This window comes from Cynocephalus volans, chromosome 4 (genome assembly GCF_027409185.1).
Source record: "Cynocephalus volans isolate mCynVol1 chromosome 4, mCynVol1.pri, whole genome shotgun sequence".
Lineage (NCBI taxonomy): Eukaryota > Metazoa > Chordata > Mammalia > Dermoptera > Cynocephalidae > Cynocephalus > Cynocephalus volans.
The window spans coordinates 167,835,989-167,945,920 of NC_084463.1; the positions used below are offsets into that span (position 1 = coordinate 167,835,989).

General features: G+C 56.5%; 2 protein-coding genes across 3 annotated transcripts; both read right to left on the reverse strand.

Moving 5' to 3' along the window:
- Positions 1–7,753: 7,753 nt before the first annotated feature.
- On the reverse strand, positions 7,754–72,654 carry MOB2 (MOB kinase activator 2). Its single transcript, XM_063094276.1, has 5 exons — positions 72,580–72,654; positions 17,577–17,737; positions 17,395–17,488; positions 9,284–9,408; positions 7,754–8,773 (listed from the first exon to the last, which is right to left on the reverse strand). The coding sequence occupies exons 1-5, from the start codon at positions 72,594–72,596 to the stop codon at positions 8,457–8,459; spliced, it is 714 nt and encodes a 237-aa protein (XP_062950346.1). The 5' UTR covers positions 72,597–72,654; the 3' UTR covers positions 7,754–8,456.
- Positions 72,655–90,509: 17,855 nt separating this feature from the next.
- On the reverse strand, positions 90,510–105,623 carry DUSP8 (dual specificity phosphatase 8). Of its 2 annotated transcripts, none has more exons than XM_063095315.1 (7): positions 105,543–105,623; positions 99,143–99,482; positions 97,445–97,583; positions 93,017–93,183; positions 92,209–92,368; positions 91,894–92,017; positions 90,510–91,621 (listed from the first exon to the last, which is right to left on the reverse strand). In XM_063095315.1, the coding sequence occupies exons 2-7, from the start codon at positions 99,371–99,373 to the stop codon at positions 90,619–90,621; spliced, it is 1,824 nt and encodes a 607-aa protein (XP_062951385.1). In that variant the 5' UTR covers positions 99,374–99,482; positions 105,543–105,623; the 3' UTR covers positions 90,510–90,618. The 2 variants fall into 2 exon arrangements, with proteins under 2 accessions (XP_062951385.1, XP_062951386.1); XM_063095316.1 differs by lacking the exon at positions 105,543–105,623 and adding an exon at positions 104,362–104,415.
- Positions 105,624–109,932: the final 4,309 nt, after the last annotated feature.

The window sequence follows — 109,932 nt, forward strand, 5'->3', positions numbered from 1 at the left end:
TCACCCCGTGGGCGCAGGGGACTGTCGGCTTTGCCACCGGTCCTGGCTGAGGTGGAAATAGGGAGGCCCTGGGGCACCAGAGCGGTCCCGGCCTCCGGCTCTGGCCGGGCTGCTGTGGCTCGGCCGAGATCAGTGTTACTTATTTTCTTTACTTCTCTGTTCAGGGAAGGGTGGCCGCAGCGTGCTCCTGCCACCGGTCTGCGTGTCTTGGGCAGGGTTGGGTCTGGAGCCAAGGTGCCCTCTGAGGACAGAGCCGTCGGGGTGCTGGGGGCAGCGGGGGGCTGGCCGGTGGATGCAGCACCGGCAAGCTACTGTAAACTTTAAAGAATTCCTGCAAGATATTTTTATAAACTTTTTTTTCTTGGTTGTTTTTGGAAAAGGGCGTGGGGGTGGGGGGAGCCGCTGGGACAGGGCTAGGTTTTGAGTTTCAGTTCCTCGCTCTTGGTTATTTCTATATACACATACATATATATATATATATATATTTAAAGAACGATGCGGATAGCTCTGTCCTGGGTTCTGTTTTATTCCTGTGTAGAAGCAGCTCCGATTCTGTATGGGGGCGCAGGTGGAGGGCGTCGTCTGATAGCAGGTGGCTCAGGCCGCCCCCCCACGACAGCACCGCCCAGCACCTCTCCGTCCAGACTGGGAGCAATCTTGGTTTTGTGTCCGAGAGAGAAGGGTGAAGGAGATGGCCCTGAGCAGGCCCCCCACCCGCCCACACACAGGATGGCAGGGGCACCGCGGGGCTTTTTTTATTAAAATGAAAAAAAAATTTTTTTAGAAAACCAAACACCAAGGACAGGAAGAGTTAGCGGCGTTCCTCTGCAGCGTGTTTCTCCTGTACATAGGGAGGTCAAGGGGCACAGCCCACATGGGTAGGGGGCTGGCCGGCCCACCCTGCCCGCTGCCTGCCACTCACCGCCCACCGGGCAGGCCCACCCTGCTTCATCTCCATCTCCGGCTCCTGTCTGTGTTCCTTTATGTCCGTGCTGGCCCAGCCCCTCCCAGGCTGGCTGCAAGGCCCCCAGGTGCAGCTGGCAGCGGGGCAGGCAGCGGGCAGGTTTTATGCATGCCTTTGCTGTGACCGTCCATTTTGCTTCAGGTGTCCCCCTGCCTCCCCTCCCCTCTCCTCCTCGTGTATAGATTTTAATGCTCCTGTTACATTAAACCTCTACCACAGGCTGGGATTTCTATACATAGGAAAAAACTAAACACCTATAACAGCAAAAGCCACGCGGTACAAGCAGGAGGGGCTCATTGCGGAGACAGAGGGTACCGAAAGCAATACCTCTAGTTAGCCTTCCTCTTTTGTACTTCGGACACACGCGGACTCACGCAGGCGTCACGGAAATGGACGCGCCCCATGCAGTGTACCCCTGTCAGATAACTGTGAGCAACTTCAGTTCCAGAACAATAAACTCCTTCAGTAAAGACACCCGCCGCAAGCTCTCCGTCCGGGCGGGGCGGGCGCGGGCAGGGGTCGGGGGTGGCCCGAGACAGCTCTTGACCCCGACACATGCCTGGGCTCTGCCATATTTGGAGGGTGCTACCCTGTGCCCCGCTGAAGAGAACCAACCCGTGGGGGTCCAGGCAGCCAGGTCAGAGTTCATGTCAACCATATTTGCAGCTGGGGCTGAGGGGAGGAGCGACCCATGGCCGGTGTACAGCTCACCGGGCACAGGACAGGAGGGACAGAGGACGGCTGCATGGGGTCACCCTGGCACATGGGCTTTTCCCTGGAGAAGGAACCCAAGCTCTTCGCTTAGAAGAGTCTGGACAGGGCCCAGGACCAGGCCCTGGAAGTGAGGGCAAGACTGATGGGCAGCCCTAGAGACAGATGGGGACGATCCCAGCCACACCCACCACGGAGGGCAGCCAGACGGTGGACACCACGACTATGCACCAGCCTGGTCACATCCTCTACTGCAGCTGCACAATGGACAGCCCATCCCCCAGGGCCACGAAGTCCCCAGCCCCACGTTTCATGGACCACTCCTGGGAGTCCACCACAGATCTGACAGATGAGGGGCAGTGCTCGGGGAGGGGCCTGAGCCTTGGCCACAACGCCCATGGGGCTGCCCCCAGCTCATACTCAAGTGCACCTTCCCCCATGTGTGAAGGACTTGGGCACAGCACGGCCTAGCAGCAGGGCCTGACCTTGCTCCCGGCCACCTATCTCTACAGCAGGGCTCCACCACAGCAGCACACTGACGTTTAGGCCTGGAGGGTGCTCTGTTGTGGGGTGAAGGGGAGTCCTGTGCACTATAGGGTGTCCACAGCAGCCCCGGTCTCTGCCCAATGCGTGCAGTAGCTGTCCCCTACCCCCGTTGTGACAACCAGATATGTTCCCAGATATTGCCAGGTGTCTTCTGGAGCACAGTCACCCCGCATGAGCACTGCCCTGGGGCTAGCTCCTAAGTGCACCACAGGGCCTGGGAGAGCCATGCATGTGACCACAGGGCCTGTCTGACTCTGGGGGTGTGGGGCTCTGCAGAGTGGCAGCTGCATCGCCTCTGGCTAAAAGCCCAGAACATTAGAGGGTCTGTTGAGGTGACGCGGGCCATCTCTATCCAGCCCAGGAATGTCACTGTGCCCTCCAGGGAGGCGGGTGCCCAGAGGTCCTTTGAAGAGACCATCAGGATGGCTGCTGTGATTGCTGGATGGCAGTTTCCAAGTTAATTTTAGCTTAAGAAGTAGGTTGAAGGAAGGAATGTGTCTGCCATGACTCAACCAGCCACAGGATTACCCGATCCTCCCAGGTTGCTGGCCACAGGCTGGCAGTTTTCTCAACCTGTGGTTCTGCGTCCACCCTACTGAAAGAGCAGCAGGTGCACACAGACCTTCTAGTCTTCCAACACTGCCCTCTGAACACTTGGTCTAAAGTCAGCCTCACTGGGCTTCTGAGTGGAGTCCCAAAAGAAAACAAGTTTGCCCAACAGGCCTGCCAGCTTCCCGTCTGCACGCCCCTGGGCGCAGGCATCCCACTTCTGACACCAAGCTCCCTTGGCTGTAACTAACAGAACCCAAAGTGAGGTGAGCCAAATAACTGTTTCCATAAAAATAAATACATAAGGATGTACTCTATTCTGAGCACTTTGGACTGAGCATTAAGCCAGTTTGAAGACTTAAAAAGGGTGTGCCAGTGGTCCTGGCCCCAGAGAAGGGCCTCTTGGTCCCAATCCTCAGCCCTCTCGTAGCTAGGTGGACAGGCACATTCTGGCCCAGGAGCTGGAGTCCTGCTCCTGCAAATCAACTGTGGGAGCCCACCAGTGGGGTCACAGTAGGCAGGGGAGCAGACAGTCTGCCCTGTGTGCCCCATGGGGGCATGGGGTGCCAGCAGGTGGTGCAGGCAAGGTGGAGGCACCTGAGGGATGAACCGTGAGAAGTGGCCCAGACTGAGCTCACTCTGTGGGGAGCTTTTCTGGCTCGGTCCACACCTTTGGCTGCAGGTGGAAGCCCTGAGCCCCCGCCCTTCAGCTGTAAGACAGACCAACTCCTGGTGTCATGAGGCCTCAGAGCATGGAGAAGAGGGTGGGTCCCCACATGGTGCAGTGGCCCTGCTTGTCCCCCTTGCAGTGAGCTCACCACAGGGGAGGCCCAGCTTCACAGACAGCTGTGCCTCCTGGTCCTGCCACCCCCTCCCTGTGGCATAGTGGCCACTCCCTCTGCCCCCACCCCAGGTCGCCAAGTCTGGTGCCTTCCCACCCATGTCCCTGGCTTGTCCCCACCATCGACTCGAGTTGTGGTGTGACTTGGCAAGGGGTGAGGTCAGCAGAGAGCCAGGGAGAGGATGGCCATGGCAGGAGGAGGGAGAACCAGAGGAGACCTCGAGCAGAGCTGCCTGCTGAGGAAAGGAGTGGCCTTGGGAGCCGGGTCCACACTGGCAGCCACACGCCCAGGGGCTGTTTGGGAGCTCGTCCTTGGGGCAGCTGCTGGGCCAACGCTTTCACGGACTATCTTACTATGCCCCCAAAACCCCCTCAGAGCTCCACAGCCATCTACAGATGTATTAGTTCCCTATTGCTGCTGTGACACATTACCACAAACTTAGTAGCTTAAAACACAAATTATCTACCTTACAGTCTGGAGCTCAGAACTGCGGAGGTCTTGCTGAAGCAAGTCTCACTGGGCTGAGACCAAGGAGTCAGCAGGGCCACACCCGTTTCCTTGCCCTTTCCAGCCAAGAGAGGTGCCTGCATCCCGTGGCTTGTGGCCCCGTCCTCCACCCTCACGGCCAGGCCAAGGCTCTCTCCCGCTCCATCCCTCTGGCTCTCCCTATACTGCCTGCTTCTTCCACTCTTAGGGACTCCTGCCATTACATTGGGCCCACACGCTCTCTCCACCTCAAGGCCGGCTGATCAGTAACCTCCATCCCCTTTGCTGTGTCAGGTGATATAACTCCAGGGATCAAGATGTGGACATCTCCAAGGTGAAGGGCATCACTGTACCTACCACAGTGTGCCCTCTGGCCCCCAGAGTGTCATATCCATCCCACATGTAAAATGCATGCTTCCCATCCCAAGGTCCCCAAAAGTCTCAGGCTGTTAGTGGCTTCAAGTCAAATCCCAAACCTCATCATCTAAATCAGGCATGGGAGACTCTCTGTGTGGTCCACCCTGGGGCAAAATTCCCCTCCACCTGTGGACCAGTGAAAATAGAAAACAAGTTATCTGCTTCCAAAATAAACAGCAGGACAGACACAGAATGCCAGTCACAGACATTCCTCTTTGAAAGGGAGAACATGGAAGGGGTGCGTGTCTCCAGCCGCATGAAGTCCAGGCTCTGCCGGGCAGCGGCACCAGGCACCCAGCCAGGCCCAGAACCGACTGCTGTAGCTCCCATCCGTGCCCTCTGCACTCACAGCCCAGCCCCGGGCCATCCCTTCTGCTTCGGGACACACAGCCAGCATTTGCAGCCGAGCAGTCCAGCAGTCTGTGTCGTGCCTATGCAGTGCAGGGCCCAGCTGCCTTTCACGTCATCCACTCTCGTCCGTCTCAATCCAACTGCTGGTGTTTCTGATGATACAAGACTCTCGAGAAGGCTGTGGGTCTCCTGTGCTTATCCCAGGGGTTCATGCCGTCAGACACTGTAACCTAAGGACCGTCTTTCCTCTGCTTTTGGCTTCTGCTTGGAAAGCCCCCATGCTTTGCCTCTGCTCAGCCTCCTGAGCGACAAACAATCTAACCTTCCTCCTTTCTGACATGTGAGCAGAAGACTGTGCAGCTGTTCTCTAGAACAGCTTCTTCTAGAAGCTCTAGAACCTGCAACTTCTCTAGAGCACACTTTCCTGACAGCAAATCTCCTAATTTTAGTCTTTTGCAATTGGGACAGGCTGAGAATTTCCCAGTCATCAAGTGCTCACTCCCTTTCGCTCAGTTTCTCTTTTTCATCCCACACATCCCCACAAGCAGCGGCGGGAAGCCGGGCTACACCTTCAACGCTCTGCGTGACAGCTCCTCAGCTGCATGTCCAAGTTGACAGTTCGCAAGTCCTGCTTCCCACAGGGCTACAGGACAGGAAGCGTAAAGCTGTCTGCCGTGGCACGCACAGAACGGGGTCTCCAGTGCCACGTCCTGCCCTGAGCCCCGTCAGCAGCGCCCCACACTTCACTTTCTCTAGCAGTCTGCTGTTTTAAGTATTCTCAGCAGTGAACTGGGATTTCTATGTCCCTTCCTTTACTTCTGAGCCCTCACGAGCAGAGCCGTTGACACCTAGACTTCTACCAACCATGTGCTTATAGAAATCTAATTTTTCTTTCATGTCCCTCAAAATTTTTCCAGTCCCTGCCCACTGCCCAATTCCCAAGCACTTCCACATTTCTGGGTATTTGTTACAGCAGCACCTCACTCCTGGGACCAAAGTCTACATTCACTGCCTGTTGCTGCAGTTACCACAAACTTAGTGGCTGAAGACAAACAGGTTTGTTATAGTTCTAGAAGTCAGAAATCCAAGATGGGTCTCACATACTAAAATCGAGGTGTAAAGTCAGCAGGGCTGGTTCTTCCCAAAAGCGCAGGGGTAGGGGGAACGGCACTCGCTGGTGCACAGCCCCCCATGCCTGTGGCTGGGCTGAGCCCTTCGCATGCTGCCATCTCTCCGTCCCGTCCTAGGCTCCTCCTCCACGGGCACGGACCCTCAGGTGACACTGGGCCCTCCCGGTCATCCAGAGAGTCTCCCCGTCTCAACGTCACTGATTAGGAACCCAAATTCCACTTACAACTTTAACTCGCCTTCACTCTACATGGTAACAGTCACGGGGCCTAGGGATCGACACAGACCTCTCTGGGGAAGCACTGTTCTGTCAGGACAGTACAAACTGGGTGACCAAGGCTCGAGGGTGGAGGGGGAGCAAACCACCATCCTGGCAGAGCTGGGCCTCAGCTCCTCCTGGAGCCACATGTCCACATGCACACGCACACACGCTCACACGTACACACATACTCTATCACAGGCTCCACCTAGCAGCTCCAACTAGAAATCCCAGCGTCCTCCTAGCGCCTCCAGACCCCACAATGGCCAGCCGCAGAGCCCCAGCTTCTCCCTGCGGCAGCCTGGCGAGGCTCCTGGACACACGGAACCCAGGCTTTGTGGCTGGCCTGCTCACTGCGGCCTCCGCTCAGCTGCTCACACCCCCCAGGCCTGGCCCAAGAGGACAGTCCTGCGAGGCCCACACCCCAGCCTGCTCCTGCCTCCCCTCCCCTGCAGGTCCTCCATGGCCCAGGCTGCCACACAAGGGAGGCAGGAGAAAGGCACCCATCTCCAGGGACTGAGTCAATGTGCTAAGACTGGTTCCAGGTCCCGGGAATTTCAAAACTGCCCCCAGTTGACCCACTGTGCAGCCAGGGATCAAGGAGACAGTGTGGGCACTTCGTGGAGAGGCGGGGGACAAGCTGTCAGCAGGGAGACAGGAGGAGAGGCTGTCACTGGCAACAAGCAGAGTGGTTGCTGGAAACATCTGAAGAGAGGGCAGGTGGGACTGGCCTTGGTGGCTGCGATGGGCTGGGAGGACCCCAGGGAAGGACATAGGGTTGGGAAGGGCCACTGGCCTCCAGCTGGGCCCCCACAGGCTGGTGATGGTTCTGGAAAGGAACCACAGGCACACTGTACCAAGTTTGAGGGCCAGGTGAGTGCCAGGACCCGGGTGAGCCCCACTATTTAAGGGGGGGGACAGAGTATTGAAGGAGAAAACCATCCCCATGTCACCAGGTGCAGTGGGCAGGCCATCAGGGCCCAGACCCGCAGTTCTGAGGTCTGTGCCAACCAGGCCTTGCCCCCCCCACACACACCCCAAGCCCCCTCTTGCTTCTTCTCAGACCACTCAGGTATTGAACAAGTGCCCGGCTTCTTCCCCAAGCCCCACCACCACCACTTCTGACACACTCACTCACCTCTCCCAAGCTGAGGCCGGCACTGGACTGGCCGGGAACCACTCAGAGAAGATATCGCCAGCAACTCCAGCCGCACCCAAGGGTCCCTGTCATCTGCACAGGGAGGGGTACAGAAGGCGGTGGTGTGGTGGAGGGTCCCAGGGACAAGCGGTGAATGTGGTGATAGCAGGTGGAGCCTGTGTTGCCCTTCACAGGGAGGAGGGAGGTGCTCCGGTGCCCACCCCACTCTCTGTGTGCCTTGGGACCACCTGCGGCCACCTCAGCATGTGTTTGCACTGGGAGCACAGCATGGCCTACCTTGGCTTCACACCCTCTGTGGGGGACATCACTGAGACGCTGAGGACACACACAAGGCTCTGACCTGAGAGAATTCTTTTTATTACGACTGAACAGATGACATAAAAGAAGCAATCTCTGCCTTCTGCCGACAGCTGCATCTCCACGCAGGGCCACAGCCCATCCTGGCACGCCTGGTGGCTGTGCACGCAGGCCCTCCTTGGGCATGTGGGGGCAGCAAGAAGGGGTAACAGGAGCAAGCAGCAGGCACAGGCCCCCCCCCACCCCGACCCTGAGCTGCCAACAGCCAACCTCTGGGCAAGGCCAAGGGAGGGGTCGCTGGAAAGGCAAGCCCCACCCCCAAAACAGGACCCCAAGTTTGCAAATCAAGCCCTCCTCGAAGGGAGAACAGTCTCCCACCGGGTGTTTCTTTTACAACAGCAGAGCCCCCAGAGGAGGGCGAGGGGGAGCAGGGGCACTCGGAAGACCAAAGGAAGGAGAACCCCACGGAAGAAAACTCAAAACGTCAGTCCGATAAATGTTTGCTGAATGAGTGAGTGGACCCGAAGGCTCTTCCCTGCGATTGGCACACGCCCATCCAACCCAGAAGCCAGAGAACGCGGCCCAGCCCTGCAGCATCTGCAGGGCCCACACTCAGCACAGCCCAGGGCCTCCCTCAGACCTTGCTGGCGAGCGTGGCAGGCACGTGTGCGCACACACGCGGACACACGGAGAGAACACACACGATTGTCTCTTTGCACATGTGCACCCCTGTCCGGCCCTGGGGGCTCATCTCTCCTTCACGTGGTTCTGTGCCCCTGGGCCCCCGCTGCTGGCCCCGTCCCCGCTGCCCCCACTGCGGCCCCCGCCAGCACCACTGCACAGCACCTCGGTGAGGTCGTCCATGACGGCGGTCTCTTTGGGGTCGAGCAGGTTGAACTCCCTGGCGAAGAGGATGAAGTGGATGTAGAGAGTGTTCAAGTGTCCGTGCAGCTCAAGGGCCAGGGTCTCCTTGAAGTGGGACCAGTAGATGTGGCCCAGCACGTGGAACAGGTACCTGCAGATCTTCTTCACCAAGGACTCAAAAGAGCTGGGGAATTCTCTGCCTGGGGGAGACCACACTGTCACAGGCAGGCAGGCACCCTCGACCCTGAACCAGGCACTCTCTGCAGGACCAACCCAGACAGTCTCACACCTGCCACCCACAGCCCTCACTGGGCCACCCTCAGGGCCTGCGAGCCCAAGCAGGACAGCCTCTGCCCCCAGCAGGCACCTGAGTGGCCTCCCTGCGAGCTTGGTGCCCATGGCTGAACCTGCCTGGGGGGGTCCCCATGGACACTCCAGGGCTCTCTGCACAGCTGGGACTGATGGGGAGGAGGAGAACAAATGAAGGGCGCCTCCCTCGGCAACTCGGGATCAGCCCCAAGCACCCAGGCCCTGCCCTGGCCTGACCCCTGCTGCTGCGCATCACCCACAGCCACCTGCATGGCACACTGTCGCGGGAGGACCCTGCTGGGGCTCCCGTGTCACTGCACAGCCCAGTCCTGTGTGCCGAGCACCCGCCCTGGTGACGGCACCCACCCAGGGCTGGGGAGGGTGCGGGCTGAGAGACGTACCGTACTTGGTGGGGAAGACGTCCTCGTCAGTCACCAGCTTCTGCACGGAGCTCATGACGAAGTCAACATACTGCGGGGCCGTGCACTTCACCTTCCTCCCCCGCTCATCGTGCCAGCAGTACTGTCTGCGGGGACAGGGCCGCGTCAAGGAGCCACCCCGCCACTCGTCCAGCGCCCCCCATGGCAGTTAGAAGTGGTCACCGGAGGCACATCAGCCACCTCTCAACACATGTGGGAAAACAGAGGGGTGATCTCCATTTCCTCTACTTCTGCATGGCCTCAAGCTTCGTTCTTTTAAAATAGCACTTACTGTTGCTACGCTGTTTCTAAAAAGCTCTGAAGACCCCTGTCTCTTCCTGGGAGGGAGCACCACAACCAGTCGCCAGACTTCAGCCCTTTGCTAGTGCCCTGCTCCTACTGGAAGCCACAGCCCTCTCCCTAGGCCCAGTGAGGAGGACTGGCCTGGCCAGGATAGGGACTTGGCCCCTGGACACCCCTTTCACCCACTCCAAGGCCCCCACCTGCCCCTGTGCAGGGGCAGCCAGTCCTTATGTAATACCAACAGTCCCTGATTGGGCCAGAGCATCTCAGGGAGGAGGATACCTGCTGAAGCCCAGCCACGGAAACAAACGTGTCTTCCAGCTCATGCAATATAAACACACAAACCCGTGAGCACCCACCGGTTGGCCCGTACCACCCTAGCTGTGGGCAGCCTCCCCTCCATGCCTGTCTTCCCCTACAGGTCGCCCCTGCGGGCCAGAACCAGGGGGGACAGGGCTGGGCGGGTAGTACTGCACACTCCCCCGACGTGGTGGGAGGGTTTACACCTGGGAAAGCGACCAATACTGCAAATCAGGGGGTGGGGGGCGGTTTACTCTCCAGCTCACTTGGGGCTGGGATGGGAGCCATGTGTGGGTCTGCTCAGCAACTTGGGGCTGCCCCCCGACACAGGGCAGTCTCTACCACCCCCATGGCCACAACCACAGGCACCTCTGCCACAGCCAGACCGATGGGCAGCTTCTGGGCACTGAGACTCACACAGATTCCTCCTCTGCCCAGTGCCCCCTCCCACCCTCCTCATTTAGCTGGTTTTATGAGTGCTCTCAGAACCAGCTTAGACTCATGCCCCTTTGGCCCCCCCAGCCCTGGGCAGGGTGGCAAGACAACCAGGAATGAGCCTGTCGCTCCTCTGCTGGGGGCCTCTCTTCTCTGGGCCAGATTCAAGCACCGTACCCTGGTTTCTGGAACTCACCCCCACCTGGGGCTGGGGTCACAGGGGAACCACCAGAGCTACCAGAAGGTCACAGGGAAGCACAAGGGAGCCAGGGCAGCACCAGCTTATGCAAAGGGCCCGCAAGCATCATTCCCTCATCCCCATGGAGATGGGGACTCAGCCCTACATGCCAGGTGCACAAGCGGCACCCAAGCCTTGGGCACCTCCCTTCTCCAAGAGAGATGGCACAGCCAGGCCACTGCCCAGAGGCCCAGGGACAACCCTCTCTCAGCACCTGTACCTCCAGAACAGGTGCTCCTCTCTGCCGCCCCTCAGGCACTGTCCTCACCACAGAGCAGCCCTGCCTGCCTGCAGCCACGGGCCAAGAAGAGCCTTCCCGCCAGGATGGGCGTGGGCCCTCAGAGCAGCGGCTCCACACGGGCAGCATGGAAGCCCCAGCACCTTCCCGGCCTCCCTCCCTCACAAACTGGCCCCCGGGGGTGGGGCAGGGCGAGGCTCGTGTCCACAGTGAGGTGGTCCAGACAGGACGAGGCCCAATGCTGCCCACCAGGAGCAGACAGGGCCCACGGCTCCAGCGACTCTGCCCACACCTGAGTGCTGATGTGTGATGCACCCGGCCACAGGCGCTGATGTCAGAAAAAGGGGCTGAGGCGAGAAACCGTAAAACACTTTTCCACAATTTAAGGCTCTGAGAGAACAGCTAAGGGACACTGGACTGTCTCATCTGCTCTGAAAGGCAGAAGACTATGCTTCCATGTTTTTCTTGTTTCCGTTTTACTTTTAAACGTCGTACAATAAAACTGGCTTTGGTGATGAGCACTTCGATGAGTCACACCCACGTGCAGATTCGTGAGGCCAGGGCCACAGTCAGAACATGGGACAACTCATCCTGCCCCAAGGCCCACCGGCCTGTTCCCCAGCATCCACAGAAACGAGTGCCAGGTGAAGGATGCCCACGGCTCGAGTCCTCCTGAGATGGCTCCTCTCACCAACATGAGGCCTTAGGACGTGCCCTGCCGTGAGGAGTGCATCAGGGTCTGCTCCTATTGCTGCAGAGACACTGTCCCCGTGTGGATGGAACCCACAATGTTCATCCACTCACCTGCTAAAGGACACTGGGTTGCTTCCAATCTGGGAATTACAGATCAGGCTGCCATAAACACTCCTGTGTAGGACTTTATGTGGACGGGGCTTTGCTTCTCTAGGGTGGACACGCGGAGGACACTGCTTGGTCTCGCAGTGGGTGTGTGCTTCCTTTCATGAGAAACCACCAAGCCACTGTCCAGCGCGGCTGCACCCTCTGCCTCCCGCCAGCAGTACTGCGGTCGCTCCACATGCTCACCAGCACCTGGTGCTCTGACAGTTGTGCTGACAGGTGTGCAGCGCTCCCTCCTCGTGGCTTCCATGTGTATTTCCCTAAATGCTAAGAATGTCAGCATCCTCTCACGTGCCCATCTGCCACCCTCATATCCTCTTTGGAGGACTGTCTGTTCCCGTTTGGACTGTTTTCTCACTGATGAGTTTTGAGGGTTCTTTGTATATTCTGGATACTTGTCCCTTGTGGGATATGTGATCTGCAAATACTTTCTTCCAGTCCATAGTCTGTCTCGTCTGTCTCATAACAGAGTCTTTCTCAGAGCAGAAGTTCTAAAACGCGATGAAGTCTGACTTACTGATTCTTTCTCAGCACTGAATTGCACACACCTTTGGTGTCAAATCCAAGAACTCTCTGAAGGTTTCATCCTATGTTTTACATTTTTTGCAAAATGTGTGAGGTTTAGGTCAATGTTTGTTTTGTTTATTTTGTTTTGCACAGAGATGACCAGTTTTCACAACAGCACTTTCCAAGGAATTTATCCTTTCCTCATTGAATTTCTTTTGCATCTCTATCAAAAATCAGGAGGCCACGTCTGGGAGGGTCTATTTCTAAATTCTCTGTTCTATTATCTGTGCGTCTGCTCCTCCACTCACATCACACTGCCTTCATTACTGCAGTTTTATACTTAACCTTAAAATCGTGGGACTCCTCCAACTTTATTTTTTTCAGAATTGCTGTCGCTATTCTATGTGAACTTTAGAATTAGCTGATCTACATCTACAAAACCTCTGCTAGGATTCTGACTGAGACTGAATTACGTCAACAGATCAGTCTGGAGAGGATTTACGTGTTAGCAGGCTGAGCCTTCCAGTGAATGAGTGTGGTGTGTCTGCTGACGTAGGCTTCCTCTGGTTTTCCACATCAGCATTCTGTAGTTTCCAGGGTACAGAATTTGTGAACATTTTGTTGCGTTTATTCATTTTGTCGGGGGCTGTTGTAAATGGTATCGTTTCATTGATTTCGGTTTCCAACTGTATCCTGTTAGTACAGTAGTCCCCCTTACCCTCAATTTCACTTTCCATGGTTTTAGTTACCTGTGGACAACCGCAATGCAAAACTATTAACTGGAAAATTCCATAAACAAGTAATTCCTATGTTTTAACTGACTTCCCCTTCTGCATAGCGTGGTGAGGTCCCGCTCCGTCACACCCAGCTTGTCCAGCACATCCACACTGTCTACACCACTGCCCATCCCACTTAGCAGCCATCTGTGTTATCAGATCTGGGATGGCAGTGCCTGTGTGCTGGTCACCCTTATTTTACTCAGTAACAACCCCAAAGCATAAGAACAGCGATGCTAGCAACTCAGACATGCCAGAGAAGCCGGAAGCACTTCCTGCGGTGAAAAGGTGAAAGTTCTCAGTAAGGAAAAAAAAACAGTCGGCCGCTGAAGGTGCTGGGACACGCAGTAAGAAAGCGTCTTCCTGCTGTGAAACTGCAGAACAAGAGACCCTCCTGCTGGTTCTGCTGCGGCACCTCAGGCACAGAAGTCACGGCCCTAGAATGGTGGGCGCCTGGCCAGGACAGCAGGGACACTGAACACAGGGCCGGGCCAACACCAACACCTTTGACCGGCGGTGCCAGGAATCCACTGGGGCTCTCAGGACACGTCCCCTCAGATAAGGGGACAGCGGTACACAGAACTGTGACTGACTTTTCTGTGCCAAATGTATCCACTTACTCATTTTTCCTGCTAGAGCCCTTGAGATTCTCGCAGTTGTGTTTTGTGCAAACAGGGACAGTCGTGTTCTTTCATTCCTTTCCTTCACCTTCCTGCATGGCCTGTCCTGGATGAGTTCTGATACTTTGTAGTTTCCAAAGAATTGGTCCACTTAACCTAAGCTACAGAACTTATGTGCATAGAGAGGTTTCCGTGGCCATGTTTCCTCATCATCCTTTTAATATCTGCTGGGTTCACAGTGAGTGACACCCCTCTTTCATTTCTTATGCTGATTACTCATATCTTCTTTTTACCTCTGTATCTTGCTAAAGGTCTATCAATTTTAATGATCTTTTCAAGTAACCATTTTTGTTTTGTTGATTTCCCCTAATGTCTTCAGAAACCATTTTAGTTATTTCTGCTCTTATTATTTTTCTTCTGCTTGATTTGGGTTTATTTTGATCTTTTTCTAGTTTCTTAAGATGGAAGCTTAAATTACTGATTTGAGTTCCTTCCTTCTTTTCTAAAGTTAAGTATTTAATCCTACAAATTTCCCTCTAAGCATGCTTTAGATGCACCCCACACATTCTGATATGTTGTATTTTCATTTGTGTTCAGTTTTAAAGAGTTTCTAATTTCCCCAGAGACTTACTCTCTGACCCATGGACTATAGAGAAGTGCATTAACTCCCACCTGTTTGGAGATTTTCCTGTTCTTCTGTTACTGATTTCTAGTCTAACTCCATTATAGTCACATAACTTACATCGTATAGTTTCGATTCTTTAAAGTCTGTCGCAAGGCCTGGCAGTCAGCTCAGTTGGTTAGAGTGTGGTGCTGATGACACCAAGGTCCAGGGTTTAATCCCTGTACCAGCCAGCCACAAAAATAAAAATAAAAATTGTCATGGGCTCTCCTGTGAGCCAGGATATGATCAGTTTTAGTGACTATTTCCTGTAAACTTGAGAAGAATGTGTACTCTGCCACTGAGGGCGAAATGTCTATAAATGTCAATTCACAAGGTGACAGTGATGTTCAGTTCTGTCTACTAGTTTTACCTACCACTGGGCGGGGGGGGGGGATCTCCAGCTGTTACATGACTTCTGTCTGCCTCTCCTCACAGTCCTGTTGGCTTGCTCTGTGTAAAAGCTGCTGTTCGGTGCACACACATTTGGGATCATTATCTCTTCCTGACAGTCTTTTTCACTGGTAATTTTCCTTGCCCTGAGTTTCCCATGGTGTTAATATGGCCATTTTCAGCTTTCTTCTAATGTTTCCTTAGCATTTCTTTTTCTACCCTTTTACTCTTAACCCACCTGCATCATTACATTTAAAGTGACACTATACACCAAATTTGTGTCCTCCCAAATTCACGTTGAAATCCTCACCCCCCAAGATGACACTGTCTGGAGGTGGGGCCTTTGGGAAGTGAAGAGGTCATGAGGGTGGAGCCTCGTGAGCAGGGTTGGTGCCCTCATAAGAGCAGTCAGCTGATAAAAGGCCACACTTACAAGCCTGTCTCACCATCGGGGTGTTTATGACACTCACACTCACGCAGTTACTGAGCTGCCGGGGCTAGGGCACCCCTGTTTTGTTTCATACTTCTTCCCTCTCTTTTTCATTCCTTGCACTTCCTCTTTCCTGCTTTCCTCCAGGCTCCACATCCAGTGTTTTTGGCACTCCACTTTAGTGTGATCTGACTACCTCCTTGCACAACTTCCTCAGAGGCTGCCCAGCTTGGGATCCACATATTCCACTTCCACTGGATGCAGAACTGCCACACCTGGACAGGCCCCACCCCGCGGCAGCCCTCAGCATCCCATCTGCACGCGCGGCTCCACCCCACGTGGTCCGAGACCCGCCGTGCTCACTGCTCCTGCCCCCCTGCGCCCCGGCGTGTAAAGTGCCCAGCCGACGCTTCTGGGCAGGTGCTGGCCAGAACTCAGTTCCCCTCGTCTGAGGACACCTTCCTTTCACCTGAGCTCCTGAAGGACGTGTTTGCTGGATGTGGAGTTTGGGGGTGAGTGTTCTTTTCTTCTGGCACTTTATGATGCTATGGCACTAGCTCCCAGCCCCCCAGGTCCTGACCAGAGCCGTGGCCACTCAGATCAGTGTCCTGGCTACTGCCAAGGCTCTTTCTCTGCTTCTGATCACCACGCATCTGTGCACATTTCTTCAGGTTACTCCTATTTGGGGTTCACTCAGCTTCTAGAATCTGTAGGTTTGTGGCTGGGGCAAGTTTTCAGCCACCATCTCTGCAAATGTGTTTTCAGTCCCAATTTCCTCCTCCCCCTCTGGGGTCTTGGGATTGCCTCACAGGCACCCTCAGGACAGAGATGTGCCCACACCTAGGCCTCAGCCTTCACAGGACCCCACAGATGTGCTGGCTTTGGGGACAGCAAGTGGCCCTGTAGACCCCCACAGACCTCTCTGTTTCTCTCAAACTGGTATGAGTGCGTGTCTCCCCCTTGGTCTCAAATGATTCCTAGGAAGGCATTATACACGAAATTAACTCACACACACCTACAACAACCTCGTAAAGTGGGCTACAGATGAGAAGAGCCAAAGGGGGAGGCTAAGTGACCCCAGCTCTCCAGGTGCCACATGGAGAGCAATGTGTGACCAACACCAAAGCCAACGCTCTCCAAGGCACCATTACTGAAACAAACCCAATACCGAAGGACAAGTAGGAGTGGAGCACTGGGGACTACAAGGGCCATGACCTGCCTACCTGCTCCACGGGGCACCTTGGACAACACTGAGCCAGCAAGCCCACTCCTGAGCCGTGCGGGACACGCCACTCTCCAGCACTGCCCTCACCACCCTTAGGACCCGTCGCTCGTCCTGCTCCTAGACACCAGCTCCACTGCACGTCAAGCTTGCTCCCGGAGAGCCGCACAGCACTGCCCCACCTCCTCAGGCTGTGCCTGGCTATAACACCTCATCTTCCTGGTGGATGATGAGTGGAGAGACAGATGTCATCTGCACTTGACCCACATCACCCAGAACCAAGCTGTGACCCCTCATGGCCGTTACCCACCAAGGCCACAAAAGCAGGCCCAGCAAGGCTGACACCCAGGGGGACACCTGCCCGCTGTCCATGCTGACACCTCTGATGGGTTCCCGGGAGCAGAGCTCAGCTTTGTCAGGGGACCACTTCTCCTTATGCCAGGAGAGACCAAGTCTGTGGTCACGACAATGCTCAGGAAGGTATACACAGGTGTATGTGTGCACACAGTCATATCTGCCCCTGATCTGATGACAAGGAGACATCAGAGAGGGATCTTCCATCCCTCCTCAGCACACCCACCTCAGGCTGCACCCTGCCCTATGGCCAACCTTGGACACTCCCACCATTAACTTAGAGCCAGTGGCAACCCATGCCACCCAACAGCTCTCACACCACACAAAACAAGAGAGGTGCCTCGGCACCCCTCAGGAACACCCACTCCCTAAGGAAACAAAAGTGCTTGGGCTTCCAGAACAGAACTGCAGGAACCAGGCTGTCAGGAGTTACTGAGGTGGCATCACAGCCCCCACAAAATGAGCCAAGACAGAGGGTAGCCAGTGGCCGCCCACCCCAGCTCTCGCCATCCCCTCCCCAAGGCACACCCAGAGCCCTGAGGGGAGCCGGTACAGAGCACGTCCCCTGCACAGGCCTCCATCCTCTCGGAGACCCAGCCTGGGCACACCCTCTGGAAACAGCCCTACCCCAAGACTGTAGCCTGTCAGCCTCCGCCACCCTAGCGGGCACCGTGAGGCCAGGTGACAGTGGAGTCTGAGAAGACGAGGGCCAGGCAGTGGGGGCCGTGACATCACAGCCCACCCCTGCAGCTACTCACATGTTACACACGGCCATCGTCTGGCACGTCTCCCCCGTGCAGAACTCTGAGATTGTGCTATACTGCAGGTTGATATGGTGGAAAAACGTCGTTGCTGGAAGAGTAGAAAGAGCCAGATGTGAGAACCCCGGGGCTGGGCTGCCCACCCCCTCTGCTGCCACCCACCCCTGGCCCACACGCACTGTTGCTAGCCAGCCACTCGTTGAGGTCAATCTCCCGGGGCAGCACCACCAGCTCCTTGAATTCAAAGTCAGTGATCCTAGACTTGGTGTGCTCTGGCTCCAAGTACATCTTCTTCTCCTCTGCAGCAGGCTTCTTGCCATTGGGCTTCGCTTTAGACTTCCTGCCGAGAGAGAAGGGACAGTGTGGTCACCGCATTCCCAGCCACACCCAGACCACACCAGGTTTCGAGGGTGGCCCTGCCCGTGGGGTCTCACAGCAAATACAGGCACATGGAGGGGGCCACCCAAGACCGTCAAGGGAATCCTGTCCCCTCTGCCAGTGCCTAGGGGGACACCAAGGGCATCGTGCACAGTGCCCTGCCCTCCCCCCCACCATCAGGGGCTACAGCCTAACCTGCCAAGCTATCCTGTCAGTGGGAGCCCAGGACAACGCAGAGACATTGGGCCCCTGGCTGGCTTGAGCCTAGAGCCCAGGACATATGGGTGGTGGCCACACTAGGACAACAGCCCATCCTCCCCCACCCCCATGGGACTGCAACCCTGCAGCCATCTTGGCCTGGTCTCAGGCCTGCACTCCCAAAGCAGGACCACCAGGTAAGACAGTAGGATGGGCACTGCTGAGGACTCTTGAGGTCCAGAGCGTGAGCCCCAACCAAGAAGCTGTTCTCCTAATAGCCTCTGGGCAGAGGACCACCATGTGGCAGGCCTGTCCTGCGGCCCCCACACTCAGTGCTCACGCACACCATCCCAAGCTGAGGCTCATCCCACCCCCGCAGTCATCACACAGGTTATCAAAGAGCAGGAAAGGGGTTAACACCCTCTTGTCACCACCAGGCCTCAGCACAGCTCCATGAGGTTCGCCCTGCGACAGACAGAGGCACGGAAACCTGGCTATCCTCCACAGAGACACAGAAACTGCCCCTCTCCTCACTGAACTTTCCTCTTATTTTAGAAAATAGTTTTTTCATTAAAAATATGCTGCTCTGTTAACATACAGCGGGCTTGTCATGGCTATTTTTAAATGGATGAATAAGAGTAAATAGCAACAGCTTAAGACCCACAAAACCGGAGGAAGCTCTGTGGCCCCAAGACAACGAGGGCAGGTGGACCTCCCAGTCACCGTGCCCAAGGGCTGTGGCCTCTCCAACTCCTCCATGAACAAGCAACTACATAGGCAAATGAGAGGGAACGTCTCCCTGCAGAGGAAAGCTGACCAAGTGTCCCGTGGGCCTGGGAACACCTGGCCGGAGCTCTCAGAGGACAACCAGGCACCGAGGGGCTCATCTGATAAAATCACTGTCTCTGTCACACACAAAGCCTGAGGCAGACACATACGTGCCAAGGGTCAAAGCAGTTAGAAGCATCCATGGTGAGTCCTCCAGGAGGGTCCAGTCATGCAAAGGCCCCGTGGGTCCTTGGACGTGGCCACAGCCAGCAGCCATGGCCCTTCACAGCAATGGCCACCCAGTGTCAAGGGCTGGGATGCTTGGGAGCCTCCCGCTGACCTCTGGGGCTCACAGGGACGCTGGCGAGGGCCGAACTGCCGTCCTCCAGCACCCGCACAGGATTCTCTCTGACATTTTATGCTCTAGAACTGGGCTTCTGGGGGAGAAGTTTGATGAACTGAAGGCGAATATTCCTAATAGCACAGATTAGTCTCTTGTTCTTATTTGAACAATCGAATTCTTTAATGGTAAACATGATTTTTTAAAAAGCTGTAAATCAGTATTATCGTGAAAGTCTTATTGACCAGAAAAGGCCATCTCTGGTTATAAACTCTCAAGGAGGTGCCATGGCTGTGGTCAGATCCCTCCTGCTACTGGACAGGGGAAACCAAGGGCCGGCACACAATTCACCCCCCGCCCTCCCCCCAAGGAGCACAGTGTCCACTCAGAGGGCTGGAGGCTGTTCAGGGAAGTGCACACACCAGCTCCCAAGAGAAGGATGAGGCCAGGCCAAGAGGCGCTTGCCTGAGCAGGGTCTGCATGGGTTCCAGGAGGGGCTCCACCCTGCTCCATGGGGGCAGGGGGCAGCAGGGCTCAGCTCTGCCACAGAAGCACAGCTGGCGCTAAGGGCATGGTCCTCCTGCACAGAGGGAGGTCAGGCCAAGGCCGGGCTTGGGCCCCAGAGCACCCCTCCAGGTCTCAGTGCCCTGGAAGGAAAGGGGAAGCAAACCCCACTCCTGGCTGCTTTCGAGCCTGTCACTGACCCAGCTGCCCAGATGAGAGAGCACTGCAAGCTTTGTGCAGGGCACTGGCCAGGTCACGAGCTGGGCACCACCTCCTGGCCAACCAGAGGACACAGGGCAGCGAGGCAGCCTGGCCTGTGCTCTGCTTGTGCCTGTCCTCTACCAGTCCTGGGAAGGCCTAGGGCTGGGGAGGTCGTCGCAGCTCACTGACCTTGTCCTTGTTTTTTTCCTTTCTTCTGTTTTGAAAAGTTGCTAATGGTTTATTTAAGAGAAAGAGGAAGGAAAAATGCTCCCTGAACGCCAGGGAAATGCTTTCCTTTCAGCTTCTCACAGCAGATCTTCGCCTTAAAAGGCGACTCGTGTGCTCAGCCTCCAGGGCAGTGTCAGGAATGGCCAGAACCAGGCAGGGACAAGGCAGGGCCACCCAGCCCTGGGGCTCTCAACGCGGAAACTCTGGGAACACAGAGCCTGGAGTCTGCAGGCCAGGGGGCAGTGGGAACAGGAAGGGGAGCCTGGCTGGCCCCCACACCTCCTGGCCTGAGCTCTTCCCACAGGCTCCCAAGCTCCACCTGAGCCAAGCACACGCACCGGGCTCGGCCTCCCCACCTGGAGGGGCAGTTGCAGTAGGGACCTTTTGTCACCTGGTGACATACAGGTGGTGGTTACACAGATGACCATGCAGAGCTGGCAGTAGGAAACAGCACATCATGGCTCTGAGGTTTCATGCTGGGCCCGCTTGGGGAGGCTGCCCTGTCACCGGTGTCCTGCCCTTACACCAGCATGTCCGTTTCCAGCAGAGCCCGTGAGCCCTGCAGGGATGAAGCCACCTTCCATCTCTGGTTCTCAGAGAGGACCAGCATAGGGCAGCACCTGGAGAACCTGGGCTCCCTATGAGATGGGCCTTGCGGGCTCTGGGCTGCCAGCAGAGGGCAACAGTGGCAGACACACCAGGCCCCTGCCTCATCCTCCCCCCTCCTCCCCTCTACACTTGCCCTTCTAGAACAAACAGGCAGGTGTTCATGATTCCAGGGCCTTCTCTCAGTCCCACGGGGTAGGACAAGGGGCAGGTGGAGGGACACACATGCCCTGGCCTCTGCTCTAGGAGGACCTGGGCAGCATCCAGCTGCACTTGAGTCTCCCCAACACCAAGTTTCCCGCTTCCCAGGAAGAGAGGCTCTCCCGGTTGAGGCTGAGACTTTTCTGAGCAGAAGTTGCCCTGACCAGCCTCAGCTCCAGCCCGAGGCCAGGGAGAGCTGAGTGGCACCTCAAAACAGGACACTGCTGTGCTGCCCATCCCCACCGCTCATGGCCACTCTCCCGGCAGGGAGACAAGAACTCTGTGCCCTCCGCAGGCTCACAGGCTCCGAAGCAGGCTCTGTCCTGCCAAGGCCCAGAAGTTCACCCCAGCCATGGCCTCAGTGGCCAGGCTGCCCCATGACCAGGTGTGCACACCTCTCCTGAGACCAGAGGATCAACCACGTCCTTCTCCCAGCTCTCTGCGCACTGGGGGCTGCAACCCCCACAGGTGCAGCAGGATGCACAAGTCCTGGGACTGTGGGTGCAAGGCTTTGGCTGCAGGCAGGAAAGAGGCTGCACTGAAGGGACCAGGCAGTGGAGCCCAGGCTGAGCCACCCACAGGGCTGCTGTGCCTCCTGGGAGGAAGAGTGCATGCAGAGAGACTCCGAACAAAGGCCCACGTGCTGCTCCCACATGACAGGTGGGCTGTGAGGCCAAGCCCCGTTTGGCAGGCACATCCACAAGGAGGTGCCAGGAGCGGGGAGAAAGGCAGTGGGGCACCTTTCTGGGGACCAGGACGCTGAGCAGGCAGTCCTGGCCCTGCCCTCCTGCCCCAAGTTCCATTCCAGAGCCCAGCCCTGCCTTCCCAAGCTTCTGACAGTCACAGATGCTGAGACAGCTAAGGCTCTCCTGGGAGAAGGGCACGGGCAGACAGGCGAGGCACAGGTGTCGATGCCAGTGGGTCTACCCAAAGTCAAGGCTCGTAGGGGACATAAGGCTTTCCCAGTGACAACCAAGGCACAGAGCTCAGAAGAAGTCTGTTACCCCAACAGCAAGGGCAAAGACATGCCCGGGAGAGCTTGCTGCTGCCTGCACGGTGTTCTCACAGCATCCTAACACCCCTTCCTACTGTAGAGCCTCCAAGGCCGAAGGGTGGGAAGACACCCACAGGACCCCATCCAATCCCTCAGCACTGCCTGTTCCACCCACGGGCTTCAGACGGCCAGGAGCTGGGGAGAGGGACGCATGAGTTTTTCTCTTCTTAGTCTAACTGTCTGGCCCCTCCAGACAGGTCAGCACCCCAGACAAAGTGCACTTCCACCAGCCTATTATGTCTTCTGCAAAGCAAGAGACCCATTTAGATAGAGAAAGCCAAGATGGCAGGAGAAAGGTGCACAGACACCCTAGACCCAAGCATCCATGCAAGTCAGGTGCCGCAGGCTAGCCTAGAATTTCCACCACGATGCATCCACTCTGCTCACAGCACATGTACTTTCCACCTCTACCTGTCAGGGAAGCTGCTCCTTTAACACCTGGCTGAAAGGTCCCCTTCCCCAGAGATCTCCCCTAAGGTTAGCCTCTGCCTCTTGGTCCTCCCACAGTGCATGGCCAGGACTTCTTTAACCCAGGCCGCTCTGGTGGGCCCCTGGAGCTCGGGTCAGCGTCTGGCTCTCTCCCACCACATGTACATACCTACACACACACACACACACACACACACACACACACGCCCATGCACACACACACACACGCCCATGCACACACTTGCAAGCACATTCTTCTGTACACCACTGATGTCGTCACTGTTCCCGATTTTAACCAAGTTCCACCAACTCACCCACACCTTCCAAAACCTCACACCTTCACATTAAAGAAGGAGAACTTTGGCAGGCTAATCAGGTGACACTGTTTCTACTTGCAATTCACTGCAAAGTCCTTGCTGTTGTGATGCACGGAGGACTGTGCTGTGGGACAATCCTACAGAAGAGAAAGATGGAGCCGGAGGTGCCAGAGACACTCAGGGGCACAGAGACACATGCATGCCAACACCAGCAGCAGGCTGGGCTCACCTCAACCCTCACCAGGAGCCCTGCTTATGTGCTCACAATTAAAAGTAGTATTGGAAAAGTAAGAGCTGTTTATTTTTGTTTCAAAATTCACAACCCACTATATGACATGCAAGCACACTGAAGGAAAATGTATTTGACTCCAAGACATGACACACTCTGAGTGACAACATGGGAGGGCTCCCTGAATCCAAGTCACAGCTGAGTAGTGCAACCCGCCAGGGAGCCCCGCCGCCAGGTGAGCTGTGCTGCCCCTTGGCAAGGGTTAGGCCCACCTGCAGCTCACCAAGTATGTCCCTGCCCCCGGTCCCCACGCACACACACTGGCACGCTAATGCACATGTACACACATACACACAACAGGCTAGGCAGTGTGGGGAAGGGCACCCCCCCAGCAGGTCAGAGAAGGAGCAGGTGAGGAAAACCGTCAGGAACGGCTTTTCAGGCAATACCCGCTTCAGCAGCCAGCCTGCAGCCAGGCTCACGGGTGCCCCATGCTACTTCTCTGGAGGAGGACACTTGAAGACAGGCTCTGGATCAGCCCTGCCTCAGACACCAAAGGCCCTGCCCGAGGGACAAACAGCCACCAGCCACAACAACAGGCCAGACGCCGGCTGGTGGCGTGGGGCACCCACCATCCAGCAGGCCCCAAGGGGCAAGGCAGGATGCCTGTGCAGGCAGATGCAGTGAGCCCAGAGAGGTGAAGACAGTCGCCCAGACCCACCCATTAGGCCATGCTCTCCTCCTGTGGTTCGAGGAGATGGTCCCCCCGAGAGCGCAGTAGAAGTGAAAGTGGTCAAGGAAAACCTCACTCGGCAAACAAAGTTCCAGACCAAACCCAGCTGGCCAGGCCAGTGCAGACGAAACTGCAGTCCCCAGCGGACCCAGCCCAAGGCAGCATCAACAGCCCCCCACACTGACCCCCTGGGCATGGACAGGTCAGACAACCCCTCATCATCCCCCGTGTGCAGGCAGCAGGTGTTACCTGAGCACGCTGCTGACTGTCTGAAGCACCATTCTGCAGCGGAGTCCAGTTTTGGGGGACTGGCTGAGCAGAGCTCGGTCTACATGAAGACCGCACTGATCTCCAAGCATGATGTCGAGGAGGGAGGAGTGGGGAGGTAGAGTGGGGGCTGTGGCACACTGCTCCCCTCCCGCTGGAAATGCCTGCCTCCCTCCACTGCCCTCCACCCTGCCCCTGGCCAGTAGGGACACCAGGAGACAAATAGCTGTTCCCCACAGAGGCAGAGGCGGCAAGGCTGGTTAAATAAGGGAGTGTCTGAACTGGCCTTTTCAAAGTGGCATGGGCTGGTGGGGGCGTGGCCACGGTCTGCAGTAAGGCCGGAAGGGAGGGGACAGGGCTGTCCCTAGCCTGCGGTTAGGACCCCACAGAGCAGTCCTGCCGCACCCACAGGAAAAGCCCTTCTGGGAGCAGGTAGCAGCTCTGCCAACAAGCTCCCAAGCTATGGGCCCCACCCCCTCCCCCACCCAGCCCAGCAGAGCCAAGAAACCAGGAGGCAGAGCCCTCCAGCGAGAACGCTGGGGCTGGGGACAGACAGGCCAGTTCTATGCACCTGCAGGGTATGGATACAGGCTGATGGCACTTGAGGTGGGTCTCCAACTGGACAGCCTTGGAAAGACAGAGCTGCCTGGCTTCTGGGGCAGCGAAGAGCACTGGGCCAGAGCCGGGCATAGGCTCGTCCTGCAGCGGTGGGCCTGCCAGCCAGGGCTGCAGACAGCACAGAGCCTGACACAACAGATGTGTCTGGCACCTTCTCACAGGGGCACAAGAGCCACGTAGCTGTGGCCTTCTTTATGGCTGGTGGGCAGTCACCATGGCCTGTATGGGAGGTGCATCTCCTGTGCTTCCTGTTGATCGAGAGCGCCTCTGCTTGCATAAAGCCTGGCAGGTGAGGATGGGGGTCCCACAGCACTGGGTGTGTGTGGGGTGTACTGAGCCATCAGGAAAGCAGCAGCTGGAGGCAGGGGAGGCTCGCAGTCCCAGCGACACCACGTGCCACAAGCACTACGTTCAGTCTCACAGCTGTGCACAAGCGCTAACAGGAAGTGGCACAAACTGACCCAGCTCACACACTCTACAGGACCAACAGCAAGCAGAGAAAGATTCCCCTGGCTGGCTCCCTGGCCTCAATTTCCCCACCAGGCCAGCCCTACGGCAACAAGAGCAGGGCAGAACTCATGTCTGCCGAACACTCGGGCTGGGAGTCTAGGAAGGTGGGAACAGACTAGACACATGTGCCCACACATTCGGGAGGCTTGCCCTGCCCTGGCAGCAGTGTCCCCATAGCCCTGAGGCACCTCAGGAGCTCAGGTACTGCACTCATGACTACCTGCCTGCCATGACCTGATCACCAACAGCGGGGAGACAGGAGCCAGTGGGATGCTCAAGTGGCAAAGAAGGACCAATGGGGAGGGCCACGCTCCAGGCCAGAGGAGGCTCAGCAAGTCCCAGGGTCAAGACAGGGCGGGGATGGAGAAGGCCACAGCTGCAGCAGCCTGGAGAAGGAAGTCTGCTGCCTTGGCAAGCAGGGGCTAGAAGGGAGGTGTTTTAGGCACACTCCGGCTGCCAGAGAACAGAAGCTGCAGGCCAGGTGAGGGGGAGATGCTGGGGATGGCGGACAGTCGGGACAAGGCACGGGGTAGCACGTGGGATGAGGGAGGGAGGAGGCATCCAGAGCTGCGGCTCCGAGCAAGGTGAGGGGTGCGCAGGGTCCCTGAAGCCTAAGGCATGGCCCGGCAGGTCTCACGAGAACCATAGCAGCTCTGCGGCTTGTGTGACCATCCTGGTACACACAGGTGCTGCCTGGTGTCCACGTGCACGTATATGTGCACTAGAGAAAGTGCATAGGCACAGGTATCCCTGCTGGGGGAGGGAGGTGCTGGGGCAGCTGGAAGCCTGGAACAGATGACCCACAGTGGGCCCGCCTGGGAAGAGCTGCACACCTGGCAAGGGCTCTGCAGTCTCCAGGTGGGGCTGCTGCACAGGGTCTGTGGCAGGCAGGTGCTGGTGTGGCCTGGCCCTACCACCCTGGTATAGGAACAGCCAAAGCACCTCCCTCAGGGCAATGCCAGGCCCTGAGGAGCAGAGAGCACAGCAGCAGGGCAGACACAGAGAAGGCTGGACACAGTCAGGATGGGGCAAGACACCACAACCACGTTTGCTGAGTGAGGTTACATTATTCTCAATAAGCTTTCAATTTTAGAACAGGTCAGATTTACAGAAAAGCTGAGAAGATAGTGCAGAATCCACAGAGACCCCACACCCAGTCCACTACTTTTAACTTCTTATATCAGTATGGTGCAATTATTATCACTGATGAGTCAATACTGACACATTAAAGTCCACATTTGATCCAGATTTCCTTAGTTTTCCCTAATGTCCTTTTTCTGACCCCATCCAGGATCCCACATGATATCAGTTGGTCTATCTCCTTGGGCTCCTCTTGGCTGTGACGGTTTCTTAGGCTCTCCTTGCTTTTGATGACCTGGGATGGTTCTGAGGAGGACTGGCAGGTGCTTTGCACGATGCCCCTCCGTTGGGATTTGTCTGGGGTCTTCTCACGGTCAGCCTGGGGTTGTGGGTGTTTGCGAGGAGGACTGCAGACTGCAGAGGAATGTGTTTTCTCATCATGTCCCGTCAGGGTCCATGTCATCAGCACGACTCACCACTGCTGACGCTGACCCCGAGCACTGTCAGGATTCCCCATGAAGTCTTTCCCCTGTCCACGCTTGCTCTCTGGAGGGAAGCTACTTTGCACAGCCCACACATGAGGGGTGTGGAGCTATGACCCACCTCCTTGGCGACAGCATATCTACATAATTTGGAATTCTTCTGCACAAGAGATCTGCTCTTCTCCATTTATTAATTTATTCAATCTCTTATTTGTATCACTATGGAATCACAGTTACTTACATTACACTTCGAGTAACAATGCAATACTACTTTATTTTGTTAATCAAATTGGTCCAGCTTTGGCCAGGGAGCTCCTCCACTGGCTCCCAGGTCCGGCTGACCTGCCCCCAGCCTTGCACGTGTATGTCTGGGCACCTCCTCACTTTCTGGCATGACAGGACCCTCCAGGCTCATCCTGTACACTCCCTGCCCATGTGCCAAGATCAGCTGCTTCTCCAGGGAGCCCTGGGTCCTTTTCCGGAGAATATCAGAAGCTGAGATCTGGGTGCTGGGTGTACTTGTGGCTGCTGGGGTGTCACAGCTTCTCGGCCCCACAGCTGGCAGCACAGAGACATGCGTATCTACACACATCTACATGCAAACACCTGTATCCACATTCGGCTAAGCACAAGCTCCTCCTGATGATCACTCCGGCCTCCCCGCTGCTTGTCTGCGACCTCCCCTCTAACACTCAGACACCTGAAAGAAAGCGACAGAAGAGGGCACACAAGAGCCATGAGGGTGCAAACAACCCAGCCCAGAACGGCCCAGAACCCTCCCAGAGGCTCAGGAAACTCGGTTCACCTGAAAGTGAGCAGGAAAAAGTTTCATGGTTGAGTCCAGTGAAGATAAAAAAGAATAAAGAGAGCAACACCCACACTAACAAGTAAAACACTCCAGAAAGACACACACAAAAGAGATGAAAACAGTAACCCAATAACTTAAAGTGACGTAAGAAAACAAGGTGACTTAAGTAAAGATTTGAAAAAAGAAGCAAAAGAACGCAAAATAAGAATCAGAAATGGGAGGATAAACCATTTCTGAAATGAGGCTAACTAGGAAGAACACACAAACCAACACAATGTAGAAGTACAAGATGGAAAGGAAGGATTTTTTTTTTTTTTTTTTAAGTAAAAGAAGAATAAAGAGAGCTCCACTTCTGCCCATAATGGAGGAGCTGACACTGGACTCGACCCCCATCATCAACAAATGCAAAACTGTGTAGGATGCACACAGTGACCGGCCTCAGAGGACGGGCAACACGCATCCCGGGACTGAAGTGCGGGGAACCAGCTGGGACGGAGCCGCACAGGAAGGGACTCTGGAAATATGAACAGGGATCCAATCAGCCAAGTCCCCAGCTGAGGGCGTGTGGGACCACGCTCCAGGGAGCATGAGCTGAATGAAGGTGCTCGTGGACGTTCCGCGCAGCAGGAGGCAGAGGGTCCCAGCACCCAGACCAGAAAGACTTTGGGCTTTCAACAGAGTCACCACAAAGGCCACCCCATGAGGGCAGGGCTACAGGAGGCCAGAATAAGTGTTTCTCTAGACATGCCCTAACAGAGCTTGAAAACAGGCCTAAAAGGATCTACAGAACCAACAGCAAATTAACTGCCTTCCAGGACAAAACACAACACCCTAAGGGAGGTCAACAGAATGGAGGTTTTCAAGAAAAATTGATAAATATCCCAGCTAGACTAAACAAAAGAGTGGAGACGATGGGGAAGGGATATAACCTGCAATATCAGAAATGAAAGGTGACATTAGTACAGAGCCCACCAGCATCAAAAGGTAACGAGGGACCATAATGAACAATGTAATGCCAGCCGAAAACGTAGATGAGACAGACGAGCGCTCTCACAAACACAAGTTACAAAAACTGACAAAGAAAGTAGAAAACGTGAATTTACAACTAAAAGCCCGCCTACAAGGAAATGCCAGGTGTAGGGTGATGTATGGGTGAATTCTACCAAACAGAGAAGAAATCACACCAATCTTACACATACTTTCAGAAAACAGAGGAGGAGGACCAGCCTAACTCTGCTGTCAAAATAAAGACATGACAAGAAAAGAAAATTTTAAGGCCAATAACTTTCATGAAGATAGATACAGAACTCCATAAGGAAACACTGACAAACTGGATTCAGCAACATATCAAAAGGATGACACACCATCACCAAGAGAGGTTCCTCCGGAACACAAACTCAGCCAACATCTGAAAAGCAGTCTACGTAATTCCCCACAGTAATGAAATAAAGGGGAAAAATATGACTATCTCTATTAGATGCAGAAACAATACATGGCAAAATATTCATGCACACTCTCAGCAAACCAGGAGTGGAAGGGAATGTTCTTGGCTGATAAAGGGCATCTACAAAAAAATCTAAAGCTGACATCAAATGTTCAGTTGAAAAACCAAACATGTTCTCCCAAGGTCAGGAACAAGGAAAGGACTCCCACCACTTCTATTCAGCACTGTACGGTGGTCTTGGCCACTGCAGTGAGGCAAGAAAAAGATATAAAAAGGCATAGATACTGGACAGGAAAGGGTAGTCTTTCTTGGCAGGTAACACGGTTAAGTAGACAGAACAGTGTAAGGGAACTGCAGCCTGTCTGCCAGAGCCAGTAAGTAAACTTAGCAACACCACACAAAACAAGGTCAATACAAAAGCTAATTTTAACTCTATATAACAGCAACAAAGAGGAAATACAATTTATGAAGCTGCTATTTACAAAAGAATTTTCTTAATTTAGAAAGATTTTAAGAAAAAGTGTACAAAACTTCTTACCGTGGTATCAGACTAGAAGATTCAATATTGTTAAGATTTTTATTTTCCCAATTCGACACAGATTCAGCACAATCCTATCAAAATCCCAGCACTTTTTTAGAAACTAACGAGAGAATTTTGAAATGCATACGGAAATGCAGAGGACTTGCAGTAACAAACCATCCCTGCAAAAGAAGAGCCAAGGTAGAGGACTCACACTGACTCAAGACTCACCTTAAAGATGCAGTATCCAAAACACTGTGCTGCTGATACCAGTATAAACAGATGAATAGAACAAAGTTCAGAAATAGACCTACACTTACGTGGTCAACTACTTCAACAAAGGTGTGAATCAATTCAATGGGAAAGGAACGTGTTTTTATAATCAGTGCTGAGAAAACCAAATATCCGTATGGGGGAAAAACCCTCAACCCCTACCCTCAAACCCAGAGGGACTGGAGACCAGACCACAAAAGCAGCACTGCAGTGCTTCTGCAGCAAAGCACAGGACAGTGTCTCTGCCAGGCTCGAGTAAGTAAGGTTTTCTTAGGACATAAAGAGCACTAACCAAAAAGAAAAAATTAGTGAGACATATTTCTTCGAAATTTAAAAACACACACACACACTTCTATTCAAAATACTGTTAAGAAAAGTGAACAGGCAAGCAAGCCACAGACAGCATAGATCTGACAAAAAGTCTTCTGTCTGCACTACATACAGCAGTCCCACAATTCAATAATAGAAAAGACAACCCAATTTTTTATGTATTTATTTTTTGGCAGCTGGCCAGTGTGGGGATCCTAACCCTCAACCTTGGTGTTACAACACCGTGCTCTGACCAACCAAGCCAACTGGCCGGCCCCACCCAATTTTTAAGAAGGGCAGAAGGCTCAGACAGGCACTTTACAAAGAGACATCTGACTGGCGGCAATGCGAGAGGGAGTGCTTGGCTCCGCTGGTTACTAGGCAATGACAGTCAGATCCACGGCCACCACTCCAGACCCACCACAGTGGCTGAAGCTAAACAGACTGAGAACCCAACCGCCAGTGAGGAGGCAGAGCACCAGGGCCTGACACACCACTGGTGGGCGTAGAAAACGGCACAATTTGGGTTGGCCAGTTAGCTCAGTTGTTCAGAGCATGGCCTTACAACGCCAAGGTCATGGGTTCAGATCCCCATACCAGCCAGCTGGCAAAAAACTAAAAATAAATAAATTAATTTTTTTTTTTAAAAAAAGGAAATGACACACAACTAGGTTGGAAATAGTTGGCAGTTTCTTACAGAGTTAAATACGCATCTAAGAACCAATAACTCCACGGCAAAGTACTTACCCAAGAGAAACAAAAACACACATCCACATAAAGAGTCATACAAGAATATCCACAGCAGCCTTATCCACAACAGCCAAAAACTGGAAACAACCCAAAAGCCCATGAACAGAAGAATGGCTACCCAAATCACGACATACCCACACAACAGACTACTCAGCAGGCAAAAGCTCACCACCAATGAAATGCAACGCAGGACAAAACACCACAGACATCAGGGCCACCCCTGGGCCGGGGGCACTGGAAAACGGGCCCAAAAGTCAGACGGAGTAGCGGGGACTGAAGGCCGGCTGCAAGCTCGGCCTCGTCCACTGGGACAGAAGAGAGCTAAGCGACGTCAGAGCTGGGCTCCTGTGCTGGCCTGCAGGAGCTGGAAAGAAGAAAGCCCAGGGCTGGCGGATGCTTTCACCACTTAAGTTTTAATCTCCTTCCATTCAACTACTCCACGACCCTGGGATAGAGCAGTTATGCAAACCACTGACTTTCTCCACAGTTTACTGACTGTGCTTCCCCTTTTCAGAAATATGTTCTTAAAATGGTCTAAAATAAAATGAGACTATAGAAATGTAACAAGCCCCCAGGATCTTCTTTCTAGGAGTATATTTATTCATCAAATGGTCCTGCCAGCCTGGCTGTCCCCTCCCCTAAGACACTTTAAAGCTACATGAAGTGAAAAATATTCTCTGATTTGAATCCTTGATATCTTGATGGCCAAAAGATTAAGCTTTCAAGAATTATCGTTTTAATGGATCAAAGACCTAAATGTAAGAGCTGAAACTATAAAAGTCTTAGAAGAAAATGTAGGTGTAAATCTTCATGACTTTGGCCACAAATATGACCCCAAAAGTGCAAGCAGCCAAAGAAAAAATAAATTGGACTTTATCAAAATTAAAACCTTTTGTACTTCAGAGGACACCATCTTTCAAGAAAGTGAGAAGACAAAACACAGAATGAGAAAAAACATTTGCAAATCATATATCTGATAAGGGTTTAGTGTCCAGAATATACAAAGAACTCTCACAGCATAAAAGAAAAAAGGCAAATAACCCTATTAAAAATGGACAAAAGATTTAAATAGGTATTTCTCCAGAGAAGACATACAAATGGCCACATAAACACATGAAAAGATGTTTGACATCATTATTCATCAGAGAAGTGCAAATAAAAATCACAACAGGATACACTTCACACCCACTAGAATGGCTTTAATGGAAAAACAAAAACAAAAAACTCAAAGTAACAAGCGTTGGTGGAGATGTGGAGAGACTGGAACCCTCGTGCGTCACTGGTGGGGAGTAAGATGGTGCAGCCACTGTGGAAAGCAGTTTGGCATTTCCTCAGAAGCTGAACATCCAGTTACCAGATGACCCGGCAATTCCATTACTGGGTGTACACCAGAGGACTGACAACATATGTCCTCACAAAAACTTGTACATGAGTGTTAACAGCAACAATATTCATAATAGTAAAAATGCGGGAACAACCTAAGTCTCCATCAACTGCTGAATGTGTAAACAAAATGTGGCAGATCCGTGCAATGGATCACAGCTGCTCCTCAACCTACGATGGGATTATGTCCTAATAAACCCATTATAAACTGAAAATACCGTAAGCAGAGAAAGCATTGAATATACCTGACCTACTGAACACCTAACCTGCCTTAAACATGCTCAGCTGGGCAAAATCATGTGGCAACACAGTGCACTGCAGAGCACCGGTTGTCGACCTTCCTGACTATGTGGCAGCTGGGGGCTGCCGTAATGTACCATATTTTGCTAGCCTGAGAAAGGATCAAAATTCAAAATTTGAAGTGCAGTTTCTACTGGATGAATTTTGCACCATCATAAAGTCGAAAAATCATAAGTCAAACCATCATGAGTTGGGGATTGTGTTACTCAGCCGTAAAAAGGAGTGAAATACTGATTCATACTACAACAGGGATGAACCTTAAAAACATTAAGCTCAGTGAAAGAAGTCAGACACAGAAGATCACATATTGTACGATCCAATCCCATTTAAGTAAAATGTCCAGGACAGGCAAGTCGGTGGAGTCAGAAAGTAGATTTGTAGTCTCCAGAAGATCAGGGGAGGGAGCAAACTGGGAACGACTGTTAACAAGTACAAGGTTTCATTTTGGGGTGATGGAAATGTTGTGGAATTAGGTTGGGGAGATGGTCACACAATGTTGCAAATACACTAAAAACCACTGAATTGTACACTTTAAACCTATGAATTGTATGCTATGTGAATTTTATCTAAATAAAAAAAGGAATTATGATTTTTGCTTTGGAATTAAATAAAATTCTTTTAGCAACCCCCTAAAAAACAAAAACAAAACAAAACACAAAAACACCACAGACATAGCCTCTGATGAAAACAAACCTGCCTCCTAGGAGGGGTGGTGGCAGGGAAGGTGCATGGTGAATTTTCTGGGGTCGGGTGTGGCTCCAGGGGTGCTCACGTTCACCAAACTCATCTAACCAGACATTCAAGATCTGTGCACTTCAGTATTTGTCAAATATATGCCAAACTAGAAGTTTTTAAAAAGGAAGAAACAGGGCTGGCCCGTGGCTCACTTGGGAGAGTGTGGTGCTGACTGACACCAAGGCCACGGGTTCGGATCCTGTATAGGGATGGCCGGTTAGCTCACTTGGGAGAGTGTGGTGCTGACGACACCAAGGCCACGGGTTCGGATCCTATATAGGGATGGCCGGTTAGCTCACTTGGGAGAGTGTGGTGCTGATCCCCTCACTGGTCATCTTTAAAAAAAAAAAAAAAAGGAAGAAAGAAAGCAAGCATGTGAAAGTGGTAGATAAAATTAAAAAGAAAAAAAAAAGACTTGAAACTACCTATTGAAAAGGCACATGTCAAACCAAAACAACCCATTCTGGCGAAATTACTGGACTCAGGACAATGAAAAAGTCCTTTGACAAAAAGACTAGTTTACATATGAGGGAAAGAAGTTATATTTTCATTAGACTTGGGTAATGATGCTTTACACAAGAAGGCTATTTATTTTGAACCGCATGTCTGCCCCCTCCCAAATTCGTATGTTGGAGCTATAACCCCCGATGTGATGGTATCTGAAGATAGAGCCTCATTAGATGAGGTCACAGGGTGAGGCCCTCATGATGGGACTATCATCCTCACACGAGGAAGATTCTAGGCTGTGGTCAAGAGTAGCTGGTAACAACACAGAAAGACAAGCAGATATTACACACTGCCTACTAGACAAACACCACCAACAATGGGATCATCTTGCTTCCAAATAAAAAGAACCTGAATATGATCAAATGTCTAGATCTAGCTGCCAATTTACAGGAAACACAGAGGAACATACAAACAACATCATAAGAATGCAATTAGCAAAATCCAGACACTGGGAAATATCACAGGAAAAGCAACCTGGTTTCATCAACAAAATAACTGGAAGTGTAAGAAAATAGCAAGTGATTCATTTTGAAGAACAGCTTAATAAAAGTTGGTTAACTAGCTTGCAGATGTGGCAATCCCAGAAAGTACACTCTCCCAAAAATGACTTCTCAAGATGGCACCGATCATCAGCCCTTTGTTCTTTTTTTTCTTGGTTCTTCTCCTTCCTCAGGACATTTGGCAGGCCTTTTTTGTGGGCTTGTCCTGAGCCTACACCTTTCCATCAGACAAGAAAATGCCTTACAAGGAAATAACAAAACTTAGGCGAGGTCTGGGAAGACTGTGCACCCCATAGTACCCAGCCAGTGAGGAACTGGGGGAGGGACTTGTGCACTAGGGAATAAAATGCTTGCTGTAAACTTTTTGGGTGTGCCTGACCATCAGACACCCAATCTTGCAAGACCGCCATTAAAGTCTCCCTTCGCTGTACCTCGTGTCTCTGTCTCCATTCTTTGGAATTGAACAGGTGAGGGCATTTTTCACAGAAGGAAGAAAATAAACATGAATGGGCAGGGATGCGTGGACAAGAGACCTGACCAAACAGGCCTACAGTCCAGTCACAGCAGTGAGCAAGGCCGATGTCTGGCCAGAAGTCACACTAAGTCACTGAAGAAATTGTCACTAGCAGGGGGCCTGGATTTCTGCACTGTTTTTGCAACTTCTTGTGAGTTTATAATTATTTCAAAATATAAAGTTCAAAAAGACAGAATGACAAAACCTGCCAACCCTGCAATGTGTGAACCTCACTTGAATCCACATCCAAACACACTAAAAACAAGCTGTGAGAAACTGGAGAAACACAAACACAACGAGATGCTTGACGTTATTAAGAGAACACTACTTTTGGAATGATCGTGAGCCATCTTAGCTTTAAGAAAAAGAACCCCTGTCCCTTAGAGACATACAGAAATATTTACAGATGGAATGACACACATCCAGAATTTGCTTCAAGATAACTTGGGTGATGGGGGTGAAGTGACAATTGTGTCGGGTGTGAGCTTGAACATACAGCTTCAAGCAAGCACACCCACCAAAAGCATCCACTCTCACTTACAACACACTCTTTTAAAATCAGGGCCTATCAGAGAAACAGAGCACAGAATTTCTTTAGGGAGAAGCTTCCCCTTGAATCCACACATCTGACCATATCTGGTCAGCAACTTCCCTTCAGTTCTCTTGGGTTCTCTCTACGCAGCCAGAGCTACCTAGGCTTGGTGATTTACATTCAAGCCCTGAGACACACACCTGGCCAGCAACAATGAAAGCACTGTGATGTGGGACATAATGTAAACATGTGATCTGTCCTCAATGACTGAGGTAGGAGCGCAGCTCTTCCAGATTCACAAAGCTCTCATGTGTGTATGGAATGTACACATTGCTCCGCCCCAGGGGGGCACAGCTACCCCTGTCACACCACCCCCATTCACACCGTCCCTGAGTGGCTCACCCATGTGTCCTTCTCTGCGGGTGCCCATGGCCAGCTCTCAGGAGAAGAGAGCTGACAGTCATCCTGTGGAATCCCACCCAGTGACCCTATGCAGAATCCATACCAGTCACTCCTCCTCCCGCCTGAGAAACCAGGCAGCTGGGAACAGCAAAGGCAAAATTCAAACCCAGGAGAGCTGGCCCAGAGAGTCCCTGTGACCTCACAACACTCCTCCTGTCTGTGCTACTGCACACACAGCACCTGGTGGCTAAGAAGGCTGACCAGATGCTTCCTCTGGATGGAAAACCAAACCCTGGCAGCGTGTTTAACCCGTTCACAACCACCCCCGCTTGAAGCTTCCGGCAAGGACCGCTGAGGAGGGTCACTAGCCCTCAGGCTTGCTGTCCATACTGACAGGAACCACTGTTGGCCAGCCCTCACTGCCCTCTCTTCTCCAGGGCTTCTGCTGGGGTGGGGTTGGGGTGCAGAGGAGGGCTCTGTGGACACGCACACAGGGCACGCAGGCAGGTTACTCACTTCCCGATCCAGCAAGCAAATGGTATGCTCCACAGCACTGATGCAACTGGCACTCCCAACAAAACCCAAGCAATGAGAACATTCCAAAGTATGTGTCTATTTTTTAAAAAAAGTCTAAGTTATAATGACTACTTATAACTGTAACAGTTCCTTTAAAATTACATGAAATTGCCGGGCAGGGAAGCTGTGCTTAACTGTTCTGACCCCTTACTTGAGACGCACATCATTTTCTGCAGCAGTGAGAGGCTCGCCCTGCACCTTCTGCACTCCCCGACCGTCTGCTACCACAGCTGCTGAGGGTCTTCCCTGTCCTGCTCAGACAGCCCCAGTCCTCTGTGTGTCCCAAGGAAGTACTGGAGAGACGTGCTCCCTCCCATCGGGGGTCTCCGCAGGGTCCTGCCCTCAAGGCAGCACCACCCAGCACTGCACGCAGCGCAGTGGCCCATGTGGGAGCACTAGCTCCAGGCAGTTGGATCACTTGAGGGACAGCTGGAGACACAGCCAGGATCTTGGCGGGACAATTGCAAGGAGCAAGGTGCGTGCAGCTGCATCCGACTGACCTGGACCTGCCACATGAGGAGCACACAGAAATAGGGCCCTCTGTGTGCCAGGAGCTAGCTTTCCTCTGCAGTCCCCATCACTTCCACACCTTAAAGAAAGCAAAACACCGTACGGTTTGGGAAACAAAAGCAATGGCAAAACCGAGAAGTCCTCAAAACAACACTTCCAGTGGAGATGCCCACTCCCAAGCAAGATGCAGCAGCATGAACCGGATTTCACCTCCCATGACAAACTACTAGACAAAATATGTGACGTGACGGTTTTCAGGGCACTGGGTGGACATCAAGCAATAGAGGACAGCGATCCCCGTGAAACAGGGACAAGCAAGGGCCCCCACCTACCCAGCCCCTGCCCAATGGTATCTGCACAGTAAGGGGCCCACGCAGTCTAGCAGGCTCCTGGGTCGAGGAGACAAGCTGGGGGTCAGGGGAGGGCACAGCAGCCAGAGATCCCGGGGTCCTGGGAGCATCCGAGTGGAGCAAGCTGCTGAGTGCCCGAGTTCTTGGCTGAGCAAGCCCAGGCACGCATGTCAGAGACTGCAAACAGCACCTCCCCCACGAGCCAGAAAGGAAAACCCAAAACTCGCAGACATCAGGCAAGGGCTGGCTCAAAAAGGTTCTGCATCAGTAGTGAGAAAACCCTGCCGCCTACATGAACCACCACCACGATCCCACCAAAGAACAAAGGCAGAAGCTGAAAGTGATGAACTCCCCAAAAGGAGCTTAAGTGAGTCCAAGAAAGTAAGCTCAAGAGTATCTGTATTCAGGGCCAGCCCGTGGCTCACTTGGGAGACTGTGGTGCAAACACCACAGCCACGAGTTCGGATCCCTATATAGGGGTGGCCAGCTAGCTCACGTGGGAGAGCATGGTGCTGACAACACCAAGTCAAGGGTTAAGATCCCCTTACCAGTCATCTTTCGAGAAAAAAAAAAAAGTATCTGTATTCATACAAAAAAGCGCAGCACAAAACAAAGCAGAGTCCACAAAGTCCTGCACATAATCAAAATTACCAAGCAAATGTTCAAGGAAGAAGGAAAACACAGTCCATCAGTAGGAGTCAAGTCCGTCAACAGAAAATGTCCCATAAATGGCGAGAATCAGCAGACAATGACATTTAAAACCTCATTTTAATGGTATTTCATCTGTCCCAAAAGCTGGTGGAAGCACTGGACATGTTCCAGAGATGAGAAAGATTTTTCTAAGACCCACCTTGAACTTCTAGACATAGGAACTAAAATACCTAAGATAAAAAATACTCTGCACAGGAATAATGCAGATTGAACCCTGCAAAAGCAAAAATTAGTGAACTTGAAGATGCAGCCACAGAAGTTTTCCAAAGTGAAAAGCAGAAGAAAAAAGACTAAAAAAATGAACAGACTGTCAGTGAGCTCAAGCTGCCTAATGAGGACACTTGGAGGACACGCCACAGGCTGGTAGAACCGCTCTTAAAATACGCATCAGCTAAATGACTTGTATCTAAAGTATACAATGACCTCTTACAACTCAGTAACAAGACAAATAACCCAATAAAAACTGTACAAAAGATTGAACAGATACTTCACCAAAGACAACATGATTAGCAAAATAAGCACATGAAAATACGCTCAACATTAGCCATTAGTAAAATGCCAAATAAACCACAGTGAGATACAACAAACCTATCAGAATGGCTAAGGTTAAAGAGACGAATCTCGCCACATGCTGACAGAGATGCAGAGAAACGGGATACTCAGCACTGCTGGTGGGAATGCAAAGTGGTACAATCACTTCAGAAGGCAACTTGGCCGTTTCTTAAAATATTAAGCATGCGCCTGTGTGCCTGTCACGTGACTCAGGCACTGCTAGCTATTTAATAAAGAAAACAGAGAGCACATGTTTATACAAAATGTCCATAGCAGCTAGATCCATAAGAGTCAAAAAATGGAAACAACCCATAAGCCCATCAGCAGGTAAATGAACAGACTGTGTTCTGCCGGCACCACAAAACACTACTCAGCCACAAACAGAACCACCTACAGACGCATGCAGCAACACGGACCAATCTCACGGCCATCACACTGAGTGAAAAACAAGTCCACACTTGGCCTTGGGCCAGAGCACGCAGAGCACAACGGTTTACCCAGGAGTACCTGGGGCGCCGCTCTGAGCAGGCTGCCCTCTGTGCTCACCATGCACAGCCCGACCCAGGGTCGGCAAGTCCACAGTCCCAGCACTTGGCAAGTGTCAACTCTGCTGGGCCATGGGAAGAGGCAATAGGGGAAGGGCCCAGGAACTGGTGAGGCCTGAGGGGTGAGGGGCTCAGGCGGCAAGAAAGAGGATGGGTCTGTGCACAGCAGAAAAGTCGAGAGTGCAGAAGAAAGCTGGGGAGGAACCTTTAAATTCCCGTCCAGATGGAGAGCAGTGTGGGGCAGGGCCGAGGTGAGGCAGTGAGGCTGAGGTCTGCATGGTGTCCGAGGCTCACGGAAATCACCTGGCAGGATTTAAGCAGGAAAACCAAGATCACACTGGCCTAGAGTGGTGTGCAGAAGGCACTGGAGGGTGGGTGGCAGCTTGGAGGTGGTGAATGGAGAGGCAGACGGATCCAGAGAGCCCCAGACAGGAGCCAGACACAGGCACAGAGCTCAGCTATCAGGGCTGCAGCCAGGCCCCTGACCCCCTACCAGGATGTCCTAGATGACCACACCGTGCAGATGTTGTCACCTAAGCCATCTCCATGCAGAAGCATCAAACCCTCACCTAGGCCCTGCCCCACCCTGGAGATGGCACCAGACCACCCCCTTCCTCAGGCTCAACACTCAGCTCCCCAGGTGACCACACACACACAGCCAGCAGTCATCAGACATGAGGAGCAGAGAAGAAGCACTGCAAAGGCCCAGAGGAGCCTGTAAAGCACTGCCATCAGCACACAGCTCCACCCTGAACAGGACCCCAACCCAGGGGCCAGACACCCCTCCTGCACACTCACACGCTGATGTCTGCAAGTGGCCTACAGTCTGAGGGCAACTTCACAACTGCCACAAGCTCCTGGAGGCCAGCTCCAGCCCATCAGGAGAGCACAGACCGTATGATAAAGCAGCATCTCGGTGCCCTGTGGCCAGCAATGCAAAGTGATGCACTCTCCAGAAGCACCCTGGAGAGTCCAACAAGCTGCCCTTTGTTTCCACCAACCAGCCCTGTGGCTCCTGGTCTGCACTGGAAGGAGCAGGGCCAGGACACCCTGGTCAGGGACTCACCTGGTCAGGGTGTAGGGACTGCCCCTCACAAGCCGCATGCCTGGAGAGAACATTCTCAGGAGGAAGTCCAGAATGACCAGCTACAATCTTCTGCTCAGCAAAAGGAAGCCCTGCTCGTTTGGCCTTTCTGGCCTGCACAGCTCTCTCTCTCCCTCCTTCCCGAGTTCCCAAGAGCCCCATAACCTGAAGCCTGCAAGAAACAAAGCACCTCCCCAAGCAGAGAGGCCAGAAAGAGGGGCCGCTCTGCCCGCCCACTGCCCCGGGGCAGGGAGCTCCTGGAGGGAGGAGCAGCAGCCCGGCTTGGGAATCTGGCTTCACCTGGCCCGTCCCTGGAGCCTGGGAGCCTGAAGGGGCAGGACTGTCCAGGTGGGGGAAGTCTTCCTTCTGCTGCCTCCACAGCACCCACACCCTTTCTCTGCAGCCCATGGTGACTTACAGCTGACAAGTGGGCAGTCTACGGGCTGTGCTCTTCCAGCCAAGGAGAAGGTCAGCCCCTGGAGACAAGAAAGTCTGGGCTCCAGAAGGGCAGTTTAGTGGGCTCCCATGGCCTCCTCCATGGAATGGCTGCCAACAGCACCTGCATGCTGGGGCACTGGGGGACCCCCAGACTGCAGCTCCTGGCACCTGCCCTCTCCAGCTGCACACCCTCCCCCACCCCCGTGCTCCAACTGTTACACAAACAGCACTGATAACACTGGGGGACAAAAGGCAATTCCGTGGGTGAATTCCACCAAGCAGCCCCCTTTAGAGGCAACTCAACTGAGAACCAGAGGTGGAGGCAGCCAGGGTTGCCTGCTAGCTCAGCAGAGTCCAAGGCAACCGTGATGGTGCACTCTTGGGACTCCCAGAAGACCCCAGATCATGGGCTTCACACCACCTAGGTTAAGAGGCATCTGCTGCACACAGCTCCTGGGCAAGACCAGATAGACTGCACTTCCCAGACAGACACCAACCCCAACCGCAACCAGGGCTAATGAGGTGGGATGGAGCCCCTCTGTGGACCTGCCCTGAACCAGAAACTGCAGCAGACATCTGGCGTCACTGTCCCATCTCCCCAGCTCATAGAGGGAATGAGCTGAGCTGCACCAGGCTCCACCTGCATGCTGTCTTCTCCTGGGAGTGCCCTAACTTAACTGATCCAGGAGATGTGGGCTGCTGCCAGAACCCGTCTCTCCTCTCCTAGCTTCACATCTTCCAGTCTTGCTAACTCCAATAAAAGAAGTCGGACACCGACCCCGTGAGAGCTAGCTCCAGACATACCAAAAGGGGGCGCATGTGGGAAAGTAGAAGATCAACCCAGGAAGGCAAGCCCAAAACCACAATGATCTACATGTAAAATAAGCCGCCAAAGTACAGCCCACACCAGAAGAAAACAGATGAGCTTCATCAAAAGTAAAGCGTGTGCACTTCGAAAGACACCACTAAGAAAACAAACAGACGAGCCACAGACTAGAAGAAAATATTCGCATATCATACAGCTGACCAGGGATTTATGTCACAGTAAAGGAAGAACTCTCAAAACCCAACAATACGAAGACAAACAACGAGTTTTAAAAACGGGTGAAGGATTTTTAGTAGACAATTCCCCAAAGTTAAGGAATGGCTACAGAGCGCATGAGAAGATGCTGACCTCACTGGTCAGCAGGGAAATGTGCATTAGAACCACAGCACGAGCCACCCATGCCCACTGGGATGGTCAGACTCAAAAAGACAATAGTAACAAGGGCCAGAGAGGACCTAGGCAAACTGGAGCCCTCAAATGTTGCAGCGGGGGACAGACAAAGCTGCCTCAGAAGAAAAGGTCCAGCATTTCCGAATCCAAACATTCATTTTGTGTGGGACCCAGCAATTCCACTCTGTTTCAAGATACCAGACACATGCGGAGGTAAAGGCAGCTTTATTCATGATCCTCCAATGCTGGAAACAGCCTAAATGACCATCAACAGAGAACAGATAAGCAGATCACACCTCATCTTTAAAAGAGACACTTCTCAGCAATAAAAACAAAGCACTGGGGCCTGCCCGTGGCTCACTTGGGAGAGCGTGGTGCTGACAACACCAAGTCAAGAGTTAAGATCCCTTTATCGGGTCATCTTTAAAAAAAACAACCAACGCACTGATACACACACCCACACCGCCACCACGATAAATCTGAAAAGCATCATGCTAAGTGAAAGCCAGACACAAAAAACAGATACTCGTTCCATTTACACAGAATGCTAACGAAAACAGAATGACAGTGCTAGAAGCTACTGGGGGTTGCTGCAACACGGGGGTGTCACCTGGGGACAGTTCTGCATCACTACCGTGGTTGCACGGCTACATACATTTGTCAAAACACAGACAGCAAAGTGTGTGCTTTAAAGTGGTGAACTTTTGCTGAATGTAAATTTTACCTCTATAAAGCTGACACCCCCCCCCCCCCCGCACACATACAACACCACACTCCAACGAGAAGGCAGGAACTCCAGCCACACGCACACCATGGGTCAATCTCACAGCCGCCATGGTGAGCAAAAGAACTCACATGAGAGACAGCAACTACTGCAAGATTCTGTTCACGTGAGTCCCAAAAAAAGGCAACACAAGGCACAGGTCTGGGCAGAAGGGTTCCGAGGGCCCAGCTGCCGCCAGTGTCGTAGTTCTGGGACATGGTGTTCATGTGTGTCCACCTATGGGACTGCAGACACGAGCACTTGGAACCACATACACTCCCTGTGTTTCCCACAGCACCTAACATTCCAACGGGTAAAGAAGAAAGAGATGACAACTGTTTGAGACATTTAATGTTATGCTGGATGGTGGTTACAGTGTGTCTATTACGTTTTCTCAAGAGCTTGCTTGTGTGAGCTGTTTCACCGTGACTAAGAGCTTTGCTGCAAGGAACTGCAAGGGCCCAGTGCTGCTACTAGAAGGGCAAGTGTCCTCCATGCCCAAAAGGCTGTGCCACTCTGCCCCTCCCTCCTCAGGCCAGGGGCACCTGGGGACCTGCCCCTGCCCAGAGCTCCCATCACACCTGCTGCGGGAGCCACGTCCAGACACGCCAGCCGTTGCTGTGCCAGGCACATGCCCTGGAGTGTGGGAAGTCACCATTCCCACTGACGGGAACTTCCCAGGAACGAACCTAAGCAAAGCTGCTTCTGTTATCACGGACAGTCAGGAGCGCCCAGCATTGCAGCCGCCAACACCCACGTGAGGTCTCCACACTGACCTCACAGACAGGGAAAACTAGAGATGCCATGAAAATGAAAACCAGGCTGGCGTCCTGGAGAGAGCACTTGGGACACACTCGTCCGTCGGCAATGTAGCTCCACAGGGAAACATGGTCTAACCGTGAAGGGACTTCATTCAGACAGAGAGAGCCAGTCCCCACATCCCGAACTCCCCTTGCACAGCAGCAGAGGCCACTTCCACACCTCCCCTGTGTGGCTCCAGACCCTTCGTGCCTGACGCCCCCAGGAGGAAACAGATGCCTGTGGCATGAAAGGGAGCTCATTTCTACACACTTGGCCAGTGCAGTCCCACCTCCCAGAGCTCAACTGTCCCCTATGCAGACCAGGCTCTCAGCAGCCTCATCACAAGCCAGCGTGCACTTGCCCAGGAAGCAAGTCAGCTCCCATCCACGGGAGGCACTGTCTCCTGCCCCCCTGCACCCCAGGCAGCAGAGAAAAGAACAAGAAGTAATGGGCCCTGAAAGCCACCACTGCTCCCAGCAAGCTAGCCCACACCACTTCACACCACTCAGGAACATCCGAAAGACAACCCTGCTTCCCTCAAACACTGACCCGAAGAAGGCAGGAACAGTGACGACTCCTCCTACTGGAGAGGCTTCCCTTCCACAGCTAAACTGCAGGCGCCAGTGTCCGACTGGGAGCCAAACCGGTAGCGGCAATGCAGGCATGGAGAAAGGAGCCTCAGACAAAACCCCTTCCCCAGCACACACATACTGCAGGAAGTCCAGGAAGACCTTCCACAGAGGAAGCAGGGAAGACAGGCAGGGCCAGGCAGAAGAGAGCCACCAGAACGTCGGGGAGAAGGAGCAGGCTGCACCCCACAGCAGGGCAAGGGGGCAGGATTTTAGTACAAAAGCAAAGGCAGAGAAATGTACCACCACACCACCAAAACCATCCCATCTCAAGTTCAAGTCAAGCCAAACTCCAAACAATTAAACAGCGGCTACTGGAGCCTGTCTAGTCATCCCACCTGGACACATTCCCCACTGACCACAGGAAGGCAGGGTGTCCTGGGCCCTCTGGCACCTCTTCCCTCCTGATGCCCCACCACTTGGGCCCAGCAAGGTGGCCGGCTGGGTGGAGGAGGGCTCATTTCCATGCTGAGAGATGTCTGACCCAACAGCAGCACCCCATGCACTGGGGAGTCAGAGAATGAGTTCCCACGCTCACCTGCACACAAGCCCATCCTAGGGGCCACAGACTTGGGGGTTAAAGCAAACCACTGCTCACTGTCCCCTGTGGACTCACAGGGCTTAGAAAAGCCACACTCACTCACAGCGGGCACAGGTGATACCCTGCCTTTCTGCCACTCTGCCCTCTCACCCCAGCTTCACCAAGCCAAGCAGGCATTGAGCGCAGGTGGCCAGCATCCAGGCTGCCTATGGAACGGCCACAGTGGGCCCTCCCAAGCTGCCCCACCCTTACCCACTGAGCTGGTATAAAAACCTTGGCTTGCAAAATTTAGCCCAGACTCAGTCTCACAGGAGGAGGCTCAGAGCTCCACACAGGAAGGCGGCCACAGCATGTGAGAACCCAGCTCTCAACGGAGCAGATCTGGTCACAGGCTGACCGCCTACCCCACTGAGAACTCCTGGACTCTGCGGCCCCTCCAGTCCTGGTCCACGTTACATGCCTGACACGAGGTGCTGCCACAGCCACCTTATTTGCAGGTACTCAAACAAAAACACTGGAAATCAATGGGGTTTTGTTTGTTTTTTTCATTTTTCAAAAAAAGGTGAAATCCGGTGAGAAAAGGCCTTTCATCAGAGAAATGCCAGAAAGAAACAGAAGAGTGTTGTCACACTTTGGGGTCTGCAGAGACGGACATAACCCCCAAGAAAGGCATGGATGGTGCGGAATGTTCCTACCCACAGCTCCCCAGCCGAGGGTCGGCCTATGTGCTCCCCTCACAGCCCTGCAAATCACCTCTCCAGGAACACCAGCTGCCCCAGGTCTGGGGGAGAACACAGAACACCAGCTGCCCCAGGTCTGGGGGAGAACACAGGGCCCCTCTTGAGGCCTTGACCCCTAGTGAACGTAACAAGTGCCGAGCTGCAGGGCAGCCTCCTGCACACGTGCACACATGCTCACAGTATATCCCGTCACAGCCAAGACATACATGGGCCCCAACATTAACAAAGGTGAATCAAAAATCACTGAACAGATGCCCCTGACTTGAGACCTTCAACAGAAACCACCCTGCTGGGCACAGTCCTCATACTGCTGTGGACGGTGGGCAAGGGCAGCCCCCAGGCCTGATTCAGGTCTCTGTCCCTGGTGGTTTTGTAAAGGGGAAAAAGAGGGCAGCCACGGCAGGCCAGGTGGCAGGTCGCATGGAAGAGACAAAGGGGCCCTGGCCCTCCACCAGCTGTCCTGGGTGAGAGGCCACCTGTAATGGGAAATGCTGTTTTGGTCTGTGAAGTGGGACGGCAGGCGTCAGATGTGGGAGTAGCCTACATTCCAAGAGTGACAGAAAGTGAGAGGCAGAACCAGAGTGGGGGGCCGTGGCCATACCTCAGATTCCTCAGGGGCAGCCCACACGCTCAGCACAAAGCGCCTGTGCAGACAAAGGGTCCCAACAGCAGTGATGTCTGCTGTCCCACCACGGGACAACGCCTGGCCTTGCGCCCCGTGGCCTCATGCATGGCACGTGGCCACCGGCGGCTGTAGCCTCAGTCTTCAGCCAGTGGGCTCCCTCTTGGGCCCACAATGCCAGGAGCCCCATCTCGCTCTGGCAACTTGAGGCCCCATGGTATCCGCACACACACGTCACCTTGGAGCCCTGGCCCTTGCCCTTGCCCTGTCCTCAGCCCCCCAGCCCCCTATCGCTTCTGCAAGTCTCTGCCCAATATCACCTAGGAGGCTCCTTCCCCTTGTCCTGATGGGGACAGAGGGCAGGGTCAGTGCTGGTAGTGTATGCAAATAAGAACATCTGCAAATCTTTAAGAACGAAATGACACCCACCCAGATAAGCAACAAAGGGAGAGGAAAAAACCATCCGTAAGAGGGGAAAAACTACCACTGGTAAACAAACATAAGAAAAGAAGATGGATTTCCCCAATTTGGAAGCAACTGAAGACAAGATGTGGCTGTCACCTTTCTCCAGGGACAGGCAGTGCACAGCACTCCCCCCAAGGCTGCCCCACAGGACATTCTGAAATGCAGAACATGAGGACCTTTGACCAGAAACCCTCCTTCTAGGAGTTTATCACAAACATTCAACCAGAAATACTAATTAGTGAGGACTATGAAGGAAGCGTCACTTATGCAAACAACAGGCTGAAGACTGCCTACACACCTCCCAGCTTGCTCAACCAGCATGTCACCACACAAGGGCCTCAAAGGCAAGGAAGAGCTGGACACGCCACATAGCCTTGAGCACAGGGCTGGACTGGGACAACTGGAAGGAGAGCCCTGCAATCACCTGACCTTCTTTACCTGTTTATGAATTATTGGAATTTTCCATATGAAAATACATCATCACCATAATCAGAAGATAAAAACTATTTCCTAGTTTCCAAATTTTCAGTGTTCTTGTTTCTATAATTGAAAAAAAAATTACTACCTATGTAACATAGATTTTTAAAAATCCTATATAGCAAAACATATGGCAGTTTCCTAAAAGTTAAACATACACTCACCATACCACACAACAGTTCCCCTCCCATTTACCTGAGAGAAATGACAACCTGTGTCCACCTGAGACTTGTCAGCAAGTGATCAAACACCGGACAGCCCAACGTCCACATCAGGGGAATGGAGACAGCGTCATGGCATCCACACAATGGCTGTGCCCGGCAACCAGGAGGAGCCAGCCACTGCCACACACAACGGCGCACGCCACACACGAGCCGAGCAGCCAGACACAGAACACACACAGAGCGCATCCTAGAGCAGAAGAGCCACTGCCAGGGGTGGGGCGGGTGAGGAGGTCACAAGGGACCTCGTCAGAGGGACAGAAATGTTGCAGGTGCTGCTCGCACAAACCTGCACATTTGTCAGAACTCAATAAATTGTACACTTGAAGCTGGAGAATTTTACAGCACGTCAATACCTTAATACAGCTGATTATAAACACATGCATGCATGTACTTTTCCAATTCAATCTCAAAACTGCTGTGACAAGAGGACCAGGCCCATCAGGTGAGCTCACGGGGGTTTGTACGTCACCTGTCCAGATGACTGATGTTATCAGAACTCGTTTCACAATGGAATAAAGGATCACGGGTGAGTTTCCTCCACTTTCCATGTTTCCCCTCAAAATTTCCTTTAAAAATAAGCCTTCCATGTGTAACAAGGAAAGAGGAAAGACACTGGTGGAGTGACAGGAGCACATGAGCCTGCCTCCTGGACAGCTGCCAACTGGCATGTCTACTCAAATCAAACAGACACCATTGGACGTGGCTTTTCTAAAAACTGAAATCAGGGCACAATCCACCAGGAAAATTTTAAATGTAAGGAAAGGCTCTTGTCAAGACGTGTGACGGATACAACCCCCCTGAAATAAGCCCTATAGGACTCTCAGTATTTTCCAGGAGGGCTCTCAACAGTGGCTGGGAAAGTCTCGTGTCTGGTTTTTCACTGCCAGGGCTGTCGGGCCTCCCTCTGCCCACATCCTCAGGCCCCTTCATGCCTCTGTGCACAGAACCTCCTCTGACACACCCTGAAAGTGGCTCACGGGAAGTAGCTCCCTTCTTCAGAACTTGCACACTAGAAAATATTGTTATTCTACCCTCACACGACTGATGGATTGGCTGGTACTGAAGTCTACATTGGAAATCCTTTTCTGACAGTATTCTGGAGACAATTTTTTAGTTTCCAGGTTGGAATTTGTATTCTGATCCTTGGTGTTTTGGAGATGACCTGGTTTTTTGTTTTTTATTTTTCTTTCTGGAAGCTTTTAGAATACTTTCTTTATGCCTGGTGTTCTGAAATATCACAATTGTGTTTCCTGATGTGGGTCTTTTCACTCATTGTGTTCGACACTGGGTGAGCCTATTCAATCTGAAAACTCATTTCCTGTGATTCTGGAAAACTGCTGAGTTCCTTTAATAACTTCCTCCCTTCTGTTTCCTGTCCTTTCTGGAACTCCGCTCTGGTTGTGGAGCCTTCTGCCCTGATGCTCCGAGTTCTTATCTTTGCACTGCTAGGTTCCATATCCAACTTTCTGCTCTACTTGCTTGGAAATGTGCCCATCTTTCTCTTCTCTTCCTTTCATTGGATTTTTCACTTGCTATCCAGTTTTTAACTTCCAGGCACTGTTTGCAATGCTACAGATGTTCTTCTTTGTGGCAGTCTGTACTTACATTTCATGGCTGCTACACAGTCTCTAAGACTCTGAGGAGACTAACGATAGCTCTGCTTCAGTTTGTCTCCTCCTTCTCTTTTTGTTCCGGTCTTTGTCTTTCACGTTCAGGCCTTCCTCAAAACATCTGGGGATCCCGGGCCCGCCCACATCACACGTGGGCATTGAGAGCTTGTTGACAGCTGTGTGCCCGGGTGGGCTGCACAGGACAGGACCTGGCTCACAACAGGGAGTATGGGAGGGCCTGCTCCCTACTGTCAGCTCTGGAGGTCTTTTCTCTTGGCTGGTCAGACTCCCACTCTCCATCTGGAGGGCAGACGGCAGGGCACAGGTCCTGAGGACCACATGTGGAAGAGGCTGTGGGTGTACAACGTCTTCAGTGCTTCCTCTGCATGAAGGCACCCCTGGCGGCATTGTAGATGATGCTCTAGATACACTCTCCAGAGACTAAACCCCCAGACTCGGGTCAGACAGGAAGGAGGTGGGGGTGTCTAGCTGTTTTTTAAATGCACCTCCAGACCTCCAACTAGCTCTGCTGCCTTCAGCCCCCTGCTGGTCCAGACCTGGGCTTTCTTGAGTCTGCATTTGAGGACGCCATCGCCAGCTCTCCAACTTCCAACACATGCCTGGTGTCATTTCCTCTCTATTCCTTGGTGCTTCTGCCTGTCCAGAATTGCCTTAGCTCTTACCTCGGGGTCGGGGAGGGAGCAGGCTCAGTGCAGAAGTTCAGTCCCCTCTCTCCAGCCAGAAGCTCCATTCATGAGCTCTGTGAGCGGGGTTTCAGCGAGGCAGAAAGAACTTAGGGATCTGGGTGCAGGCAGACGGCCCCACTCCCCTTCCATCCCGGGCCTCTGAGCTTCTCTTTCCCAGCAGCCCCACACACTCAACCCACAACCATGTCTCTACCCGCACAACAGATAGATCAGCCAGGCTGCCACCCCACATCCAGAGCCCTCACATGAGCACACAGAGCCCAGACAGGTGTCTGCTGGAGTCAGCAGGACTTCCCATCCCAGCTCAGGTGGACTTAGGGGCCCCCAGAGGAAACCTGCCCTGCACTACCCAGACAGCAAACAGTCCCCAGAGAGAGCCCCCAGACTCCATCCCTGCCCCCTGGCTGGCCCAACACCACCAAGTGCCAGCCAAGTCAAGAAGCCATAGTAGTGACCCAGACCCAAAGGTTGGTGAATCCCACCCTATCCCAGGCCACAGCCACACCCCAAGTACTGGCCCACGGCTGCTAATTCAGTGCTTTGTCCTTGCACATGCATGCAGGATATAGCAAACTCAGGACATGAGGGCCATGAGGCACACACATGTCGCTCAGAGGAGGGAGAGACTCTGACAAGCTGGGACACATGCCCGCCTGGCCTTCGCAGGACACCCCACCCACAGCCCCACCCGGGGCGAAATGATGGACTCCAGAGCAGGCTTGTGTGGTTCAGAAAGCTCCTGCTTGTCTGTCTGTGGTGGACTGCTGCAGGGAGTCCCTGACCCTGGCAGCATCCTGGCCCCAGGCCCCCAGGGCATCGTGCTAGAGTGGGCAGTGGTGGACATAACCTTCAACAGGGTTGCCATCCTCACAGGGGACATTGAAAAGGACAGTCGGCCCTCCACATCTGTGAGTTCCACATCCACAGATTCAACAACATTCAGGAAAAAACTACATCTATACTGAACATGTACAGACTTTTTTTCCTCATTATCCCCTAAACAATACAGTGTAACAACTATTTACATAGCATTTACTTTGTATTAAGCACTATAAAATAACCTAAAAATGACTGAAAGCCTAAAGCAGGATATCATAGGTTATACACAAATACTATTCCATTTTATACCAAGGACTTGAGTAGGGGAGCCCTGGAACCAATCCCCCAGAGACACCGAGGGACAACTATAAATACTTAACTCAAAGTCAAACATGGGGCAAAATTCAGACCTCCAGGATAGACACCAAACACCAACACCCACCATGAGCTGGGCAGGGAGCCAGGGACGGACACATCTGCTCTCCAGAGCTCAGTGGAGAGCCAAACAGGCACCAGCGGACAGTTCCCGAGGGCCATCCCTGAAACCCCCAAAACAAAAACTCATGGAGGGAAGAGGGCGTAAAATAAACGAGGCCAGAAGTGGTCCAACTAAGACAATGTAACACCGTTTTTCACCTGCCAAACTGTCAGAAATGGAAACACTGATGCCACCTGGCACTGGCACAAGTGGACATACATGCATACGCTATGCACTGCATAGTCCTGGCCATCCTGCACCAGGCCTCTGGTGAGTTCCAGCCACACGGAGCCTTCCCACGTGGGGGGGTAAGTGATTCCACATAGAGGGGGTTGCTCCACGCAGTCAGGCTCCAGAATGGGCCACCTCAGTGCTGCAGATGACATCTGCAAGCTCTTCATCAGGGCCACTGCTGGCCCAGCAAGCAGAGGCAGGATGCCTCGCGGTCGGCAGCGCCCCCTGGTGGACACAGACTCAGAGTGCTGGTCCTCATCCCACAGTCCTTCCCATGGCGGTCTGAGTGGTTCCCCATGGGTGGCACTGGCCAGCCCATGTGCTCTGCGCCCACACTCCTCCCTGGCTGCCCAGGCACTGGAGACAGCGGGCGGCCTCCTGCATCGCTCCTTGATTCTTGATTCTTGATGACCTCCTTAATTCTCACTCCTCTGTGATACCCGAGTCCACAAGGGAAGATGCCATGGACACCAGGCAAAGAGCAGGGGGTGCCCAAGGGAGCCAGCGTGCGTGGACAGGGGTGGGCCCTGCCGCATCTCCCTGGCCAGACAGGTGCTCTCCCAACAATCGTAGCACCTGCCAGCACCAGGATCTCCTACCCCAGAGCCTGACTCTGCAAAGCGCTGTCTTCTCTCACTGGCTCCACCTCCTCGCCTTCCACCCATCCCTCCCACACCCACTATGCCACAAAACAGCTCTTGCTGAAGCCACCCTCAGCCCCTTCTTAAACCCAATCCCATAAGCGCAGGGGCACATACTGCAACTGAGCCTGCAGGCTTCCCCATGGCCATGCCCCCTCCCAACCTCCTTCCACCTCCAGGTGGGCAGCTGGGCACTTGAGACACACTGTCTGACGCTGTTCTAGTAGGAGCAGGAGAAGAGGCCAGAGAAGTTTTCACAGCGACAAGAGGAGGGGCAGCAAACGCATTCCAAAGCACTCTCCAGAGTGCAAAATGACACTTTCACAAAGACTTGCTAGCGACGCGCTCCACATGCCTTGGAGAAACGGAGAAATGATGACTCCCCTGTTCTCTGGAAGCTCTGAGAGTAACTGATAAGATCTCCCACTGAAATGGAATGAGAACCCTACCCGGCCAACCCTTCCCAACTTACCTCAAACAGGACACAGAGGCCTCTGGCCTCACTGCACCAAGAGAGGCCCAGAGGCTGCACTCTGCTGCCCCTTCAGCAGGGCCAAGAGGACAAGGAGCTGCTGCCACGGCTGCAGAAGGGCGTGGCCCTAGAGCTCGGGTCACCTGTAAAGCAGCCAACCTGTAGCTCCGGACAGCTCCAAACAGCCCCACACAGCCCACCGAGAACCAGAAAGACTCTCATTTAGACAAAAGTTTTGCTCATGTATTAAATTCAACAGTCTTGATGATGGAGGATCATACCTGCAAAATGATTTGAGGGCCTTGTTTTCTCAAACATCTCAGCTCAGAATCATCACCACAACCCCAGAGTCATGCTGCGTCTCCCATGAGCTCAGGACAGTGACAGGCAAGCAGTAGTGGGCCTGTCCAGAGGTTGTAGGAGGCAACTCCATGATAAGCTCCAGAGGAAGGAACAGTGAAAAGCCCACATGCTGGTGCCCTGAACACCCAGGACCCCAACCCCGACCCTGGGATGAGGCTGTGCTCGGTAAACACCCCTCGTAATAGCATGAGGGCCCTAGTCTCTGCTGCAACCTGACCAGAGGCACGGCACAGCCTGCCTTGGCTGCCTTCTCAAGAAGAGGCGCCCAGTGCATGTACGCCACGCATGCACACACATGGCCCACATGCACATACACATGACCCACACAGCACCACGCACACTCATGGCCCATATACATGCACAGCACACAATACCACACACACAGAGCACACAGCACGCTCAGTACAGCTGTGAGACCAGTATGGAAATCCAGAGCACTCTGCTGATAGGCTACCCCCAAATCTCTATCCCCTCCTTTAAAAGCACAAATTCCTCTTTTGTCAGGAAACAACCCTCAGTTAGAAAGCCTGGATTTTGCCATATTTTAAGGGGATCTCCTTTTCACTTTATTTTTCTCCTGCTTTTTTATTTCACAATGTGACTGCACTACTCTAGAAATGTGTTTCTTAACCTACAAGCTAGACCCATTAACATGGTTGTGAAATTGGTGTAGTGGGTCAGACCAACATTTTTTTAGTGAACGAGCACAGAACAGAAATGGTCAGTACACAGCAGGTATGACGTGTCAGTCTGTTCTGGTTACACACAGATACACAGAGAGTGTTCTAGGTCACGTTATAAAATGAATTTCCTACTATGGGTCTTGATCACAAGTTTTCGAAAGACCATTCTGGAACAAGGGGTTGCTGCATCGGGCCCTTCACTTGGGTCCCTCTGCATGGAGCACAGAGCCCGCTCAAGCCCACTGCTAAGAGGAGCTCCCGCAGCATCTCTACTGGGAATCTACCTGCACATCCACAGGAGCACAAGCAAACCACACATTTTGGAAACAACTAAACAACGTCTCTGATGAAGCGTGTATTCCAACTGGAGAGAGCTGTGGCATTCCCAAAAAGATACAATCGCTGGACTAACAAAAACAAAACCATGCTTAAAAACAGAACCAACGGAATAGCCTTCCGAGGGCAAGGCGGCCAGTGTGTCCAACAAGCCAAGTGTTTTCAAAGCTAGCCACGATTCTCAGAACTGCTGCGCAGGTTCTGCACCAGACAACGCTCTCCGACACTCCACCTGACTTGTAAAAGTGCTTCCAAAATATATTCTTTCAGAGCCGGTACCCCAGCAACCCAAATGCCAGGGGTGCACTTCCCAAGCTCGCAGCCCCACCCAGGGAGTGTTGTGTAAGACTGAAGACTCTTGGTGGGGACGGTGCAGCTCAGATACCATCCCAGGACCAGGCACCTTCTCCTGCATCCTGGTTCCCTCCAAGCTGGGAATCGGCAGGCACAACACTCTCCTCCTGTTTGGTGGCCTCAACCCAGCCTTGAGTCTGGGAACTGCCGCTTTGAGCACAGGCCAGTGCTTGCAATGCCCCTTCCTGAGGCAGCTGCTCTTTCAGTCCCCAGCTCCTGGCTCCATGGTTCTGAATTCCTTCTGATAAGCAGAGCTGGACTCTAACCTGGGATGACCCTGCCGGAGCACTTTCCCCAACACAGAGACAATGCAGAGAACGGAGACAGCCAACCTCAGCACTGTTTCTGTCTCTTGCTGAAGACAACAGAATAGGGACCTCCAGAGCCAAGAGACTAAAAGAGCTATTCTAGCCTCCCTCCACCAAAAAATAAACAAACAAAACCCAGGAAAACACATTTCACTCTAAAAGAGATCAAGAGAAAAGGGTGGTGGTCAAGTCCAATACAAAGTTACTAAAAAACATGAGAGAGTGCACATGTATAAGGGTTAGAACACCCCATATAACACAAAAGCCAGAAAGGATCTGCCCATAAAGATAAAAACTGGAACTTACGACTTCAAAACTGTCCAAAAAGTTAGGAAAATAACAGAAACCCTGAAGAAACATCATAAATCAGAATTAGAAAAACTTGGAAAGAACCACAAAAGGAACCATGTCCCAGCAGCAGTGGTACATCCTCCTGAAAGACCCCTTGTGAGGGACTGTAAAACACTCTGGGGTGACCAAGCACCCTCAGAGATGTGAGGACATCCCAGAACATGAAGAACCTGCCCCACTCCCCAAAACTGTTTTCATGGGGGTGCTGTGGGGGTGGTGTTCGTATTACCGTGCCAAGTCTTGGTGTGAATGTGGAATGGAGTAAGCGGGGAAGTACGTTGGTGTAGTGAAGAACCCACGTTCTGGCACGGTGGGATGTGAATACAGGATAAAAAAGCCCTGGGCCTGAACACGAACAGAGGGGGAGGGTGAATCCCAGAGCCTGCGTCCCTCCATGCACACTCTGCTCACTGAAGAGGCCTGGCCAAAATGGCTGCCCCTCAGAGACGCACACCCCTGCACCCGGAGTGTGGTCTCTGAAACCACTTCCCACAGCAAGACACCAGGACTCCTTGGAGAAAAGGTGGATCCCAGGTCTAGAGCAGCAAGCATACAGGACAGCCCTGGAGAACACTGTCACCACAGAGAGCAGCAAAGCTGTCCAAGACCAACCAGGGCAAGAAACAAGGCCCAGGGGCCAGAGACGGCCCAGTGTGGCCACTGGCAAGGGTGACGGCCATGATGGACACAAAGACCAACACTGGTTAATCCATGACTCTTAAAGATCTTTACTTTGTGTGAGTGTGTATTTCTCTATTTATTTTACCCCCTAATGGTTGCTTTTAGAAAACAATACGGAGTCAATTCCTTCATCCTGAGAGCTGGTAAACAGAGGGAAAGAATCAAGCATTCATCTTAAATTTCTTGGGGTAACCAAACTGCTAACAAGAGGAAGTTTCTCTTTGTAGTTTTCTAGTTAATAAGGAAGGAAAGAGAATGTCACAGCATCGTTTGGCAGAATCTAACAAATTCATGGATCTAGACAATGAGCAATGCCAGACGGCGCCCCAAGAAGAGGGGCAGCCAGGTGTCACACGCCTCCTGAGGAAGCAGGCCACACGCCACATGTGGCCTCAGTCTTGCCAAGGCACCAGTGGACGGTAAGTACAGGACAAGAGAAAGACATAAATGACACAGTCCACACACAACCTGGTTTCTTCCACAAAATACCACAAGGAAAGACAGAACGAGGAGGGAACCTACAGCTGTCTCAACCAACTGGAATCTATGTAATTTACTTGAATCTCAATCCAAACAAATTGTTAGAAGGATAGAGGGATGGAGGGTGGGGGGAAAGATTTAAAAAGTGAGTGAGAGAAAGGGAGGTGTGGAGGGAGGGAGGAGAGAAAAGCATGTGAGAAGGTGAGAGAGAGGCAGGGCAGACATTTATGGAGCCTTTATGGGAAAATGTGAATAACAGAACATTGACGATATTAAAGGATTTTTACTGTCATCCACAATACCCTTGGCACGGCCCCCCCCCAAGTTCACAACGATCTGTAGTAAGAAGCTTGGAAGATGCCCTCGGCAATGGCCCGGGCCCTGTGTCCTGCTGCCATGGAGAGAAGCCGGGCAGGCACAGCAGTGGAGGGGGAGGAGGCACAGGGAGGCCGAACTTCAGAGCCCGGCTCCACTCTGCCCAGAACACCTTGTCGCAGGTGCTCCCCACGCCCAGCCGCCTCCCGTCACTATCCATGAGCACTAGTCTCAGAGATGGGGCCACTATTGCTCCCTGCCTCCCACCTGCCTCCTCACAAGGACAAGCCCCTCCTAGCTTCCATCACCAACCTCCAGATGCCACAGGATGCCACATAGGGCATGGTTAAGTCACAGACCGGCTGTGTCCCCCATATTTCCCAAAACCACAGCCAGACAGCATGTTTCCTGATGGGTGTATGTAGATGGTGCCAAATCTAGAAGAAACACCTCTGCCTCTGCAACAACATGTGCACACCCAAGCAGACAAGGCCCAGCTGACAAAGCTGGCGACCAGGGAGGGAAGACGTGGTGGCCACAGTGGGCGTCAGAGCGCTCTGGGTCAGACCAGCCTGAGGCATGGCCTCCCAGTGGGCAGCTCACAGGGAAGCTTGTCTGCAGCTGGCAGGGCCCACCTGAGTATCCAGAGCAGCGGGTCTGGGTGGGGCCTGAGAACATGCATTTCTGCCACGTTCCCAGGCGACACCACAGCTGGTGCCCACACTGCACCTAGGGGCTGCTGCCTTATAGCACCGGGTACAGACCTGACCCCTGAGCCTCGGTTCCTGTGCTGCCCAGTCCTCAGCAGCACAGAGCCCAACACACAGCACATCCCCATAAAGGGCAGTAGTGGGGTACTCACCAGCCCTGGCAGCTGAACCAGCGAGTACCACACACCTGTCCTAAGATGGGGTCCCAAGGGCTCAGGGCAGAGGGGTGCATGGAGGTGTGAGTGGGTCCCTGGGGCTGGGGATGAGGAGGGAGGACAGGACAGGTCAGGAATGAGACACCACTCCCCCACCTGGGTAAAGAAGGAATCAGGAAAAGATAAGCCCAGGATGAGCCTTGTTTCCTTTCCATACCAGCCCCTGACATGTGGGCACTGGAGCTGCAGCACAGAGGGTAAGAGCCCAAGACTCCCAGCCGCACTGCCGCCATGTCACTCTGGATTTACACCTCAGAAGGTGAAGGGCACACACCTGCTCTCTTCCCGTCACCCAGAAAGGAGAGAACAAGACACAAGCAAATGAACACAGGGGTCCACTCTGACTGCAGGTGCATGGGCCCACGGGAAGGCTGCGGGCTCTGAGAAGGAAGGTTTCTGGCCAGGACAGAGAGGTATGTAATGGTGGACATGTGCTGAATGGAGCTACCTCCAGTCGTTGCCACCACCAGAACCTGGCACGGTCCCTCACGCCACCTTGTGTGAACAGAGACTGGGCCATGTTAAAGGAGGGCCCAGGAGGAGGAGGTACCACTGGAGCTGTCCTTCCATCAGTCTCCCTCTCGCCAGTGTCCTGACCACAGGGCAGTGTCCAGTCAGTGGGCACAAGCAGCACTGCAGGGGAGGGCCCAAGGTCCTGAGCTGCTCGCCAGGCTGCTAACAGGGCGAGAACCTCACCCACCATACCTGCTACAGCCGCAGGTCCTTGTGCAAGGAGGTTGCCTTAAGGCCCCTGGACTCTAGTCACTCCAGGAAACCTCTGCAGTGGGCTGGTTTCCCCAAAAGCCATTTCCACAGCTCCTTACTCTCATTCACGAGGGATGCACAAAGAAGGCAACCTCAGGACACTCTCGCTAAAGCCAGACCCGGGCACATGCTTTAGTCCAGCTACTGGAGGCCTGCCTGGGCTCCCCTGACACCTGCTGGGGCCCCTCCCAGACAGATGGACAGACAGCCCTGTCCCGCCAGACACCCCAGGCCCTGGACAAGCTGCAGGCACATGAAAAGCCCCTCTGCCTCTTTGGGATGCTAGCCAGAAGCTGGGCAAAAGCAGCAGAGAGGGCACTGATGTCCCCTGTCGGGGGGCTCTCCAAATCCACTGAGCACACACCTGCTGGATGCCTGCCCCAGGCCAGCCCCATGAGATCCTAGGACACAGAACCCAAGAACAAACTGCCCTTGCCTCCCAGGGGAAGACCAGCAAGTGGAGCCAATGGAATGGGACACCAGGCATCACAAGCAAACACTACAGTGGACAGAAACCCAGCACTGTGCAGGACAGCAGCGCAGGGCTGCAATGTGAGCCTGCGTCACCTTTGGGCAGTAGCCTCTGGCCACCCCAGCAGAGGAGCAGGAAAGACAGACTGTGGCGCTGACTAGAGATGCAGGACATGGGACAGAGGGATAAGCCACTAAGTGGAAACCAGCGGGAGTTCTGGAAACCTGTGAGGCTTATTTGGTTGTCAGTATGCTGGGGGGCACCAGGAGGATTAGCATGGACGCCAGGGGTGCATGTACATAACAGAATGGATTCTTGTAAGTAGTTACACCAAAACCAGGTGTTCAGGACAAAGCTGTGTTGGAAAAGGAAGCTCAAATGGAACAGTGTCCAGAAATCACCACCAGACTGGACTCTCTCTTAGCATGTGAGATCTCAGGATTAGTCAAGGGGAGAGGAGTTTTAAGGCAACCGTTCAGTAATGCAAAAGCGAGCGCCACGGCTGCAAATGAGAGGCAAAGGAGGCTCCTTCTAGACAGCTTAAAACTAAACACTATTGAATCAGAGAAATGAAATATGTGGGTCTTACTGACTTCCATTAACAAAGGCTGCTTTAAAAACCACTCAATAAGGGCCGACCCCGTAGCTCACTCGGGAGAGTGCGGCGCTGGGAGTGCAGCAGCACTCCAGCCACGGGTTTGAATCCTATATAGGGATGGCCGGTGCGCTCACTGGCTGAGCGCACGAGGGTTGCAATCCCCTTACCGGTCACAAAAAAAAAAAAAAAACCGCTCAATAAGAAATCCAGGTTGTGACAACCCTGTCATGAATGTATTTATTTGGGAACCACCTATTGTCTTGGCACCTCCTCCACCGCTGACCCTGCTCAGCCCCCAAACTTCTCCCGGCCTCTCCTTCTTCCTTCTCCCTCCATCCCATGCACTTTTCCCATTGTGAGGGCAGGGCCTGGTCTCCACAGTCTCGGGACTGGCATGTGAACACACCCCTAAGTGAGTAAGCTGCCCATGCCCCCAAGCCACCTCCAGGGCAGTGCTCACCAAGGAGGTGACCAGCGGGCTGGCCAGCAGGACTGAGAGCTGGCCGCCTCCTCCCTTCCCCCACTCCCACAGCCCCTGCCTGTGCGGCAATTTCCATGCAGGTCCCGTCCCCTCTAGCCACCCACAACGTACGCTGACACCACAGCCTCCTCACCTCTGCTTTTCGTCTTCCTCTACCTCTTACCCAAGTGGCTCCAAGCCCCTTCACAGGCTTGTGTTCAATAGGCTGGAAGCATCTGGCTCCTTCGTTCTGTATCTAGTGCAGTTGCTCCCAAGCACTTTCATATTGAAATACTCTATCCTATGCTGGGGCGAAGGAGCAGGCCACTCTCAAACTGCTAAGGAAAAAAGCGTGTGCACATGTGTGCATGTGTGTGCAGAGAGCATGATAAACCAAACGTGATAAAAACATTAACATTTAGGGAATCTGGGTGATGGTATACAGAAGCTATTTAAGCTAATTTTGCAACATCTAACTTTGAAATTATTTCAAACTCTTTTTAAAAAGTAAACATTAGAAACAGCTGAGGCTGCATGTACATAACAAGAGTGGATTTTCATAAGAAGTTATACCAAAACCAGGTGTTCAGAACAAGTTTTATTTACCCCAACAGATCTAAAATATTACTTTTTCAACATGCAATCCATAAATAAAATACTAAAACGACACATCATTTTTTTCAAAGCCCAGTTTATTCTGCATTCAGCTCTCCAGCACTCAACAGCCAGATGTGGCCAGAGGCTGTATTGAACGGCAGTTCTAGAAGCTTCCACACTGAGACCTACACTCTACCTGGCTCAGCTATTCTTATGGTGTGAGGTATGGGTCAAGATTTAATACATATATCCCTGTGACCATGCAGCTGGCCCCACGCGACTCACTAATGAGACTGGCAGTCTGTGCCATCTTTTCTTTCTTTTCATCTTCATCCGTCTCACCAGAGGCTTTCACTTTACTGCTGTTTTCAAAAAATCTGGCTCTGGCCGTGGTGCTCTGCTGAGGACCTGCTTTCTGTCTTGTCAGCCTCCACCCCTCCCTCACTGCCCTCTGCCATCCTCCAGGCACCAGCAGTGGCTCGCCTGCCAGTCACAGCCACCCTTTGCTCCCGGCATGCCACTGCAGGCTCAGAATCACTCTCTGGTCTATCTGCATCCCACAAGTCCTGATATGTGACATTTTTGTTATCTTTCAGCTAAAAATATCTTCTAATTTCCAATACAAATTTTTCTTTGTCCCACTGGTTACTAAGAGCTGTGCTTCCTAATTTCTAAAAGACTTATTTCTTTGATTTCTAGTTTAATTCCACTTTGGCCAAGAACATGCTCTGGATTAATTCGGTTCACTCAAATCTGTTGAGGTTCAGGTCCATTTCTGTGAATGGTCATGAGTGTGTACGGAGGGCGTGTGGCCTGAGGGTTGTGGGTCCACCTCTCTCTGAAGCAGGTCGGATGTGTGCGCCCTGCTCTCAAGCCCTCATACCCACTTCAGAGCACAGCTATGCCAAGCTGCTGTGACAAAGACCCCCCTCCCCAAGCACTGATCCTCTCCCTGGCATTACTGCAGGGCAGAGTGGTGGGCTCAGCTCCCCAACATCTTTTTGGGGCCTAGGCCAGTAGGGCAGCTCTGCATCCTCCCCAGGGCCTGTCTGGGAACCCTACAAAGGCGGGAAGAAAAGGAAGGGCCAGGACATCTTTTAGACAACAACTGAGAAGCTCCATCCACCCCCATTCATTATCTTGGTCCTGAGGCTCCTAGCCATAGGGAGGCTGTGCCCAAGAAGTCCGCATCGGATCTTGAAGATACACAGGAGCCAGGCAGGCAGACGGGGCTCTGCAGGTCAAGGACATAGCACGGGCACAGAGCTGGTGTCTCAGCAGAAGAGGGGACATCCAAGGCCAGGCCAGGCTGCAGCACGACTGCAGGACATGGAGCAGAACTAGAGGCAGATGGGATTTGGACTCCATCCCACAGGCGACAGGGGTTTTTTAAGCAGGAGAATGACATGGTCAATCCTCTCTGCTGCACTATGGAGGACCTGCATCAAGGACACATCTCCTCTATCCCCAAGTGTCTACGTCGATAACAGCCTGCAGCCACAGGGCCTGATCAGCCCAGGAAACTGTAGGCCTGCCCAGAGGGTCCAGCATAGCCATGATCCTGACAGGCCTCTGGGTCAGGCTCTGCACCCAGGACCACAGGGCATGCAGGCAGGCAGGACACAGCTGCCCCGGCAGCAGGCTCCAGGCCCAGGGCTCACAGATCCAGGGCATACATGCCAAGACCCTCCCAGAGGGTTTGGTCCTCACCACAGAGCCCTACAAATACCATTTCAGGGGATATTTTATTTTTGTTATCCTAGACTCCTGGGGAAGAAATGACCAACAGAAAACTGCAGTGCTGCGTGTAAACTGTACCTGGCAGACATGCCAGCCCTGGGATGGGGAAGGGTGGCCCAGTAATTACCACTGCTCTCCCGTCCAAGTAACCAGCAGAAGGTACTTACAGGATGGCTGGGGACAGCTGCAGGTGCTGGGCCCTGGTCCCACCTCTGAACCACCAGCTAAAACAAAGCATCAGAAGAGAGGGAAGACCACGGCCACCTGACCCAGAAGGGCACTAGGCTAGGGTCTTTCAGAGGGAGTCCAGGAGGAACATGGTGGCAGCGCCAGGGTGCAGCACGGGGGTGGAGGCGCAGCTCCTACACCATACCCCCTACCCCATTTGTCTGGTCCCCAGCCTCACAACAGTCTGAGCCCCACATCTCCAGTGCCCACAGGGCTGACAAACTCCGTGAAAGCTCACAAGGAGCCCAATGTCTCCCCTCCCTGTTGTGCCAGCGCAGGGCCAGGGCACTTGGAGACACCAGCCACAAGGCCTCTGCAACCACACCTGCTCCTAGGACTGCAGCCACCACTGTAATTACAAGAACAGGCACCACCCACCAATTAGGGACTAATGTCCCCACACAACACGTAGAATGACGGAGGCTCAAGGCTCGCAGACCTGACACACCAGCCCCAGGTCACACTGCTCATGGCAGACAGGAACTAAAGCCCACTCCATAGGACAGCAAAGGTGGACCTCTAACCATGACATGCTGGATCTCAGTTAACCCCATCCCAGCCTGTCCTTGCTGTGAAGACCGAGCAGGAAGGGTGCTGCACACCAAGGGCAGACAGGAGGTGGGTGGGTGTAACAGTAGAACCCCCACCCCCCGGGCCTCTGCTTGCACGCATTCCACCATCCACCTGCAAAAATGACTATACGCACACAGCCAAGCCACTCAACCCATGGTGCAGGGATGCAGTCAAGGTCTCTGTCTGGCAATTAAACTGGAACTGACAATGGCCCTAGAGCAGGGAGGAGCCTGCTGGAGGGGGGGCCATGGGCCCCAGCATGGCACAGACCAGCCCCAGCCCCTTCTCAGTCCATGCTGTACACATCTGGATGAGATGGGTCTCCCACCCCATCATTGCTGATGTAGCACACGGACAACCACTGCAGGGCATGGCAGGCCCCAGTCCTCCTACAGAAGGCTCCAGGCTTGGCCCCAGTGGTCTAGGCCTAGAATCCAGCCCAGAGGCTGGGCAGGACCTTGGACCCAGACCAACCAGCCAGACATCAGCCTTTCTGGACCCTTGTGTGAGTGGTACATGAGCTACACAAAAGTTTCAAAGGACACCCAGGGCCCCAAGTCCCAGCTCCATCATCAGGGCAGCGGGGACTACACCCAGCAGGGCCTTGCCCATGGAGCCATCTTGGGAGACAGAGGACACCTTGCTGGCGAAGTCAGGGACCTGCTGTGTTCTTGGTGACAGTTCAGACCTCGGGACCAGCTAACCACGAAGGCTGCTACCTGAAACCTCAGCGTCCAGTGAGAAGGAAGGGAACAAGGGAGAGGAGCAGGGCCCCCCAAGAGGAGCTCAGCCACACTCCAAACCCCACCACCTCCCTCGCTCTTTGCAGAGTCGTTCCTGCAAAGAAAAAGAGCAAAAGCATCTGTGGGGCTACAACCACGCACCCTCCACGAGCAGCTGCTTGGGTCTGCCTGGGAGGAAGTGCACAGCAGTAAGCAGCGCGAGGTCACAGCAGGACAGCTTTCATTTCCACATAAATTACGAATGCCCAGGACCCTCAGCAGAATTCAGCATGGCCCAGCACTTCTCCAGCCAAAAAGGTAGAAGGCCTTCCCAGCAAGAACGACAGAATGTACTTGAAAATAAAGATTTTTGTTACAAAGCGTTTCTAAACCTGCTGCTGACGGTGGCCATCTCCAGCCGCGCAGCACTGTGCAAGCAGCATTCCCAAGACACAACATGTGGGGCACACAAGTCCCTGTACAACTCCACGCAGGGCTCACCTCAGAGTTCCCTGCTTCCAGGGGTCAAGGTGCAGCCAGCGGGCCAGGGGGAGACCCACCCAGTGCCCGCTCCCTGCCCTGGGAATACCACAGGCTCTGACCATATCATGCACAGCAGAGGCTACATGTAGGTCAGAGACACGAAGCCCATCAAAACAGAGGCATTCGCTGACACTCTACCAAGGCTGTCCACTGAGCTTCCAAGAGGACCCCAGACTTCACCCAGGGCTTCCCAAACTCACCTGGTCATCTCAGAGGACAGGTGTTCCTTCAGAGTCACTGTGAGAAGCACTGCTCTGGGCCCTCCGTGTTGCCCTGAATCCCTGCCTTCTCCACACTCTCCCCAGCCTCAGTGACAAACATGCCTGACGAGCACCAGGCATTGGATGGGCTCCCAAGTTCAGTGGTATCAAGTGCCAGCATGACTGAATTTCTTCCTGGCGGAGGAGCTAAACGGTGCACAGTCCCAACAACTCATGGTGGGGTTGGAGGACCAAGTCATTAAATAAAATAAGAAATGATAGAAAGAGCCCCTGAAGCACCAGTCAGGAAGGAGAATGGTAGGGCACAGGGGCCAAGCAGATGCCCTGGGGCTCCACACCCAAGCCACCCTGGTGGCCCGGCCACCACTCCCTGGTCCCCTGGACCACACATCCTCCCCACACTGTAACCCCAGATAGGAGAGCGGTGGAGACAACCCTTGGGCTCTAGCACACCCGCCCCCCCCAATAGTTTCTCTCTCAGCTTTCACCTGTCTTTTTAAGAACGAGCTCTAAAATCTTAATACCCTTAAAATACAGAAAACTCATGCCAGTCATGAGAAAACTAGACCAACTCAAGATAAAGCAAAGACCAAGCACATGATTCACAAAGGAAAAACCAGCACGGTCCCCAGCACATGGGAACATTGACCCACAAGCCCTCCCAAAAAGAAATGTGGACTAAACCAAAGTGCCATTCTTTGCCTGTCAGTGTGGCAAAGATTTCCTCAACAGTGACACAGCAGCTGGCCATGAGGTGTGAAGCCAGGAACACAGTCCAGCCTTCCAGATGTACAGCCATGGAATCACCAACGCGGGCCCCCTGCTCTGCACACAAGGATTCCAAAAGCACCACACAGTCTGGAAACATCCTAAATCTCCAATTACAGAGGAGAAAGTAAGGTAGGACAGCCATTGAAGATAACCTATTCCAAGACTGTTTGCGGGCTTGGGAAAGTCTATACTGCATGACAAGTTTTAATTTAAAGTATAAAGTAAAAAGCATGTATAAATAAGTAAAGTATAGAATAACTGTTTCTGCTGCCCGAGTCACAGAATGTGCCGCATTCAAGTCCTGCCTCCGCAGCCCCCATGGACACCACCTCCCTGATGCAAGGCCCGGGCGGCCCCTGGAGGCACAGGCTCTGGGACTAGGCCGCTCCCCCTCACCCGGCCTCCCTCAGCTATCCCAGAACATCAGGCTAACGTAAGCAGGGAGACAGCCTGAATAGGTGGACAGCACCTTGGAACAAAAGCAGTCACTGCTGAGAGGCATGTTTCCTTCAGACGCTTCTAGTCAATGAGCAGCTGGGACCGGGTGTTAAGCACCAGGTCCCCCCACCTCCTGGACGGACTCTTCCCTGGGCCGCTTCTCGTCGACTCCCCAGCTCCAGGGACAGCAGTCAAGCCAAAGGGCACTTCAGAAGCCAGAGCCCACCCATAGAGCTGGGCCATGCCGAGGGCCTTTGCAAGTGGGACAGGAAAGAACGGGCTGTGAGCAGGAGGGAGTGCTGCTGCAGAGGACACTGTGTCTCAGGATGCAGCAGAGCCTCCATCCCACTGTGTGTTTCTCGGATGCCCCTGATTCTCACTCAACCACCTGCTTGGCAAGAGTCACAGCACCAGGCAAACGCTCTGGCCCTGCTCACAGGTCTAACCTCAGTCACAGGCCAGTGTCCCCCGGCCCGCTCAACCACCTGCCCAGAGAAGGAAACAGCGCTTTCTGAAACAAGCACTGTGAAACCTGGTTGGCTTTTCACAAACTGCCTAAAACCCGGACGCTACTTCCACGCTGCAGCGTAGTGGCAGTGGCTGCTTCCGCCGGCCGGTGGGGCTGGGCCTGCCTTCCTTGTCCCAAGGGTGGAAAACAAGGAAGGAGACAGCCTTACGTGCTGATGGTGACAACAGCCAAGCAGCTGGGGGAAGGGGTCGTCCAGGCTCAGAGAAAAGCTAGTATCAGATCATAAACACGCCCTCACTGCTCCCCTGAGAAGATGCCAAGAGAAATCAGCCCGGGAGGAAGGGCGGCACCTGTGCATCCCCAGGGCAGGGTCAGGTGCACAGGAACTGCTCCCCCAACAGAAGGGCCAGCTAACTATGTGCCCATGAGGCGGGGCTGGGGAGCACTGGTCACCCAGGACCAGTCACTTCCCTGGTCCCAGTGGCCACATGGCCCACTCTAAAGTGAGGCATCTCCTTTCAGAGGCCACCCACAGACAGGGCATGGCCTCCCCTCACAGGCCTTACCACAGGGCCTGGCACCACTAGTCATATGCCTGATCCCACGAAGCCAGGACACACAGCCCACCAGCGTAAGGAGGGAGGGAGGGAGGGAGGGAGGGAGGGAGGACAGGGGTTAGGAGAGGCTAGCAGCACAGGAGGAGGGGCAAGTTCCGCCCAGAAATCAGGAGGAGACAGAAAGGGCATGGCCTCTGGGGTGGCCAGTAAGGACCTCCTGAAGGGGGCAGGGAGCCTGGCACCCCCATGGAACTGTGCAGAGCAAGGGCCAAGCAGGCCCGAAAGTGGGTCTGTCTGCAGAGAGCCTGGGAGGCCAGGCTGAGGGCAGAAGAGTGCACCCCGCGGGAAGTGGTGGGAGGTCGCAGGTGGTGCTGTCCCCAGCAAGAGTGTGACAGGCAGAGCTCTCTGTGGGAGGCGTGCGGGCAAAATGGGCCAACAGGGGAGGGCAGAGCAACAGGTGCTATCCAGTCCCCAAAAGAGGCAGACCACTGCACTCGGGGAGGAGACGGTCCTTTTAAAACACTTGACTAAGAAATAATTGTGTTGATAAAAAAAGCAAACCCCAGGGAACAATGGGGCTGGGGCTGGGGCGGAGCAGACTGCCACCCTCTCTGCTCAACACAGCCACTCAGGGCTTCCCCTCCCTGGTGCCAGAAACAGGCTCTGGACGAGGTCGCCAAAGACCTCGTCTGATTACAAAGACACTATCCTTCAAACACTCATTGCCCATACCAGTCCCCTCCCCCTCCAGGTCTCGGCTAAATGGCATCTCCCCAGGAGGCCTCCCAGAGCCCCTGCTGGCATGGCTCCCGGCCGCCACACCCCATGCCGCCTTCCTCTTGCCTCCTCGTCAGCAGGGGGAAGCTGCCTGAGGTCGGCCCCCTCATCTCTGCTTAGGACGGTTCCCGCACACAGTGGGCACCCATGCTCACAGGCCTCCAGCAGGCAGTGAACTCAACCCAAGTTCTCTGGCTCACACTCTACCCCATGACACCACCACTCATGACAAACAGCTTTGTTACACACGGCACCAGAAGAGCAGGTTGCAGAGCAGCCAGCAGGCGTGCTGAAGGAAAAACCCACAACACCCTCCCCCGCAGAGGACCCAACCAGACGAGCCTCGCTCACAAGAGCAACTTTCAGCCCACGCCCAGGCTAATTTTACGCTCCTAGGCTCACTCCCAGGCCCAGCCCCAGGCTCAGGCATCTGGGTCCTCAGGGCCACCTGGCACCATCAGGCCTTTCCACAGACTAGGCAAAAGTAGCAGCAAAGCAGGAGCTGGTAATTTCAGCAGGTGCGGACACTGTGGGCCAAACCTCAAGATGACAGCCCTGCAAGGCTCCTGAGGCTGCGTCCCTGTGGGGGCAGAATCTGCAAGTCTGTGGCCTGCCCAGCCACCAAGGCTGAAGGGAAGTGGTGACCCTGAAAGGAAGACCGAAAGAAAAGTCTCCCAACCCTGAAAGGTCATGAGCAAAAGGGAAAGGGCACGGGCCACCTCTCCTGCTTTCCAACCTTCCCACCTGTATGCTTTTTGGGGGAGAAGCTGCATACCTTTGCAGGGCTCCCTGCCTTCCTGCCACACCAAAATGCTCAATTAACACTGACCAAAAGTGCCACCACCACCCAACACAGCAGCAACATTCCAACCAAACAGACCAAAACATGTGAAGTCGTACTAACTACTCCACATCCACACGCACCGCAGGGAGGAGCTGAGGGGAAGAGCCCAGCCCAGGCCACTGTGCAGCCAGCAAAGGAATCCTCCAAAGGGGAGGGACCAGCAGACAGTAACAGGGACGTGGTGGCCACAGTCCAAGTCCACAGGCGATGAGCAAAGAAGTCGACAACAGATCACCGCAGCCGGGGATGCCCTGCCAACCCCCTCCTCCTCCTTTCTTTGAGCCCCCACATCTTATTTTTGTTTCAGTTGCTGTCACTTCCGTGTTCCCAGGCGCTGTCCTGCAGAGCTGCCCTGAACACCAGTGGGTGTGCCCAGCCATGAGAAGTCCTATGCAGAGAGAAAGGCAAACATGATGACGGTGAAGACCAGGCAGTGCGCCCACCAGGACAGGCGGGGCAGCCTGCACCTCCCTCCATATGGCCGGACACTGGCTGGAGGCACAGCACACAGAGGTCACCATCAACAAACAGAGACCATTGCCCTGCAGAGCCCCACCAGCAAGCACCCTGTCTCCCTGACAGAAGCAGCGGAGGGACTGCCCTGGGAGCCTGGCATCTGCCAACCTGCGCTGGCCCCATGCCGGGTGCCACCGAGGCCCAGGAGAGCAGCTCCCTGAGGCTGAGCCCCACGCCGCGCCTTACAAGCAGTCCGCCACACTCATAGGTAGGGCCTTGTGTGTTCCCAGGCTCCCATGACCGCTGCAAGGACAACGCAGGAAGCGCTGTCATACGGAAGCATCAGTGAGGCATCCCACTGAGGTGGTCCCCAACACCCACCTCCCCACACCAGATGACCGCAGCAGAAGCCCGCTGCCTCCCGAGATGGGCTCTGACAGCCGCCCACAACCATGCTGTCCCACACATGTCCCTCCCGAGCCCTGCTAGCTCTTGGTAACAAGGTCTGGCAGGCAGCTCCCAGTGCAGGCCGCTTTTCCAGGACCCGGTGAAGCAGCCTTGGTGAGCGAGTACAGGGCACGACACCAGAAGGCTGGAAGTGGGAGCCGCCCAGGAGGGTGAACAGCAGCCCTCACAGCTGTGCCGCTACAACAAGCCCACAGGGGTCACACGGCCCTGCCTACCGCCTGCTCGCCAGCTGCCTGCCGCAGCAGGGCCTGTCTGCAGCTTCGGCCCCAGCCCCAGCACACAGCAGGCACAAACTCCGTCAGGAACCTGGAGCCACCAGCTGAGGAAGAGGTCCAGCTGTTGTGAGAGGCGGTGTTCACAACAGCACTAGCCGTGATCGCCAAAGTGGACACAACCCAAACGTTCCCCTGCTGGCGAAAGTGTGCACACACTTGCACGTCTCCACACAGCAAGACCTCACGCAGCAATGCAAGGATGGACACATGAGACAACATAGATGAACTTTAAAAACACCACACTACATGAACCAGTCACAAAAGATCACATATGGAGATTCCGTTTATACAAAATACCCAGACCCAGCAAATCCATAGACAGAAAGCAGATCAGTAGCTGCCTCTGGCCAGGTGGGACAGGCAGTGACTGTAAATAGACATGCAGTTTCTTTGGGGAGATGGCAACGTCCTAAAGTTAAACTATGGTGATGGTGACGCAGCCTGTAATTTTACTAAAAGTTACTTAATTGTACACTTAAAACAAGTAAACTTTATGGTATGTAAATTATACCTCAATGAGGCTGTTAAAAAAAATCTAGAGACTCCAACTCATTCAGTGTGGGTGTCCTCACAACCAGCCTCAGCTATCAGCCACAGGTAGCACCCTCTCACGAGGCAGAGAAAGGCACCAACACCCACTCAGACCTTCGCAGGGACACAGGCACGCAGGACACTATCTCCGTCCATGCAGAAGACTCCTGATGGCAGCCCACACAGGCCAGAAAGCCCCACAGCCAGGTAGCAAACGCTTGTCAGCTGACCCAGAGAAACCATCTCAGCTGGCCAGTTAGCTGAGTTGCTTAGAGCGTGGCACTGGTGACACCAAGGTCACAGGTTCAGATCCTGAGACCAGCCAGCCGCCAGAAAAAAAAAGAGAGAGAGACTGTCTCCAACTTCAATGTACTCGGCATTCAGTGACCAGCACTGGAGTTTTACCTCCTCTTGCCAGAGCCAGAAAGCCCCACAGTACACCTCACCCCATCTAACTGCTGCCTGGAGAGTAACAGGACAGCACTGCCATCAGAAAGGGAGCACAGAGCGCCCCGGGGCAGGTGCCCAAGATCTGTGCCAGTCCCACCCTGGCTGGGCCCCAGCTGCAGAGGCTACTTCCAGGGGCGGAGGGCAGTCCTGTCCCAGTAAACTTCACCCTGTCACACCCCACCCCCCAGGGCCAGTGGGAGGGCCAGTTTGCTCCCATCAGTCAGAAGGAGGAGGAAGTGTGTTTCCTCTTCTGCATTCCCAGATACTCAGAAGATTCTGGATTGTGCTTTCTGTTGTGTAAAATTTAAACAACACTCATATCTTTTGCTAACGAATGCCTGTCATTGCCAGTTAAGGATAAGACAAAAGTCTGCCCTAAGCCAGCAAACACTGTGTGGTTGAGTACTTCCCTTTCCCAGACTGTGGAATCTTAAGTAGCTCCTGCAGCTTCTCCTTTCCAGTGGCAAGGTATGACACCCTGTCACCAGCTGTCCAGAGTGGAATAGTGTTTGACTGTACAAGAAGTGGTAACCCTTTTCAAGTTATGAATTACTCTTTCTGAAAGAGAGAGAGAAAGAAAAAGAGAAAGACTTTTAAGTTAACTCTACAGCTACTTTGCCAGCTTGCTCAAAGCAACGCCAAGCAGAGGAAACGTACAGGAAGAGAAGGCCCAGAGCCACGCCTTGCAAACCTTCTCCAGAAAAGTCCCAGCAAGACTCATCACCAAGTCCCAACGTGTAGGGCTTTGTTCTGGCTTTCCTGAGCAGGTCTCCCCGTAGGGCCTCTCTTCCTCATGAGCAGCTGGGAGTGCTGAAGATAAGGCTGCTAAACTGCTCTGCAGCTGGGGCCCTCAGCTCCTCCCCAGCAAAGGGAAGACATGGTTTTCCCCTTGCCCGTCTATATTCCACTCTCCTGTTCCTAACAGTGACTGGAGAGAAGGCAGTGAGCTCTGTTTGCTGCTACTGTCCAGTTCATGCTTCAAGTCCATACTTTGTCACCTGAGATGAACTAATTTAAAGAAACCTTTCCTTAATAAAAAAAAAAAAAAAGAAGAAAGAAACTTTCAACACAAGAGAACTGTATTCCAAACCAACTACCTGGTTGACACTGAATGGTTTGAATAAAAATATCAACAAATAATCAATAATAACACATTTCCCCAATTCTTCCAGGGAGAAACCTAGTTAAAGAATTAATGGCCAACAAAAGCCCAGCACTAAGCACACGCCAGCCGCTCAGGCAGGAGCAGGCTTCTTCACGCACTATGGCTGCCACCCCCACCCCACAGTGGGGCAGACCAGGGCTCTCTGCAGCTCACTCACTCCACAGCTTTTACATCTTCATATCTTTATAGCAGATGTTCAACAAACATGTGAAATAAGCCAAGGGAAGGAGGAACAGAGGAACACCTGGGCCCTCTCAGCTGCACCATGCTAGGATACCAGCTTGAAAACAAGCTCTCGAGGAAGAATGGTACTCGACAACTGAAATCACTACTTTAAAAAGAAAAGAAAAGGAGGTTCATATTCAGGGACTGTTAAAGAACTCACGATTCAGAACGTCCAATGTGCAACTGCTTTTCTAAACACACACACACAAAGACAACCGCACTTCATCTTAATCTCTCTTTAAAAATCTCCGTTGTCCTTTTCGAACTGCACGTTTTTACATCCAGGCAGCAACAGATGCTCCTTCCCCTCCCAGGTCCCTCAGAAGCAGCGGCTCCAAGAGGCTCACAGGCTTTCCTCTCGCACCTGGACTGGCCCCCGGCCTGGGCCCATAACATGAGAGCTCCCCTGTCTCTCCCGGAGGACTGCCTGGTTACCAAAGTCCTGACAAGTGTCATAAGTACCAGTCCCTCGGAATCCTAACCGCGATTAACTTCTGGATAGTCACAACGACGACAGTAAAGTCCGTAAGGCACAAACCTCAGTCAGTTTTAAAAGCCTAGCTGCGGGTCAATTTCCAGGCACCGTGTACCTGCCACGTGCAGACACCAGTAGGTAACCACCACACACACGAAACACAACCGGCTGCCTCCTGAGCTGCTTCGGCTGGTCCTCCGGACACGAAGCCCCGTGAATTCAACTCATCCACTCAAGAATCTGCTTCTCTGAAACCGGCTCACCAGGAGGCCAGGTTGCCGCCAACGCAGTCCCTCCGGATGAGCGCAGAAAGCCAGCGCGCGCCCTGAGCTGTCGGAGACCGCCGGGGCTCAGACGAGACGCCTCCCGCCCCGCCACCTCCACCTCGGCCTACCCCGCCACGAGTCTGCGCTGCCAGCAGCAGAGTCTCCGCCTCACGGGTGAAGCGGCCACCAGAGGCACGCAGCCGGCGAGCGGCGCGGCTGGGAGGGCGGCGCCGCCTCTCCAGGAGCCAGAGGGGCGCCCGTCGCACCGCACCGCACCCGCCCTGCCCGCCGCGCACGCCCTGCACGCCCTGCCCGCACTCCGTCCGCACCGCACCCGCCCTGCCCGCAGCCGGCCCGTCGCACCGCACCGCACCCGCCCTGTCCGCACTCCGGCCCGCCGCACCGCACCCGCCGGCCGCCCGCGCTCTCCCGCGCCCTCCGGGATCGCGCCCGCGCTGCCCGCAGCCGGGTCCCTCCGCCGCAACCCCCGCAGTTCGAGGCGGGGATGGGTCTCGCCTGCCCGCCGGCCCCGACAAAGCGCAGCTCCCGGTCGCGCCGCCCGCGTCGTCTACCGCACGGCCGAGCTCGGGGCGGACCAGCGCCGGCGCCGCCGTCCTGCCCCTGGGGAGGAGAAAGTTTCCGAGGCGCTGGGGCCCGGGGCTTCCTCCAGGGCACCGCACGACGGCCGCCCGCTCCCCGCTTCCCGCTCTCCGGCCGGCTGCCCACGGCGCGGAGGGGCGGCCGCAGCTCGCGGGGCCGGACGCCCGGGCCCTCCCCGCCCGCCGCCGCCGCCCGCCCGCCCGGGAGAGCCGCGCACCGCCGGCCCGGCGCCCTGCCTCCTGAGGAGCCGCTCTCCGCCGGCGTCGCGGTCGCCCCTTCCGGGCGGCGGCGCAGCTCCCCCGCCCGAGCCCGCAGACACGGCGGCCGCCCGCCCGCCGCCCCGGCCCGCCGCCGCCGCCGCCGCCGCCGACTCACCCCATGAGCCAGTCCATGGCTGCGCGGGGCCCGCCGCCGCCTCGCTCGGCCTCGACCCGGCGGCGGCCGGAAGTAAACACGCGCCCGCCCGCCGCCACCGGAAGTGACGCGCCCGCGCCGCCCGCCGGGACGCGTAGTCCCAGCGGCCCCCGCGGCCGCGCCCTCCGCCTGCAGCCGTGCCCCCTACGCCCGGCTCTGTGCTCCCCGCTCCGGACCTTGCCCCGCCCCCCGCTGCTTTCTTGCACCCCGGCTGTTCCCCCTCCCCGTCCCTTACCCCTCTGTCACCTCACACTCCATCTGCTCTCCGTGCAGGGACTGTCCTGCGACTACACCAGCTGTCCCCTTGCACCACAGACTATCCCCTCGCTGATTCTCCCCTCCTGCCTCGGGTTCTCCGAGGGCTAAACAGCCTGTCTCCCCACCCGCTACACACACACACTTATGTTGTCCCCTGGAGCCCCTGGCTCTCCCCTCAGATCTTGGACTGTCCCCTTGCTCTACAGGCTGTACCTCTTGGCTTCTGGCTGTCCCCCACCCCCATCTCTAACTCTCCTCTCAGGCCCCTGGCTCTCCCCATCTGTCCCAGCATCTGCCCTACTAGCCGCACCATCCCAAGGCCTTGCCCACAGCAGGTCCTCAGTGCCTACCTGTCACAGGGCAGGATTCCCTGTCCTCCTTCCCCAGAGATGCTTGAGGAGAGGGGAACCAGAGCAGAGGGAGTTCAGCAGCCTCACCCATGGGGACATCCTGCAGTGGGGTGACATAGCCATGAGCATCAAACAGATGACAGCCTCAGGGCCAGCACAGCCCACTGTCCAATCCTCAACCAGAGGAAAGCAGCCTCTTCCCACTCTCAGAGGATCCCCTCCAACCCTCCCCTGTCCCCCAGATCCCCTCCGACCACCAGCCTTCTCTCCAGGTTGGGGAAATCTCCAGTATCAGGTGGGGCTGTCAGTTGCCACCAACAAACAGAAAGGCCAAGGTGCAAAGAACTTACTGAGTAGCATTGCCCAGGGAGCTGGAGAGCTTCTGAGATATGCATCTGGGGACACATCCTGTCACAGAGGCCCCCATTCTGAGCTCCTCCTCTCCTGCTTCCCCCAGTGGAGACCAGCAGTGAAACCTTTCCATCCCTGCCCTCCTTGCAGCAGCATGAGGCGGGAGACATGGCTGTGTCAGTGAGGTAAAAACTGAAGTCTGCCGGGAGTTACACCTCGGGAGAAGAGGTGTCTGGACTTGGACTGCTTTTGCGTGGGCATGACACCTGGAGGCCCGGAGCTATCGTGGGACCACCTCAGTGGGCGGCATTGCCTGAAAACAAAGCAGAGAGGAAGACGTGGGACGTGGATGGCTTCAAAGAGCAGCAGCCCTGGGCTGCCTTCGTCCAGAGTTCTGGATGTGTGAGCGATGCAGCCCCCGTGGGAATTTCTGCTGGTCACAGCTGAGCCCCTTCCTCCCTGATATGTGAGCCCCAGGCCCGCTGCCACCACTGGGTACCAGACACCAATACCCTGAAGGCTAGTGCTGGAAATGCTGCCACTGGAAAGGTTGCTGCGGCGGCTAGCATGGATGCTGTGCAGTCCCCACTTCCAGGTCAAAGCTGGGCAGGTGCTGTCGGGGGAAGCTGAGGGCGTTCACCTATACCTCAAGCTGCCCAAGAGGCTGGCGGCTTCCGGAGTGAGATGCAGACCCAGTCCCCTGAGGAGGGGATTCCCAGGAAGTTAGGACACGTGAGGAAGGTGAAGAGTAAAACTGTCCAGCACAGCCCACCCTGTCGTGCTGCTTTGCACTAACAAACACCGTTCTTCCCGCACCTGTGCACCACTGCTGCCCACCATAATGCAACTCACCCCTCGTTCTTGAAACTGTGCTCACCCCTCCCCAAAGGCCAGGGTGCTGGGAGACTGTCACTCCTCTGCAGCCTCCTTGTCTGTGAACTCACAGGGCAGTGCTGCAGACTTGACCACCAGCAGCCACCTGAGATAACATGGCAAGGAAAGAAGAGGAAAGTGCACTTGATAGATGTCATCTGAGGAGGGGAGAAAGTACAGACTCATGCTAGGGTCTTCGTTTCCACAGGTGCCCACGTGGCCGTGATGGGTGACTGTCCTTGTCCTCGCCCAAGTTCACATTGCATTTAGCTGACCGCTCATCTGGTTACATCTCTTCACCTAACAGTGACCCAACCTGTCGTTCCTGTGGAATATGACGGGGTCCTGCCTGCTTTGGGCTGCTACAGTCTGCTGTTACCTGTCCCCTGGACATGGCTGTCTCAGGAGGTGCTTCGGGCAGTCCCCCAGGTTCCACCCCCATCCCTTCCTGCCCTGTTGTGTACCAGGAATCCTACACCCCCTCAGTAGTCTCTTCCAGTTGCTAGCTGGGTGACTTGGACAAGTTGATTAATGTCCCTGTGCCTCAGTGTCCTTTTTGGTGTAATAGGAATAACGACATTATCAAACTTGTCATAAGAAATGGTTAACACAGCCTTTGGTGTAGGTCAAAGGTGGGAATCAGGGCGGTAGGACCAGGCATGTTGCGGGTGTGGTCTGCCTGCTCCTGCAACCTACCTGTACCCAAGACTCACCCTTTCCCCTTGATAACAGCAAGCTGCTGGGCACACCGCACTTGATGGCTTTGCAGTGCCTGGTACAGAACGGGAAGTTCAGATGGCACGTTATGTGACACCCCATGTAAAGGCTGATCTGGAGCCCAGTGGCAAGCCACACTCGCATCTCAAAGAACCATTTATTTCTTGAGAGGGTATGGCTTTGCTCCCAGACCTAGAGCCCTCCTATCTCGTTCTTCTGTGAGAGCTTGCCACAGTCTCCAGGTGGCATCACGTTGAGCACCACTGGGTGTGCTGAGTCCCAAGCGACAGGTGTTAGAACTGCTTGTGCTGTAGCCTTGGCTACAGCTTTTTCCCAGTCTGTGGCACATTCAAAGCTCATTTACTCTTGGGCCTCTTGCTAATCAGGTAACTGCACACTCAATGAGCACTTCTCAGAGACCAGAAGTCACCTGCCCCTGTCTATATCCACCTCCTTCTTCTGCTGCCTCCTCTTCTCTTCCTTTCCCTCCCCCACTCTTTCCTTCCTCCACTTCTTATTGGAATGCTGAGCAATACGACCAGATCAAAGAACTCTTTTACCAAGCTTCCATGTAGGCAGAGTGGCCAATGAGATGTAAGTGGGAGTTGTTGGCTTCCAGAAAAACTTTTTGTCCTTCCTCCCCTCCCCCAGTCCTGGCCCAGTCTCCTGCGTCCTGACAATAATAGGAAAATGGTGGCTGGAGCTCTTGCAGCCCACCTGGAGCACGAGGCAGGTAATGATGGCAGAGAAGACAGAAAAAGGTTCCTGCTGAAATGCTGGAACCTCCACAGCAGTTCTGAACTTGTTACTTCTGTACTTATTGTAGCTGAAAATATCTTCAGGAGACAACAGGTACAAAAAAAATAAAACTTCATTAAATCTTTGTTCTTTCCAATTTCTGTCACTTGAAGCCAAAGGAAGTTGTCTGATTGAAATGCCCATCAGAAGGTGTACCTTTTCCTAGTGGGAAGGCACTCGAGGTGTAACAACTCACCCTTTACTTTGCAGGAGATGTCTTAATATTGCCTGACCACTGGATCCCCAAAATGTCACCATCTAGGTGACAAGTTCCTAAATTGTCATGAGAGATATCCCTTTGGCAAACACGTGTTATTTTAGCACCTAGAATATCCAGGGCCTATCAACGTGACACCATCCATGTAATGGAATGGCGTGACACCCTGAGGCCCACTGAGACTGTCACAATCTAGGTGGACTAAACACAGCAGTGTATCAGAGTTGACGCAACCCTGAGGCCAGATGGCGGAGCATACCGCTGCTCCCTCTGGATGAAAGCACACTGCTTCCAGTGTTCTCTGTTTATCAGGACGGGGGTTACCTGATCAACAGCTGGGTAATAACTGTTGACCTGCTGCAGGAAGGACACCACATCTGGCAGAGCAGCTGCAGTCAAATTGCCACGTCTTTCAACTCATGATAACCCACTGTCAGTCACCGTCTCTCTTCTGCACAGACAAGAAATATGAAACTGGAATGACTGAGGTATCTCTCCTCTGCATCTTTCCAGTCTAGGACGGTGGCACCCATCCCTGTGCATCTCTGGAGATGAAGTTTTGCTTTTGGTTTCCTATTTGGCAGGGACGTGGAATCACAGAGTTTTCCACTAACCCTTTCTTTCCATCAGTTCATTCATTCGACAAAACGCATTGGGTGCCAACTGTGCACTAGGCACTTATGAGGTGCCTGAAGAACGCAGCAGACAAAACAGACCGAACCCACCCTTGCGGAGCTGCAGACTGGCAGGAGAAGACAGCCAGTGAAAACGGTCATGAAACATCCCACGCATTAGAAAGTGAGAAAGAAAGAGCCACTGAGAGGAACAAGGAATGCTGGGTGTCATGCGTTGATGTGTGTCCCCAAAACAGACATGTTGACGTCCTAAGCCCCAGTTCCTCAGAATGTGACCTTATTTGGAAATACAGTCATTGTAGATGTAATTAGTTGAGATGAGGTCTTGGTGAAGCAGGGCGGACCCCTAATCAAATATGACTGTGTCCTTATAAAAAGGGGAAATTTGGACACAGATATGCACAGAGGGAAGAGGATGCAAAAAGACACAGGGAGAAGACAGCCACGGAGAAAGTAGCTCGTCCCCTCACAGCCCTCCGAAGGAACCAGCCCTGAGCACACTGAAGATTTGGGAATTCCAGCCTCCACAACTGAGAGACAACACATTTCTTTCTGTTGCTTCAAGCTACTCACTTGGTGGTTCTCTGTGGCGGCAGCCCAAGGAACTAATACAGGCTCGGACCCTCAACCTCACCTTTTTCACCAGGAACCTTCCTTCTGCCCAGCTTTCGAGGGACCCCTGGGCCTGCCATGCCAGCCAGCAGCTCCTGAGCTGGGAAATGGGGGGCACTTCAAAGCAGGGCCTGCAGGAATCCCCCAAGGCAGCTGTTCTCCTTTGTGGGGTGGAGGGCTGAGGCTTCCAGAATTCAGAGGATCAGATGGCAGGTTTTAGGGGAGAAAGCCGACTGCTCATCGCTGCTGGCTCTGGAACACAGGCCTAGCTCTACAGAGGACCCCCTCTCTCACTGACTGGCCTGACCCCATCTGTCCTTCCCCTGACAGCCAGTGGGGTCACAGCCAGTCTGTCGGTGCATGACATCCCTTCCTTGTCCCTGGCTGCCCTGCTGGGAGGCCTTGGCACGGGGCGGGCCTCGTGACACATTCTCTTGCACTCCAAGGCCAGAGAACAATGGCTCCCTCTCACCTCATGAGCTGGGTCTTGTGCTGGAGACAGCCCCAACTGAGGCCACAGGAGCGACAGCTGCTGGTGCCTGCACCCAAGGGGCAACCTTTACTTCATCTCTAGAAGCCTGGGGGGAAGCCAGTCAGTGACCTGGGAACTGCAATAGCCGGTGGACCCCTCTCTCCTGCCTTCCCCCTCCCAAGATATGCTCTTGTGAGCCTTCATCCAACACCTGGGCACTGTCCCGCAGACCATGCTGGACCGGCACACTCCTTCACTTAATCCTCCCGCCCACCAGGCCATGTCTGTCCCATGAGGAGACCAAGGTTCCTAGAGGGATAGGGATTTATCCAAGGTCACTCAGAGAGTAGGTGAGGAGCTGAGATCCAGAACCATCTGCTCCCGAGCCCACGATCTTCCCCCTGTGTCCTGTCTCCCAGAGGGGCTCTCCTCCCTGGGTCTTGAAAAGACAGTCAGGGTGGTCACCCATGAGAGCAGACTGGGGAGTGGGCCTTCCTGTCCAGCAGCAGAAGAGCTGAGCTGTCTCATCTGTCCCTCCCCCCAACCTCCCCACAGAGCAGGAAAGCCCCTTTCGTGGTGCATTTGGCTTAGCTCTCTGCAGGGGCACTGGGGCTCCTGGGGCAACCAGAGCTCAGGAGATAAGGATGCTCGTCATCAGTATCACCTGGGATCACTTCTGGGTACTTACCATGGGCCAGGTGCCAGGCTAACACTTCAGGTGCACACCCGTGCCAGCCTCACGGCACCCTCTAGGTGGGTGCCCCCAGCATACCTCCCCAGGTGTGGCCAAGGTTGCACCGCTGGGAGGTGTGGGGTGAGAGCTGCTTCCAAGTGCTGTGCTGCCTCAGCTCTGGTGGAAGCAGAGGCCACACCTGGGACTGCCCTGCCCTGTTCACGCCGGGCCCTCCCAGCTACTTCCTCCTCCAGAACCTGCAGGTGACTGCAGCAATCCCCATCAAAGTTCCCGCCAGCCTAAGCCCACTGAGAACCAGTGAGGTGGCAGCTGGCGCCTCTGCCGCCACAAGAATGCCTTGTCCATTTAACTGAGGGCTGCTGTCCTCAGGAGGGGACGCTGGCACCTAAAGAAGTGGCACCCACTAAGTTCATGGCCTCCTGTGTTTTCTTTGTCACGAAGACTACCCATTGTGCTCGAGTTCTGACGCTGTGCCCCCCACAGCCCTATCACCGAGACTTATCACCAAACACAGCTGTCACCTCAGGGCTGTGTTTGTAGACTTAAAACTTCGGTTTAGAAAAACCAGAATTGAGTTTTTGGCAAGGGGTTGTATTAGTGTCCCGGAGCTGTTGTAACAAATGACCACAAACTGGGTGGCTTAAAACAACAGAATGTGGCTCTCTCACGGTCCTGCAGGCTAGAAGTCCCAGACCAAGTTGTCACAGGATGCAGGGGAGGGTCACCCCTCACCTCTTCCCACCATCTGGTGGCTCCTGAAGTTGCTGGGCGTGTCTCAGCTTGTGGCCACATCACTGCAGTCTCTGCCTCTGTCCCCACACAGCCTTCTCCACTGTGTGTCTCTGTACAGACTTCCTGTAAAGACACCAGTTGTTGGACCAGGGCCCACTCTTCTCCAGTGTGACCTCATCTTAACTTGATCACGTCTGCAAAGACCCTCGTTCCAAATAAGGTCATATTCACAGGGACTGTGGGTTAGGATGTCAGCTTACCTTTTGGAGACACACAAGTCAACATACGACTGCTTCACCTGAGGTTGAGATGGGACTCCCCAAATCCCCAGAGTTTCAGCTATTGGTTTGCCCAGCATTGTTGATGTAAGCGGGACTGTTAGCTAAATGCTGGTTTCCTAGCCTTGGCGAGTGCTCCAAGACTCTTCTAGGAGGCAACCCCTGAGGCAGAGCTCATCAGCCCTCAGTGCTTTGGTATCCCACTTACTAATCTTCTATAACCCCCATCCTCTCCCAGCTGGGACCACCTCCTTCAGCGAAGGAGAGGAGGGAACCTACACCCACCTGCAGGGCCCTAAAAGCACATGGGTGGTTTTCTCCCACACAGAAGGGAACAGTTTCCATGTCAGTGCCACCTCAGCTTGCAGGCCCTGCGTGGTAAAATGAGTGCAGGAGGGAAAGGTCCTCAAGACCCATGGCCCTCAACACACAGACGCCCGTGGGGGTCATAGGGCCGGAAGGTGAGTGGGTGAGCAGGCTGAGGGTGGGGGCCCACGTGTCCCATCCGCAAAGGTGGCCAAGATCAAGATGGTTTGCTGCAAATTTTCGCTGCTCAGGAGCCCCAGCCCAGGATCACCAGATCTGCCCGTTTCTCAAAAGAAGTTGAACATGCAGAACTTTATGTAACATTTATATAATTTACAATGTCCTCCAGCTTCTGGCCACCAGCTCTAGGCTCAGGCCTTCTCTCACCGCCCCCAGCATCAGCTGCAGAGCACAGCCTTAATGCCCATGTGCTCCAGTGAAAAGGACAGACACCTGGACTCCAGCCCAGGACTGGAGCTCTGGTGAAAGGGTAGTTTTTTTGTTTTTTTTTTTAATTTTTTTTTGTCGTTTTTTCGTGACCGGCACTCAGCCAGTGAGTGCACCAGTCATTCTTATATAGGATCCGAACCCGGGGCAGGAGCGTTGCCGCGCTCCCAGCGCAGCACTCTACCAAGTGCGCCACGGGCTCGGCCCGAAAGGGTAGTTTTTGAACTTAGCCGTGAGTCTCAAAGAAGGTGCAAAATTCAAGGAGGCACTCACTTCAGGGTCACGGTGGTGCCCTAAGCATCTCTCTTGCCTAGCCTGGGCCCTGGTCTTGGGACTCTTACCCATCATGGACCAGAGTCCAGCCAGAGAGAGCAGAGCTGGAAGGTGGGCAAGGGGGCCCTCGCAGAGTCCTGGCATGACCTGGCTGGTTTACCCAGGCAAACCCAGGAAGGACTCAAAGTCCCGACTCCCAGGAGGAACAGCCAGGCACCCCCTCCCCGCCAATTGCTATTCACTCTCCCCTCCCCCAGGAATCCTGCCAAAGCCTTGCAATCCTTGCAAACCACGGGTGAGTATAGGACAGGTAGAGTCCACTCAACCTGTTCCCTGAAGGACACCGCTGCACAGGGTCTTCAGCAGGCCACACCACGAAGCAAAGTGGTCACTGACCTGCTGGGTTAGAAATTGCCCTGTTGGTCCCCACCAATGCCCCCTCCTGCCATTCCTACCTAGAGGTCAGCCCCAGTCCTCCCTGTGTGTGGTGCCAGCCTCCTAGAGAATGGCCCTCTCTGAAGCATGGACCTGCTAGATTGCTCTCCTGCCCCTCCCCAGCTCTGTGCACTGCTGCACTTCATGTGCCCAGGATGGACACCCCATCCATAAATGCCTCCTGTGGCCTGAACTAGGAGACCCTCACATTGTAGGGTCTGCACGCACTGCTCCTTCTGTCCTCAAGAACTCCTGCTCATCCCTCAAGACCTCTCTCCAATGCCCCTTCCTCTGGGCAGCCTTCCTGCAGCCCCTCCCTTCTTCTGAGTAGTGCATCTCTTGCACACACCTGTCACAGGAGCCACCAGCCTCACAGTGACCCCCAAGGCTTCTTTTCCACTGCATTGGAGGCCATGGGTGTGAGGGATCTGTCTCGTGTATATCCTCAGCACCAGGGGGCTCCAATGCATACTAGTTACTGGAAAAAATCCATACAAAATTCCCCCCTTTCATTTTACAGATGAGTGACTGAGGCCCTGGAAGGGGAGGGACTTGCCCGAGGTCGTGCAGTGAGGAATGGGTGAGGCCAGGGCTGGACCCAGGCTCCCTGACTCGTGGTCAGGAGGAGGCTCGTGAGATGGCTGGGCACTGGAGGGCCAGCTCTGCTCTCCTGGAGGCCTGGGGGAGCCAGTGCTGAGTACTCTCCTGCAGCCGAAAGCCTGGAGCCAGATCAGGGTGTTTGGGAGGCTGTGCTGGTGGGGCCTGTGTCCCGGGGAAGGGCGCGTGTGGAGATGAGAAAGAGTGGGCTGGGAGTGGTGGGTTGGGGGGAGCCAGAGAAGCAGGGCCAGGGCCCGGTGAAGATGCCCCCCACCTCCTGTTCTGGCTGCAGCTTGGCTTTGCTAGGATGGCTGGGCCTCCCCATCAAAGACTGCAGCAGGGCCATCAAGGGCCACCATCAGCTCTCTCCAGTTGGCTGGGGTCCCAGGGAGAGATGAGAGGAGGGTGAGCAAGGTGGTGGGGGCCACAAGGCCTCACTTCCTTTCACCTGCTCCCTCCAGGGGCTCTCCCAGGACTCTCCCCATCACCCCGTCCCCTGTCAGGTGGCTGGCCAGCTGAAGGTCATGGCTTTGGACTCCGGCCACCCCAAACCGCCTACTGTCAGGGCTTGAGCCACTGCATTCCCAAGGCTCCCTCCCTCCCCCTCCGGGCTGGCTGGGGCAAGACAGGCTGAGGGTCCCTAGGCCATGGACCCTGGCAGGTGGCAGCGGAAGTTGCAGGCCCCAGAGGGAGCAGGAGGCCTGGCCCTTCTCCTGGCCAGCTGGGGTTCATGCCTCGTGTCCCCCACCCAGTGTGTGGGGACCACTAGATTACAGATCTTCAAATGCAGCAACACGTTCACTCCCATGGGGCAGGGAATGTGAGTGAGGCCCGGCCTGTGGTGGCGGAGGCCAGCAAGGAGCAGGGAGCAACTTCCTGAGCAGCCAGCGGAGAGGCACCTTCTCAGGGAAGAGGACCCAGCCTGCAGGGAGAGTGGGTGGGGTAAGGGCAGAGGCCCGGGGGTCTGGAGGCGGCTGGTGTAACCGACCAGGTGAGAGGAGGTGGGGGAGGGTGAGTGGAGAACGACACCAGGGTGACTACTCACTTGAGGGGGCAGGGGGAGTTTGTGAGCGAGTGTGCAACGGGGGTGACTTGGAGGTGTTAGGATGAGACACCAGCTAACACAACTTGGCATGTCCAGGTCTGAAGTTCAGGGAGGAAAGCTGGCAGGAGACGGCGCCTGGGCAGCTGGCGGTGGGTGTGGCTGACCTAGAGCAGGTGCAGGCTGTGGGCACGGTCGAGGCTGCAGGCCGGCCAAGGGGTGGGCTCCGGGGAGTGGGTCTGGAGAGCCGAACCCCCAGACCACGTCCTGCTCCGCGGCCCTGCGTGCAGGGCCGGGACAGGGGCCGGCTGCAGCCGCGGCGGGCGCGCCAGCAGATGGTGCTGCCGGGCAGCTCTCCGTCCTCGGGGCCGGGGCGCGCGGGCTGGGGGTGGCCGGCGAGCCCAGGTCGGAGTCGGAGGCGGGAGAGGAGCGCACGCTGCGGGGTCGCGCCCCGCGTCCGCCCTCCGCTCCGCCGACGCCTCTACCCAGGGGTGGGGCAGGGGCGCGCAGAGGGCGGGCGCCGACGGGCGCGAGGTCATCGCGGGCGGCGCGGCGAGGCCGCCCCACCGCACCCAGCCTCCGGCCCTCGGAGCCCGGTGCCGGCTGAAGGGGAGACCCCCGGCGCAGGAACGTCACGGGGGCGCTTCCGGGGAAGGGCAGACGCCGGCCTCTCCCGTGCCAACCACCGAGGCTCTGGACACCCTTGCACCCGGGGTGCAGGATGTCACCGCCCTAAATCCTGCCCTCTGGAGTTGCCGCTTAGGGTTGATGTCAGCTGCGCCCGGGCCGGCCCCGTGTCACCAGCCCTGCCTCCCTTGCCCGCGCCTGACCCGCCGCAGCCGGGGCGCGCGCAGCAGAGACGGCCAGGCCGCTGCTGCGGGGCCGGGAGGCTCAGGCAGGGGTCCCGGGGCTCGCTCTTCCACCTCTGGGCCCCTGTGGGCGCTCGGTCCTGTGGGTGCCTAGTCTGGGCTTATGTCCAAAGACCCCCCAGGTAAGTGGGCAAGAGGTGAGAGAACGACCCGAGCAAGCAGAACGTGGGCGCCAGGGTCTGTCCCCCGCCCCCCGGCTGCAGTGTGTCCTGGGACAGGCCGGCGACATCTCTGAGCCACAGTTCCCGCCTGTGACCTGGGGGCGGGGGCCGGGCTCCGCTCTCCCGCGTGTCCAGGGCGCGGCGGACCCCCCGCCCGGGCTGCAGCGCCCGCCCGCGCCCACCCGGCCCGCGCCCCTCCCCCGCTTCTATTTCAAGCTCTCCGGGGCTATTTATAGCTGCAGCAGCCAGTTGCGTCAGGCCGAGTCTGGCTTCGGCCGGCCTGGATGCCAGCGGTGCCACTCCCCTGCTCCCGGCCTGGACAGTCACCTGCCCCCGAGTCCTGGGCGGAGGCCCCAGGTGCGCGCGGGCGGCGCCTCCACGGAGCTCCTCTCCCGCCGGCCGCTCCCTCACCAAAGCCCCCCGCCTTCTCTCTCTACTCCATTTCAGCCCCCGTGCCCCTTCCCTCTCTGAGAACATCCCCGCCTCCCAGCCGCTCCCGAGGTTCCCCAGGAGGGGGACACTGGGAGGTTCTGAAGCAAGACAGGTCCTTGCCCAGTTTGGAAAGGCGGGAGGGAGGTCGCCCAGGCACCCGCCTAGTTTTTGGCAAGGCCTGCCCTGCATCACCTGGCTTCGTGGCCTGGGGGGAAGAGGGGCGGAGCAGTGGCAGGGGAAAGGGCACGGTATGTTCCCCAGCCTCACCAGGACACCACTCTGGGCTCTGGAAAGCCGCCCGTGTGGCCACCTCGCTCCTTCCTGCCTGAGAAAGACCAGCTCTGGTTCCCGTCCTCAGGGGACCACTGCCTTCATGTGGCATATCATCACGTCCTCAGGGCCTGGCCTCCCCTTCCACAGATGACCATACATGTTGAGGCCCCCAACCCTGGGGGCCAGAAGTGCACCCTGGGACTGTGGTCTGCCTACTAGTCTAGACCCTCCGCCTTCTGCCACAAAGGATGAGATCTCTGCAGGGTTGGCTCCCTGAGCCCAGGCTGACCAGGAGGGTCACCGCATTCCCCAAGTGCTCCCCTAGCTACACGAGGCACTTGCTGCAAAGCTCTCTGGGCATCGGGCCCCCACTCACCTGCCTTAGCCCCTGTGCTCTTCCTGGGAGACTGGGACACCCAGCACCCCGTTCCCGTTGTTCAGATCCCGCAGAGGCTCCATGGCTTCTCCTTAAGGGCAAACCCCCCACCTCCTAGGATGGAGCACTTTTCTGCAGAGCAGCCGACACTCCCCCACCCCCCCTGCCATTCAGAGCCATGTAAAGAGTGCACCCATTCCCACGGGACCTTGCCTGGGCCACAGGCTAACCTTCCACATGGCTCCAGTCCTGTGCAATCCTAACTCTGCACTTCCCCGCACTCTGTGGCCCTTTCTCTCAATAACTCCCTCTCTCTACACAGGCCCCCAGCCTCTCCAAACACAACCTGGCCTTCAGAGGCCAAACCCCTCCCTCCTCCTGGAAGCCTTCCTGAGAACCCTCTTCTCCCGCTCTGGGGCCCTTCAGAAGTGCCTCGATAAATCCATCCACACAAGCACAGTCTGAATTGGAAGGGGCCTGAGGGTCCACTGAGGCCAGCCCCTCCAGGACACTTCCCAGGACTGCTCAGCGTGGCAGAGGAGCAGTGCCTGGGAGATTGGGGAACCAGGTTCAGCCCCAGCTCTACCCCTGACTCTGAGGAACGTTGGACAAGCCCAGTCCTCTCTCCGGGCCTGGCAGAGTTGAACTGGGTCTATATGGTGGTGTCCAGCTCCAAGACTTAGTTTGTGGCTTATTCATTGGACATTCACTGGGTGCCTTGTATATGCAAGGACTGGGTGCCTGTCTGCAGTCCAGTGGGTGAACAGAGGTAAACACCAGCTTTTTTTTTATTATTATTATAATTGATTATACGTATTTTGGGGATTCAATGCTGACATATGTTGATCAAATCAATATTACTAGTATGTATACTGTTACAAATTGTACTTATTCTTTATGCCCCTTGTCTAATCTCTCCCCACCCCCCACCCCCCTCTAATTACCTTAGATTTTTTTCTCTCCCTCTGAAAGAGTAATAGTTACTCTTTGATTTGTTGCCTAGATGATCTGTCCAATGCTGAGAGGTGTGATCAGGTCCCCCAATGTTATCATAGAGCAGATGCTTCTTCTGTCACTCTGGAATGGGCTTTGTGGAAAGGGACATCCTGTTCTTTCCTTTGGTCCCTGCTGGTGACTCTCCTTGTGTCAATGCACTCCAGTGGCTGGCGGACCATCTGCGTGGTGGTTGTGACATCTAGCTGCTTTTGCGGCAGCCGTGGTTACTGTCGTGGCTGTGGTCGGCCACCCACATGGAGGTGATGTTTTTGGCGTGCTCCTTGGCGCTAGTGGTGTGCCTGGTTGTGGGGGGGAGTCTGGTCCCCGGATCCATGCCCCAGCCCGGTAAGCACCAGCTTTAACATAAAGCAGACTGACTAGAGTGCACTACTTCAGTGTAACACTGTCGTCTACCACCCTCTCTCCCGTTTACCCATCCATCCACCCATCCAACCTCCTGTCTGCCCATCTACCCATCCGTTTGCTCTTCCCCCGACCCATTCCCCCACCCATCCCCCCACCCAACCGTCCAAGGCTCATCAAGTGCCCAGAGCTCTTGGTGAGGGCTAGGGAGACGCAGAGGTGGAAGCAGGGGGTCATGCCTTTAGGGGACCCTGTGTAGCAGGGGTATCAGACAGTGTAGTAGCTGAGAGGAGTTAGAGACCAGCCCAGCCATGTTCAACGCTGGCATCACTACCTACTTGGTGCAGCTCTTGGTCACCTTGACTTCTAGGAGCATGGTTGACTTGGTAAATGGCACGCCCTCCACTTGGGGTCTTACGCTGCCCCCAGGGTCCTGAGGCCTTATGTGCCCCTCTGGTCACCCTAGTGGAGGCCCTTCCACCCACCTCCTGCAGCCGCAGGTGTTCCTATGCGTTAGTGGGCGGAGGGAGCTCCTCGCAGCTGCAGGAGAGACCATCAGCTTTTTTCCAGTCCTCAGTTTTATTGACTCCTAGGGGCTGCCAGAGCTAGAAATAGATGTTCTTGAGCTAAAAATAGCCTTGCTGGAGCACCAGACCATGCTCCTAGCTTTGCTCTTTTTGAGGACTCTTAAGGATGCAGGATTTCAAGACCCTCCCTCCTCCTGAAGCCCCCAAAGAGGGGCTGGCCTAGCCCCCCTTTCCTCTCTTCTCTTGCTTCCTCTTTCTCTTCTCCCATCTTCTGAAATACACACACACACAGAGATATAGGGGTCTGCCCAGTGTCACTGGTCTGAACTACCTGTTCGCTTGGAAAGCAGGAGGGGTCCCTGGGATAAGTAGGACAAACCTGGAAGGAGCTGCACTAGCTGGAGGACTGGGGCTGAGGACACATCTGTTGGGGAACCTGCCTGGAAATTCCCAGAAACTAGCCAGAGTCCTGCCTGGCACATAGTGAGCGCTCAGTGCATAGGAACATTTGTTGTAGTAATAACCAAGCAAACGTTGCTACAGTGACCCAGGAGAGCCACAGCTAAAATCTGTCCTGTGGGGACAGTGCAGGGAGCTCACCACCACCTGGCTGTCATCGTGCACCAGGGGACCAGCCTCAGCCACGGGCCCACTCACACTCACCCTGCGGGTCTGTGGCCCACGACACCCCGCAGCAGCTGGGCTGCGCTGACAGCTGCGGGGAGAGGAACCACCTGGCTGGGACAAGGAGGAGACACAGCAGCACTTTCCACCTGGGTGCTTTTGGTCCTTGTGGCATGGACACACATCACTTAAGTCATCTAACATCTAAACAGCTGGCTGTGGACACTATATGGGGCACTTCAGAAGTTCGTGGCAAATGGAATGAAAAAACAACACGGATCTTTCCATGAACTTTCTGAAGACCTCCCACATGAGTAGGTCCCCACTGGTGCTGCAGCGGCGTCCTCTGGTTTGCACACACAGCAAGTGTCCAGATGTCACAGTGCGGTTGTGCAGGTGAAGGGAGTCCATGGGTAGGCTTGAGATTTTATTTTATATAGTTTCATGTTATTTCAACTTTTACTAGCACGTAACAACAAAAAAAGGGTGTTTTACATTCTAGGGGTGCAGCTGAGGACCCCCTCCCCAACGCCTGGCATAACGCATCAGGCTCCTGGCCTCAGGCAGCCTCCAGGACTGTCCCCCCATCCGCTCTCCCCACCTGCCCACCACCAGCCTCTCCCCTACCCCTGCCCCCACCCCAGCCCCTCTCCCACACCTCTGCCCCCACCCCAGCCCCTCTCACACACCCCTGCCCCCACCCAAGCCCCTCTCACACACCTCTGCCCCTATCCAGCCTCTCTCCCCCCACCTGCCCCCACCACCTGCCTGTCTCCCCCCACCCCAACCTCTCCACCACCCCCGCCCCCACCCACCACCAACCTGAAGAAAGAGGCAGCGGGGAAGCGTGGGGAAAACATCCATCCAGGATTTATTACAACACATTGTTTCCAAATACAAAAGGAGGGAACAGGACTAGGAGGGAAAGTGCGGCCCCACTGGGGGAGGGGTTCTGAGGCGGCGCAGGTGGGGAAATGGGGTGGGTTTTCGACGCCCAGTCCACACAGACTGGGAGCCTTGGGTGGGGGGACCTGCCCCTCTCTCCGCTGGACTTTCCAGCAAATAATAGGAGGGGACCGGGTCCATTCTGGGGCGAACCCCGATGCTGGGCAATGGCCAGGTGGGAGAGGTGGGAGGCACCGAGCAGCCTAAAGAGGGCTCCGAGGCCCAGCCCCCTCCATACCTGGACAGGGTAGAAAGCGGCCAGAGAGGGGCTCTTGCCTGCTCTCCCAGCACACAGGAGGAGGCAGCGACCAAGACAGGCCCTTCTCCCCATCTCAGCCACTCACTTTGGGATGACCAGTGCCCCGAGAACGAGGCCGAAAGGCCCCCCATGCCCCAGGACAGAGCCACCAGCGAGCAATGCTAGCAGCCCTGGAGACAAGGGGAGGGAGGGACGGGGGAGGGAGGAGGGGCCGTGGGACCCGCCTCCAGAGTACTGGGGCCCAACCAGTGGCCCCAGACCACTGTCTCCCGGACAGCACGGGTGGGGGCGAGGAGGGAGGGAGCCAGTGTGTCCTCCACACCCAGGGTCAACTCAGAAACCCAACGTGACAGACAGGTGGCAAATTTACATAATTAATAATAATAATAATTAACCAATAATAATAAATACTTAAACCGCTAATCCATAGATTGCAAATACAACAATGATAGCTTATTTTCTTGGGGAACAGGGGTGGTGGGGACAGAGGGAACAGGAACAGGACTTTTGCTTAGAGGAGGGATGACAGGGACACGGGGCTGTGTCAAAAGAACAGTAAATGGAAGGGACAGCCAGGGGCAACCTGTGGGGTGGGCAGGAGCCTCCCCGCCCTGCTCCAGGACCAGTTCTGCCTGGGCCACCCATCCTGCCAAGCCCCTGGCCTCTGCGCAAGCTAACTGCCCCCCACTTCTAGACTCTGGGACACCAGAGAGACAGGGGACATTTACTCCTACCCCGAAAAGCCTTGTGCTCCAATGACCCAAGAGGGTGTGGGACAGGGGGAGTTGGGGCTTTTCTCCTGCCCTCACCCCCAGGCTGGCCCACCTGAGCCAAAAAGCCACCTGGGGGTGGGGGTTGGCAGGTCACCCTGAAGATGCTGGGAGAGCACCCTGGGAAAATGGTGTACAGGGACAGACAAGGGGGACAACTCCAGCGTCTACTCAAGTCAGGGGTCTTTCTCTGCCTTGAGATGGCTCTCCCAAAGCTGAAGAACCCACCCCCTGGAAGCATGAGGGTTCAGCGGGGGCTCACCTCCCTTTGCAAGGGAGCAGCTGCTCACGGAGGCCCCAGCAACCTGCAGATATGCGCCTGAATTCGAAGACCTTCCCGGGGGCTGGGGCTGGATGGGGGAAAGAGGCCAGAACAAGACCGTACATCCTGCATCCTCCTCCTCATACTGGGCCCAGAGCTCCCCTCTGCCCAGTGGAGCCAGCACTGGCTAGCCGGGCTCCTCCGGCTGATACCCCCAGACGCCAGGCCCTGTCCTCCTGGTGCGCTTCTGCCCACCCAGCAGGGGGCTCTGTAGAGCACCAGCCCAGGAGACAGGAGAGGAGAGGGAACCCAGGCTTCAGCGGGGGCGGGGCGCATTTTCACCCCATCCCTGCCCTGGGGTCCACCTGAAGGACACTCCCCAGCCCCTCTGGAACTCCTTGCCCTCTTGGGCCCGATGCCTGTCGACACCCACCAGGGAACGGCTCTGGGGTGATGGGCGGTGAGGGTGCCCTGCATGCCACCAAGGTTTGGGGCCTTGAGTGGCTGGGGGCTGGCAGCGCCGCCTTGGGGGCACACCAGCTCCTGGGGCCACCTTCCCGCCCCCAACCTATGGCTTTGGTGCAGAGCCCAAGAAAGGCGCCCAGCAGAAGGAAGAGGGGAAAGGAGGCGGACCGGGAGAGAAGGGAGGCTCTGCGGCTCAGTTTGTGGCAAAGTTGTGTTTTGTTTTGTTTTGTTTCTCTCTTTTCCCCTTTATCTTATGTAAAAAGTGCACGAAAGCTCGGCAGCCTCTTTGCAAGGGTCAGCAGTGTTTCCTGGGGGTCGGGGAAAGCAGGGAGGGGCCCCGGGCCTGGCACCCCAGCTCGCGCCTGGAGGTGGCCTCATATTGCTTAGAAACGTGTGTTTCCGTTTAAACACCAGACAGTCTACACAGAGCTGGGGACCGCCCCGCGCTGTCGCCAAATCATTGCCAGAATGAACAGCTCAAATAAATAAAAAACCGAAATGTTTACTCCTCGATCAAAGTCGCAGCGAAACCGTTTACCTTTCTCCGCAGCCTACGCGACACACACTCCCGGCGGGTCCGGGCCGCCGCCGTCAGGACACCTCGATGACCTCCACGCTGCCGGAGAAGGTGGCCTGCTTGCCCAGGGCGGCCAGCTCGTCGCCGCGCGCGCGCCCCTCGGCCATGCCGCCCTCGAACTCCATCTGGCAGCTGCGGCGCTTGAACTGCGTCTCGGGGCCCGGCTCCTCCGGCCAGCCCGTCCGCGCGTCCCGGGGCTCGGCGCGCGCCGCCTCCCGCCGCCGCAGGCCGCCGCCGCAGGCCGCCAACCGCGCGCCGCCCGGCCCCTGCGCGCCCTCGGGGCTGCGGCACCAGGGCCCGTCGGGCGACGGCGCGCCCGGGGAGTCGAGCGGCGGCGCCCAGGCCCCGGGGCCGGGCAGCCCGGGCGCCGACAGGGCGGAGAGGCCGTGCCGCGGAGTCTGCCGGGCCGCGTCCCCGAAGTGCGGGCCGAGGCCGTGCGCGGCGGGCGAGCGCGCGGGGGAGCCGGCCGGGGCCCGGGGCCGCCGGCGGGGGCGCGGGCGTCCTTCGGGCGCCGCCTCCGGGCTGTCGGGGCCGGGCGAGGGCAGGCCCAGCGCGGCCGCCGACGGGCTGTCCAGCTTGCAGAGCTTCGGGGCCTCCCCGGGGTCGGGCGGCCGGCTGGGGGCGTAGGCGGACTTGATGTCCAGCGAGAAGGAGCGTTTGAGGCGGTTGGTGTCCTGGAGGCGGTCGGAGGACAGGTGCAGGCCGCGCAGGCCCTGCTGCAGCGCGCTGGTGGCCGGCGCCGGGGCCGCGGCGGGCGCGGGGGGCTCCGCGCCGGCACTCGGACTCGGGCCGCCCTCCCTGGCTGCGGCGGCCGCTGCGCTCCCGGCGGCAGCGCCCTCTGAGGTAGGTGGTGGCAGCCGCGGCAGGGGGGACCCTTCGGCGGGGCCCGGGAGGGGCTCGGGTGTCCCCGCGTCGCCCTGCAGCGCGGCCAGCAGCTTCAGGCTGCGCTCGTACTCCAGCAGCTGGCCCAGGAAGTTGAAGTTGGGCGAGATGGACGGGCGCCGGTCCTTCACGAACCTGCGGTGAGAGGAGCCTCGGTGCAGGCAGGCACTTCCCGCCAGGCCGGGCTGCCCACCTGACCGCCCTGCACCTGCGGCCCGTCCTTGGGCTCGCACACTGGTGGGTGCTGGGGTGGGCTCCGGCCTCCCCCTCCCTGGCCAGGGCAGTGCAGCCGAGGGGCCCTGAAGGGCAGTCTTGGTGCACGGGGTGGGAAGGGAGGGATGGGGGACGGGTGAGTGGCCGTACGCTGTTGAGTTCCAGGTGCCCGGCCAGCAGGGAAGCAGGGGTACCTGTAGGCGTCGTCCGAGGACATGCCCATGGTCTTCATGATGTAGGCAATGGCAATGGTGGCGGAGCGGGAGATGCCGGCCAGACAGTGGACAATGACTTGGCAGCTGGACAGTTTGGCTTTATCTGGGGGCAGGTGGGCCGTGGGGACCAGGTGAGGGCTGAGACTGCACAGCCCTTCCCTACCCCAGGTAGGTGCTCCACTCTTCCTACTGCCAACAGCCCAAGCTACTTCTCAGGGACCCCCCCCATGGCCGAGGGGGCCTCCCCTCCTGGCCAGGTCTGGCTTCCTCCGGCAGGCCCCGCCCTAGCCTCACCGATGAACTCGATGGACTTGTCCAGCCAGGGCAGCAGCTTTTCACAGTAGTTGTCATTGATGGGGATGCGCATGAACCGGCTCTCGCAGATGAAGTCCGGCTTGGGGCAGGAGCTGCTGGCATTGAGCACGTAGCTTATTCCATTTTGGGTCATCAGATCCTGGAGGGATGGGAGGGCAGGCTGGAAGGCAGTGGCAGAGAAAAGAGCAGCCCCCTGGGGCAGGGGAAAGGGGGCTTCCTCCCTGCAGCCTGGAGGCCTAGCTCCTGGAACCCCAGAATTTGTCCTGGATCCCAAGGTGCCTGAGGGGCTGGGCCCACTGGGTCCTCCTTCCATCTCCACCGTGGAGCCCAAAGGCCCTGTGCTGGGGGTTGGGGGACGGCTGCTCTCCTCTGCAAGCCCCACCCACAGCCTGCGGTGGGCCCCAGGAGTTTTACGGTTGCCTGGGTGGTGACTTTTACCCTTTTCCCTGGTCACCATTTTTAAAACACGGGATTCTTTCAGAGCTGGCTAGGGGCCCAGTGACATCACCAGTTTGGCATGCTGGCTCTGCCGCGGGAGGGGCAGGGAGCCTGCTTCCCCACCCAGCCCCACCGGGCCCCTCCCCCAATCCCTGTTCTGTCCTGCAGGGGTGGGGGCCTTGGGTCCTCCCATGCCCCCAACCCATGCTTATCCCACCCCTGGCCCATCCATCGCCCTCTCCCATCAGCCTCGGCTCCTATCCCCCCCCACCCCCCACCCATGTGGGAGCTGCTCATTGAGCTCCCACCTCTTTCCCTCATCAGCCAAAGCCCCCGGACATGCACACACCTTGTTCAGGACATCCTTCTGAGAGCCCAGGTAGAGATGAGGCAGGATGCGGGTCAGGCCCACACTGGGAACGGGCAGGCAGGGCTGGGACAGGCTCATGGGTAGCAGGGCCACGGGCTTGCCCTCACAGAGACCAGGGAAGCAGGAGGAGAAGGTGGCGAAGCCCCCTGCAGGAGGAGGCACATCAGGCGGGCTGGCCAGCTGGGGCAGGGGAGGATGCCAGGGTACCCCATCTACCATCGCGCTCAACTACCCCCAGCCCACACTCGAGCAGGGTGGCCAGCGAGCCTGTGGCCTGAGCACCTGGCCCTGAGCTGGAGGGCCGCTCTCACCACGCTGGGGCGCGTGCTGCTGCGCATCTACAGCCTGCGGCTACGCCCACATTCCTCCTCATGCTAATTAGGGGCTGGCCCCACTGAGGAAGCGCTGTGATGCCAATAAATGTGGGGTGGAGGTGGCCAGCCAGCACAGAACTTGGAGGTCCCAGGTGGGGCTGGCTTAGAGGCCATAGGGGTTGGGGTGTCACCTGTTGGGGGTGTGGATCACACAACCTGGGGAGGAGAGGCCCTGATCAGCCCTTCCATACCAGTGGCTTGGGGCCAGGCTGGGCCCCTCCTGCCTCCCCCCTGCGCTGATGCAATCCCTCCCTGCCTCCACTTGGCTGGGAGCCCCAGGCCCAGGCTCGGGTGCCAGGACTGGGAGGCAAGGGCTTCCAAGGGGGCCTTCCCCCTCCCCTGGGCATGACATCACCCACTGGAATTGGCACGGTCCACAGGGGCATTTGTGGTTTGGCTACAGCTCTACTCCACCCAGCAGGAGAGGACAGAAGAGCAGAGGATCCCTGGGCACTGGGAGCACGCAGGACAGGCAGTGGGCACATGCAGCACAGCAGCACACGTGGTTGCCGCGTGCCCTGCCACCCTCCATACACATCCTAGTCCTGGCCACAGGTTGCTGGAAGGGGCCCTCCACCAGCTGGAGAGACCTGAGTGCAAGACCCTGGAATGTGTGACTCAGGGCCATGGGCAGAACACATCACGCCCCTGGCCTCAGTGTCCTCATCCTGCCTGCCACACAGCATTGTTTTGAGGCTCAGAGAAGACAATGACCCTGAAGACATACAGAGAGAATGGGCCTGGCCACCCCTGACCTGGCTGGGGAGACCACTGACTTGGCCACTAGCTCTGGGTAGGACGCGAGGTGAGAACTACTTGGCAGCACCTGGGGCTGACCACGCTTCTGGGGACGCAAGCCCCCAAGGCATGTGGGCGCGTTTCTGGCTTTAGTTGACCCATCCAGCCCAGGAAACGTCTAGGCTAAGGCCTACCCTATCCCACCTGGGAAAGCAGGGAAGTGAAGGTGGAGTCTCAGGCCCCGGGACCCCCAGTGCTCTCTTCTGCCCTGGTCTGCAGAGGAGGCTGGTGCCAGGGATCTGGATGATTCCCAAAGACAGAGAAGTCTGGTAACCTCCACCTTCATCCCTGGCCCAGCTCGGTGATCAGTTTGTGCAAACCCCCGGCCAGAATGCCTGCTGTGCAGGCCCCCTGTGTCCCCAAAGAAGGCTTGACTTTGGGGGACTGTAGAGAGGGAGGAACCTTCAGGTTGGGGTAGTCGAGGCACTAGAATTGGAGGAGAAGCAGGTGACTGTTGGCACCAAGCATGCCACTGTTCCCAAGGCAGTGCCAGAAGACCCCTGGGTGTTCCTGCTGGAGGACAGCCCCCCCGAAGGGCAGGTCTACAAGATCTCTTCTGCAGCATACGCCTCCCTTCCCCCTCCAGACCAGTCTCTAAGGGATTTTGTTCCTTACTTTCAGCCCTCTGTAGGGCCTGCCCAAAGGGGGCGCGGGGACGCGGGGAGAGTTCCACCAGAACTTCCCCCCAGACCCTCCCAAAGGAGTGAAGGTGGGAAAGTCCCAAGACAGGTGCAGAGACCGGACAGCCTTTGCAGCAATTCCGCAGGGAAGCTTCCTGGGACTGCCCGTGCAGAGCCGGGTAGTGTGGGTGCCCCGTACCATGGATGCCAGGCCTGGCAGGGACTGAGGCTCCAGGGATTTCAAGAACTCCCCAGGCACTGGGGGTGGGAGACAAGGGGCCCTGGGGCTGATGAGTGACCCTCTGTAGGTCACTGGACTCCTCGGGACCCAGGAGGCACCCCTACACCTTGGCACCCCGAAGGGCACCTTCCTTTGGGAGGACTTCCCCGCCTCCACTACCCCTGCTCGCTCTGCTTCGGTTGTCACCCACAGCGCGCCTGCCACTCACAATGAAATCCCAGACACGCGCGCCCTCCGCGCCGCCTGGCAGACCCCGCGGCCCCTCGCCCCCTCCGCGCCCCGGAAGGGTCCCCACGCACCCTCGGCGCAGGGGCCGCTCCCGCCGCTGTCACGCGCCAGGGTCCGGGGCCCACGCATGTGTCGGGGGCGCCTCGGCCGGGCCGCGGGGCTGCGAGGGCGCGCCCGTCCCCCGCCGGTGACACTCCCAGCCCGCAGCGCCGCCACGTAAAGGGCCAGGCCCTCGCCCAGCGCGCCCCACCCCGCCGGACGTCACGAGCGGCGCAGCGGGGCTGGGGAGGGAGGGTAGGGGGTCCCCGCCACCCTCCCGCTTCCCGCAAGCTCGCTCCGCCATGCAGACGGGTCCCCTGCCCTCCAGCGGCGCCTTGCCACGAAGGGTCTGGTCCTCGCCCCCAGCAAATTGACCAGGGAGCCAGCAATCCCCTCTGCTGTGTGACCCCAGGAAGTCACTCGTCCCTTATGGTGGGGGGCAACCCTCTACTCCATTCAACATCTTCCTTCCTATTCTGGCTGATTATTCGGAGCAGAGCCACCCGGAACAGGGGCTGTGACCACCGCAGGGGTGGGGGCTTGTGGTGTCCCCATGAGCCTACTTCATACTATGGGGGTCACAGCTTCTTCCCGGCCTGGCCTTTGGAGAAATGGGGACAAATGCTCAAACCTGCAGTTGGACGTCAAGGGCGGGAAGAGCAGGAGGAGGCTCAGAGGGCCCAGAAAGCCAGGTGGGGCAGCTGGGTTCCAGTTGAGCCCTGCTGGGGAATCCCAGGCCAGGTCTGCCCCACTGGTGCTGGGTGAGGAGCCCCCAGGAAGATGGGCCCTTTGAGGCTCTGGGCTTTCCCTGGAGAAGCCTGGGGTTAAGGAGGGTCCTGCTCTGGGACCCTCTTCTCAGACTCCCAGAAGGGTCTCATGGCTCCCATTCCTGACTAGGGCAGTAAGCTGTGCCATGGGAGGGATCCTGTGACACCCAGGACACCTGTACAAAGCCCAGAACTGCTGTCCTCTTTCCCCTTCCCTCCTTACCCTCTCATCCCCCAAAACTGAACCTAGGGGGTGAGGGCTGGATCAGACAATCTGCAATCCTGTGGGTCTGGTTACAGGAGTTCACACATACGCACACAAATCCTCAATTTCACCCAGACATGCTTGGATCCCTACAGACACCAGGGTTGGGAGACACACACGTATGCACACACAGATGGATGCTGCCCACCAGGCTCCCAGAGCCATGCAGACACACAGACACCCTCTGACCACGGCCACCTGAAGTGCGGGTGCTCAACTCACACCCAGATACGCTGCACGGGGAGAGGGCAGCACACGCTCCTGTACATGGTGCTTGGGCACAGGATGCTGAACCATCCCCAACCCTCAGGGCTGGGCTCAGACGGCTCCATCACTGTGTGGTGGGGGTGGCAAGGCCATCTTCAGCCCACCACACTCCACCCATCTGCCATGGGCCCCCGGTGGCACTGAGGCCAGGTGTCAGAAGCATCCACAGATCTCAGACCCAGCCGGGGAGGGTGCGCATTCCTGGGACAGGCCGGCACCGGGAGTGGGAGCCGGGCCACCTCCAGGAGGTGGATTCTACCGAAGCGCTCTCAGCCACTGTCCATGGGAGGAAGGAGTCAGCTGTGAACCAGGCGTGCTGGAGTGTGAGTGTGTATGGGGGCGCTCCCCAGCCGTCCTGTTTGGGGGCCAGCTGGCCAGGCGGCTTTGGGGGCATGAGTTGCCCTGGCGGTCCCTCTGCTGGCCCCCAGGCAGCAGCCAGGATCGATGGGGCTGTTGCTAGGCTGGTTAGGGTTAGTTCAGCTGGTGCCTTCAGGGGCATCTCCCTGGCGTGGGACCAGTTCCGGTTCAGACTGAGGTTTCCAGGGGTGGGGACTCTGCCCCCTCCCTCTGACAGAGAGCTCCCACATGGGGAGGAGGGACTCCCAGCAGAGCCTTTGCCTGATCCCTCACCCCCCTCCCCACCGTGAGCCGTAATTTGGGGTTTCCTACCGTCCACCTCTTCACCTGCCAGTGGTGGGGGTGGGCCCATGTTGGAGGGGGTCCTGAAGTGTGGGGCCCCCCAAGAGCTCCAGAGGTACTGGGACCCCTCTTCCCCAGCCATGTGGACACCAAGGGAGGGGCAGCCCACCTGTGAGGATGGCCACACTGTCAAAGCAACCATCCAGCTTGCTGAGCAGGATGGAGAGGAAGCTGTCCGCAGCCAGCACGCTGGCGTCCCGGGTGCTCTGGTCATAGACCACCACGTCCTGCGGCTCCGTGGCCTCCACCTGGGGGCAGGGAGAGCAGAGGTCAGGGTGCTGCCATTACCCACTGCTGCTGGCCCAGGGCAGAGCAGGGGGTCAAAGGACAATGGGAGGGAGGGGCTGCTGTGACCTTGCCCACCTCATGCCTCATCTCTTCTCCACCTGCCAGGTGCACAGATATGCTCACACCTGGACAGGTGTAGATGCCCACAGCCACACAAGCCGGCATCAGATCAGGCAGAGGGAAGGGCACGGGCATGTGTGGGCGTCGACTGTGGGCCAGCCCGCATGGAGGAGAGACAGGTGACTGTGATGGGGTCCTAGGGACACAGAGTGGCAAGAGCACACGGGCGTGGCCTGGGCTGGCTCCCAGGGTTGCCAAGGCAAAGGGAAACCCATTCTCAGCGTTCCTGGGAGGCGTATTTCGGGGATTTCAGAAGCGGGTGCCTTTGGGCCTGGGCCATCTTTGGAGCTGACCACTGAGCCATCGTGCCTCTCCTTCCAGCCCCATTTCCTCCCCGCCCCCGATGGAGAACTGAGGGCTGCAGCAGAAGCCCCTCCCCCCCAACGCTCATTCAGGAGGTGGCAGCTGGAAGCAGGGGTTCCTCCTGCCCTTCTCCCCCACCCAGAGGGCCCGGGCTCGGGGCCAGATGTTGAGCGGCTTTTGCTCAGACACAGCTCATGCCCCCGCCCCCCAAGCACACTCAGCTCTTAAGCCAGCTGAGCCACCAACCCCGGGACAGATGATGTCACCAGCAGCCAATGGGATCGCATTCTGGCCGGGAGTCCTCGCTGGAGGTGATTAATCACTGGATTTCCCTCATTGGAGGCCGCAGGGAGCTCCCGACAAGCGGCCATCCCACCTGGGTCCTCTTATGTCCCAGCTCTGAGCAGGGCAGGGCAGTGACACAGACCCCTCCTAAAGCCTCTGGGCTGCCTGCCTGTCACCCCACCCCCACTGAAGGCGGTGGTAGGAGGTGCCACCTTCACGGGTCACTGGCCCAGCAGGTCCCTCCCAGTAGCTGGACTTGATGGTCCTGGAGGAATGAGCTGTCCCTCCCAGAAGGACATTGCTGGCGGCCACAGAGAGAATTCTAGGTCCCTGAAGATGGGGGGAGAGCTGGGGGTTGGGGACATGGATTGCTCAGTATGGGCCCCCAGCCACCCCTCCCATCCTTGCAGCAGTCAGAGTGGTCAGACCAGCAGCCCTGTCCCAGTGCATGCCCGGCTGGCTGCCCCTCTTCTGCACTACCCTCTGTGCATTTGCATCATGCTCAGCTACTCGCCCTCCTGTGCTGGGCTTGGACACATAGCCCTGTATGTGCATGGGAAGACAAAGGGCAGTCCCCCGACCTCCCTGCAGGGCTGAGCGAGGACCCAGACAGGGTCAGAGTCTCCAGGAGTGTGGGCAGGCACTGCACAGAGGCTGGGGAGGTGGTGCATTTGCGTACTGGTAACAGGGAAGCCTGGGGCTGCCCATGATCCTAGGGAGGCTGAGGAGTTCAGCTGCTGCCCCTGGAAGGGATGGGAGCCCGGGGGGAGGGGGCTGATCCAGGGGCCTGGATGGGGCAGGACAGGGGTACCTGGCTGCGCGCGGCCGGCTGGATGAGCTCAGCGATGGTCACCTTGCCCTGCTGCAGCCGCCGTTTCACCAGCTTGGAGCAGCAGATGTTGACAGAGCTGAGCACGTGCCAGCTGTTGTACTCCACGAAGGAGCGGCTGTCGATGACCAGCGGCCCCCGGGGCCCGCCCCGCAGCAGGCTGGCCAGCTTCTTGGCATCCATCACCTTCCTTGGGAGTCGGTCCCCAGCCATGGCAGGATAGTGGGCAGTGGGGCGGGTGACCCCTGAAGTGAGGAGGAACTTGTCCGATGGCCCAGGGTGTGGCCTCCAATTCAGAGTGACCTAGCACATGGCGCCAGACCTGCGGGGAGAGGTGGACGGTCAGCAGCCTGCAAGGCCCCTATGGTGGGCACCCAACAGCTCCGCAGGTGGGGCCAGTGCTGGGATCCAAGGGCACCATAACTCAGAACGCCTGAGGCTGACCTGTGCCGAAGGGCCCTTCCTCTCTCTGGATGGATGAAGGCCTCATTAAGTTGAGAATCCACAGGACGGCCCCTGTCCAGCCCCTGTCTATGGTGCCAGCCTCTCCGTGGGAAACAACAGGGCAGAGGAGGGTCTCAGGGCCCGTCCGGGGGCAGGATGAGGCTCAAGGGTGCTTGCTCCGGGGGCCCTGGGGTTCCTGGACACTTGTGAGCTCCAGATCACTTCATCCCATCCCTGGGGTGCAGATCCCCCACTCCTGCCTCTGCATCTTCCCAACCCCCAGGACCCCCAGCAAGGCCCCTTCTTTCCCTCACTGCCAAGCCCTCTGCCCTCCTCTCAGCTAGCTCTCCTCAGATCTGCCCCTCTTTTCCTTGGCACAACCCAGGGAAAGCCCAATCCCAGAGCCTCATCACCTGGGGCAGCTCTGTAAACCGATAATCTGGACCCTGGTGGGTGGCGGGGCTCGAGGCAGCCTTCGCTAGCTAATGGGCTCCCAGAGGCCATGGACAGGCAGGCCAGGGTGCTGTATGGGCTCGGGTGTGGAGTGGGGGCTCCTTTGCTATTGCCATGGTCCCAGTTCCGCAAGTGAAGTTTAGCGCATCTGCCTGCCTGCTGCACAAAGGTTCTGGGGCCAGTGGCCAGCTCCTGTTGGGGTGCGGCACACCCTCACAAGGTGGGGGTGGGGCACAGCGGAGGCCTGAGGTCTGGAGAACCTTCAGGGGTGGGTAGATCCCAGGATGGGTGGGGTGGGGCAGTCCTAGGATGAGGTCAGTGTTTCTGGGACCCTCAGCATGGCCTCCAAAAGCCCTCAGGCTGAGGGGTGCATGGATAGAGTAGGAGGTGGCTAGGGATCTGGGGACTCTGGGAGCCCATTCTTATGGGTTTGGCAACAAGTCTCTGCCACACTCCCCACCTGTCAGGCCCCATCTCCCTGCCATCTGCCAGGATTGGCCTTTCTCCAGGCCCACCCAAGCCTCACAGCCCCCCAAGAAGCACACAGTGTCAGGATGACAAGTTTACTTTAAATATGAGGAAACTGAGACTCAGGGAAGGGGTGGGGCCAACCCAAAGTCACATACAAGGACATGAGACAGTACTCAGGGCTCCTGGGGAGCCCCTGCAAGGCCCATCTCCCCTGCACCCCCACGACTGCCTTTCAATCGGGGTCTTCATTCCACCACATCCCCACCCAGCTCAGGGGAGGGGAGAGGGTGGAGGACAGGTGTTCCCCCAGGGCCTATGGAGAAGGGACCACAGCGGGAAAGCCCCTCAGGAAGCCACATGGGGCACCTGGGAGCCCAGTGAGGAACCCTGAAGACACTTGGTGCATCACAACCTGCGACGCTGGGGACAGCAGTAGCAGCTCCCAGGGTGGTGGGACAGGTCCCAGCACTCTCCCTGCCTGGGAGTCCTGGCCCAAGCTCCTCCAGAGACATTGCACTCACCCCTGCCTGGCTCTTCCAGCCTCAGCCAAGAGGCATCTGTGCTGTTCCCACCACCTGTCCTACCGTCCAGGGTTCCTGGGGCCCGTGAAGCACTTGCCCTTAGATGGGCAGCCCAAGACTGATCCTCCAAAACAGACACCAGGAACTGTGGCAGCAGGTCTCCAGACCTGCACTGAGTCTCTTCCACTGTGGGGGCAAGGCCTGGGGGCGAAGCTTGGCCAGCTGTCCCTCACAAGGGAAACACGCAGTGGTCCAACAGCAAAAGGGCCTGCCTGCAGAGGAGGGCCCCTGCCTGCAGAGGGGGGTCCCTGGACTGCTGAGGGGGTGGTCCCTGGATGGCTTAGGGGGATCCCGCGCCTGCCAAAGGGGGTCCCTGCCTGCAGAGGGGGGTCCCTGCCCTGCTGAGGGGCCTTTCTGCCTGCAGAGGGGGGTCCCTGGCCTGCCAAAAAGAGTCCCTGCCTGCAGAGCGAGGACCTTGCCTGCTGAGGGGGTCCTCAGTTCAAATCCTGTACTGTTTGGGTAAGTTTTTCCTGAGTTGTAACCTGAATCTTGCACAAGGTGGTGGCTGCCATGACCACCAGGTCCCCTGGGCCCGGGGAAGGGCAGCTCTCGGTGCTCCCGCACTCTGCTGCAGCAACCCTGGGCAGAGCCTCCGCCCTTGACAGTGGGACCAATAGCCCAGCACAGCTGCCCAGGACCCTGAGGGCCATGGTAGGCAGGGACATGGGACCAGGGGTCCTGTGCAGAGCCCCTTGACTCTGCCACCCTAAAGCCTCAGTGTCCACTTAAGTTAGGTGGGGGTGGATTATCTCTCACCTGAAACAACAGAAGGAAAGAGAACTCACAGCGTGGGGAGGAGGGAAGGGGCTGGGAGAGCCCCTCACCCTCCCTGCAGCTGGGCCTGGCACTCAGACTGCCCCAAGAGAAGCCGGGGTGGGGAGGGGAGGCCTGAGATCCAGAGAGAAGGGGGGTGAGGGCAAATCGGGCTGCAGGGCCCTGGGCAGGGGCTGGAGGGGTGGGCAGATGGGCTCCCAGACCTTGTACCTGGTCCTGCCCTGCCCTAAGGAACCCTTCCAGCTGGAGCCCGGCCCTATTAACCATTATAGTATTGTTATTTGCAGCCGAGGGGGACTCATTAGCAAGTTAGCACCTCCACCATCTCCATGGCAACCGCAGAGGTGCCAGGCAACCGCTGCTCCTGCCGCCGCAGCAGCAGCAGCCGAGAGCAGGCTCCTCTGCAGAGCCGGCAGGTCACCCCTCCTTGCTTGCTCATTCCCACCCCCTGGCAGGTGCCCAGTTGCTGGGGCCTGCGACGACCCCCAGCCACCCCAATCCAGGCCAAAGCCCCGGCGGGGTGGAGACCTCTGGCCCCTCCCCCATTCCCACCCTACCTGGTCCTAGCCTTCCTCCTGCTCCCGTTCCCCACTGCACACAGCTACGCTCACCGCAGCCCACTCGCTCCCCACCCCTCGGAAAGCCTTCTCTGCACTGCAAAGGTCTGGCCAACGCCCCCTCCTGTGGAACGAGAAAGCCCTCCTGCAGGAAACCTCTGCACTGCGATGGATCAGGTCCCAGAGCGGGGCCAAGCAGGTCGGGGGTGGGGAGTGGGGACACTTAGGACAGCCTTGAGCAGATCGGCGGGGCTCGAACAGGCAGGTGGGGGTGGATATTGCCGGGTCCTGAGCCTCTGCTTTCACTGACCCACACGCCAAGCCCTCCCAGCTCAGGTTCAGCCCGGGCCGAGCCCGGGGAACCAACATGGAAGAACACCTATCGCCCTGCTATTCCAGAGCCTAGGGTGGGTAGGAGGGGGGCTGGGCTGGAGACCGGTCACCCCAAGCACAGCCCCATAGACCCTCATCAAAGGGCTTCGAGCCCAGGAGACAGCACTTTCCAAGTCCAAAGTCAGAAGGAGGCTCCTCCCAGGTCACGCCCCTGTGAGGAGCCCACAGGCAGCCCCCTTCCCCAGGGCCAGGTGCACTGCCCAGCACAGCCTGGCTCCCGCGCCCGCACACACGTCGCTCTCTGTGCCTGCCGGAACACGCCCCTTTGCACACTGACTCCACATACGGGGCTGGCGCTCACTCATTACCCACAATCCACCTTGCCCCCGTGTGTAACCACTCACAAGCAAACGTGTGTGCACTTCCATGTGGCAGTGGACGCACACACTCACGTGCACACTCGCACACACATCCTCACCCTCCCCATGCCGAATCCCCCAAGAATCCCAGGACACCAGCTACAGACCTCCTCGTACACTTGGACTCCCACACTCAGGGCCTCCACACACTACATCCATGTCCCTGAGCACACGTGTGACCAGGACCAGCCTTCTGAGAGCATCCCCACCGAGCTCCCCTCTGCTCAGCATCTAGTGGCGGGGAGCTCACTACCTCCAGGGATGGCTGTCACAACTGTCAGCCACTCGCAGTGGTGTCCCTAGCCCCTGCTCACATCAAGGCAGGCCCCCGGAAAAGAGCTGGCAGCGGAGGGACCCAGGATGCTGAGGTCACCTAGGTGCACCCACGGGGGCAGAAACTGCCACACTAAGGGGACCAGGAGAGAGACTGGTAGGTGGAGACCCCTGGGAGGCAGGGGCAGGGTGCTCACCCGGGTCAGCGCCTCTCACCCTCCAAAGCCAGGCTCCCCCAAATGCTCTCACCCCTGCTCCACTCAGCTCCCTGGGGTGAGTGGGCAGGACCCATGCCGCCTTCACTCTGCCTCACCTGGACCAATGGCAATGCCGAGCAAAGCCCCAGCCCGGAGAAGCTGTGAACCCAGGAGTTAGGGGTCGGGGGGAGGCCCTCTCAGTCCCCAGGAATGGGGTCTAGGCTGAGCCTGGGGCAGAAGTCGCTGGCACGTGGACCAAAAAAAGTGAAGTCTCAGGACCTGACAATATCAGCGTTTCCTCATCTCCTCTGTTCCCACCTGGCCTGCTCATCTACAAGGCTTCTGCTGGCCACTGTCCTGAGCGGTCCAGGCAGGGGTGGCCTCAGCCCATGCTGTCCTTGTGGCCAGAGTCTGACTGTCTCTCTCCTGCTGTGGGTTTGGCCCTTCTCCCTGCTTTCTCTATAAGCTGCACATCCAGGTGTCCCCAGACCCTCACGCATCTAGGCACCTGTCGGGTTGAAACTTCTGGGCCCCAATGTCAGCCTCAGCAGCCGCAGAGAGGTGATGCTGGGAGGGGTCCTGGAACACACACTGCCTTTAAACATCTTTATGCATCTCTGTTCCCGGGACTCTGTTCCCGGAGGCAGCCTCTGGGGCCCAGATGCCTCCCCAAGGGCTGAGTGCAGGAGGGGAACAGACCTGCCCAGCAACTCTCCTGAGGCCTCAGGCTGACTGCAGCAGGAGGCATTTCTCTCAGACTTCAGGATGAACTCCCAGCTCCTGGTCACATGACGTGCCTATCCATGGCGGGTGCTCATTAGCTGTCTGAGGAGCAAATGCATGGGGGTACCGCATGCTACATTCATCCGTGGGGCAGCCCTGGGAGCAAGAGGGTCTCAGCATGGTCTGCGCCACAAGGGAGGCGATGGAAAGTGTGGGGACCCTTGGACCTGCACTCAGACCCCCAGGGTTAGGGGCACAGAGCAGGAAGATGCTGCACCCCTGGCCTGCAGCACCCCACCCCCACCGCAAGCAGCACAACAAGAACACTGCAGATGCCACACTACATCCTAACACCCCGTCCTCCACCCCACAGAGTCCCCGATCCCCCATCACTGCAGCACCAAGGCCCCCAACTGCCCCCCAGCAGAAGGCAGCACACCTTTGCAGCAGGGAGTCAGAAGACAAGTTCTCCCATAAGGGACGACCTGCCGGGGGCTGGGCCTGTTGCTGCCCCCTGTCCTCCGGGCCAGGCTATTAGGTGCCCCCCACTCCCCCACCCCTTTCCGCCGGCTCCCCCTCCCCATGGTGGGCAGATAGGCCCAGGGGCCGGTTGCAGGCAGCCCGGCTGTGCCAGCCCCTCCCCCAGCATCGCGGCCGCCTCTGCAGCAGGCGCACGGATGGTCTTTATTCCGCAGAGGCCAGCCGAGCACCCCCAGGTGGGGGGCCGGGCCCCTCCCCACCGGGCACGGATAAGCCCTTCGCTGAGTCTCCCCTGGGCCAAAGGCCGCCGTCCTGCGGCCGCCGCTCCGCATCTCCTCGACCCGCTCAGAGCCAGGGACGACCCTCTCCAATTCTGGCTCCCAACGGGGGTGCCGTAGCGGGGGCGTCTGGGGCTCGCGCAGGGGCTCGGACAGACCCCGCTCATTTCAAGCGACCCTCCAGGGTCCTCGATGCATCCCCCTCCCCCCGTAAGAAGGAATGGCGCGGAGAGCGGCGGCCGGGAGTGGGCTGGGCCGGGGTCCGCCGGGCGCCGCGGGAGGCGGCGACGGGCTTCCCGGCCCGCGGCGTCCTGGAGAGCCGGGGCCGCGTCCTCCTCCCGGCCGCCGCCGACCGCTGCCCCCGCCCCCGGCCCCGGCCCCGGCCCCGGCCCCGCTCACCTCGCTCGCCCCGCGCCCGCTCCCGCTCGCCGCCGGCGCGCACCGGGGACCGCGCCGCGCTCAGGGCGCCCGCTGGGCTGCGCCGCCCATGGGCCCGGCGGGGGTCCGCGCGGCCGGGACACGGGCCGGGGGAGCGCGCGGGCCGCGTCGCCGCCGCCGCCGCCGCCGCCGCCGCCGCCGGGAGCGCTCGCTCGGGCCCGGGCGCGCGCACTGCGGGCGGGCACGCGCGCTCGGGCCGCATCCCAGCCCCGCGGCTCGGCGGGCGCGGCCGGGGCGGCTCCGGAGCGGGCGCGGGCGCGGCTCCGGCGTCCGGGGGGCGGGGGCCGCGGGGCCGGACGGCCGCCGCGCTCGGCCGCGAGTGACAGGCCCGGGGCGGAGGGCGGGGCCGCCGGCGGGGATGAGGTCATGCCGAGCGAAAAAAGCCCCTGACGTCACCCGCAGCCAATCAGCGCGCGCGGCTCGGGGGCAGGTGACGTCAGCCGGAGCCCGGGCTCGGGGGCAGATTAGCGGCGGCGGCCGCGCGGGGCGGGGGGGCCGGGCCTCGCCGCCGCGCCCTCCGCCCTCCGCCCTCTCCGGGACCGGCTCTTAAAGGGGCCGCGCGGCGGCGCGATCCCGTGCCCGAGGCCCCCACCTCCAGGAAGCCCTCCGGGCCCGGGGCTCCGCGGCGCCGGGAGACCTCCCGGGCTCGCCGCACACGGACCTGCTAACCGGGCCCGGGGCGAGGGTCGTCTCCCGCCCGCCGCAGAGCCGCCCCCAGCCCTTGCGGGGCCACGAGCGCGCGCCACGAGCCAGGCCCCGCGAGGCGCTTCACCTGCAGCATCTGCGCTCGGCCCGCACGACCCCTGGAGGTGGGGACCCGGGTCTCCGCTTTCCAGGGCGGGAGGCTGAAGCTCAGAGGTGCGCTGGTTTGCCTCAGGTCGCACATCTCATGACGGGGGACCCCCAGGGCAGCGCTGCCCCCTCCCACTCACGACATCCGGCCCTGACGCCCCAGGGAACGGTCGCCCCACACAGCGCTCACGGCGCCCACCCTGACATCTCCCACGCAGGCTGCTGCCTGTGCGCCCCCAGCCGACCCCTGCGGGAACGCCGCCCCGCGGCCGCGTGGACGCCGCGAGTCCAGAGCGGGCACAACACACAGGTAACGACACCTTGAGCAGGTGCTGGGCCGGAAGCACACCGGAGTGGGCGGGCAGTCCGGAGGCCACCAGGAGGTGCAGGAGGTGACCGGCGGAGGAGGCAGCACTGGCGCAGGAGACCCCATGCAGGAAAGACCTCGGTTGTCGCTGGATGGGTCCGGGGTGCTGGAGCAGGTGGGCGGGGGCAGGCTGGAGAGGGGCACGCAGTCATCCATCCATTGATCCATCAAATAGTTACTGACCGCCTTCTCTGGGCCAGGCTCTGTGTCGGGCGCTGGGGACAAAGCCCTGAGAAAGGGGACAAAGACCCCTGCGCTGGGAGCCTTTGAAGGTACTTATTTTGGGGGTGTATGACTGGACACCCCAGACAACTGGACAGCTCCCTCCTGAAGGCTGCCGGTGGACAGTGGGGGTGGTCCCCCTTCATCCCGGGACCCCTAACCAACATGGGTCTCCAGGGGTACCCTGCGGCTCTGAGAGGGGCTTCAGCCCGCAGGGAGTGCACCCCCTCCTCGGGACGGAGGCAGCTGGGAGGCGGCCCTCAGCCGATGCTGATTGAACGGAGGGTCACAGAAAAGGAGGCGGGCACGACTGACCGGCCCATCCCCTCCTGGGCTGGGGTGGCGCAGGACCCCAGAGGTCAGAGTGTGAATGGCGGTGGCCGGGGTTGGGGGAGGGCAGCGGGCAGCCAGCAGCTCTGGAGGGCTCCCCTCTTTGCCATGCTTGGTCTTCCCAGGCTGTGCCACCTTGAGTCCCAGAGCTTTGCACACAGTAGGCATCGCGTGAGTGCCTGGAGCTCCCCTCCCTCGCTGGTCGGAGTCCAGGCAGCTGTGTGTATGTGGGGTGGGGGCGAGTGTGCTTCTGGCCCGGAGCTAGCACCTAGGAAAGCAAACTGCAGGGGTGAAGAGAGTCCTGGGAGCCCAGGGGTGTTTGGGGTGGGGGCTGGGTTCCGGTCTTTCCCCTTTCCTGCCCCGGGCTGGGCCCTGTAGGAGGAGGGCCCTGCCAAGAAAGGAGCCCAGGCCGGAGGTGCACCCTGAGGCTGAAGGTGCCAGGCTCAGAGGCATAGGCGGGTCAGCGGTGGGGGTGGGGGATGTGGCCTGGCTGGGTTGGGGCTCACTCCGTGCCTGAAATGTGGGGGAGGCTAGGCCTGGGGGGGCAGGAGCATTCAGGCTGAGACTGGGAGAAGGGGAGGTGGCTGGAGGGGCACGTGAGCCCTGCAGGATAGATGGCTGTCACGGGGTGGGGAGGTGTGGATGCCTCGCCTGGCTTGCGCCCCTGCCAGGCCCAGGATGAGCCCAGTGGAGAGAGGAGGCAAAGTGTCCAGGTGGGCTTCTGCAGGAGGGGCTGGGGCGGGCTCCTCTTCTGCCTTGCCAGGTGTCGTCGGCGCCTGCAGGTGGCCTGGGAGTGCCCGTGGCCCTGAGAACCCTGGTTACCCCGGCAGCTTCTAGCTAGGCCTGAGCAGGTGGCAGATGGTGTCCTGAGCCCCTTCTGGAAGCTCCGGGCCACACACAAACAGCTTGGTAGAAGGCCTGGACTGTCCCTGGGGAGGGCAGTGCCTTTGGGCCATGATTCTTTCATAATCCTAATGGTCATTTCTCATGCAAATAAGCACTTAAAACCTTGAGTTCTGCCACTCACCATGGTGGAGGACTGTGGGGGTCGCCACTCTAGAGAGGAGAGTGCACATCCAAGGCCACCGGCTCTGGGCCTAGGTTCTGGCCAGCCCCATGCTAGGTCTGGTCCCTGCCCCTTGGCCGCGCTGTCACACCCTCACCCCCAGCGGGGGTCCGGCCGTCTGGGCGCCTCGCCTGGCGCGGTGCGGCTGAGGTCCACGCCCCGGGAGCGGTCAGCATCTCCTCCCGGCGCGGGTCCGAGCGTCTCGCCGGGTTTCTGCTCTCCGGCGGGGCCTGGCTCGGGCAGTTGCCTCCTTCCGAGACGCGGGCGAGGTGCGAGCCCCGCCGCCCGCTGGGCCCCGCCACCCACAGGTGAGCGGCCGCACCGGCCGGTGCGCAGGTGGGTCCCGCGGGGCCGGCTCGGCGGTCCGCGCGCGCCCTCTGCCGGCCGCAGGGAGGGCGCCCAAGGTCGACGTTTCTGGAGGCACCCTTTCCACGCAAAAACTTCTCTTTCTGATTTTCATGTAATTTTTTCAGCTACTAGTGTACAGGAAACATCCATGCCATTACGTTTCCCCACCTGGCTTTTCTTTTCTTTTTTTAGTCAAGGCATAGTTAACTCAGTAAAATGCTCATCTCAGGTGGTGCAGATTTTTTTAAGAACTTATTTTTTTTGTTGTGGTCAAATACACGTAAGGTAAAACTAGCTGTCTTGACCATCTTTAAGTGCACAGTTCAGCAGCATTAAGCACATTCACACAGTTTGCAGCCATCACCACCATCATCTCCAGAACTTTCTCATCTACCCAAACTGAAACTTTGTCCGCATTAAACACCAGCTCCCATCCCCTCCCCAGCCCCTGCACCCCCCATTCTACTTCCTGCCTCTGTGAATTTGATGACTCTAAGGACCTCATATAAGTGGAGTCACACAGTAGTTGTCCTTTTGTGACTGGCTTATTTCACTAAGAATGACGTTCTCAAGGTTCATCCATGTTGCAGCATGTGTCCCAATTTCATTCTTTTTATGACTCGATAATATTCTGCTGTATGTATGATACATTTGGTGTATTATACGTTTTGTTCATTCATTCATCTGTCCATGGACACGTGGGCTGCTTCCACCTTCTGGCTGTTGTGAATAGCGCTGCCATGCCCGTGGGTGCACATGCATCAGCTTGAGTCCCTGCTTTCAGCTCTTTGGGGTCTATACCCAGAAGTGGAATTGCTGGGTCATACGGTAATTCTATGTTTTACTTTTGAGGAGCCACCAGACTGTTTTCCACAGCGGCTGCACCATTTCACACTCCCACCAACTTTGCCAAAACTGACTTTTTGGAGTGTATGGTTCTGTGAATCTTAACACATGTAGATTCATGTACCATCATGATAATTAGGAAACAGAACAGCTCCATCACCCCCAAAATCTCCCTTGTGATATCTCTTTATAGTCATAGCACCTTCCTCCCACCTTTCCCCAGTGCTATGGGTTAATTGTGTCCCCCAAAAGTTCACATGTTGGAAACTTGACCTCCATTGTAACAGTGTTAAGAGGGTGGGAAATCTAGTTATGGTATTTGAAAGGTGGGGTCTTTGAGACGTGATTGGACCGTGAGGACTATGCCCTTGTGAGCAGAT

What these genes read in the sequence shown, in the direction of transcription:
- MOB2 (XM_063094276.1), bottom strand. An exon ending in CGAGTGGCTGGCTAGCAACA is followed by an intron (nt 17,489 to 17,576) that starts GTGCGTGTGGGC and finishes CTACTCTTCCAG; the next exon opens with CAACGACGTTTTTCCACCAT. An exon ending in CGTCTTCCCCACCAAGTACG is followed by an intron (nt 8,774 to 9,283) that starts GTACGTCTCTCA and finishes GGTCTCCCCCAG; the next exon opens with GCAGAGAATTCCCCAGCTCT.
- DUSP8 (XM_063095315.1), bottom strand. Translation starts at nt 99,373, where the DNA reads ATGGCTGGGGACCGACTCCCAAGGAAGGTGATGGATGCCAAGAAGCTG. An exon ending in AGCCGGCCGCGCGCAGCCAG is followed by an intron (nt 97,584 to 99,142) that starts GTACCCCTGTCC and finishes CCCTGCCCCCAG; the next exon opens with GTGGAGGCCACGGAGCCGCA. An exon ending in CAGTGTGGCCATCCTCACAG is followed by an intron (nt 93,184 to 97,444) that starts GTGGGCTGCCCC and finishes CTCCTCCTGCAG; the next exon opens with GGGGCTTCGCCACCTTCTCC.